A 144,179-nucleotide genomic window follows, 5' to 3' on the forward strand; every position below is an offset into this window, starting at 1 on the left:
GTTCGGAATTGACTGATGAATTAAAAATCCCCAAAGGATCGATAAATTGTGGTTCAAGGGACTTGATCTTGAACTGAACTGCAAATGGCCAGTAGAAAGAGCACAGCTCTGGATATCGGAAGACATGGTTTCTTGTCTCAACCTTGTAACCGTGTGCAAAGCTGCCTGACCTGTGATGATGGGTGAAATTTTCTGACAAGAGAAGCAGCAGGGCCTAGAGAACAGAGCAAGGGCCTGGGAATCAGAAGGAGCTGGGTTTTAATCCCTGATCCGCAACTTCTCTGCTGAGTGACCATGGGCAAGTCACTTTACTTTCCTATGCCTCAGTTACCTCATCTGTAAAATGGGGAATAAGACTGTGAGCTCCATGTGGGACAGGAACTTTGTCCAACCTTATTAGCTTGACTCTACCCCAGAGCTTAGTATAGCACCTGGAACATAGTAAGTGTTTAACAAATACTGAGAATGTTTCTGCTATTCTGTTGTGTTGTACTCTCTCAAGCACTTAATACACAGTAAGCACTCAATAAATATGATTAATTGATTGTTTGATTGAAATATCATAAAAAGAGACCCTAGACTGTAAGCTTGTTTTGGGCAAGGGAACGTGTCTGCTAATTCTGCTGTACTCTCTCAAGCACTTAGTATAGTGCTCTGCACATAGTAAGCTCTCAATAAATACCATTGACTGATCCACCTGTTCCATGAGGTGGATAGACCCAGCAGAATATTGAAATATAGCTGGCTCAGGTGGGTGGAGAAGACCACTGGGGGGGCTACCGAGGTAACAGTTTGTCCTAACCCTTATACCACCTTCCAGGCACTTTGTTGCGGTCTCTCTGGCCATGAATGGATCACGCGTGTGGAGGGCCTCTCAGTGACAATTCCTTATGGGATTCAGCTGAAAAGCATCAGACTGTGCCAGTCAATCATATTTATTGAGCTCTTACTGTGTGCAAAGCACTGTAGTAAGCTCTTGGGAACATACAAAAGAACAGCAGGCACATTTTCTGCGCACAGTGAGCTTACAGTCTGGAGGGGGAAAAAGCTCCCCGACTGCTTAAGAATTTTGATTGGCATTTGAAGTCTAGGGATTCTGAGAGGCCCACCTCTTCCCTGTGTCTTGTTGGGAACTTTTCCCTAAACTGGCTAGGAGCTACAAAAAGGTAGGCAATAGAATGGGGGATGAAAAAGAGTAGATGGAAACTCTCCCCAACAGGGTGACGTAGTGTCACCAGGATCCTTATTTTTTTTTTTCTTAAGCTATTTGTTAAGTGATTACTCTGTGTCAGGCACTGTACTAATTACTGGGGTATATACAAGCTGATCTGGTGGAACACAGTCTACATCCCACAAGGGGCTCACTTAACTTCTCTGGTCCTCAGTTACCTCATCTGTAAAATGGGGATTAAGACTGTGAACCCCACTGGGACAACTTGATCACTTTGTATCCCCCCCAGTGCTTAGAACAGTGCTTTGCACATAGTAAGTGCTTAACATATGCCATTATTATTATTATTATTCATCCCTATCTTACAGATAATAATAGTAATAATAACAATAATAACTGTGGTATTTGTTAAGTGGGGGATTGAAGCAAATCATGATGGATACTGTCCCTGCCCCACATGGGGCTCACAGTCTCAATCCCCATTTTACAGATGAGGTAACTGAGGCCCAGAGGAGTGAAGTGACTTGCCCAGGGCCACACAGCAGACAAGTGGCAGAGCCAGGATTAGACTCATGACTTTCTGACTCTCAGGCCCATGTTGTATCCAGTACCCCATGCCGCTTCTCAGATGAGGTAACTTAGGCACAGATAAGTGAAGTGACTTGCTTAAGGTCACTTGCCCCTGAGGTGTTTACCATCAAATGAAGGGGACAATAAATGCATGTGGTTTGTTTAGAGTCAGCGTACTGGTCATTACATGTACTTGGGAGGAGGGAGGGTGGAAAGAAATCTCAGGCAACTGGCAAACGGGTGATGGGAGAGTAACACCCTACCCTGGTTTGATGTCCTTAGCCAGAGGCATTTCAGTCCTGCAGACACTTTCATACAGGGACCAAGCATGTGCATACTTTGGCCCGGAAGTCTGGCCCGTTTCAGAGCAAGAGAACAGGGGAAGTTAGAGCTCGGGAGGAATTTCCTTGGCTCTGTCCACCCCCGGCAATAAATCATGAACTCTGTGGACATGACAAACCAGGTCGCACCCCTTTACTCCCGACCCGGCTTTAGTCTGCCGGCCCCACTCCACCCTCCACCCACCATGGCTGCAGGCCTCCCCGAGCTGAAGTTCTCCCCCAAACTGCCAGCCCCCCCAACCCTCTGCAAGCCCCCAGATTGCAGGTCCCCCAGCTACAGCCTCCGCTAGGCTGCAGATAATAATAATAATCATGATATGTGTAAGGCACCTACTATGTGCCGGCACTGTTCCAAGTGCTGGGGTGAATACCAGCAAATTGGGTGGACACAGTTCCTTTTCCACGTGGGACTCACTGTCTTAAGCCCCATTTTACAGATGAGAGAACTGAGGCCCAGAGAAGGGAAGTGACTAGTCCAAGGTCACCCAGCAGATTAGAACCTGGCTCCTCCAGACTCCCAGGCCCGTGTTATATCCACTACGCCATCTGTAATAATAGTAATAATTACGGTATTGGTTACACGCTTACTATGGACCAAGCACTGTTCTAAGCACTGGGTAGATATAAGGTAATCAGGTTGTCCCAAGAGGGGCTCACAGTCTTCACCCCCATTTTACAGATAACTGAGGCCCAGAGAAGTGAAGTGGCTTGCCCAAGGTCACACAGCCGACGAGTGGCGGAGCAGGGATTAGAACCCTTGTTCTCTGACTTCCAAGATGTAATTTATTTATCTATTGATTTATTTATATTACTATCCATCACCCCCTCTAGACTGTGAGTTCATTGTATCTGTGTCTGATGTTATAAATACGGTGTTTGTGAAGCGTTTACTATGTGCCAAGCACTTTTTTAAGCACTGGGGTTGATATAAAGTAATTGAGTTGGACACAGCCCCTGCCCCACATGGGGCTCACAGTCTCAATCCCTGTTTTACAGATGAGGTAACTGAGGCTGAGAGAAGTGAAGCAACTTGCCCAAGGTCACACAGCAGACAAGTTATAGTATCCTCTCCTGAGCGCTTAGGACAGTGCTCTGCATACAGTAAGTGCTCAATAAATACAATTCTTCTTCTTGTTAATTATAATAGTAATTACAATATTACACCATTCTAAAACATAATATATTGTTAGTAATTATAACCATTATATTGTATATCATATTATCACATCATAATGTATAATATAGTGATGTATTATGCAATATTACATGACACAGTAATACAAAATATGTTATAATTATATATAATATAATGATATACAATATATGTGATCATATAATATATGCTATAATAAAATATAATTACATGTCATACAAGAGAAAGTATGTTATAATGGTAAATGATATAACGTATGCTGTAATCACATATTAGTGGATAGAGCACGGGCTCGGGCGTCGGAGGTCATGGGTTCTAATCTTGGCTCTGACACTTGTCAGCTGTGTGACTTTGGGCAAGTCACTTAACTTCTCTGTACCTCAGTTACCTCAACTATAAAATGTGGATTAAGACTGTGAACCTTACATGGGACAACCTCATTTCCTTGTATCTACCCCAGTGCTTAGAATAGTGCTTGATACATAGTAAGCACTTAACAAATACCATCATCATCATCATCATGTAATATGATATATGTGACAATCTACTATACGATATAACAATATAACACATGATATAATTATAGTATAAAGATATGCTATACAACATATGTTATATGATAGGACATAAAATATGATATAACAACATTCTGATATATCATACAGTATAATAAGATATAATAATATACCAACATATTATACAATCTAACAATGATATAATCAAAGATACAATATGATAAAAGGTTTGATAATATAAAATAGCAATAATAATAATAACAATTATACTAACTGCTCTCCTACGAATCAACGCCTTACTGTGGCAGGAGAGTTTTTGTACACCAATGAAGCTTAGAGCTAGGCCACGGAAAGATACTCTCGCTAGGGTTACCCATAATGGAAAGTTCTAAGCGGAAGCGTCAGACCAAGTTGATTCACCGGGGCTGGGCAGCAGTGGCCTGGGAAAGAGTCGAAAGTGGTTGATCAAATGATCAAAATGTTGATCAAAGACAATGGCAGAGACTCAAGTTTTCACTGCATGCAAGGAGGCAACGGTAAGCCACTTTTCCCGGATTTTCCCCAAGAAAACGCTACAGATACCCCCATAGGAAGATGACTACAGATATAGTGCTGACAGGTAAGCCCCTCAGGTCGGAAGGCACTCAGTGAGCTACTGGGGAAGGGCAGACGACGTCTCAGAGTATCGCGGGTGTTTCGCTGATACCGCCATACGAGAAATGAGTATCCGAAGTCGTAAAGGCACCCTTATTATTGGAACATGACCTGTGCGAAGCATGAACCAGGGAAAGTTGAAAATAGTCAAGAATGAAAGAGACCAACTGAAGATGGACATCCTAGGAATAAACAAACTGAAATGGACCGATATCGGGCATTTCCCATAGAATGAGCGCATCATCTACTACTCTGCCCATGCTGAGAAAAGAAGAAATGGCGTAGCAGCAATTGCGACAAAGAAAATCGCTGAAACGGTTATCGGATATAACGCCGTCAATGACCGATAGGCATATACCTATCAGATTCAGGGGAAAACCATTCAGTGACAATACTTCAGGTGATTGCCCCAACATCAGAGGCAGAGCCAGAAGAAATAGATAGGTTTTACGATGAAGTGCGGAGAGCGAATGATAAAAGCTGCAAGCAAGATGTGTTGATTGATGATCACTGGGGAGTGGAATGCAAAAGTTGGTAATGGAATGGAAATGAAGGTGGTAGGAAAATATGGCCTTGGAAATCGGAATGAAGCCAGAGACTGACATACTGATTTCTGTGATTCAAATGCCTTTTTTTTAAAATTGCCAACGCCTTCTTTATCCAATCTAAATGACCGTTCACATGGACTTCACCAGATGGACTACATAGAAATCTGTATTATTTGTAGAAAGAGATGGAGGAGTTCTATTTTGGCAGCAAAAACGTGGCCTGGAGCTGAATGTGGAACAGATCATGAGCTGTTTATGTTGTAAGCTCAGGCTAATACTTAGAAAGATCAATCATGCCTTACAGCTGCCCAAATTTGACCTGACAAATATTCCCCCATAATTAAGGATCACGTTAAAAAAATAAAAAGATGTGAGGAGTTTAATTGTCCTATATTTAAATGTCAAGAAAATAAAGGTCGTGGCCACGGCAAGTTTTAACACATTTGTAGTGGACAGAAAGAAGATTGAAATAGCTGATAATTTTTTTCTCCTGGGATCTCTAATCAATAAGAAAGGAACTAGTAGCCAAGAAATATGCCGAAGATTAATGTTAGGAAGACTTGCTATGAAGAGACTGGAAAAAGTCATGAAATGTGCCGATGTAACCATCACCACAAAAATGCAGAGTGTCAACTCTATGGTGTTTCCAATGACAATGTACAGATCTGAAAGCTGGACAGTGAAAATACAGGATAGAAGGAATGTTGATTCTTTTGAAATGTGGTGTTGGAAAAGGCTTTTGTGAGTGTCATTAACTGCCCGAAAGACAAACAAATGGATTTTGGAGCAAATTAAACCAAAGCGATCTTTGCAAGGCCAAACGACTCAACTTACACTAACATATTTTGGACACCTAATCGGGAGAACTCATTCCCGGGGGGGGGGGGGGAAACATTAATGCTAGGAAAAATCCACAGAAAACATGGAAGAGATAGACAGGCCACTAGATGGATAGAGGCCGTAACAAAGATAACGGAAGGAGCATTAGAAAGGTTGCAGATTATGGCAGAGGACAGGACATTCTGTAGAAAGTCTATCCATGAAGTCACCATGAATTGGAAACGGGTTGATGGCACTTAATAACATTAATAAAATCAGGAGGGTTAATTGTCTCGAGAAGACACTAATGCTAGGTAAAGTCCAGGGAAAACGTGGCAGGAGCAGCTAGGCGGAAAGAGCAGCGCGGCTCAGTGGAAAGAGCCTGGGCTTCGGAGTCAGACGTCATGAGTTCGACTCCCGGCTCTGCCACTTGTCAGCTGTGTGACTGTGGGCAGGTCACTTCACTTCTCTGGGCTTCAGTTACCTCATCTGTAAAATGGGGATTAACTGTGAGCCTCACGTGGGACAACCTGATTACCCTGTATCTACCCCAGCGCTTAGAACAGTGCTCTGCACATAGTAAGCGCTTAACAGATACCAACATTATTATAACAAGGGTAACAGAAGTAGAGTCAGAAAGGTTGCGGATTATGGCAGAGGACAGGATGTTCTCGGGAAAGTATATCCATGGAGTTGCTATGAATCGGAAATGACCCGATGGCATTTAATAATGATAATAATGCTAATAATTATGACTGACACTTAATAATGATGATGACGGTGGCTGGCACCTAGTGATAGTAATAATAATGATGATTGACACTGAATGATAAAAATGATAATAATAGCAACAGAGTCTGGCACTTAGTAATAATGATGATGACTGGCACTTAATGATAATAATGATGACTGGCACTTGATGATGATGATGTTGACTGGCACTTAATAATCATAGTAATGATAGTAATGGCTGGCACTTAATAATAATAAAAATAATGATGATGATGATGACTGGCACTTAATGATAATGATACTAATGACGATGGCTGGCACTCAGCAATAATAATGATGACTGGCACTTTGTGAGCCCGTTGTTGGGTAGGGATTGCCTCTATCTGTTGTCGAATTGTACTTTCCAAGTTCTTAGTACAGTGCTCTGCACACAGTAAGTGCTCAATAAATACGATTGAATGAATGAATAATGACTGGCACTTAATAATAATGATGATGATGATAATGATGACTGCCACTTAAACGGTAATTATGATGATGACTGGCACTTAATAACAATTATAATAATGACGATGATGATGATGACTGTCAGTAATAATGATGATGATGATTGTCAATAATAATAATGATGATGACTGTCATTTATAATGATGATGACTGTCATTTAATAATAGTAATAATGATGATGGTGACTTTCAATAGTAATAATAATAATGATGATGATGACTGTCAATAATAATGAAGATGACCGTCAATAATAATAATATGAGGATGACTGTCATTTAATGATAGTAATAATGACGAGGATGACTTTCAATAGTAATAATAACGATGATGATGACCATCAATAGTAATAACATGATGATGACTGTCAATGATGATGATGACTGTCATTTAATAATAGTAATAGCGATGATGAAGTTCAATAATAATAACGACGATGATGACTGTCAATGATAATAATGATAATGTTGGTATTTGTTAAGCACTTACTATGTGCAGAGCACTGTTCTAAGCGCTGGGGTAGATACAGGGTCATCGGGTCTTCCCACGTGAGGCTCACAGTTAATCCCCATTTTACAGATGAGGTAACTGAGGCACAGAGAAGTGAAGTGACTTGCCCACAGTCACAGAGCTGACAAGTGGCCGAGCCGGGAGTCGAACCCATGACCTCTGACTCTGAAGTCCAGGCTCTTGTTGACTGTCAGTAATAATAATAATGATGACTGGCACTTAATAATAATAACATTAATGATGATGACCGGCAGATAATAACGATTCATTCAATGGTGGTATTTGTTAAGCGCTTACTATGTGCAAATCACTGTTCTAAGCGCTGGGGGGGGGGAGGATACAAAGTAATCAGGTCTTCCCACATGGAGATCACAGTTTTAATCCCCATTTTACAGATGAGGTCACTGAGGTCCAGAGAAGTTAAGTGTCTCTGTCTCTGTCACCGATTTGTACATTCCAAGCGCTTAGTACAGTGCTCTGCACATAGTAAGCGCTCAAGAAATACTATTGATTGAATGAATGAATGAATGAATAAGTGACTTGCCCAAAGTCACGCAGCTGGCAAGCGGCCGAGGCAGGAGTCGAACCCATGCCCTCTGACTCCGAAGCCCAGGCTCTTGATGACTGTCAGTAATAATAATAATAATGATATTAACGATGATGACCGGCAGTTAATAATGATGATGATGATGATGACCGGCAGTTAATGCTACTAGTAGTGATGAGGCCGACGCTGCCGAGTTCTTGTCTGTCCGTCTGCCCCGATTAGACCGTAAGCCCGTCAAAGGGCAGGGACCGTCTCTATCTGTTGCCGACTTGTCCATTCCAAGCGCTCAGTACAGTGCTCTGCACGTAGTAAGCGCTCAATGAAGGCTAGTGAATGAACGAATGCCCAGTGGCGGCCGGGCGGCCGCGGCCCTGGCTGCGGCGCGGCGGGGCTTCCGCCAGGGGGCGCGGGCGAGCCGCGGCGGGGGCCGGCGGCGGTGCGGGGGTGGTTCCGCCAGGGGGCGCGGGCGAGCCGAGCCGAAGATCGGCGGGCGGGGCCGAGCGGGACGGGACGGGACGGGACGGGACGGGACGGGACGGGACGGGACGGGACCGGCGAGGCCGCCCAGGTGCGAAGGCGGCCAGCGGGTTCCCACCGTCCCACCGCCGCTCGGAGCCCCGGGAGAGCCTGCCTTTCTGCCTTTCTGCCTTTCCGCCTTTCCGCCTGCCTGCCATCACCATGGATCCAGCGCCCAGCCGGCCGGGGCGCCCCGCGCTGCCCTCCTTGCCCCGGCTGCTGCTGCTGCTGCTCCTCCCGGCCGCCCTGCTCCGCGACGCCTCCTCCCAGCCCGCAGGTACCCACCCCCCGACCCCTCCTCACCCCCTGCCACTCCATGCACGCCTCCCTGTCGCTCTGCCCGCCGCAGCGGGGGTCACTAACCTGTCCGTCCTCATTCCCCGGGGGGGGGGGGGGCGCATCGGGGCGGCAGGACGAGCAGCAGGAGGGGGGAGGACCACCTGGAGGAGGAGGAGGGCCCCGGGGAGGGGCAGAGCTCCCGCTTCTGATGGCTCTCCGGCCCCGACACTCTTCATCAATACTAAAGAGAATCCCGTTGGTATTTGTTAAGCCCCCACTGTGTGCCAAGCGCTGTTCTAAGCGCTGGGGGGAGATCCCAGGTGATCAGGTTGTCCGGGGTGTGTGTCTGGGTCTGTGCTCACAGTCTTAACCCCCATTTTACGGAGGAGGGAACTGAGGCACGGAGCAGCGGGGTGGCTGGACCAAGGTCACGGAGCTCCCGTTCCTTCAGACAGAGAGGGCGGGTGTGTTCGTGTGTGGGTAGGTGTGCGTGAGTAGGGAGGGGTGGAGGTGGAGGGAGGGGGGGTTGTGTGTGTGTGTGCAGGTGTGTGTGAGTAGGGAGGGGTGGAGGTGGAGGGAGGGGGGGGGTTTGTGTCTGTGTGTGTGTGTGTGTGTTCGTGTGTGGGTAGGTGTGTGTGAGTAGGGAGGGGTGGAGGTGGAGGTAGGGGAGGTTGTGTGTGTGTGTTCGTGTGTGAGTAGGTGTGTGTGAGTAGGGAGGGGTGGAGGTGGAGGTAGGGGTGGGGGGGTGTGTATAGGTAGGGTGTGTGTATGTGTAGTTAGGGGTGTGTGGAGGTCTGTGTGCGTGGAGGGGTGTGTGTGTGTGTGTATAGGTAGGGGGGTGTGTGGCTCGCAGCGCACTGGCAGGAAAAAGGATGCTCCGGGCTAGGGAGAGGACCAGGAGCACTCTGAACCCCGGACGGATGGAGGGAAACTCCTCCCTAGGGAAGGAGAACGGGGAATAGGTCCCCACCTTCACGTTTCTCGGGGCTGCTAGCCCTGGCTGCGCCCGGGCAGCCTCCCCCTCGCAGAGAAGCTCATTGCATTTTTCCAGGTGCACAGTTGCGGGACGGCCAAAGGGATGGAGGGGGCAGAGGACTCTTTCAGAGGACATTTCTGCACCAAGAGACTAACCAGGAGACGGACAGTGGGGATATCAGTATTCCTCACACATGTGAGAAATACTTTTTATCCTAATGCCTGCATCGGTTGTTTTCCGGCACCCGCCAGGAGGTTTCTCTAAGACAGGACAGAAAGCTCATTTGCAGAGATTTCCAGGATTTTGTGGGGTTTGTTTTTGGGTTTTTTTTTCATTGTTGAGGACTGTTCCCACCTCTTATTTTGCTGGCATTTTCACTTCAGAGCGCGTGGGTTTATTTATGCCATCGGTTTATAGGAATTCGAAAAATCGGAATATTTTCGGGAGCTGGTCGTTCCTAAGCCAACCGGATACTTCCAGGGACATTATGCCCGGACGGGCTCGCTTGGGAGATTCGGTCCACGTATACACTGGACTTGCGGTTTTAATGGAACGGTCAAGCTATTAGGCTAGTCTTGCGGATGGGTTTTTTTTTTTTTCTTGCAGCGGAGATGCGCTTGCAAAATGTCAAACGCAAGAACCCAGTGAGCTTAAAAGGAAAACACTGAAGCAGTAGTTATAAACATTTCAGAAGTACAGTATAGAGGTCGGTGTCGGGGGTAGGTTGGATTTGGTTATGTCAGAGGAACCGTGCGTTTAATACTTTAAATGAGACAGGAATAAACCTATTTTAATTTTGCGGAATTCTCATTCTCCCCCAGCCTCCTTTTCCAATTCCTTTTGCAACCCATGAAGTCCTTTAGTTCAGAAAAACGGATGAAATGGAGTCTTAGCTAAACTGGCTTTGTGACTCTGAAACCTGTAGCTCTTTCGAAGTCGATCGGCTCAGATGATAATGACGTCATTTGTAAAGCGCTTACTTTGTGTCAGGCAGCGTGCTAAGTGGCGGGATGGGTCCGAGACAATCGGGTTGGACTCAGTCCATGTTCCTCTCGGGGGTTTATCATCTTCGTCCCCATTTTGCAGATGAGGTAATCGAAGCACAGAGAAGTGAAGTGATTTGCCCGAGGTCACACAGTAGACAAGAGGCGGAGGTGGGATTAAGAACCCAGGTCCTTCTGACTCCCAGCTCCGCACTCTGACCACTAGGCCACTCTGCTTCTTATGACGAGCCCCAGTGAGCCCGGTAGAAGTATTTCTGGAAGTGGATTCGCCTGCCACGGCTGACTGAATCCCATGAGAATTCTCACTACTTCTCACACTGTCAGCACTGCGAACCACTGCAGAGCTGTGGAATGCCAGAACTGGACACTTCCCTGGATCTTATCTCTACCACGTCAACATGAGACTTTGAGTTAATGATGTCCAGACCCTCTGGCCAAAATAGAACAAATGTATGAGGAATTTTAAAGGTGCACCCACAAATGTGTAACGCACAAATTTTAGCATGCCTAGCGGGAAGGCATCGGGGTTTACAATTCACTGGCCAAAGTGTTTCTATGCGGCTCTAGTGGCAAGTGACAATTTAGAGTTAGGTGTGGAGACCTTCTGACCTGGAGCGTAATTGTGTGCTGGCAGATAATCCCGGATCCAAGGTCACTGTCTTTAAAATTAGGTGCGCTTCTCTGTTGGGAATCAGAGTATAAAAATGTCCTACTGAGTCGGTTCAAAGGTCTCGCTAGGCCAGGATTCTGTCCCCCGCTAAAGGATGCTCAGAGGAAGGGCGTAAACAACCCAGCCCTCACACTTCACTCCTCTAATGCCAACCTTCTCACTGTACCTCCATCTCATCTATCTTGCCTCTGACCCCTCGCCCACGTCCTTCCTCTGGTCTAGAAAGCCCTGCTTCCTCAAATCCGACAGGAAATGACTCTCCCACTCTTCAAAGCTTTATTGAAGAGACCTCTCCTCCAAGAGGTCTTCCCTTACAAAGCCCTCCTTTCCTCTTCTCCCACTCCTTTCTGCATCATCCTGACTTGGTCCCTTGATTCATCCTCCCTCCCAGCCCCACCGCACTGAAGTACATACCTACAATTTATTCATATTAATTTCTGTCTCCCCCTCCGGACTGTAAGCTCGTTGTGGACAGGGAACGTCTCCGTTTATTATTGTATTGTACTCTCCCAAGCGCTTAGTACAGGGCTTTGTGCACTGTAAGTGCTCAGTAAATGCAACTGAATGAATCAATGAATGAATTGTTTTGACCTCTATCATATCTGCCTATGCACTTGGATGTGTACCCTTTTGAGCCCTTGATATTCACCCCATCCTCAGCCCCAGAGCACTCATGTACATAGGCATAATTTATTTATTTATATTAATGCCTGTCTCTCCCTCGCTGTGGGTGAGGAACACTTCTACCAAACTCTGTTATACTGAACTCTCCGAAGTCTTAGTATAATGTTCCGCACATGGTAAGCATTCAAGAAATTCCATCGATTGATTTGCAGCATACCTGAAAATTAAAATTCCATTACTTTCTTCTATCTAGAATTTATCTGAGTGCCTGTCTCCCTCGGAAGATTGTTAAGCTTCTCCAGTCTGTTTTACTATTGTACTGTTGTAGTCTTTCATCCTTTCTGTGTCTGTTATCCTTACCTCCCTACATCCGTCAGTCTTAGATTGTAGCTCCTTGAGGGCCAGGAGCCATGTCGAATTTTCAGCTGCCTATTTTTTTTTCCAGCACTTAGTGCAGTAGTTTGGTCATAGTGGTGCTAAATAAATACCATTATTGCTACTTTAGGTAGTGCTGTATACACAGTAGGTGCTTAATGAATAGTTTTGATCGACTGAAAAAAAATCATCATTTTAAGCTGTGTCAAACTTGTGGACAGGAAATTTTGATTTCCTCCCTACTTCCCCAGATCTGACAGGCACAACCCTTCTGATATTCAAAGTCCTCTTGAAATTCCACCTCTTCTAACACAGCCATCACCAAGTAATTCCCACTTCCTATGGTCGACTAAACCCATTGGCCATTTCTTCCCCTCGTGTACGTATTTTTACCCTTCCTCATCACTTAACTATATGTTTAATTATAAATCTGATTATTTATGTGGATTGCAAGGTAATAAGCAGGAAGCGCTCAAGGAATACCAATGATATTGATGACGATGAGCTCACTGTGGGCAGAGAATGTCTACTGACTCTTGAATTGTACTGTCTCCATCGCTTAGTACAGCTCTCTTCACACAGCATTTGCTCAATAAATACTATTAATTGATTGGCTTGTAAATAGTTTATGTCTGTCTCCTACAACTAGAGTCTTGGCTCCTTGTGAGCAGGGGATGTGCCACTTTTTTGTTTTGTTCTTCCCAAGTACTTAGTTCAAGGCATTCCACTAATGGGTGCTCAATAAATGTTATTAATGCTGCTGCTGCTAACTTCTTTTTATCTAGGTGAAATAAATAGTGCATTTTTAATTCCAGTTCCTTGTGGAAGTAGTCGATCTAATTTGTAAATGAAAGTATTACACACACCTTAAGAAGTTAGAAGTTGAGGAGTCCAAGGATTTGAAAAATAGGCTTTGGAGGCTTGGATGATCTTCCTAAGAGGAATGGTGAGCAAGTCATGTGGCACGTTTCCCAAGGGAGCAGTGGGGTCTAGTGGATAGAGCATGGGCCTGGGTGTCAGAAGGATCTGGCTTCTAATCCCAGCTCTGTCACTTGTCTGCTGGGTGACCGAAGGCAAGTCATTTCACTTATCCGGGCCTCAGCTACTTCAGTCCTGTAAAATGAGGATTAAGATGGTGCCTGGCAATGCCTGGCACATGGTAGGTGCTTAACAAATGCCAGTGTGGAAAAACAAAACAAAACCAGCGTGGGGTGATTGGATGGTTGCCCGAGGGTGAATAGAAGGAAGGGTTGCTTGTCTGCGGTACTGCAGGAATTCCAGTGGGAAGTAATTGTGGTATTTGTTAAGCACTTACTGTATGCGAGATGCTGTACTAAGTGCTGGGGTATTTGGACACAGTCCCTGTCCCACATGGAGCTCAGAGTTTCAATCCCCATTCTAGAGATGAGGTACCTGAGGCCCAGAGAAGTGAAATAACTTGCCCAATGTCACAGAGCAGATGAGTAACAGAGCTAGGATTAGAACCCGTGACCTTCTGACTCCCAGGCCCATGCTCTATCCACTATGCTATGATATATGTCTCTGAGAAAGGCTTTTCCAGTTGCCTTCTGCTTGCACGACCCTTGTCCCTTCTCTGCATCTTCTGTTTCCTAAGCCCTTCCTGGCGGTCCTCTGAAAAGGGGCGGAGGACTGGACAGCTCTTTCATAATCAATGATTTGAGCTTTTTGGAGTTGGGGGAGAGAGTGTGGATGGTACATTGTGACCCATCACCATTTGTGAGAAAACGAATCAAGCTCATGCCCTCTCTGCTTTCTCCCAACTGGCAACATACATAAAATAATGATAACTGTGGTATTCGTTTAATGTTTACTGTGTGCCAGGCACTGCACTAAGCACTGAGGTGCAAATCGGATTGGAAACAGTCCCCGTCCCACATGAAGCTCACAGTCTCTATCCCCATTTTACAGATGAGGTAATTGAGGCCCAGAGAAGTGGAATGACTTGCCCAAAGTCACACAGCAGGCAACTGGATGAGCCAGGATTAGAACCACGACCTTTTGCCTACCAGGCCCGTTCTCTTTCTGCTACGCCATGATGTTACGTCTCTAGCTCGCTGTGAATAGAAGGCAGTGCTACTGGTCTGCTGTACTGCGAGAATTCCAGTGGGAAATAATTATACTCTCCCAAGGGCTTAATACAGTGCTCTGCACAGAGAAAGTGCTCAATAAATACCACCGATTGATCTCTTCAGGAACACACACCTAGTGACCTGGGATGAACCCTATCAAGCTCTGCTCATTTATAAATCCATTTGGACCTAGAGACCTACCACTGAGATGGTAAGAAAGGGCAGTGTCATTACATTTGAGGTGAAGCTGCAACCAACCACATGTCTCTTGTTACAGCCTTGGGGAATCTTTGGAAAAAGAAAATTTAACAGTGTAGTTTCATTTCAACCCTGAAAAAAAATTGGTTGCCATTTATGAGCATATTGCATATAGGCCAAGAGGCATAAAATGGATTTTTAAACACTTCCAAGACACCTTAGGAACCTAAGAATCTAAGACCCAGGCAGTGCTTTTACCGGGTCGGACTACAGGTCCGTCCAGCTTGGATCATGTTCCCAACAGGGCATTGGGTCCAAAATCCCTAACTTTCCCAAATCCATCCACAACATTCTCCAGGGTAACCCACAGGCTTTTTAAAAAAATGTTATTTATTAAACTCTTACTACATGCCAGGCACTGTACTAAGCGCTGGATTAGATACGAGAAAATTAGATTAGACACAGATCCTGTCCTACCTGGAGCTGGCAGTCTTTTCTGCCATTTTATAGATGAAATAACTAAGGCACAGAGAAATGAAGTGACTTTCCCAAGGTCACACAGCAGACATGTGGCAGAGCTGGGATTAGAACCCAGGTCCTGAGGTCTTGCTCACCCAAGAACTGATTCAGATCCTCACGCAGGAGTTGATTCAAATCTCTTTTGCCCTTGCTGATGTTTTGGAGCTGCACACCTTCCTGAAATGACACGTGCTTACTACCTGTTGGGTGAAAAAGTGGTGGCTTCTGATTGATTTGATTTTGAGAGATTTTTGGCCTCTGAAAAACACTTTCCTTTAAGCCCCAGGGTGTCAGTCCACAGCCAGCTTGCCAGCAAGGACATCCACTTTCCAATGCAATCAATCAGTCAATCAATCGTATTTACTGAGCAGTTACTATATGGAGAGCACTGTACTAAGCACTTGGGAGACTACAGTATATAACAGAATTAGCAAGACTCATCCCTGCCCATAATGAAATTACAGTCGAGAGGATGAGCTTACAGTCTAGGGGGCAGCTTCTTTCTTCAGGGCCACATGTTTGATCTCCATCTCTTCCCCTAAGTTACTGGTTTTGAAATGGTATTTGTTAAGCGCTTACTATGTGCCAGCCATTGTACTAAGCGCTGGGGTACAACTCATCAGTTTGGATACAATCCGTATCCCACATGGGTCTCACAGTCTTAATTCCCATTTTACAAGTGAGGTAACTGAGACACATAGAAATTAAATGACTTGCTCAAGGTCACATAGCAGACAAGTGGTAGAGTCGGGTTTTGAACCCAGGTCCTTCTGACTCCCAGGCCCACGCTTTAATCACTAGGCCATGACTTTAGACATCTCCTTGCACCATCTTTTTATGAGGCTTACCTCTGTCTTGAGTAACTTCAAAAGTTCGTACTAAATTTTTCCTTAAATGAATTTCTGTGACAGCCGATATGAAATAGTTCTATATTTTTCATCCAAGAATAATAGCAAACGACCTCATTTTCAAAGCGCCGGGCTAGAGTTAGCGGAAAAAGCACATTCCCTGCTCCCCCACTCTAGACACAGAGAAGAAAATTTTAGCCATAGCCAGGTGGAAAAAAAATAGGTACTTTAATGTTTAAGTTTTATTGGTCTGTAGTTTTTCTGGTTTCTTCCATCTTTAGTGGACTCCCTCTAGAATGTGAGCTCACCCTGGGCAGGAATGTGTTTGTTTGTTATTATATTCTACTCTCCCAAGGGCTTAGTACAGTGTTTTGCACACACTAAGTGCTCAATAAATACGATTAAATGAATGAATGGAGCATACCTTCGGTTCATTTCATTTTAGAGCAAAACTGGACTTTTTAAAACAGCCTCCCTTAAAGTATGATTTACCCACTTCCTACCACTCTGTGTTTATTTCTGGTAACTTGGAAATTTGACCCACCGGGAACCAATCCCTGAAAATTCAGAGTGGGAAGGATGGGGAAAAGGGGGTGGAGAAGGGGAAGGGTAGAGGGGCATCCTGGTTCCAGACCTGTAACTCCAGCTACGTCACCCGATATTTTTCCAGGTGGAAGATGCCTGGCCTTGAGGAAGAAGGTGGAGGAAGTATAAGATCCAAAACCAGTCCACCCTCTGCTCAGTCCCTGGGGGCATATGTGATTGGGGCAGTATCACTTGCACAAACATGCTCTGGCATGCGCTTGTGTCGACCCATGATTCTGGAGTTCTTCTTGCTGCCACTGCTATGGTTTACATCTTTCAGTCACCCCTGGAATCTCTACTTCTAGATGCCAAACCTCACCCTTCTCTTCCCTGACAGAGGCATGGGCAGACTAGAGAGAGGGGCCAGAAGCAGTGATACTAGTTAAAGGAGATGTCACATGGAAATCAAAAAGTGGAAAGCATGAACCCGTGTCGTCCATACCCGAGGCTGGCGTGGCTGGGTGGATATCCTGCATGGCACCCTTTAATCTGTTTACCAGAGTCCAAGGCAGTCCTTGATATCCATTCTGTTGTACTGTACTCTCCCAAAAGCTTAGTACAGTGCTCTCTATATACTAAGCGTTTGATAAATACCATTCACTGATTGACGGATTGATCATGATCTCTACCTCGTTGTGGGCAGGGAATCTGTTGTTATACTGAACTCTCCCAAGTACATTGCACACAGGAAGCTCTCAATAAATACCACTGAGAGAGATCATTAATGGCTTTTACTGAGCGATTACTGAGTGCAGAACACTGTACTAAGCACTTGGGACAGTACAAAAGAGTTGATAGACCCATTCTACCTAATGGACAGATAGAACTTAGAGTCTAGATATGAAAGCTAAGTGACACTGTAGGGAAAATGTTGGTAATACTATTTTTTTAGTGGTATTTGTTAAGTGCTTACTGTGTTGAATACTCTACTAAGTGCTGGGGGACATAAAAGTTAAATCATGTCGGATACATTCCCTGTCCCATGCTGGGAATCACAGTCTAAGTAGGGGGGAAGAACTGAAATAGAATTTTCATTTTACAGCTGATGAAAAAGAGGCACCGAGCAGTGAAGTGACTTGCCCAAAGTCGCACAGCAGACAGGTGTTGGAGCTGGGATTAGAATCAAGGATTTAAGACTCTGAGCCCCATGTTGTACCTGTACTGTGTCCAGCCTGATTAGCTTGTAGCTACCTCAGTGCTTAATACAGCACCCGGCGTAACAAAAGCCATTAAAAAAAGAAAAAAAAATTAGATTTAAGGATGTTGAAATTTTTTTTTTTTGGTGCTCTAACCGCTTGAAATTTGCCACAGAAGGAATTTTTCCTCCTGCTCACCTTTCTGTTCGAGGGAAGCGAAATCTATTTTCAAGTGAGAGGCAGTGGGTTATTTTTTCCCCAAAGTCCAGTGAGATGAGCCTTGAATAGCCGCAAGGCTACTCCTGGGGCCAAGGGAAGGAAGCACAAATGCTCTGCCTGGCCTCCTTCAGAGGGCGCCTCTAACCTTACAGTTTCATATCCCAAAGCATCTCCATTCATAACCATACCATCTGTTCATGGAAAATACTTCAACTTCTTCCCCAAAATAAAGTAGCTTTATGTCTACCTCTTGGAGGATCCTGGCACCATTATGTGACCCAGGAGATTTTGGGATGTCTCATTCATCAGCTGTAGACTCAGAAGCTGTTTTCCTAAATTCTTCTTTGCCACCCAATGAGACCAAGAGATGAAGACAAGAGGTGGTATTTGTTAAGCACTTACTATGTGCCAAGTACCGTACTAAGCGCTGGGGTAGATACAAGATAATCAGGTCTCACATTGGGCTCACGGTCTGAGTGGGAGGGAGAACGGGTATTGAATTCACTAGACTGTAAGCTCACCGAGAGCAGTGAACGTACCTACCAACACTGTTATACCGTTTCAAGTGCTTAGTACAGTGTTCTGTGCACAGTAAGCGCTAAATAAATAGGATCTAATGAATGAATGCTCTCCCAAGAGCTCAGTAGAGTGCTCTGCATACTGTAAGAGCTCAATAAATACAATTGATTGCTTGCTTGAACCCCCATTTTGCAGATAAGGGAACTGAGGAACAGAAAAATTAAGTGACTTGCCCAAGGCACACAGCAGACAAGTGGCAGAGCTGGGATTAGAACTCAGGTCCTCTGACTCCCAGGCCTGTGCTCTTTCCACTAGGCCACACTGCTTCTCTGTCAGCTTGGTTTGTTCTGAAGCATGGTCAGTGGTTCCAGCAGGCGTTCCATCAACTGATGGTAACTGTTGGACACTTTCGCTGACTAGGATGATCACCACCGGTCATCACCACGATTTGGGTGACGAGCACTGTACTAAGCTCTTGGGAGAGTACAGTAGAGTTGGTTGACACTCTAAGATATGAATGGCTTAGAACAGTGCTTGACACATAGTAAGCACTTAGGAAATATAATAATGAAAGTAATGATAATCCCACTTAAACAATATTTCTGCTCTTGAGGAACCCTTAATAATAACAGTAATTATTATTACAGTACTCCTTAAAAGTGCCAATCATTGGGGTAGAGACAAGATAACCAGGTCAGACCAAATCCCCGTCCCACCTGTGGATCACAATCTAATAAGAGGGAAAATAAGTATTTAATTCCCATTTTGCAGATGAGGGAATGGAGGCACAAAGAAGTGAAATGACCTGCCCAAGATCACTCAGCAGACAAGTGGCAAAGCAGGGATGACAACTTAGGTCTCCTTACTCCCAGGCCCATGTTCCTTCCGCTGGGCTACGGTTGCTTCTTACAGTCAGTTAATAATTCACTTCATTGATACAAGACGTGTAGAACCTTTCTAGGCTTGAAATAACTAACTCCATTCCTACCCTCAAAGACTTCTCAGTCTAATAGGTGAGGCAACATAAACACTCATGTCAAAGTAAATTACTCCAATGAATACAGTTATATAGAGGAGCTTATGAGAACAAATAATAAATAAAATGACTATGGTATTTGTTAAGCACTTTCTATGAGCAAAACACTGTCTGAGTACTGGGGTAGAAACAGGGTCATCATGTCAGATAGAGTGGTCTTCATGATTCTCACAGTTACAAAGAAAATAAAAAAAGTCAGGGATTATGTTCGTGGTTTGGGCAATGGAAGAGGATAATCAGAGAAAGTTTCCTGGTGGGGCTGGGCCTTGAACCCGACTTAATGGAGGAAAGAGAGGTGGTTTGGAAAGGGTTTTTCAGGAAATGATTCTGTGCATTTGAGTTAGTTTGCATTAAAGGTTGGGAAGTGAAGGAGGGAGGATCCAAGTGTGGGGTGGAGAAGGGGCTCATAGATAGGTAAACTGAGCTGGAACAGAGAGGGTTAGAGGGAGGTGAGGAGGCAGAGAGGCAGCTAGCTGGTGCTAAGCTCTAAAAGTCCATGGTTGTTTGCCCAGCTCCGAGGAGGGGTGTGACATAAATGGAGAGATGTGAGCAGCAGATTGACATGATCAGAGAAATACTGACAGTTTTAGTTGTATGATACGGAACTAGTTGGATGAGACGGACACTGGAGGATGGGAGATCATCATCATCATCATTATTTCTTGAGCACTCATTGTGTACAGAGCACTAAACGCTTGGGAAAGTACAACGGAGTTGGTCAAGAAGGTTTGTGACAGTACCACCAAGATCTGCCACTTGTCTGTTGTGTAACCTTGGGAAAGCCACCTCACTTCTATGTGCCTCAGTTATTTCATCTGTAAAATGGGGAATAAGACTAAGAGCCCCAAAAGGGACACAGACTGAGTTCAACCTGATTAGCTTGTATCTACCTCAGCACTTAGTGCCTGGCACATAGTAAGCACTAAACAAATACCACAGAAAAAGGAATTATTTGTACAAGGCTCTTTAGGAGTTTGATGGTGCAGGTTGGGAAGAACAACCATTTTCCTGTAAGGTTGAGATGAATGCAAGTGCCTTCATGGTCAGAAATACATATTTTGCTGCTAGTGTTTATGCCCAATGCTAATGACAGTGCTCCATGCTCAGTAGGCACTCGATGAATATCACCTATTGATTGATTGAGGTCCACACAGTAGCTGGATTTAACAATCGACTGTCGAGTTGAAAAATGGGCACCAGAGCTGTTCCTGAGTTTTGAGTTTAGATTAGACTGTTAATCCCTGATTAGGCTGTGAGCCCATCACTGGGCAGGGATTGTCTCTATCTGTTGCCAAAGTGTACATTCCAAGCACTTAGTACAGTGCTCTGCACATAGTAAACGCTCAATAAATACTATTGAATGAATGAGTGGCAAAGTCCACAGAGAAGGGCACCTGGGCAGGGAATGTGTCTATTGTTGTATTGTTCTCTCCCAAGTGCTTAGAACAATGCTCTGCACACACTAAGTGCTCAATAAATATGATAGAATGACCCAACAAAGATCATACTGACTTTAAGGTTGGGGTAGAGTACACCTTGAGTGATCATGGCCCAAAGACTGAAAGATCAGGGGCAGGGAGGGTAAGAGATTTTCAAATCACTGGCAATCATATGGAAGCAGCGTTGCCTAATAGAAAGATCCTTGACCTGAAAGTCAGAGGACCTGGATTTTAATCCGAGATCTGCCACATTTCCTGTGTGACCTTGGGCAAGTCACTTAACTTCTCCGTGCCTCTATTTCCTCATTTGCAAAACAGGGAACCAGGATGGTGAATGGGAAGCAGCATGGAGTAGTCAATAGAACCCAGGCCTGCGAGTCAGAAGGTTATGGGTTCTAATTCCGGCTCCACCATTTGTCTGCTGTGTCGCCGTGGTCAAGTCACTTGACTTCTCTGTGACCTCAGTTACCTCATGTTTAAATGGGGATTAAGGATTAAGACTGTGAGCCCTCTGTGGGACAGGGACTACGTCCAACCTGATTTGCTTGTAGCCACCCCAGCGCTTAGTACAGTGCCTGGCACATAGTAAGCGCTTAACAAACACCATATTAGTATTATTTCTTCTCCCTCCTACTTAGACTGTGAGCCCAGTGTAGGACCTGATGATAATTGTTCCTACCTCAACGTTTAGTACAATGCTTTGCACCTAGTAAGCACTGAACAAATACCACAATTACTATTTTTTTTGTACTGTTATTATTGTTATTATGATAGAAGTGGTGAAAGTAGGTGACCCCTCCAAGGAACTGTTATAGCTAATCTAGTGCAGACACATGGGGACCCCAGGTTAGAAGAACACTTTACACAAATACTGAGCTTAGGTTTAAATGAACTGTCCCTGTGAGATATTTCTCCAGTAGCATGGATACTTGAGAGATGGAAATCTAACTGTATCAGTAAATCTTTTTCCTTCTTATTCCCCACCCTTTGCCAGCCTGGCTTCATACAATTATATCATGAGATAATATTTTTGAAGAAATTGGAGAAGTGTTCTGTTGGTTTGCCAGGAAAGTGAAAGTTTGGCATAAAACTCATCCGTTTCTTCTGAGTCACTAGTAGGAAAATGCTACAAATTGCAGAACATAATCATTTTAGGTTAGGGATAATTGTGTAGGTTAAGAAGGAAATGATTAAAATTCAACCTCATCAACTTCAACAGCCGTAATGTATGTTGTCTTCATATCAGTTTCAGCTCTAAATCCCCTTTTTTCCATTTCTTTCTTTTAGTCAAGGTGTTTTACTGAACACCAGAATTTATCCTGACCCCTCCATTTCTAGCTGTAAATGTCTGAGATCACCTTGGTACTTATGTATATATCTTTGAATCATTTAGTATAAATCACTTATTCCTATTAATGGATGTCTCCCCCTCTAGACTGTAGGCATATTATGGGCAGGGGGTGTTTCTGCTATTTGTCTTGTACTGTACTCTCTCAAGCAATTAGAATGGTGCACTGGATATAGTAAGCACTGAATAAATACCACTGATTGATTGACTCCTGATAAAGGATATCATCAGGCATTCAAGAGAGGAACTTGGTCTAAAGATATATGTATATATAGAGAGAGATATGAATGGAATGCACTTTTGTTTCAAACAGTTACCTTTAACAGAATTCTTTAAGATAGTACCTGAAGATTCAGAAGTAGATTGAAAAATCTTGAAAAGGCCCATCATGCCCTGGGTGGAATGATGCCAGGATTCCAAGGTCTGAGGGGGACAGTGCAGGTGGTCTCAGTGACGTGGGTCTAGAGGCACCGGGAGCCACCCAACGGGTACGACCCTCCCCAAGTACTCCCCAGAACCTCTGGGGGACCCCTGCCCCAAGGGGACTAAGCCATGGTCTTGTGGGGTGGGTCACCCATTGGCCGTGTATCCCGATCGGGTTGAGTCCCCCTGCCCCATCAGCAGTGGGCTGGGCAGAACCCAGCTGCACTGTGCCATCGGCTGGAGCTCTTGGGGAGGCTTGGCAGTACGTTAGTGCCACTCTGCATCGTTGGGTGCTAGGGGAGGGTCCACTCCTTAGCATGAGGCAGTGGGTCCCGATTTTGAATGCCTCCTTCCCCTTGCTTTCTGGTCCTACAGCTTGAGAGCCACTTGTGTTTCCAAGAAGAGGCGGGTAAGATTGGGGGCCATAGGCTGCTCACTCCAGCTTGATGTGTATCCCTTCTGCGCTACCTAGAGCTTAGTACAGGGCTCTGCAAATAGTAAGCACTCAATAAATACGAAAAAATGAATGAATGGATAAATTAAACATGGGTTTCAGTGGTCAGTCAGTCAGTCAGTCATATTTATTCAGCGCATTATATTAAGCACTTTGGAGAGTAACAAATGACAATATAAGATACATTCCCTGCCCACAACGAGCTCACGGCCTAAAGAGGGAGACAAACGTTAATATAAATGACAGCTATGTCCATAGGAGGGGGGCGGTGAAAGCGCCGAATCCTAACAAGGGGACAGCCAGCTCAAAACGATGAAGTGGAGAAACAGAGAAGGAGCAAATGACTCCACTGATCGGTGGTATTTAGTGAGTGAGTGCTAGGCCTACAGAGTGCACTTGGGAGTTTATGGCGGTAGCTGGGGACAGGCTCCTTGCACCAGCGGTAGGGGCAAGAAGCAGCATGGCCTCGTGAAAAGAGCACGGGCTTGCAAGTCAGAGGTCATGGGTTCTAATTCCAGCCCTGCCATTTGTCAGCTGTGTGAGTTTGGGCAAGTCACTTAACTTCTCTTGGCCTCAGTTACCTCATCTGTAAAATGGGAATTAAGACTATGAGCCCCACGTGGGACAAACTGATAAACTCGTATCTACCCCAGTGCTTAGAACAGTGTTTGGCACATAGTAAGCGCTTAACAAATACCATTATTATTAAATCACCAGCAGAGCAGTCTGAGCTAAATCGTCAGCAACTCCTGCCTTACCCCCGGCCCTCTGTGTGCCATCCTGGTCACCAGTTCCCATCCTGTCCTGCACCACCCTGGCAGGAAGGACGGAAGCAGTGCCAGGAAGCGACCTCCACAGGACCCAGAACTTCGGGAAGGCCACGGCTGTTGTAGCTGTGGTGGTTCTTGGAACCGCTGGTGTGACTGTTGAATTCTGAGCAATGAGGAGCCTGGTACTCTCTGCCCCTTTAGCCATGGGGTCCTCCTGCTCTTTTTCATTGCTATTTTGATTTTTGGTATTTATCTTTGTCCTTGTCTTTGATGTGGCTTTGGTAGCGTGGCTCAGTGGAAAGAGCACGGGCTTTGGAGTCAGAAGGTCATGAGTTCTAACCCCAGCTCCACCATTTGTCTCTTGTGTGACCTTGGGCAAATCACTTCACTTCTCCGTGCCATGGTTCCCTCATTTGTAAAATGGGAATTGAAGCTGTGAGCCTCCTTGGGCCAGGGACTGTGTCCAACCCAATTTGCTTGTATCCACCATAGCGCTAGTACAGTGTCTGACATATAGTAAGCACTTAACAGATGTCATAATAATAATTATTATTATTACGAACTGTTATATTGTACTCTCCCCAAAGTATAACACAGTGGCCTGCACACGGTAAGTACTCAATCAACACCATTGATTGATTGATTTTGGAACCAAGAAGTAGTTTGGCCTTGTATTAAGGCAGGGTGACAGAAGGGGTAAAGAATAATATTGCAGCAGACATTGGGCAGATTTTTCCCAGTGACCTGTTCAATGTCAGGCTTGTCTAGAAGGTGAATTAGCTCTTTCAAACTCTAAGGAAGCTCTCAGTGCAAGTATGCCTGGCTATAATTTGTCCTGAATCAAAACGGTTTTGCATAACCATATTTGCTGATCACATTAGTTGCTTTGAAATTTTAATAGCTTGGAGAATTCTTCTGCTGGAGGAATTATGGCCTTCACTGACTGGCTCATTTCAGCTTCCCTCCTTTACTGATGTAGAACAATTAGTGCCCTGATAGGAATGTGTACCAGTGGAAAAGTAATTTGGGAAGAGAAAAACCTCCAGCCAGTCAGTAATTCATCCGGTTAGCCAACCAGACAGCCAGCTGGCAAGGCAGCTGGTTAGTCAGCCTAAATAGCCACTCAGCTAGCCACAAAATGAAACAACTACCTCTCTAAGAGGAGTAATTCCCTCTCTAGACTATATGCTTGCTGTGGGCAGGGGACTTGTCTACTGTGTTGTACTGTACTTTCCCAAGTGCTTAGTACATTGCTCTGCACACAGGAAGCATGCTCAGTAAAGACCGTTGATTCATTTTAAATGGATAAAAAGTCAGTTTCCATCTCAGGTGAGGGACACCTAACCAAAAATGTAGAAAATCCCTTTGTTTGCCCATCTACGGGATTCTGTTTGTGTGTGTGTGTGAATGTTTGTGTTGTTGTTTTTTTTTCTTGGTTGTTTTGCAAGAAATCTCATGCCTCATATTATTTGGTATAAGGGAAATCATATGTATAGCTTCAAAGATGGACTTACTGAAGGTAAGATCCTATCCACGTGTGCCAGCATTTTTGAATTAACGGCAAACTGTTGGGCTGTAAGTTTCACTTCTCAGGAGCCCAATTCCAATTAATAGCTCAGTTTGATGGCACTTTATGTAAGTTAAAAAAGATATCTTAATTCAATCGCTCTTTGGAGGTTTAAAGGACTAAATACAACTTGCAAAGGTGTTAAACAAAGTCACTGGGCTTAGCTTAGGCACTGATTTATTGTGAAGAAAATATCATTGCTGACATTAAAAAGATGGCAAACAGTAGCCCAGAGAGGTCTGTACAATAAGGCAGGAAAGGACTTGGGGTGAGAGCGGAAACTGGGGTGACTCATGCTGGTTATATTCTGTTTATTCTGGACTCAAAGTGTTAAATCTCAGACAGTTCATCAACTGCTCACACTAACCTCCTGAATTCGATATGGTCTACTGTTAAGAGACTACAAGCCAGTATACTCTGTTGGGTAAAGGGGTGATCTTACAACTTCCTGAAATTATGGTTGTTCACCTCAATTAACTTTCTGGGTATAGGGCATTTGTCCTGATTAAGGAGATTTTTGCTAATGCCTGATCTGTGTCTACAGTACGTTTCAGCGGTCTTTTAAAGGGGCAGTTTTCCAATTCTCTGTGCTCTCTGCACTTCAGTAGCCTCCTTGCTGACCTCCTTTCCTCCAATCTCTTCCCATTCCAGTCCAAACATACTGTACTGCCTGGATTGTTTTTCTAAAAAATTGTTCTGCCCATGTCTCCTGACTTACCGCAAACCTCCGTTGGTGGCCCATGCATCCCACAACAAACAGAAACTCATTGCCATGGGCTTTAAGGTATGCGATCAGTTCTCCCTATCTTACTTAGCCTCCTCATTCATTCATTCATTCGATCGTATTTATTGAGTACATACTATGTGCAGAGCACCATACTAAGCACTTGGAATGTACAATTCGGCAACAGATAGAGACAATCTCTGCCCAACAACAGGCTCACTCTAACTCCCTCTACAACCCAGCCGGCACACCTCGCTCCACAACCACCAACTTACTCAGTACCAACTTCCTTTCTGTACTTCGATCTTGTCTCTCTCGTCTTCAACCTCTTGCTCATGTCTTCCCTCTGGTCTGGAACTCCCTCTGCCTTCATATCTAAAAGACCACCACTCTCCCCATCTTCAGATCTCTACTAAATTCACATCTCCTCCAGGAAGCCTTCACCGACTAACTTTGCATTTCCTCACTCCATTTGCCATCCTGTCTGGGTCATCTACACACTTGAGCCTGAACATCTCAAGCACATTAGGGATATGTTTATATCCTTATATTCCACCTTTCTCCTTTCTGTAATTTCTTTTAATGTCTGTCTCCTCCACCAGATTGAAAGCTGCTTGTGGGTAGGGATTGTGTCTTTTGTATTGTGTTATCTCAAGCACTTAGAACAGTGTTCTGCATGCAGTAAGTGCTCAATCAATACCAATGGATCAATCAATGGTATTTATTGAACGCTATGTGCAGAGCACTGTACTGAACACTTGGGAGAGTACAATATAGCAGAATTAGTGGTCACATTCCCTTCCCATAGTAAGCTTTTGGTCTAGATTGATTGATTGCCACTGGATTTGTTTTGTGGTCCGTTTTCCCTGTCACACTGTATTTCCTCTCTTAGATGGGCTCTTTCCCCAAAGCATTTGTTTGAACTTTCCTCTGAAGTTGTTGTTGATCAGGTCACCTTGGAAGGAAGGCAAAGACTCTCCACTGGAATGAAAGGGCCGGGTGTCCAGCATAACTAGACAATGACTTTAGCATTTAGAGGAAAAGAATGACTTTTCATAGAGATCTTGGCTGGAGGGTTAAGCAACCGCCAGTATACTAAGCTTTGAGCTGAGCCAACAATAGTAGTGTTTTAAGGAACTATTTCTCAGTTACAAGAGTAATGTCAAGAATGTGCAAAAAATCCCACAAGAAATATGAAAAAATTCTGAGCGTTTGCTTGCTATCTGAAACCTTCCTTAGTCCTCCATCTCCAGAAATCCTCACTATCCTTGCCTGTACCCTGAATCTGGTAGAGAACACCACTTTACCTTTTTTTTTTTTAAAAAAAAATAGTACTTTTTAATCACTTATTATGTGTCAAACACTGTAGTAAGCGCCAGGATAGATAGGAGATTATCAGATTGGACATGGGGCTCACAGTCTAAGTAGGAGGGAATAAAATTTAATCTCCATTGTACAGATGAGGGAACTGAGACACAGAGAAGTGAAGTGACTTCTCCAAGGGCACCCAGCAGATAAGTGACAAAGCTAGGATTAAGACTCAGGTCCTTAACTTCCAGGCCCGTGCTCTTTCCAGGAGACTGTGCTGCTTCTCATTATTTGGACTAAACTGTTGCCTGAAGAGTAGAGGATGAGATGAGAATGAAAATCATGTTTTTGGGTATAGAAATGACAGTCGTGCAAATAAAAAGCCTTGAAACCTGGTCAAAAGTCTGGTACCTCTACCTGGACACAGTCGACTCCTGCATCTCACTTCTGCCTTTTGTGGTAAACACATCGTGTGACAATTCTCTTCGAGTTCAACATCAATGGCATTTATTGAGCACTTACTACGTGCACGGCACTGAACAAAACACTGAGTTATGTTCAAGGTAATTAGTTCCCACATGGGACTCATACTCTAAAATTTGGGGAAGAAGAGGTATTGAATCCCTATATTGCAGATGGGGAACTGAAGCCCAGAGAAGTTAAGTGGCAAAGCTCATTGTGGGCAGGGGACGTGTTACCTACTATGTTATATTGTACTCTTCTAAATGCTTAGTGCAGTGCTCTGCACACAGTAAGTGCTCAATACATAAAATTGAATGACTGCCCAAGGTCACAGAGCAGGGAAATGGCAGAGCCCTCCTACCTCACCACGCTTCTCTCCTTCAACAGCCCAGCCCACAAACTTCGCTCCTCTATCCTTCTCACTGTGCCTCCATCTCCCCTATCTTGCCGCCGGCCCCTCTCCTGCATCCTGCTATAGCCTGCCTCCTCAAATCTGACAGACAATTACTCTCCCCCTGCTTCAAACCTTTATTGAAGACTCATCTCCTTCAAGAGACCTCCCCAGACTAAGCCCCACTTTTCCTCTCCTCCCACTCCTTTCTGCTTCCCCTTGACTTGCTCCCTTTGCTCTTCCCACCTCTCAGCCCCAAGGCACTTAAGTACATATCTGTCATTTTATTTATTTGTATTGAGGTCTGTCTCCCCACGTCCAGATTGTAAGCTCGTTGCAGGCAGGGAATGTATTGTACTTTCCCAAATGCGTTGTACTGTGCTCTGCACACGGTAAGCGCTCAATAAATACTATTGAATGAATGAATGAATGAATCCAGGTCCATTGACTCTTAGGTCCGAGGCTCTTTCTACTAGGCCATATTGTTTCTTAAAGCTACTGAAAAAAGGGTGAATGATAGACCAGAGCTAGACAGGGGCCTAGGCAGTGACATTCTCTTTCTACTCTCCCATCTCCAAACCCCTGTCTCTGCTCCCTTGACTTTGAACTCCCTTCCTCCCTCCCTTCTTATATCCAATGGACCACAAGTCTCCCCACATTCCAAGTCTTCCTCAAATCCCATCTCTTCAACAAGTCTTCTCTGAAAAACCTCCTGGTTTCAGAGTTGCAGCGACCCACCTGCCATTTCAAGTGCCCGTGTACTTGTTTATATCCATCAATGTCGCCCAGTGGATAGAGCATAGGTTAGGGATCAGAAGGACCTAGGTCCTTGCTTTCCGCCCTTCCCGCTGGCTCTCACCCTTTCTGTCAGTATCCAGGTGCCATAACCCACCCCATACCTTTCAATGCCTACATTTGGTTAATAGTACTACTAGTAGTAGTAGTAATAATAATAACTGTGGTATTTATTAAGTGCTTACTATGTGCTAGGCACTGTATTAAGTGCTGAGGTAGATACAAGCAAATTGGGTTGGACACAGTCCATGTCCTGATTGGGGCTCCCAGTCTTCATCCCCATTTTTCACAGATGAAGGAACTGAGGCACAGAGAAGTTAAATGATTTCCCCAAGGTCACACAGCAGACAAGTGGTGGAGCCGGGATTAGAACCCCGGGCTGTCTTACTCCCAGGCCTGTGCTCTATCCACTACTCCATGCTGCTTAAACTGTAAGCTCATCTCTAGGCTGTAAGTTCACTGTGGGCAGGGAACGCATCTGCTAATTCTCTTGTATTGTACTCTCCCAAGCACAGAACAGTGCTGTGCACATAGTAAGTACTCAATAAATACCATGGACTGATTAATAACCAAGTGCTTCCTATTACTTACCACCACTGGTGCAGTTCATCTTTAGCTCCTGAGATATCACCCTCCCCAGAAAGCTTATAGTGTGGGAATGGCCAGACCAGTTTGTTCCCATTTTACAGATGAAGCAGCATTTTGAGAAGCAGCTTGGCCTAGAGGATAGAACACTGGCCTGGGAATCTTTCTGCCACTTGTTTGTTGTGTAACTTTTGGCAAGTCATTTAAGTTCTTTGTGTCTCAGTTGCCTCATATGTAAAATGGGATTTAACTCTGTGAGCCAATGTGGGTCATGGACTGTGTCCAACCTGATTATCTTTTATCTACGCCCATGCTTAGTTTAGTGCCTGGCACACAGTAAGTGCTTAACAAATACCATTAAAAAAAGATGAGGAAACCTAGGTACAGAGAAAAACTAGTTTGTGAATAAGAGGGGGTGTGGGGGAGTGGGGAGAGATGGATACGGGTGTTGAAATGGTAGGAGAGGACCACAGAAGCTGGTGTATCTGAGCCCTGGAAAAGATTGCAGTGGATTTGCGGTCTGCTACCTGACTGCAATTCCAAAGGCATGAGACTTCTGGGCAGTGTGCCCGCTTGGCATGGAGACCCAGGGTCAAGATGGTGATGGCAGAATCATCTTTAAGAGGGACAGAAACAGGCAGTAAGGATCTCTATTCAAAGATTATTAGCAAGACACTCTCACTCAGAGATCTGGGATAACTCCATTTGTTCCTAGTAGCCGGGGCACAACAAAATTGATTCACAATTGTGTTCTGTGGCCACGGACATTCCTTTGTGAGGCAACTGGATATTTTGGTGCAGGAAGCCAGCCTTTCAGGCTGAAAGAAATGACGCTTTGTGGTCAGTAAAGATCAGGGAAATATAAGACACACAGAGGACAATTATCAACCAGAGAAGCAGTGTGGTTTAGCTGCTAGAGCAGGGGCCTGAGAATCAGAAGACCTGGGTTCTAATCCCAGTTCTGCCATTTAATCTCCTTTGTGACCTTGGGCAAGTCAATTAACTTGCCTGTGCCTCAGTTTCTTCATCTGTAAAATGGGGAGTAAGACTGTAAGCTCATTATGGGAAGAGAATATGTCTGCTAATTCTGTTGTATTGTACTCTCCCAAGTGCTTAATACAGTGCTCAGCACATACTAAGTGTTCAATAAATAGGACTGATTGATTGACTGAGACCCCTATGTAGACTAAACTGTAAACTTGTTGAGGGCAGAGAATGTATCTAACAACTCTGTTAAATCGTACTCTCCCAAGTGCTTAGTACAATGCTCTGCACACCATAAGCACCCAATAAATACCATTACTGATTGATTGATGTGGGACATGGACTGTGTTCAACCTATCTTGTATCTACCCCAACACTTTACCTGGCACATAGTAAGCGCTTAACTAATTGTCTTGTCTTATGCTGTCAAGTCATTTCCGACCCGTAGCGACTCCATGGACACATCTCTTCCGAAAGGCTCCATCTCCATCTATAGCCGTTCTAGAAGTGTATCCATTGAGTTATCTTGGTAAAAATACGGAAGTGGTTTACCACTGCTTTCCTCCACACAGTAAACTCGAGTCTCCACCCTCAGCTCTCTCCCATGCCCTTGCTGGCCAGAACAGGTGAGTTTTGACTTGTAGCAGATTGCCTGCCACTCGCTAGCCACTGCCCAAGCCAGGAACGAAACGGGTATGCCTCTGCTTGACTCTCCCAGAGCCGGGACTGGTAGAGTACTGGAAACTCTCCAGGTGCCATCCTGAGAGGGGCGTAAACCAACACCATTTAGAAACATTATAGGCGGTAGATAACTAGTAATGTTTGGTATGGGGAGGAAATGGACTCTGAGTCCAATATCATAAACCGGGAGATAGAATTTGTGGAGTTAGGAGAGGTTGATGCTATGGGCTCACTACCCAGGACTTGCTGGGTAATCTTGGATCAACCAGTTAAATGAATTCTGCGTAATGGAGACACCATTTTTTCTCCTACAGAGGCATTCAGGGTTATTGTTTGCATAGCTTTTTGAGGTCCAAGAAGGAATGGTCATATAAATGTTATTTGCTCGATGGAAGCACAATTTTTTTTGAGGGTAGTCTGAAAGATACTTCCCTTGCCCCTTCGATATCCCCCAGAGAGCCACTGGGAGAAAGGGTAGTTCTCTGGAAATGGAAAGGCTGCATTCTTGAAGTATTCTACATCAAGGAAAACATGCACTGTAGTAATTCATTCATTCACTTGTATTTATTGAGTGCTTACTGTGTGCAGAGTACTGTCCTAAGCGCTTGGAAAGTACAATTCGGCAACAGTATTAGTAATGTGTTTTAATGGTATTCATGAATCGCTTACTATGTGCCAGGCACGGAACTAAGTGCTGGGGTAGATATAATCAAATCAGTCCATGTCCCACCTGGGGCTGACAGTCTTCATCCCCATTTTACAAAGGGGGGAAGTGAGCCACAGAGAAATAAAGTGACTTGTCCAAAGTCACAAAACAGACACGTGGTGGAACCGGGATTAGAACCCTGGTCCTTCTGAATCCTAGGCCCGTGGTCTATCTACTAGGCAACACTGCTAAAAAAGTATTTTTTTGTTTCATTCCTCCTGATGTGTGTTTTAAATCCACACCCACATATTTATTCATACATTGTGAGGCCCCAGGGGAACAGGGTCCATGTCTAATTCCCACTTTCCTAGTGCTTAGTAAAGTGCTCTGCGTACAGTAAGGGCTTAATAAATTCTAGTATTAGTACTATTACTTACTTACTACTGTCACTTTGACTGAATCACTTAAGCTTGCACACAATTGTTTTCCAGCATTTCCTTGCTTTCTACTCAGATAGATACATGTTGCAGGAAAACTGTTCACTGTTTATTCCATAGTTTCCTATTCAAAGCAAAAAGTAAAAACTTACATTCTAGGAGAGCTGATCTAACTGATTTTTTTCTATGGATTTAGTCTGGTTGATGTGGTTATGTTTTCTTTGCACTATAACTATAACTTTAAATTACATTTGCTAATATTTCATATTGGAGCATCCTTCTATTACTATACCCTTTGTGTATATTAGAACATAAGATAGGTATTCATTATTATTTTAAAATATAATAGTTGTTGGGACATATATCCAGTATAAGTAGTTTATGACTGAAACTTCCAGGTACTGAGGGAAGTTTAACATTTTCAACTGTGAACCCAAATTTTTTCCCTTCAGCAAAAATGGACTTCTGGAACACAAAACCTGTTGGAGTTTTTAAAAAATGTGTGTGATTGAGCTGAAGTCTGTTTTTTACATTTGCGGGTCTGGGAATTTTTGGCAGTTTCCAGTGGAAAGTAAAACTTGCACTTCAAGCAGAGGTGAAATGGAAAGACTTTACATAAACACGAAGATCTTGTTGCATTAAAAAAAATCCTTTGGTACATTCAGGGAACCATTTTAGAGTTTTCTTTTCCTAAGATCAGATTAATTCAAAAAATTTACATTCCTTTGAACATCTGTTTCATCACCTTGCTTTCCTATACCTGTCTAGAGGCTATCTGTAGAAATAGACCTGTTAATATGACTACAGTAAATGAGAAACCAATCAGTGAATCGTATTTATTGAGTGCTTAACTGTGTACGAAGCACTGTAGTAAGCGCTTGGGAGAGTACAATATAACAAAATAATGAGACATTTCCAGAAGCTCTGCAAGACTGAATTTTTGTTGGGAAAGAAAGTTTGCTGCCTATTTCTGTGGTCCCCCTGATGCTACTTGAATGGTTGGATCTTTACTGGCACCTTTTGAGAGATCTGAAACTGAAGTTGCTTTAGTCTTCCTTGTTCTCCTTCCTGCTAAGACTGTGAGCCCCATATGAGACAGGGACACTGCCCAGCCTGATAAACCTGTATCAACCCCAGCATAGAGAACAGTCCTTGAGACAAAGTAAGCACTTAACAAATACCATAATTATTATTACTACTATTATTATTATTCTATTTGGCTCCTGTCATAGGGCCTGGACTGCAATCAGCATGGCCCTCTGAACAAGCTGCCATACAGAGATTTGAGGGTTAGAAAATTGATTGGAATCCCAGCTATGCTTGAGACTAAGGCCATGTCTAAAGCAGAATGGCCCATTCGACTGCTTTTGATCCAGTCAGCCCAGTTTTCAACTGGTCGGTCCAGTACAAAGCCAGCACTAGACAACTTTGCCTAGTATTTTTAAGGACCCAACTACAATCCCTCCCCCTCGTCCCCTGGCACTGATGCCTTGGTGATTTTTTTTTTAATGGTAATTGTTCAGTGTTTACTGTGTTCCAGGTGATGTAAGCTTATCCAGGTTGGACACGGCCCAAGTCCCTCATGGGCCTCGCAATCTTAATCTCCATTTTACAGGTCAGGTAACTGAGGCACAGAGAAGTTAAGGGACTTGTCCAAGGTCCCAAAGCAGACAAGTGGTAGAGCCAGGATTCTTTCTGACTCCCAGGCCTGTGCTCTATCCACTAGACCATGCTGCTTCTCTATTGTATGTTAGTCCCTCAAGCTCTTAGTACAGCGCTCTGCACATAATAAGTGCCCAGTAAATGCTATTAATTGAATGACTGACTGAAAGTGGTGCCCAAGTTCATGGAGACCTAGAAGAAGTATGCAGAGACTTGGGAGCTAGGTGTGTGGTGGGAGGAGGATGGGTGGAAATTTCAGGGTGTCCCTCTGGAGAAATGTGGAAGGTTCTAGACAGAGGGACATCTGCAAATCGGGGCTCTATGATGATGCTCTAAAATGGGTGTTCTATGCATTCTCATGACATAACATTCTCAATCAGATATCTTGGAGGATTGTCAGTGGTCACCCTTGTCTGTGGATTTGAAGAGAACCATGCAGTTATCTAGACTATGAACTCGTTGTGGGTAGGGAACATGTTTACCAACTCTGTTGTACTTGACTCTCCCAAGGCAGGGAATGTTTCTGCTAATTCTGTTGTATTGGGCCCTCCAAGCGCATAATTCAGTGCTCTGCGCATAGTAAGTGCTCAATAAATACAATTGATTGCTTGCTCTGCAAACAATAAGTGCTTAATAAATACCACTGATTGATCAATATGGTCTTCAGGAGAGGTCTTGGGTTGCAAGGGAGAGGGAAGCTAAAACCCTAAGGGGCAGCCCAGAAGGGAGGCAGGAAGTGGGGTTGGTGTTGGATAAGATGGGGCTGAAGTTGAGAAGATCAGGAGCCTAAAGGAGGAATTCAGTAACTATTCTCCCTCCTGCTTACACTGTGAGTAGCTCCAGGTCCAACCTGATTAACTTGTATCTACCCCAGCACTTAATACAGCACAAAGTAAGCACTTATCAACATCACAACTTTCCCATCCACTGCCATGGAGAAAAGCACGTGGTGGCCACCACCTTCCATCCCACCTCTGAGGAGCCCCTGTCCCAACATGCTCTGTCTCCACCGGGCTGGGCATACAAGTTGCTCACTCACGCTCTTGGACTCCTCTATCCGCACAAAGAAAAGCACTATGGTAACTGCCATATTCCCTCTTGTTATGGAGAGTCTCCACTCCCCACTTTCTACCATGTGTTCTCCTATTCTTTCATCGGTGCTGAGACCTAAAGCTTAATTTGTCTACTTGTTGGGTTGCATTTTAATTTCCATCACTCCCGGTGAGTCTGCCTCCAAAACCTTCTCTTCATTTAAACTTTTAGATTGTGACCCCCATGAGGGATAGGAACTGCATTTAATTCCTACTTTTTTGTCATCTCCAGTGCTTAGTACAGACATAGTAAGAGCTTAATAAATATGATTACTACTATCAGGAATTACAGCTCCTGCTTCTGCCTGTCAGCATCATCCTTCACACTCTGCTGTCTCCACTGGAAACCTTTACCCAGCTCCTCTTGCTGTCAGCATCATTCATGACGGGCCCTCCCACTTCTCTCAACTCTCTTCTCTTGTCTTACTCTTTACAAGTTTGTACCTAGAGAGGCATCAACGGGCTTGTCTGTCTTCCCTATTACCTGAAAGTTCCTTGGAGGTAGTATACTTCTAACTACTGACACAGAATTGTGCTGTATTTATCTTGTCATATTCTGGCTATTACTCTCTGTACCTGTTTCTTCTCCTCTGTTCCTAGCATTTATAAGTGATTTTGTGTCTTCTGGATTCCCTCATTAGATTGTAAGACCCTCAAGGGTGGGGACCAGATCTTCTAATTCTATTGAACTCTCCCAAGCACCCAGTATGGTGTTCTGCATACTGAAGGTGTTCAACAAAGGATACTGATGATGATGATGATGATAATGAATAGAAGTATAGATTCAGTCAGTTGATACAGTGAATCCAGGCACTCAGTAAGTGGGGATCATTCATCCACTGCAAACCCTCTTTTTCTGCCACCAACTAGAGGGTTTTTGTTTGTTTGTTCATTATGTTGTTGTAAAGCATCTGCTATTTGCCAGGCACTGTAATAATAATAGTAATTATAATAATTGTGGTATTCGTTAAGCAAGTACTATGTGTCTGGCACTGTACTAAGTGCTGGGATGTATATAAGTAAACTGGGTTGGGCACAGACTCTGACCTGCATGGGGCTCAAAGTCTTAATCCCCATTTTAGAGCTGAGATAACTGAGGCATAGAGAAGTTAAGAGAGTTGCCCTAGGTCACACAGCAGACAAGTGGCAGAGATGGGATTAGAACCCATGACCTTCTCACTGCCAGGCCCAAGCTCTATCCACTGTGCCATGCTGCTTCTGAGTTCAAGATAATTACATTGGACACAATCCATGTCCCTCATGGAGGGATCGTGGCTCAGTGGAAAGAGCATGGGTTTAGGAGTCAGGGGTCATGGGTTCTAATCCTGGATCCACCACCTGTCAGCTGTGTGACTTTGGGCAAGTCACTCAACTTCTCGGTGCCTCAGTTACCTCATCTGTAAAATGGGGATTAAGACTGTGAGCCTCTCGTGGGACAACCTGATTACCCTGTATCTACCCCAGTGCTTAAAACAGTTCTTGGCACATAGTAAGTGCTTAACAAATACCAATGCTATTATTATTATTAATCCCCATTTTCCAGATGAGGCAACTGAGGCACAGAAAAGTTAAGTGATTTTCTCAGGGTTACACAACAGATAAGTGGTAGAGCTACAGTTTAGAACCCAGGTCCTTCTAACTCCCAGGCCTGAGCTCTCCCATTAGACTATGGTGCTTCTCAATAATAAGGTACACAATAAGCACTCAAGAAATCAGACTGATTCCTGGAGATCTTCAGTGCCACCATGCATTGCTCACCAAAGCCAGCCATTCAGTCAATCGTATTTACTGAGCACTTACTGTGTGCAGAGCATTGTACTAAGCACAAGGGAGAGTACTGTATAACAACATAGCAGACACATTCTCTGTCCACAATGAGCTTGCAGTCCAGAGGGGGAGATGGACATTAGTATAAATAAATTATTGATATGTACGTAAGTGTTGTGGGGCGGGGAGGGGGGATGAACATTCATTCAGTTGTATTTACTGAGCACTTACTGTGTGCAGAACACTGTACTAAGCACTTGGGAAAATACAGTACAACAATAAACAGTGACATTCCCTGCCCACAATGACCTTACAGTCTAGAGATGGGGAGACAGACATCCATATAAAGAAATTACAGATATTTACATAAGTGCTGTAGGGTTGGGAGAAGGAAGAACAAAGGGTGCAAATCAGGGCAATGCAGAAGAGAGTGGGAGAAGAGGAATGGGGAGGGGCTTAATCTGGGAAAGCCTCTTGGAGGAGCTCTGCCTTCAATAAGTCTTTGAAGCAGGGGAGAAGAATTGTCTGTGGAATTTGAGGAGGGAGGAAATTCCAGGCCAGAGTCAGGACATGTGCAAGGGGTCGGTGATGATATAGGCAAGATCGAGGCCCAATGAGAAGGTTAGCACTAGAGGAGGAAGTGTGTGGGCTGATTTGTAGAAGCAGAGTAGTTAGGTGGAGTAGGAGGGGGCAAGGTGATTGAATCCTTTAAAGCCAGTGGTGAGAAGTTTTTATGTGATGTGGAAGTGGATGGGGTTTTTTGAGGAATGAGAGGATATGTGCTGAATGTTTTTGTAGGAAAATGATCTGGGAAACAAGTCAGGGTGACACAGAAATGAGAGAAGAGGAAGGAAGGGCTTATTCAGGAAAGACCTCTTGGAGATGTGCCTTCATTAAGACCCTGTGCCACTGTGCTTGGCAACCAAGCTGTGAGAGTTCTTCTTAATCAAGCAATCAATCACATCAATGGTATTTATTTGGTACTTACTGTGTGTGCAGAGAACTGTACTTATATAAGTACAAACACACACATCTACCTCCTGTTTCTAGCAGGTTAAGTATGGAATAAAGCTTTCTGCAGTATACAGTCATTGTTTGGATACTCTTTGAATTTGGCATTGAGTGCCCGATATTATAAGGGGAGACAAATTCCCCTGTGAAAGGGATCATAGATTGAGTGCCTGATATTAAGTGGGGACAATCCCCGGTGCCAGGCTTATGACACCTATTACCATTTGTCAGTCGTCTTTCTAAGTGCTGGGATAGATACGGGTTTATCAGGCTGGACACAGTCCCTGTCCCACGTAGGACTCACATCCAATTTGCTATTTCTGCCACATTCAGACATCAACTAGCAAAACCTAGCTCAATGGAGGCACCTTTATCATGCACCTTGAGCTGTTTGACCTAATGAGGAAAAGTATATGGTATTTGTTAAGTGCTTACTATGTGCCAGGCACTGAACTAAGCACTGGGGTCGATGCAAGCTAATCAGGTTGGACACACTCCCCATACCACATGAGACTCACAGTCTTCAATCCCCATTTTACAGATGAGATAACTGAGGCCCAGATAACTGTAGTGACTTACCAAAGGTCACACAGCAGACAAATGGCAGAGACAGGATTAGACCCCAAGTCCTTCTGACTCTGAGACCCGGGCTTTATCCACTAGACCCCAGTGCTTCTCCAGCTGACTACCTCCAGGAACTCACCTGGACTATCAGAGACCTGCTTATTCTAGGGTTGAAGAATTCTCTGTCAGTCATGGTAAATGACAGGAGTGTGATTGTATATGCACCTGACAAATCCGACTGTGAGAAAGAGATCATTTCTGTTGCTCTAAGTCATCAGGGGTAAGCGCGTAAGCTTGCTGTGAGCAGGGAAGTTGATTATTATGTTGTACTTTCCTAAAGCACTTAGTACAGTGCTCTGCGTGCAGCAAGCACTCAATAAATATGATTGACTCAATGAAGGTGCAGAGCGAGGTTCTAAGTGCTTGGGAGAGCAGGGAAATTGATGAAAAAGCCTCAGCTCAGCACTATTGAAGCAATTGATTATTGCAGTTGAGGCATTAAGCCAAATATTTCCTCCCTTTTCCCATAGCAAAGGTTGGAAAATCACATTCTTCCACTTTGAGAACCTGAACATTCTTGTGCTGTTGTTTTCTCCTATTTAGTGTGGTTAGGGTGGGGCTTGGGGAAGATGCCTGAGTTTAAAAGACACTAAGTGCAGTACTTAACGTATTTCTGGGAAGAAAAAATGACAAGCTTGGACACATATGCTATCCATAAGGGTGTGAGCATTAATAGAGACATAATGAGCCATACTTTCTGGGCCTCTGATTGCCGGAACTTGTCTTTTTGTGCTAAAATGACAAATATGGGGGTGGAGGGGTTTGTTATATGATTTAGTCAAAGATGGCATTCATTCAAGCCTGTTTACTTTTCTAAAGTTGTGGGGTAAATGGCCTTAATAATATAGTCCCTGGTTCAGAGTCCACAGCAGAAAGTGGTGTTAATCATACCCACACCTTCCTTTTTTTTTGATACCTGTTAAAAACTCACTATGAGTGAGTTAAGCACTCGCATGAGAAGCATTGTGGTCTAGTGGATAGATAATAATAATAACTGTGGTATTTGTTTAGCATTTACTGTGTTCCAGGTACTATACTAAGTGCTGGGGTGGATATGAGCAAATAGGGTTGGACACAGTCCCTGTCCCACATAGGGCTCGCAGTCTTAATCCCCATTTTACAGATAAGAGAACTGAGGCTCAGAGAAGTGAAGTGATTTACCCAAGGTCACACAGCAGACAAGTAACAGAAGCAGGATTAGAACCCAGGTCATTCTGATTCTCAGGCCTGTGCACTATCCGATCAATCAATCAATCAATTCTATTTATTGAGATGCTTACTGTATGCTGGTCATCATTCTAAGCACTTGGGAGAGGACGACACAACCATGTAACAGACATTCCCTGTCTAGGCCACACTGCTTCCCTCTAATTTTGGATCATGCTAAGAGAAATTTAGGAAAGTAAACTGGCTGTGTCTAGTCTAGGGATGGCCAAGGTTGGTGCTGGGGATCTAGATACCCACATTGGTCTAATCTTTGACTCAGTCTCCTAAGAAGAGTCAAAACTTGGCATTGCCCCCCTTCCCTCTCCCCCTCCACAATTTATTAGGCTATCAGCATCGATTAGACTGTAAGCCCGTCAGTGGGCAGGGATTGTCTCTATCTGTTGCCGAATTGTACATTCCAAGCGCTTGGTACAGTGCTCTGCACATAGTAAGTGCTCAATAAATACTATTGAATTGAAAGTTCTTCTGCCCCAGTGAGGCCTTTAGAGCATAAATAGGATTAGTTTTCAACAGAACATAAGACTCTTCCATTAGACTGTAAGTTACTTGAGGGCAGTGACCATGTTTTTACTTCTATAATCCTCTCTCAAGTGTTTAGAATCAATCGATTATATTTACTGAGCACTTACTGCGTGCAGAGCAGTGTAGTAAGCACTTGGGAGAGTACAATAAAACAGGGCTGTAGACACATTCCCTGCCCACAATGAGCTTACAGTCTAGAGGAGGAGACAGATGTTTATATTAATAAATAAATTATGGTTATGTACATAAGTGCTGTGGGGCTGATGGAGAGGTGACTAAAAAGTGCAAATCCAAGTGCAAGGGCAACTCAGAAGGGAGTGGGAGAAGAGGAAATGAGAGCCTAGTGAGCAAAGGACTCTTGGAGGAGATGTACCTTCATTAAGGCTTTGAAAGTAGGAAGAGTGATCATCTCTTGAATATGAAAGTTGGTGGGGGCAGGAAGTGGGCAAGAGGTCAGTGGCAAGATAGACAAGATCGAGGCACAGTGAAAAAGTTAACATTAGAGGAGCGAAGTGTGAAGGCTGGGTTGTAGTAGGAGAGCAGAGAAGTGAGGGAGGAGGGAGTAAGGTGATTGAGTGCTTTAAAGCCGATGGTGAGGAGTTTCCCTTTGATGCAGAGGGGGAAGAGTGCACATGAGCTTGGAAAACGTGGTTGCCAATATGACTCATTGTCTTTCTATATAAGGTTCAGGTCAGTTCCAGAACTTGACCAAGACTGTAAGAATGATATTTGTTTCCTGGTTTTCATTCAATCATCAATCGTGTAAATGTAAGTGTAGTAAGTGTAAGATCATAGTTATCAAGTGCTTAGTGTTTGCAGAACACTTTATTAAGAGCTTGGAAGAGAACAGTGTAACAGGCCTCAGTCACACAAAATCACTGTGCAGCCCTGGCCTCCATCTTTCTAGACTGTAAACTCATCCTCTAGATTGTAAAATCACTGTGGACAGGAAATGTGTCTGTTTATTGCTGTATTGTACTCTTCCAAGCACTTAATACAGTGCTTTGCACACAGTAAGCACTCAATAAATCCGACTGAATGAATCCAGGAATAGACTGTCTTATCATATGCTTCTCTTCGGTGGTTCAAAGCATAGCAACAGCCTTGAATAAGTGATGATGGGGAAGGACACAGGAAAGGCATTCTTCCTTTTACCAGATTTTAATCCCTCATGCCTCCCCTTAAGCTCATCGTCCATATGACAATACTTCACTGACATGAAGACCTTTAAGAGATCTTTGTTCTTCGCTTTTCTCTATTTCAGAGTTATTTTCCTGTGTGGAAAAGCCATTCCATTTTTAGAGTGGCAGGTGCAGAAATCAGTGCTACTCCTATGGTCTGTGCTTAGTCAGAAGAATACAGAAAACTTACATAAGGGTCACTTTTAGGTTCCTAAATGTACTAGTGTGAAAATGAACTATCCAGGTAAATTTTGCCCTCATATGATTTTATGGACACTTAACACTTGCCAATGTTACGATATGGAACATGCAGACCTCCAAGAATAGTTTATAGTATACAGGGCTTAATTTCATTTTTAAAGAATTAAGTTACATGAAATTTAGAAATAAAAATCACTAATAGCACCTGTCATGTTTCTGGCAGGGAAAGCAAACTTCCTGTCAAGATGGATTTGATCATGCATAACTGCACCTGCCTAATATGCTTTCCCCCACAGTTATGTGTGGGAATCTTACATTCCCTTAGAGAAAAAGTGTTAGTTGGAGGTTTGTTGGGTGTGCTTGAGGCTAAAAGGCATCACATGGAAAAAAGGAATCACTAGGGATGTTTTCTTTTGCAAGTCTTCATGTGTCTTTTTCATTTTCCTTCTGGTTGAGCAGGACAATGTAAATGCTAGAAATCATGCTTATTATGTCATTTTAAAATATCGCAGTCTATAGAGAGGCAGAAAATAGGATTATAACTTGGGCTTCAAGTTACCTATCTGCTCTCTTCTCCCCCATTCTCCAAATGGCTGTTTCTGTTCCTCCCATTAAGCAATCAGCTCATCCAGTTGCTTGCTGTGTGACCTTGGGCAAGTCACTTAACTGCTCTGTTCCTCAGTTACCTGATCTGTAAAACTCAAATTAAATTCCTATCCTCCCTCTTGCTTAGACTGTGAGCCCTATGTGAGACAAGAGCTGTATATCTATTCCAGCCCTTAGAATAGAGCTTGACACTTACTAAATGTTACAAATACCACAGACCTTATCTGAAATCAGCTTTCTAACTGTACCTCACTCAAGACCCTCCCACTTCTCTCTTTTCACTCATGATATTCTCCTAGCTTGAAAATCCCTCCATCTCCACTTTAAACAGATAAAATCTCTGCTCACATTCACATCTCTCCTAAAATCCTATGTCTTCCAACAAGGTGTCCCAAGTTAATTTCCCAGGACCCTGAGCTGTATCATCCCTTTAGCTAACACTCTCACTCACAAACTTATTTCCACCTCCTTCTTAGCACTCATCTATCATATTTATTGAGTGCTTACTATGTGCAGAGCACTGTACTAAGCACTTGGGAAAGTACATCATAATAGAGTTGGTAATCACATTCCCTGCTCACTAGGAGCTTACATATGCTATAGATTCAATTCAATTCAATCATACCTCTTGAGCACTTACTGTGTGTAGAGTGTTGTACTAAGCACTTGGGAGAGTACAATACAACAATATACAGACACAGTCCCTGACCGCAAGGAGCTTACAGTCTAGAGGGGACGAAATAGACATTGATGTAAATAAAGAAATTACAGATATGTACCTAACTGCCTGTGGAGCTGGGAGAGGGGAAGAACAAAGGGAACAAGTCAGAGTGAACCAGAAAGGCGTGGGAGAAGAGGAAAGGGGGGCTTAGTCAGGGAAGGCCTCCTGGAGAAGATTTCCTTTCAGTAGGGCTTTGAAGTGGGGGAGAGTAATTGTCTGTTGGATTTGAGGAGGGAGGGCGTGCCAGGCCAGAGGCAGGATGTGGGCAAGGGGTCAGCGAGATAGGTGAGATCGAGGCACACTGAGAAGGTTGATACTAGAGGAGCAAAGTGTGTGGGCTGGTTTGTTGTAGGAGAGTAGCGAGGTAAGGTAGGAGGGGGCAAAGTGATGGAATGCTTGTAAGCCAATGGAATGTATGACCTGGGGCAAGTCACTTGACTTCTCTTTGGCTCAGTTATCTCATCTGTAAAATGGGGATTAAGACTGTGAACCCCACGTGGGACAACCTGATAATTTCATATCTATCCCTGGGCTTAGAACAGTGCTTAGCACACAGTAAGTGCTTTAACAAATAGTCATTATTATATACTCTACTTTTGGCAGAGTTGTGAATATTTTTACGTTTGTCTCTGCGGTTACAGTGTAAGGTACTTGTAGGCAGAATGCATCACTTTATTCTTTGCTTGCCAAGTATCTAGGACAGTACACTGCTCCAACTGGGTACTCAGTAAATGCTGCTGTGGCTACTACTATGCCTATTTTTATTTCTTCTTCAATCTGCCTGCACTGGAGCATTGTATTTGAATTCCATGAAGACTACTGTCATTGTTAATCTTAGGGTGTGAATAGAGCAGAGCAGGAAACAAAGGCAAACAACCTTTTGGAAACTTCAAATTGACTATTTTCAATGGATTCAGTCCCTGTCATAAAATCAGATTCATAGTGTGCTGCAGTTGTTTTATCAAATCTGAAACCAGTATATACCCTGGTTTGTTTTTGTTCATCCTTAGGGTGACATTAAAGATGTCCGTTAAAGAGCTGGGAAATATATCATCTCTAAGGAGTTGGGATTTGATCATTGAACAGCATTCTAGTTTCATGTCTTGTGTATTAAATGGACATTCTGTGTCTAACCCTTGAAATACCATCACATCTACTCATCTTCATCCTCTCACAACTTCCATGACCCGTGGTCTCAAGATGCTATTATTTTCTTGGTGATATTTACTAACTCTTTCCATAAATAAAGAACAACGTTTGAGAGAAATATCTTAAAATATTTAGTTGGTGCACTCAGGAACATATTACTAATCTATTCAATATTTCCATCCAGTGTTAAAAACCATTCGTCCAGCGCTCACCATGATACATGTGCCTCCATAAATTGAACCTATAATCCTCTTCCTTTTTCCATGGAATGACAACTGAACCCCTGTTGAAGTTGTTGATTTAAAACCTTGTGTTTATTTAGGAATATTTATTGTTCTTAAATATAATTGTTAAATATATTTCTTGCCTAGAGGTTACCAGCCATTTTCCTTGTAACCAATAAGGTCTCTTTGGAATTGATCTTCACTGATGATAAATGATGCAATTATGTTTGCAAATCACTTTTTTTTGTCTTCTTCAGAGCCAAGAAGTGTGAACAGTGAATTTAGGGGTTGGATGAAAAAATTAATCTGCTGCCTTTGAATTACTGTTAGCTCAGTGTCTCTGTATTTAGAGGAACGAATGCTTTCACACTCACAGGCTTGGAGTCCAGAGCCCAGTAGCTCTCCTCCTTGGATCTTTATAGGCTGCTATTATTTTTTTACCTCAGTGGCTAATTTTTTTATTACTGGTTTTTTTCCGGCATATCACTTTCAGTACAAAATTCACTATATTTTGTGTTCAGCAATGGAGAGTGCTGAGAAATGTACAACGCACAGTTGATTAGATACCAAACAAAAGCTTGTGTTTTATAGCATTGGTCTTCCTGTTTTATCACTGGTGGCCAGGTTGCCAAGCACGTGACACACTTGGGAGCTACCAGGGGCAAAAGCAATTCCAAAGCAAAAATGATACCATCTGGGGCACCCTCTTGGGTACCCTTTAGCCACCATGGGGCAGCTCTACACTGATTGGCACTCACTTTTTAAAGCTGTTTTTACTATAAGTCAATATTTACACTGTTTGCATAGCTGACCACCCACTGAAGCCAAGAAATGTGAAACTGCTGCCCACTAAGAGGGGCATAAAAGTCACGTGGAAACCACCCCAGGATTCAACCACTAGACCCGTGGAGCATTACAACATTGCCTATGGGAAGTCCCTGAAAAGCCTTAGCTACATCAAGGTGAATTCGGATACACATTCCTTCCTTATTGAGGATGTAGGTAAGTTGAACAAGAGTTTTGCTTCTCAGTCAGAATCAACTGTCTTCTGTGTGATCTCAACTAAAATCTTCCCTGAAACAACTGTGGAAGGGCTCCAGCTTCTAAAGGAAAAGATAAGGAGATCTGGGTTTTAGTCCTGGCTCTGCTGTGGTAACGTAACCTCTCTGGGCCTCATTCCTTCATCAAGAAAATGGGACTAATACTATGTAACTATCCTGATGACATAGTGGGTGGCAAATAAAGTAATTGTTATGAAAGCAAATCGGAAAATAAAAGTGCTATGAAGGGATAAGGTATTGCTATTACTTTAAGGTATTGCTATTACTCTTTTTCTTTGAGTACTAATGGAGTCAATGTGGCCTCGGGCTTGAAGCACTGGCCTGGGAGTTAAGTGACCTGGGTTCTGTTTCTGGGCCTTGCATGCTGGGGACCCCTGGGTAAGTCACTTCAGTTCTCTGTGTCCTTTCAGTGTGAAGTGCAGTTAGCACCATTAATTCTCTGCCTTTTTCACTGAGATGATGTGAAGACTCATTCTAATGTTTCTGTAAAGCCCATCTATTTCTCTAGAGAAACTCACTAGGAGAAAATGAACTATCATTAAAAAAGTATTTTCACTGTAGCCTCTCCTGATTTTTTTTTCCACTCCGTAGAAATTTGATTGAGGACAACATAATGAGTTTCTCTTGCTATTCTTCACAAAGAGAATACAGAATGAGCACAGGCCTGGGAGTTAGAAGAGGACCGAGGTTCTAATCCAAGCTCGGCCACTTGTCTGCTGTGTGACCTTGGGCAAGTCATACTTCGGACGTGTCTCTGGGTCTCACTTCATCTGTAAAATGGGAATTAAGACTGTGAGCCCTAGTGGCATCTGGATTGTGTTCAACCTGATTAGCTTTTATCTACCCCAGCACTTAGATTAGTGCCTGGCACATAATAAGTGCTTTTAAAATACCATGAAAAAACAACCAAAAAAACCCCAAACCAACTCAAATTAGGCTGGTGCAAAACTCCTTCCCTGGAGAGGAGTGAAAAAAGCTAACTTTATTCACATCAGGTCGGGATATTTTCCCCGCTACAATAAATTGTATTTGTGAGGCTTGAGTCCCAAGCACATTTTGCCCCAAGGCCCTGCTTCTGATTACTGTAAACCTCTGACTGAAAACTTGGATGAAGTCATAAATGTTTAGGTGGTTTTGAGTCATCTTCTATAAACTGACTCCTTTGCCCCCTCTAATCTTCTGCTATCCCTTGGGCCAGTAGAGTGAAATTTCATGTCTCCACGTTGCCATCTTGGGAATCTGTGAATTGGGAGGTCCCCACTGCTGGCTCTTGGGTGGGGAAACAGATTCCAGAAGAAAGCAGCAAGGAAAATCAAGCTCCCTTGCACTGCAGCAATCGACAAAAGCAAAACAGGGACAGATTGATTTCCTCTGAGGCAGAGGGCAGCTGATTTTTCTACTCTAGACAGCAACCTTTGGCTGGCCTCCTTCAGTAAATTTTCTCCTTCTGTGCATCCTCAGTGCTGATTCTCTTGAAGCTGCTCGCCTCATTCACCCCATCAACAAGCTCACAAGAAGTGACTGGACACTCATGGGGGGGGTGACACTGAAACATTCCTTAAGATAGAAATAGCGGGACTATTGTGGTGACATCCCAGCCCTCTTCATCATCCCACCCAAAAAGCCTCTTTTCTAGACCTTGTCACCAGACCAACCCACAAGGGGACTCAATTTGAAATTCTGAGACCCTGAAAGATTCAAACCTTGAGGAAACAAGGTTATGACTCCTGCTCCCTTGGCAGCTTTAAAGTTGAAATTTAAACTTGAATTTAGTAAATTCAAGGTTATTCAAAAATTGTATCCCTCTCACTTTTACTACATAACGGGCACATTACCCAGCTCTATTTGCCACTGGAAGGGAGTGGAGCCCAGATCCTCTGTTGTTCAACTCTGAGTGGGAAGATGAGGGAAATGGACTGTGAAAAATAATTATGCTCTTCCTCTTCAACCATCCTTCTGCCTTGGAAATTGCCCCATAAGAGTGTTTTCCCCTAGGCATGCAGAGAGATTTGGAGGAGAGGTTTTTAGCTTGATCTGCTTTGTTTTTGGTCAGGTAAAGGAAAAGGCACAGCTGGAGTGTGACCGATGTATTTTCCCAAGTTCAGAACCTGCCTAAAATATTCTGGGGCCTTTGGGTGTTCACGTCTCATTAATGGTTACCAAAACTACTTCTTGGGGCAAAATTTTGAAAATTCCAAAAAATGCTCATAAGAAAATTTATTAACGTTTCAGGCCATCAAGCAACTTTCTGATGAGTTCAACTGCACATGAATCAGAAACATGTGGATTTAATTCCCTTTGAAACACAAACAAGCTTAAGAATGGAAAGTGCCAGGCAAGCATGGTTTTGTTTTGTCTGAACTGAAAACATTCGCAAATCAGTCTGAGAGGTTTTGCCAAACCTTGAATGCCACTGGGCTGTGCCACCTCTAGTCAAAAATAACATCAGTCCTAGGCAAACCTTAAATGCCACCGGGCTGTGCCACCTGTAGTCAGAAATAACATCAGTCCAAATGGCATCTAACACTGGTATATGTCCCAACTTGGAGAGCTGGAATTATTAGTAGGTATAATTTTTTAAAGTGGCCTCCACCTCTCAAAATTTCTTATCCATCTTGCTCCCACTCCTAGTTTTCTCTAGATAGTTGATTCTCCATAAGGAAAACTGAGATTATTTGACATTTGAAACCTCACACAGGAAAATTCATGAATTTTCGGCAGCCTAGAGCATCTTGGTTTCCTAAGACTTAGAAGCCAGAGATTTCCAATCACTGACCTCTTTCAATAAGACAGAGGTAGAGAAGTCAGTTTAACTCAAGGCTAAGTCTACCCAAGGGTCCCCCAACTATGCACAAGAAATTATTTTGATGAAAGTCACGAATGTTGTGCACACTTTGAACTTTGAGTACATGGTGGTTGGCTGGGTATTAGCTTGAATTTGCTTAAATTTATGTTTACGCTCAAGATGATTTCATTCCAGTTCAGCTGCCACCCAAGTCAGTTAGGTTGAAGACACTGCTACTTTACAGTAAGAAGGTGTTAAAAGTTCTGCTAGAGAAATCCAAGTTGATGGCACAAGGAGGATTTTGATCCAAATTCACTCTATCTCCTTTGGGTCAGGTGTATCGTGAAAGAAGCGAGGGTGTTGTCTCATGTCTTTTTGATTTTTTTACACAACTATGTGGTAAGGCTTAAGCTCAGGGTCAGCATTTGATTTGGTTTTGCATGTCTCATTTTAACTTGTCTAAACTAAATGGCTGGTACATCAAAACTGTGTTGATCTTGGGATTTGAAATGGTGGCTTGATGTAAACCATATGTTTCAGAGCCTGGGGTAGTGTATTTTGTGCTGGTTACTGCAGAGAACTACAGTGGAGTGAGTCGTCCGGTTTACAGAGCTGAAAGTCTTGCTGGTAAGTCTTAATGGGGTTTGGAGTCAGTTTGGGGGTCATACTACTGGAGGAGGCTGTGCCTCTTTCTAACTCTCCCCATTTCTTAGAGAAGTAGCTTAAGTCGGAGTGAAGCAGTGTAGTCTAGTGGAAAGAGCACAGGCCTGGGAGTCAGGGGACCGGGGTTCTCCTCCCAGCTCTGACACTTGTCTGCTGTGTGACCTTGGGCAACTCACTTAATTTCTCTGGGCCTCAATTACCTCATCTGTAAAAGTGGGGGTTAAGACTGTAAGCTCTATGTGGGATAGAGACTGTATTCAACCTGATTATCCTGTATCTGCCCAGCACTTAGTAAAGTGCCTGGCACAAAGGAGCGCTTACCAAATATTATAAAAAAATGTAGCGTTTAAGTAAGAAGTTTTCAATGTGTGCAAGACAGCAGAAGATTTGAAAAAATGAGATGTATCATCCTTTCGGGGAGATATTTCAAGGGCTGGGCCTACTTTGCCCTGAAACGTAATGTCATTAAAACAAAGCGTGTTCCTAAAACCACAAACTACAGTAGGCCACCTGGAGTTTGGGGACTAATGTTACCCGTGTAGGTAGGTGTCTTTGCAACCTCTTTGTTGAGAAGAAGTGATAGCTGTGTATTAGAAAGGCATTGAAGGATAGAAAAATCCAAATTCCAATTTTCTAATTGTCAAGTTGCATTTTCCTAATTTAGGAGGTGAATGGATCAAGAGTGATGGTTTGGCCATTAAGGGTCCAGGACCATTTAATGGAACCATTTCAGGTACTTTTTACTCACTTGGTTCATGTCTCCACTGGGGTCCAGTATGGTTGGACTCCTGTCACCCATGTGCGCTCATCCCCATCATGTTTATTTCCCATTGCTAAACTAACAACCGTGCCACAAGTCTCTGGTCAATTTGTTGTATGCTTGCTGGAACGCCAGCCTGCGACAATCCTCGTTCCCATGAGTGCTGGTCTATCGGTGGTCTGCCGTGTTTTTCGATATGAAACTGTCTGAGTCCTCATCTTTGTTTCAACTTTCCGGGGGCATCGTTGATATGTGATGTTCGAATATGTGGTCAAGATGGTTGTTCCACATAACTAGAACCTACTGTCCTCTTGTATCTGATGGAGGGGGGGTGAAAATTACATGTTTCATTGAGCAAAGGCCCCCCAAAAGGGCAAAAACATTTGCTTAAGAACAGTAGGCTCTAGGTAAATGTCCTGGAGAAATCCCTTCCATCTCTACTGCATATTTGTTTGGATGTTAGTTTTTTGTTGTTGGGATGTTTTACTGTTGGAATGTTTGTTGGTCTGTCAGAGGTTTTCCTGTTGATAAAAGAGAAATGCTCTGATTTCTTATGTATTTCTTGGGTTTGTTTTATGATAGTTTAAATAGAGTTCAAGTTGAATTGTGGTGTGATGGAACAATATCCCAAAAGTGATCCTGTTTGGAGCTTGCCTGTTTTATGTTCTGTTCAGAGAAGCAGCGTGGCTCAGTGGAAAAGCACGGGTTTGCAGTCAGAGGTCATGGGGTTCAAATCCCAGCTCAGCCACTTGTCAGCTGTGTGACTGTGGGCAAGTCACTTCACTTCTCTGTGCCTCAGTTACCCTATCTGTAAAATGGGGATTAAGACTGTTGAGCCCCACGGGGACAACCTGATCGTCTTGTATCCTCCCCAGCACTTAGAACAGTGCTTTGCACATAGTACGTGCTTAACAAATGCCATAATTATTATTATTATTCTGTGAGGTATTTTTCAATAAATCTGAATGTGGCCATGCTGGAGAGAGAGAGGGAAAGATTAGGGTATCAAACCTAATCTAATATAGCCCTCCTTTCCCCGGCTCTGTCTCCTTTCTGTATCATCTAAAGGATCTGTGACCTTCAGGCATTTGATATTCACTCCACCCTCAATCCTACAGCATTTAATGTACATAACATTAAAACATACATTGAGTTATTCATTTATATTAATGTCTGTCTCCCTCTCTAGACTGTAAATTCATTATGGGAAGGAAATGTGTCACTATTCTGTTGTATTGTACTCTCCCAAGCATTTAGTAGAGTGCTCTTGCACGTATACAATAACACGATTGATTGGAACCGTCATTTTTCCTCTTTGTGCAAGTGGAGGCTGTGTTGAATAGCTTGCCTGAGCCCCCCTCCATCCAAATTCTACCAGGGTAATCCAATCACTTATCCTATCCTTCCTTGATTACCGTATCAGCCTCCTAGCTGACCTCCCTGCCCCTTGTCTCTCCCACTCCAGTCAATACTTCACTCAGCTGCCAGATCATTTTTCTACAAAGAGCCTTCAGGCCATGTTTCCCCTTTCCTCAAGAAACTCCAGGGGTTGTTCCATCCACCTCTGCATCAGACAAAAACTCCTCACCATTGGCTTTAAAGCACTCAATCACTTTGCCCCCTCCTACCTACCTCACTTCTCTCCTTCTACAACCCAGCCCACACACTTTGTTCCTCTAATGCCAACCCTACTCAGTTGTACCTCCAATCTTGTCTATCTTGCCTCCAACGTCTCACCCAAGTCCTACCTCTGTCCTGGAATGCCCTCCCTCCGCGTATATGACAAAACAATTACTCTCCCTCCTTCAAAGTCTTGTATTGTACTCTCCCAAAGGCCTACTGTAGTGATCTGCTCATATTAAAAGCACTCAATAAATACCAAGGATGGATTGAAATACCACTGATTGATTTGGAAGAAAAGATAGAACTTTCTAGTCCCGTTATGCAGAAAAAATTTTCCATTACTATCATTGTGGAAATAATTCAGTAAAGTACATATATACATACATATGTATGTACATATGTATGTATATTAACTTTTAGATGATTCAGCTAATGGCAAGAAAGCAGATCTTTGAAAATGAAGTTCCTTCTTGTGTGTACATGTGTATGTTTGTGCCTGCTTAAATCAATGATTCTCCTACTGTAACATCAGTGTATTAAGATGAAAAGGTACAGATTCTCAAAATGTCATATAATGACGCTTGTCTTAACTCGAAGTGTTCTGGAGGTTCACAGTCGCAAAAGAATTGATTGCTTTAAGCAACCTGCCATTAGGGGAGCATCAACTCCCAGATGAGTTGAGTGAGGAATCATCACCTATGATTCCTGCTTTATATTAGAAAATAAATAACAAAGTCCCTTTAGTGCTAGGAAGGGGAAATGTGTGCGGAGTGATGGAAGTGGGCTGTGAATTTTGGAAATAGGGGAGAGGGAAACTGTTGACTTGGTGAACCCCCTGACATCCACTGACTCAGGTTCTTTACCTTAAATGGGCCAATAACCTTCACATTTGTCTTGATTTTGGAAATTCTTAGCTCTTTTCTGAGCTAATTTCCAGGACACAAAGATGCCATCACTGGATGTACAGTCAAGTGGAAGCTTTTATTAATTCAGGTGAATAAAGTTCTCAACGTAGCTTTCTAGGAATGTGGTTCCTGCCATTTGGACAGCTATGTCTGTACACCTTTCCTGTAGTCCCTGGGATATAGGAAGCAAAATGCAGGGTCTTTCACTGATAAAGGACAGATCTGCCTGATTGGAGTTGGATTCATTTTCATCACATTTCCTGAACTGGGCTGAGTGGTCACTAGATTCTACAGAGCTTGGAATCGTTAGCCTTCATTCCTTCCCCACCCTAATCCAAAAAGCACATATAAAGCGGTGAGACATCAAGGAAGCTGGGCCTTGATTGGAAACACCCAGAGCAGCTGGGATATTGTGGGAGCACATCCCCCTGCCCCTTTTGTATGATTGGTATGGGATTCATTTGAACCAGTTAAGATGACTTGGCAATCATTCTGGGGATAGAAATTCTTCCAAATTTTCCAGTCTGACAAGATGAACCAAAAGTTAGAAGACGAGGGAACAGTTGGTTACTTTTAGGTCTGTCAGAGAGGGTGGAGTGCAGCTTTTGCCCTAAATAAGGATGTGCAATGGCATCTAGGGTTGGGAGTACCTGAGGACTCCCGATAGATCAAATCACCTCCTGTGAAAGCGAAGAACATAAAATAAAGTACCTAAATTTAAAGATGCGTTGACTGAAGCAATATAATTGTTCGCCAGAGAATTGAAATGAAATGAAATGAACCAGTAGAGACTTGGGAGATGGATATTACAATATGGACAGGGTTTTGTACAACTGGGTCAGAGGGCTCAGACATATCCTGGTCTAGAAAGCCATAGACTTATTCAGAAACCTGATTGAAGCAAAAGACAGTTGGCATTAGACTACTGAGAATGCAACTGAAAAGCAAAGACTATTTTGGGAACATAGTTCTAAAGGACAATTATGCAAGTATATACTATAGTTATGCTTTATTCTTTCACTCTTCTTGAAGAGTGTTTGTACTTTTAGGCTCCGTCACAATGGGCAAAATGACAAAAGTGAAAAAGGAAAGTTATAAAAGAGCCAATATTTTTGGGAGGAAGTCTTTGCATTATGGAATGTTTTAACTTTATGATCCTAATACCTCTCTGACGTTTCTGGAGGGAAAACCGGAATGGATTGTTGGGCATCTTACCAGAACTGGTAAGAAAATGGCAGTGCTTTTCTAAACCTTTATCTGCAAGCCTGCTGCTGTGTTTTTAGCCTTTTTTTTGTAACTGAACTTTTAGGTAGGCTTTATGTAGGTAGGCTCTAAACACGGCTCCCCCAAACTTTTCTGTTGTGTGATTTTGGCCCTGGTTACTTGGCTTCTTTATGACTCATCTGTAAAATGGGGATTAAAGATCTTGAGCCCCATATAGGATGTGGACTGTGTCCAACTTAGCACTTGGAACAGTGTTGGCATATTATCATCAAGTGTCTTCGAGTCGTTTTCCAATTCTTTAGTGACTCTAAGGACATATTTTCTTCCAGAGCATCCCGATCTCTTGCCATAATTCGTAACCTTGCTAACGGTTCTTCATTATCATTGTTATGGTTTCTATCCATCTAGCTGCTGGTCTACTTCTTCCACATTTTCCCTGAACATTTCCTAACTTGAGTGTCTTCTCCAGAGATTTAGTCCTCCTGATGATGTGTCCAAAAATTGCTAATCTAAATCGAGTCATTTAGCCTTCCAAAGACCACAATGGCTTAATTTGCTCCAAAACCTATTGGTTGCTTTTGGTTTTTTTTAGCAGAACATGGTATTTGCAAAAGCCTTCTCCAATACATTTCAAAAGAATTGATAGTCATTCCTTCCTGTTTTTTCACTGTCCAGCTTTCGGATCCATACACTGTTACTGGAAACACCATAGAATTGTATTTTGTATAGAATTTGTATTTTTGTGGCAGTTGTTACAACAGCACATTTTATTATTTTTTCCAGGCTCTTCATAGCAAATCTTCCTAACATTAATCATTGGCGTATTTCTTGACTACTAGTTCTTATATTACTGATTATTGATTCCAGGAGAGAAAAACTGTCATATAATAGGCATTTAAAAGACACCTTAAAAAATGCCATCTGCTGAATGGCAGGAATGCAAATGCAGAAAAGTAAATGCTCTGTTTCTTGGTTCTGTCCTTTTTCAAGAAAAAGACGTGCCAAACAAACCTTTGAGAGTTCGCGTCCGATCTTCTGATGACAAACTCTCCGTTCAATGGAAAGCACCACGTTCATCAGGCATTAAGAGTCCGCGGAGATCTCAAGGTTTTCTCCTGGGCTATGGTGAAAGCGGTAGGAAGATGAATTATGTTCCACTGGCAAAAGATGAGCGAACGCATGAAATTAAAAAACTAGGTGAGTTTAGCTTCTGCATTAATGCTTCGTGTCGTGCATGTTATTTTCTTGTATATTGCTTGCAGGATATGCTGCTTTAACCATTCACCAAAGTAATGTAGTTCACTCTGAAACATACTGGAAAAATGAACTTGAATCAAATGAGCTTAATGAATATGTTTCACATTTGATTTAGTTGTGCATTAATTGTACTGGTTTTGGGGGTAAAAAAACAAAACCCTCCCAATAAGCTTGTTGTGGGCAGGGAATATATCTACCAACTCTGCTGTATCGTACTCTCAAGCACTTCTAGTGTTCTGCACTACGTAAGTGCTCAATAAAAACCACTGATTGATTGACTAATGGATGGCTAGTCTTGTCCCAGGATTTTTCCAGTTTCTCCCCTGTTCCTTCAGTTTCCCATTTGTCCCCTTTTAGTCCTGATGTGAGTTCCAATTTTAACACTCAAGTTCTTCGTTTGGAAAAAATGACTCTGGCCTGTAGTAGGGGGCATGCAATTTAAGGGTGTTCATTTGGCAGGGGCTGGTGGAGGAGGAATCTTCCCCTGAGTATGTCATTTTGGATTTTGTGAGAAAAGTTTTTTACAGTAGAACCTTCTTTTCTTCCTTTCTGCCTTGTCCATAGCTTCTGAGTCAGTGTACGTGGTTTCGCTCCAGTCAATGAATTCCCGAGGGCAGAGTCAGCCAGTGTACAGGGCTGCTTTAACCAAGAGAAAAATTGCAGGTAGGTGTCTTAAGCATTTTTAAATCACGTGATCACCTCTAGGGAGCCAAGCTTAGGTTTACATTTCCCAAAAAATGAATCTCTCCCCCTCTGTTTATGAATTGATTTTGTTTTGTACTAAACAATCAGTTCTTTCGTAAGGCGTGTTTTCCCTATGCGTATCAAGCAGAATGTTGCTGCTACTCTCTAGATGGAGAGAACATGGTGTGAGAGCAGAAGAAATGGTTGCACCTAAATGATCAGTATCAGTTGAAGCATTGGTATCATGATTCTGGTTTTCCTTAAAATGGGGTTTTTTGAGAATATAGCTCCCACATTATAAAACGACTGACTATACTCTATTCATTCACTTTTAAATGGTATTTATTAAATGTTTATTATATGGCTGGCATTGTATTAAGCTCTGGGGTAGATACAAGTTAATCAGCTTGGACACAGTCCCTGTCCCAAATGAGGCTCACAATCTTAATCCCATTTTACAGATGAGGTAATTGGGGCTCTGATAAATTAGATGACTTCCCAAGGTCTCAAAACAGACAAGTGGCAGAGCCAGCATTAGAACCCAGGGCCTTCTGACTCCTAGGCCTGTGCTCTGTACAGTAGGCCACGCGGCTTTTCTACCATGGTTAGGAAGGGTGCCATTAAGCAATATGTCAGTCAGAGTATGAACTGGGAGGAATTTCATTCTACTAAAGGTCTGAGATGGTCTTTGTATAAGCTTGGTATTGAAAAGCTAAATAAAATTGACTAGCAGGGCAGGAAATGGGGGTTGGAAAGATATGTGCTGAAATGGACCCACAGTTTAACATGATACCTGTTGTAGCAAAGGAGTCGGGTAGTGGTGTTTTCAGTAGCCCACCAACAAATAATAATTAATGATCATCTACAGGCAAATGGTTACTATAACGTTAGCTGAATACAGATACTCATGCACATATTTTATTTTTATAAATAAAAAGTGGTATTAATAAACAATGGGTTTCAAAGAAGCAAAATTACTGAAATCTAGATTTAATGAAGAGTAGAGCTAATCATGAACAGAGAGAGCTATATTGCCTGTTACTTACTGGCTGTCACATCCCAAACAGTTAGTTTCACAGTTTAGTTTGCCCTGTAATCCACTTCAGATTTCATCTGACTTTCCTGGACACTGTTTCTTTAATGAAAGAAACACGTAACCATGCTGTGCCTATACTGATTTTCCTTAATTAAACACTATCTAATTACCACAAATTGTGAATACTTTTTGAGCTCAGCAAAGCATATGCCCCTTATGAAGTGATTCATTCATGCAGGTTTAGATTTTGTCATAGCTGAATCACTGAACTTTCAAAAAAGTGTGAACATGGAGCAGCACCTGAAAATTAACCATGCCGGGGGGGGAAAGGAGGGGTTATCTGAATGATTGAGATTAGTTGTCTACATGATTGAAATTCGCTGAATAATTTCCCAGTTTTCTCTACTTGCCTTTGTGAGTTTATCCATAGGCTTAACATAAAGTTATTCCCTTTTGTTTTGTTAGCCATAACCCATTTAGGCTCAGCAAAATGAGTTTCTAGATTTTACTGTGATACATGTATGTCCTTTTATTTCAGAAGAGGATGATCTGGATGAACCTAAAGACATAAGTGTTCGAGTCATGTCATCTCAATCTGTGCTTGTGGCATGGATGGATCCTATTTATGAAAAACAGAAGAAGACTGTTGCATCTAGGTACTTAATGCTCTTTTTATTAGTGTGAATTATTCTATTTATTTGTTCCATGGGTATTTACTGTGGTGCATATCTCTAGGATTTTGTATTTTAGTTGAAGCAAAATGTTTGACCAAGTACCTCAAGGTTAGTTAATTTTTGATTACATAACTTCACATCTGACAGAAATTAAGCTAAGACTTATGTTCCTTGTGAACTGTTCTCCCTGACCTGAAGTTACATTAAAAGGAGGAATTACATTCCATGATTCCAGAAGCCCTTTCATTTCCTTCTTCTATGTCCTCAGTTGAAAAGGTCATATAACACAGGTAACCACCAGAAAGTTCACCCCACTGAAACCAAAGGTCAGATATTGTGTTTACAAAAGGCAACCTTACCTGTAAAATGGGGATTAAGGCTGTGAGCCCCTTGTGGCACATGGACCGTGTTCAACCTATCCTGTATGTACTCCAGCACTTGGTTTGCCTGACACTTAGTAAATGTATAACAAATACCATTAAAAAAGAAAAAAAAGGCTCCAAGAAGCCCCTGATGCTACTTTTTGGCCTACCTAGTTTTCAAGTGCAATGAAACGAACATTTGTAACTGGCTTTTGAACCCGGTTTGCTTTGATGGCTGGCTTGGATGAACACCTGGAGTCCAGGCAGCGAGGCTTGAGCATGTGTTTTTTTTGGTTTGTTTGTGTGTGTTTGTAAACTGATATGCATTCTGAATTAAAACACAGTATGTGTTTATATAAACTGATGTGTAGTCTTAGTAATGACTTGCCGTTGTGGGTGTGTCTACACTGGTGGGTAGTCTTAATAAAGGCCATAACCAGCAACCTAGGGTGCATGTCTTTCAGGAGGCCCTTTAATAAATTTAATAAACAAGATAAAATCCAGCATTACTAGGTGTAAGCTTTAAAATCCCGATGCTGTTTATGCTGGGGTTGCATAGGAGTTTTGAAAACCATCACACTTTCCACATAGCTCCTCCCTCTAAAACCTCCTAACAGAATTCCATACAACTATAGAGTTTCTCACTTTTCAGGAAGCACTCTGATTTCTGTTTCCCTTTCTATGCCACATACTCAAAACCACGGCCTTGCTTCGTTGTAAACCTGTCCAGGCCCAATCCCCTTTGTGTTTCATATTCATCCTGGGAAGGTACCTAGAAAGACATCATTTTTCCTCCTTTGGACAGCACTCTGACCCTTCCTTGCAGTAAGGCAAGGGTTTGGAGCTGCTTTCTGATTTTATGCGTAAATTGACATCTATTCTTCCCACTCTCTTTCTGTGGGTACTAGTCCACATCTCTTGTCCCTTATGGCTAGAGTTTTCCATCAGATTCCTCTCCAGCCTTACAGTACACTTATTCCTAAATAGATTTTATGCAGACATCCTGGGCCGATAAGACACCTGCCTTCAGAGTTCCCTTTCCTTGTAGAAGTGATTTCTGTATCTGAAGTCAGAAAGGAGAATGACGAAGAATAAGAACAAGCGTAACTGGGTTTGGACCCAGGAAATTTTTTTTGTCCAAATGTCAATGCTGGGCTTGATTTCCACCTGCAGGCAGTACACTGTGCGCTATCGAGAAAAAGGGGAATCGGCCAGGTGGGATTATAAACAAATTTCCACCCGACGAGCCTTGGTGGACGACCTGATTCCAGATACAATGTATGAATTTGCAGTCCGCATTTCACAAGGTGAAAGAGATGGCAAATGGAGTCCATCTGTCTTTCAAAGGACCCCAGAATCCGGTATGTGGTAAACTACTGGCTGGCTGAATTTTTAATCAAAGTAGAATATAAATAGTTTGCTCATAAATCAGTGGATTTTCTCTTCTAAGAATTCCAAGCATGTCTAGGTCAAAACAAAAGCGTCCCCAATTGCTTAACCATTTTGTCTATCATTGATCTTTTCATTTAAACTTAAGTCTTCCATCGCATGGAGCAGGTTTCACTCCACTTGAGTAATGTACACACCAAACTTTATCCTGTGCCTTTTCCTTTAAGCTAGTGCTCAAAATAACTTCTGGGATTAAAGTCTTTTAAATTTTTTCTGCAGCTCCATCTCCCTGCTGGGACAGGTGGGCCATTTATAGTACCTCTTTTATTATTCCTTGGAATTCAAGATTCGTTAATATAACTGACATTAAAAGTTTCTATGCTTCCACAGGGAAAGGAGGCTTTGTCCCCACTGTACTGCAAATAGGGAGTGGCACTCTTAATGTTGAGAAGCATCATTATCTGGATGAGAAGCACTACTGTTCTCAGTAGGATGTCTGTACTTAATACAGTGCCTGGCATATAGTAAGCACTGAACAAATGTCACGATTATCATTATCATTGAGTAGGTCAGCAGAATTGTGTCTGCAGGCAGTCATGTTTCTCCTGAATGATTTTTTTCCCACAGATTTTGTGCATTTTAGCGTTGATGCCACAGAGGGCAAGCTAGAAGCTTAGTACAGAATAATTCTGGGCCGGTGCCATACTTCCTGTGGTTTGTAAGCATCAGGGAGGAGACTCAGAAACCTTGCCACCATCCTACCTTTCCAAGAAGACTGCACCTCCACATTACCTTCAACCCCCGACAGTCTTTAACTTCCAACATAGTTACCAGATTCCCCCTTTCCTCTCTACCGAATGGCTACCACCCCTGGTTAGAGTTCTTGTTCTCTCCCCACTATTGCATCAGCTTCCTCGCTGGAATCCTTAAGTCTTATACCCTGCAGCCCAGATCATTAGTCTAAAATGTCACTCGGCACCCACATTTCCACTCCACACAACCTGCCATTGGTTACCCATTTCTCTCACATCAGCAGAAACCACTGGTTTCCAAGCTCTTCACCAGGGCTTCCCATATTTCTCATCTTGCTCCACATGCTTGCTACACTCCAGCTTGCACTCATTGTTCCTCCGAAGCTAACCCCTCCCCAGCTAGAGTTTTGACTCTCTCCCCTCTGATCTCTTGCTCATGCCCTTCCCCTTTATGAAACTCCCTCGGTCTTCAAATTGGCCAGACCACAGCGTCACCAATTAACAAAGCCCTTCTGAATTCCTGCCTCCTGCAGCCGGTATGATTAATGTCTACCTCCTCTGATCCTGTGAACTCAACAGCTTCCCTCAACCATTCTGTTTATAAAACAAGCCTTACTACTTCAAATACTTTAAAGTACAGTTTATTTTTTCAGTGATGAATGTATTCATCCTTTCATACTCCTGCTACTACCAGCTATAGCAGCATTCTTTCCTACTCCCATTATTAAATATAAATCCTTTTTTTTTGGCCTATTTTGCCCCCTGCCGTAGGGCAGCAACGCCGTGTTTGAAGCATTTGATTTGTTGTATTGCGCTCTCCTAAGTGCTGAGTACATGATTTGCATATAGAAGGCACTCCATGAATGCTATGGATGAGGATGATGAGGTGACAAAGAAGTGGAAGAGGGTCCATGGAACAGCAATGTATCTGGGGAATGCCTTTCTGATCTTTATGAACTAACAAAGTCAAGGTCCCCACTTCAATATCTCCCAAAGCTGGGGACAATATTCTGAAGGGCAGTGGTGGGAAGTAGAGAAGTCTCTACCAGTGTTTATTAAACACCCAGAGGGAATAAGTTGGTTAAATACCACCAACTATGAGGAGCTCATTGTATTCCCTTTAAGAATGGTGGTACCCTTATATTGCTTTGACTAAGAAGAATACCTCAAGCTTTGACCCCTGGCTCGGTTGACCTCAAGACATTAGAGGCTGACTGGTGGTGGCAGCAGTAATATTTATGTAGGAATGTAGTTCAAGGTTCTGGGAAAGAAAACAGAGGTGGGGATTAAATACAATCAGGGGATTCATGATCTACAAGTGAAATGGGGGTTTGGGAACAAGAACAGTGTGGCCTTAGTAGATAGAGCACTTGCCGGGGAGTCAGAAGGACCTGGGTTCTAATTCCGGCTCCACCACTTGTCTGCTGTGTGACCTTGGGCAAGTCTATTTACTTCTCAGTTCCCTATCATTTAAAATGGGGATGAAGACTGTGAGCCCCCTGTGGGAACTGGACTGAGTCCAACCTGATTAGCTTGTATCTTCCCCAGAGCTTAGTACAGTGCCTGACACATAGTAAGGGCTTAACAAATGCCATAAAAACGGAGAGGTGAAAAAAATGCCAAGTCAACAATAAGGAGAAAATTAGAAGGTCTGTGGAGTACTGGGGCTACAGGAGCAGAATGGGGACAGGAGAAAAGCATCCACATCCTGGGGTCAGTGTCAATTATTTGGTGACAGCAGAGATCCACACAGAAGTTATATATGCTCAACATGAGTATGTGTGCATCTTCAATACTTCTTTCTCTGTCTTATGCTTCTGTTACAGTTCACAAGTGCTTAGGACAACATATTGCACTTAGATGGTGATCGATAGATAATACTTCTACTGCTTTACAATAATGCACTGCTTTTTGTCTGAATTTCATCTTCACTGCTAATGGCATTTAGTGGTCACCTATTTTGTGCAAAGCAGTGGACTGAAGTTTAAATGCATTCAAAGATATATTTATACCATTAACACACACAACAGCTTTAAAAGAGGAGATTCCTGCCTTAGAGGAGCTTCTAGTATAATGGGGAAGGCATAGACTTAAATTGAAATCATACACTAGATAAAAAATGAAAGGATAAATCAGTATAAGTAGTAAAAAATTGAAGCAGATAATCAATTAATAGGCATGCACACGAGGGCTAATAAGGAAGCTGATACGAGAACATCACCAGGAAGGTAGGAATTCACTGGGGAACCCACTTATGCTTCCTTTTAAGAGGACTTGGAAGGTGGAGAGGGATTGCTCTTTTCAAAATACTGCTAAAGCCAATTTTCATTTTTTTTTAATTGAAAAAGGAAGGTGGAAACTGCTATTAATCACCAAGAACAACCCTCTCTATGTTCCCTATGCTTTTGACTTGTCAAACAACTTGTTGGCCGAATGGGTGCAGCTTTTGGCTCCTGCCTAGGTTGCGAGTGAATACTACAAAATGAGCTCCTTGAAGAGAAGCAGTTTACCGGAGGATTATGGTTCAGTCCAAGAAATTTTAGCTGCTGAAAGGGAGAAGCACAGCCACCATTTTTAGTGGGGAATCTTACTAAAAAATGGTTTTGGAGTGATGTGCTGGTTTTTCTTGATTCTAGATCTTGGTCGAAACTCTCTACAGTTACCTTTTTTGGGGCATTATCTCGATGCATTTTTCCACATTCCCACTATGTCTCCAAAGTAAAAGAAGACCCCTAATCCTTGTAAGAATTAACAAGGTTCTTCTTAAATGTTGGTTTCATTTACCCTGTCTTTTTCAGAGATATATTTATACCATTTAACATGAAGAACAAACACATAATCATTCTTAAAAAGGCATTATTACTATTCTTAACATCCACTCTATTAATAATCCAGAGTGTCATCCCAAGTCTCCCTTACCAGTGAAACATATATTTACATACTTTAATTATTCAGTCATTTATTCATCTTTCTTACTCCTGCTATTAGCAGAAGTATGGTGGTTTTTTTTTTCTTCTACTCATCTATTTATAAATAATTGCTGTCTGCCTGTCTCCCCAATTGGATTGAAACTCCATGAAACCAGGACTGTTGCCTTCTGCTTCTATTATATGGTTCCAAGGACTTATATCTCAGTGCTCTGCAGACAGTGGGTTTTTGATAAATATGATTGATTGATAAATGGGATGCTAGTTGTGGGCAGGAAATGTGCCTGGATATTGTTGTATTGTATCCTCCCAAGTTCTTAGTACTGTGCTCTGCACACAGTAAGTGTTCAATAAATAGGATTGAATGAATATTCTTGGACTAAGAACTTTTCTGCAGCAGTCAGTTAGAAAGCCTAAAATATCTTGTTTTTTTAAGGTCACTGTTTCCCAATTTAATTTCTAGTTTTCATAAATTGTTGGCTCCTATATAGCACCGACCACCGCACCTGAAAACTTGGATGTCTGGCCCATGAAAGGCAAACAAGGATCTGTCACTGCAACCTGGGACCCACTTCCAGAAACAGAGGGAAAAGTCAAAGGTAGGAAATTCATTATCTAAAAATGCCTGTGGAAATTGAATCAACTGACCACATTCATTAGAATGAGTCCATTAAGCTTGTGAAAACTTAGTGGGTATGCATGCTGGCTGAAGAACAAGCATGGAAGCAAATATCCTTAAATAATGTTTCACCCTGGGAGGAAGGACATTTCACAAAGAATATTTTAGTGCCCATCAGTAACTTCCTATGCTTTCACTGGTAATGACTATGGATGAATAAGTGATTTGTCCCTTATTTCCTGCCTTCACACTTCTGCTTCATCCTGTGATCATGTCCTAATCTCCTGTGTGTAGCACCATAATCATTTTTCTTTGAAATAATACCTATACAATCTTCTGTTATAACAACTTCCCTAGTGAAGCAAGAGTCTTGACAGGCAGGAAGAAGTGTGAGAATTACCAGGCAAATGGATGAGTCCTATTTTCTCATTGATATTATTTTTTTTCATAAGCAAGTGTCAAAAAGACATTGGATTTTTTAAACATATGCAAGGTGGATTTCCTGCCTCTGTGCCAGAGAGGAGGGGTCCTAGAGAATAAAAAGTTTTGTAAATACTGCACTTCATATTTCGTACCTTGAGGAACTTTTAAGAGCTGGTATGAAAGAAATTGAAATAACTCAGGCTTTTTTTTTCTTTTTCTCTTCCATATAGTATATCTTTATTTGGTGGAGGAGAAAATCCAATTAGTTGGAAAGAGAGCTCCTTGTTAATGTAAGGAAGATAGACTTACGCTTAATGGGTTTTTCAAATACTGCAACATTTTCTGAAACTTTCGGAAATTGAATAAAAAGCCTGTGTGGTTTCTGAGCTACAAAGCTTCCTCCAGCATGCATCACTGAAATGTGATATTCCTGTGCTGTTGCTGTAGATTATGTTCTGTTCCCTATTGTCTTTGCCAACATTTAGGCATTCTTCTTGGAGGCAGATGGAAATTGGTTTTTGAGTCTAATAGTGAAATTCCAAATTCATTTCCAAATTCACGAGCAAAGATTTCTATACTGGTCCTTTATTAAACTACTGGATAAATGTCTTCATCCTAACTGAGAAATATGACCATGTCAGAAGGTCTCAGGAATAATTATTTAGGTGCTGCCTTTTGATATATATATGTATATATATTTAAGAAAAACACACCTAATTTTCAGCAATTGATGTCTTCCCAATATAGAAAAATTGCTTACAGATGAATTAGGATTTATTTATGAAGTTTATTAAGTCATTAATAGCTGAGGAGGTAGTTCAAAAATATTGTTTCTTATGCTGTCCCTTACATGTTGCTAATAAAAATATTTTTTTCTCAGTTCATATTCATGAATAAACACGGGAATGAATTATCCTTTCAGATCCAGCAAACATTACGAGAAACAACAGAAGTTTCTGAGTTCTTGTAGTGAAAGTAACTGAGACACTGACTAGCAATTCATATGAGTCCTTATCTTTCTTATCTCCCAGAAAGACCATCTTTTGAGAAAGGATGGGCATTTTTCCCACTTTGTAAGGTGTAAACATTATTTTTCTGATTCATTAGTACTGATTATGTATGAAAATATAAAAATGATGAACATTTCTGAATAGGTTTCTACAATAGAAGTATTCTGTTTCACCTTTATGGAAGGTTGGTTAAAAAATAAATCCTCTGAGGTACAAATTATTACAGAAGAATAGATTATCTGATCCCTACATTTGACCTATGAAATTACAGCTCTTGCTAATTGAAATAGAGTGCCATAATCATTAACATAAATGCTGAAAAATGAATTTAAAGCATATATTTTCAGGGCACAAATGTTAAGGGGATAAAATGATCTTACCTGTGATTCAGGAATACATTCTAATTATTTGAGTTTTGGCAACGTGGGCTTTTTTCACCCACTGACTCAGAAAAATTCTAATTAATGGAAACCATAAGAGGATTTTGAAAAGAAAATACACTAAATTATTTGGTTGGTAGTGAAAAGGATGATGTGTGGAAGGAATTATTAGGCCTTATCCAAAAAAGTCTCACCACAGTAAATACTATGGGCAATTACCTCTCGCTATTGATGAACGTAATTTAAATGTAAGTTATATTCTCCAAACAGCATTACAGAATCACAGTAAACAATGGTTGAATAATATAGATTGATTAAGACCAAACTCTCAGCCATTTCTTACAACAGTTTTTAAGTAAGAAAAGCACTACTGATTCAAGCATGTTCATATGTTAGTAGAGGAAAAGGTAATCTACTCTGGAATTTATTCAGTTTATACAGCAACATAGTAACACAACAGGTTAATAACAAAAAAGCTTCTTAAAATAAGCAATACAGTGATGTCACCACTTTCTTAAAATTAGCTTCCAGGATTTGTTATTTCTTCTCTTTTGTGTTCCACTTTTTCCAACAATTTCAAATGAACAGGTATTGGGGTCTCAGGAAAAGAACCGTTAAAATATGATAAATATCACCAAGCGCTTCCTCCTGTAATGCTTATGTTCAATTTGCTTGAAATTAAAATCGCCAGCCAATTAACTGCTTATTCTTGTTTGGTAGCTTCATCTCCGTTTGTTCGACTTCTAATAATGTCTTTATGCTCCAGCTGTTGACGTGCATTGCTAGTGTTTTAATTTTAGTAATGCACGTTCTAATTCATCCTACCCATACAGTCTGTCTGCTGGACACAGAACTCTTTTCAGTTTCCTCCTTCCAACCGTCTGCCAAATCATTTCAGAATACATTCTTTCATACGCCCCGGCTCTCAAACCGTTCGGAGCAAAGTCCCTTACCTATCCTGGAGTGGCTACTTCTGCCGTAGTTGATGGTCTGCAGCCTGGGGAACGCTATCTTTTCAAAATACGGGCAGCAAACAGGAGAGGACAGGGCCCTCAGTCTAAAGCCTTCATTGTCACTTTGCCAACAAGTAAGCATCATGTGTGTGTTTGTGACCCTTATTGTTCATTCTTGCTGTTGTCTCGTGTTACTTTGGGTTAAGCTCTCGGGGCAGAAGTCATAAAGCATGCTTAATTTGTATTTTTTAAAAAAAACGGTATTTGTTAAGTGCTTACCATGTGCCAGGCACAGTTTGAAGCCCTGGGATAGATACAAACTCATCAGGTTGGACACAATCACTGTCCCACATGAGGCTCACAGTTTTCAGCCCCATTTTACAGATGAGGTAACTGAAGCCCTGAGAAGTTAAGTGACTTCCCTAAAGTCACAAAGCAGACAAGTGATGGAGCTGGGATTAGAACTCAGGTCCTCTGATTCCCAGGCCCGTGCTCTATCCACTAGACCATTCTGCTTCTTTGCACCTGTATTCTAGTGCCAAGGTGGTGTATTATGTTGTTGAAAGTATCTTATTTAATAAAAGTTTTTTGGGTTTTTTTTTTTTTTTACTAAACTTAAACTTAAACTCGATGGTGGGGGCCTAACATTTCTCTTATTATTGTGGGTCTTAGGGGAGGATGCTAGGGACCTCATGTCAAACATTACCAGTTATATTTTATGTAATAAGGAAAAAATTGATGGTGAACATTTTGGCTATTGGGGTAGTTCACTCTTTCCATCTAAAATGTCCATGTAATTGTCTCATCCCAGTCCCCAACACAAATTTTCGCTTTTTGTTACATTGTGGTCTCAAATATTTCTAGAGTTGATTGTCTTTTTTATCTATTACAGCCAGGACCAGCGTACCCACTGTTTCTCAGAAAGCTACCAAAGAAGATAATTTGAAACCAGACAAATCAGAACCTTTACCCTCTTCTCAAAAAATCCCACACCCACCTTCCTCTAAACCCACTCATTCATCCCTTTCTTCCCATGTTAGGGATGCAAAGAGTCTCATTCCCGAGTCAAAGAATAAGTTTGGAGCCGCAAGTAAAAGTGACTTATCAACCCAAAGCCCAGCAGAGTCAGAATTGGATCTCCAGTCCACCAGACTCACAGATGATGACCTGGTTTCCAATTCAGGCTCCCTAGCATCTTCCCCTAAGCCCCATGATAATAGGAGAAATGCTAGGCCTCCATCATCGAGTCGATCTTTTCACTCAGTCCTAGGCCCCGGAAGAACCCCAGTTAGAGCTCGCATCCCAGTAAGCGCCCCCAAGGCAGAAACAGACACCCCCCAGTCATCTTCATCCTCTAACCCCAGGTACACCGATAACGAAACGAGGCAGCCGAGTTCCCCTCGTACTGCTTCGGAGAAGGCACCTTCTGAAAATGTGAAGAAGGATCCAGAATCTGAGCAGTCTCGTTTAGCCGGATCGGCTGATCCACAATCTACCGCACGTGCTTCTCAAGCCAGAAGCCGCGAAGGTGGGAATGGGAAACTGCATCTCCCGGCTCGGACAAATTCTCAGGCCAGATCCCCAGGACTTTTTAAAGTGAGCTCCAGCCCCCACAAAACACCTCATGCACAACCTGATCCAGCCGAGTCATCCCCTCCGAGCATCCCCTCAGCGGCCCGCGAGGAACACGACAGTGAAGAAAGAGAGGATTGGGATGAAAAGCCAAGTTCCTCTTCCCCAGCACCCAGACTTTCTTCCCCTGGAGGGGCATCCCGACTTCTCTCCCCCAAGCTTCACCCTGGTTCTCCCCATTCCCGTTGGCTGAAAAACGGGCAGGGCGTGAGCAGAGCTAACTATGCTGGGCTGTCCCAGTCCTCTGCCCATTCTCCGACCAATCCCGTCCACTCACACATCTCCTCTGGTAGGAGGACCGGAGGGGCTGAGAGGGGAGATGGTGAGGGCGAAGATGAGAATGGAGAAATTAGGGGGAAACAGACAGCTCCTTCCTCCCCTGCCTCTCGTCCTCGCTTGCCGGCTGGCCGCTTTAGTTTCCCTAGACACAGGCCATTTGCAGCTAGCAATAGGTACCCCAACAGGATTCACTCTAATTCTCGCCTAAGTTCCGTGCACCGATCTACTCCAACCATTGAGAGAGGTGATGAGGATGAGGAAGAGCCCCTCCTTTCCACTGCTGACAGCGACCATACGCCTTCCTCCCCTAAGCAGCATTCATCACTGGGCTTGGACCACGCAAGAAGGATTCCCCAGAGAGTGTCGAATGCTCACCGAACAGTGACCCCCTCTGAGAATGGGTCCAATGTTCCTAAAAGGGTGTTAAGTAGCCAGGACCCAAGATCAAAATCTACTGCGGCCGCTTCGGAAAAGCAGTCTTCCTACCCCGTCTCAACTTCCAAGCAGCAGTTTTCCAACCCTAACACTAAGGAAGAACAACATCCAATCTCCAAATCCAGGCAAATGCTCCCTTTATCTGAGCGCTCTCGCCCCTCTTCCCAAGAAAGTATGTTTTCTAATGCCAACTCTCCTAATAAAATGAAAATGGAGCAGCCATCTCCAGGGAAACCTAGGGGTCACCTCCCGGAAGGAGGTGCTCTCGAAACCGAGGAAGAATCAGAAAATATAAATGGCGACAACCAGGACTATAGCTCTGAAATAGATGACCGGGATGGAAGGGGAAATGCCCATCTTGAAGATCCCTCTACTTCTCGGTTGCCTTCTACTTTACCCCGGGGGAACCCTGACCGATCTCTTTCCAAACCTGAGCGGGCCGGAGGTCAGGATGGAAATAATAATGAAAAGCATAAAAGCAAAACTGACTCTGTGCCTTCCTCCAGAGGATCCAGCCCAGCTCTGCCAGCCAACAAACCAAGCAACTCCAGGATAGCACCTGCAAAATCAAACCTGCCCAACCATCATTCCCGCTCCCGAGTTCCTAGCAGAACCGTATCCCAAGGGGAGAGAAAGGATGGCTCATTTCAGTCCACCCCATCTAAAATGGAAGATGCTTCCAAGATTCCGCTGTTGTCCTTACCTAAGTCTCGACAGTCAGTCTCAAATGATGATGATGATGATGATGCCGCCAACAAAGATGATTACCACGATCATGACAGCAGACGGAAAGAGGAAGATCCTGACCCTTCTGCCTCAAAGTGGTCCCATCCTTCTGTTTCTGGAGACAGTAAATATGCAGACGAAAATGTCGGTAAGGAGAAGATGAAGTCCATTGCCTCCCGCCTTCCCCATAGGGTAAAATCTGATAGAAAAGAAGACTCTATTCCTTTAAAACGTCCTATCCCTCCAGTGTTGGGCAGCTCTTCAAGAGCCGCCCAGATTCCCCCCAAACCAAATGCCCCTTCTAAATCTCCTTCACCCACGCCCCAATCTTCTGTTCCTCAGAGATCCATCAGCAGCACACCCTCCCAGGGGTCTCTCACTCACTCCACTCCTTCCCCAATCACCCCTATGCTCTCCTTACGTCAGAGGATGATGAACTCAAGATTCCGAAATCCACCTGCTCGACCCTTTGTGAGACCGCCTTACAGACCAGGTAATTTTTGTAAATCAATGGCCAATTGGCTCACTTAGCTAAGTTGCTCATAGACATTCAAGGCCACTGCAGATAGCATGGATTGTGTTGTTTCCCTGTTCCCATGAACTGGACTAGACCCAGAAGACACTGTTACCAATTCACTTTTGGTCTCTTTTCATGGTGTTCGTTTTTCACCCTACTTGTTGAAAAGCTGCAGTAACACCTCAGATATTAATAATAATAATAATAATGATTAATAATAATTATGGTATTTGTTAAGCACTTACTATGTTTTGGGCACTGTTCTAGGCCCCGGGGTAGAAACAAGATAACTGGGTTGGACAACATCCCTGTCACTCATTCATTCAATCATATTTATTGAGCATTTACTGTGTGCAGAGCACTGTACTAAGCGCTTACCCACCTAGGGCTCACAGTCTTAATTCCCATTTTCCAGATGAGGGAACTGAGGCACATAGAAGTGAAGTGATTTGCCCAAGGTCACACAGCAGGCAAGTGGCAGAGCTGGAATTAGAATCCATGGCCTTCTGACTCCCAGGCCTGTGCTCTATCCATTAGGCCATGCTACTTCTCTAATAATATTTGAGGAGGAAGCTGATTCTCTCTGCAAATATGTAAATGGGCAGGAGCTGGGAAAAAGTTCAGTTGCCAAGGCTGTGACTGGCTTCAGTCATGGTGTCCACTGGAGAACCCTGTTATGTTGTAAACCAACATCATGACAGGACATAAAAGAATTTGGAGCAGTGAATGAGATGAGGAGACTCCCTCTGGAGCCATACATGTTAGGAAGTGGAAGCCGTATGGAACCCAGTGGGAGCTGTTCTGCCTCATTCATTCACTCAGTCAATCATATTTACTGAGCACTTATTGTATGCAGAGCACTGTACTAAGGACTTGAGAGAGTACAATATAACAATTACCAGACACATTTTCTTTCCACAGTGAGTTTACAGGCTAGAGGGGGAGATTGTGAGAGGAGAGTGGAGTATGGGGCTTGGCTTTACACTTCCTTAATCCTATCTATTTTCTGAGCTTGAATATTTCACTCTGGTAAAGAGACTTTTTGTTGTTACAATAATAATAATAGTACTTTTTAAGTGCTTACTATGGCCCAGCACTGTTCTAAGCACTGGGGTAGATACAAACTAATCAGGTTGGACACACAGTTACTAACCCACATGGGGATCACAGTCTAAGCAGGAAAGATTACATGTTATATGTTGTGTGAGAATTCACTGTTTACCAAAAACATAGAAAATCATCAGTTTTGAGTATTCAATTCAATTCAGTATTCAGATTACTGGCTTCACACTGTGGGCATTTTCTATGCATAGTGACAGCCATTTTGATTTTTTTAAAAATATCCTGAATATTCCCCTGGAAACTAATTTTATCGGTTTTTTTTGTTCCATTGTCTAATGCAGGTTATAATGGCAGACCAAATCTAACCACCAAACCAAATGGAGATGGGAAAGTCTTTTCTGGAACTAATGGAAAACCAAATGGACAGAGAATAATCAATAGTCCCCAAGGAACCAAGTGGGTAGGGTAAACTTTCCAAACTCAAGAATCTTCATGACTGTCAAACAAAGAGAAAACGGGTCCTAAGGAAGTCAAAAAGAGGCAGGGCTCTTTGTTTTCAGTGCTAGCTAAAGCTTAAGAGAAGTTTTGATGGTAAAACGACTGACTGGCTGTGCCTTTCATGCTGTACCGTTGACTCTCAGCAACCCCTGGCACTCTTAGATTTTTCCTCTTAGTATCAGGATCTTCCCAAGTCTGTGTTCAAGGACAAAAACAACTCATCACCAATATGAGATGACCCAAAGTAGGGTCTTGGCCAGCGGCTTGGCTGACCTCAAGAAGAGTAGGAGTCAACAATGTAGTGCCACTAGTTAAGAAGCCAATATGATACTGGGATTGACTGACAGGAATATGGCATGCAAGAGTCAAGTCATAATTCTTCTTTCTCCCTTGGCATTGGGTGAACTCCAGGGTCCAGGTTTGGTCCCTGCACTGAAAAAAACAGGTAGGGAAACTGAAGAGGGACATAAATAATTGAAGGAATAGCAAGCAGGTTAAAGGGATCTTAGTCCAAATCCTAGAGAAGACAAGAGGAAGAAGTGATCACCCTCAAGAATATGAAGATATTCCCTAGGGGGACTGTTAATCAAATATTCACAAGAGGAAATTCATTCAATCATATTTATTATTCAATCGTATTTATTAAGTGCTTACTGTGTGCAGAGCACTGTGCTATGCATTTGGGTTTAAACGAAAGCAGCAGAGATGTAGAGATAACGGCCCACAACCTTGTGGCTCAGTGGAAAGAGCACGGGCTTTGGAGTCAGAGGTCATGGGTTCGAATCCCATCTCGGCCACTTGTCAGCTGTGTGACTTTGGGCAAGTCACTTAACTTCTCGGTGCCTCAGTAACCTCATCTGTAAAATGGGGATTAAGACTGTGAGCCCCTTGTGGGACAACCTGATTCCCCTGTGTCTACCCCAGCGCTTAGAAAAGTGCTCGGCACATAGTAAGCGCTTAACAAATACCAACATTATTATTATTATTATTAGATGAAAAGAAGAATTGGTTAACTTTTCAGGTGGTTAAACACTGAAAAGACACCAGAAAGAGCTGCTTAGAACACCATCCGTGATGTCCTTTAGGGAAAGTGGACAGCTTTTTTTTTTAAAAAAATGGTATTTGTTAAGCACTGATCATGTATCAAACACTGTTATAAGTTCCCTGGATAGAAATATTTTAGTCAGGTTGGGCACAGTCCCTGTCCTTCATGGGGCTTGTAGTCTAAGTAGGAGGGAGAGCAGGTACTGAATCCCCATTATGCAATTGAAGAAACATCCACAGAGAAGTTAAGTGATTTTCCTGTGGTCACACAGCAGGCAAGTGGAGAAGCCAGGATTAGAACCCAGATCCTCTGCCTCCCAGGCCCGTGCTTTATCCACTAGGCCATACTACCTCCCAGCCTGGAGTCAGGGGATTGGATCAGATGACCTTCAAGGTTGAGTCGGATTATTCTTTGATATAGCAAATATATATATACATATATATTATAAAACAACATTGTCTAACTGCCACCTTACTATTTTCAGGAACCTCTTGGTTCATGAGATTGAAATTGGGGCCACTTAGCTTTCTAAATACCAAACTAGGACTATAGTTAACCACGCCTATGTTGGTCAGGGATTATCTCTATCTGTTGCCAAATTGTACATTCCAAGTGCTTAGTCCAGTGCTCTGCACACAGTAAGCATTCAATAAATACAATTGAATGAATGAATCAAACAACCCAAGGAAAATATATGATTAGAAACTCTAAACCAGGAGTATCTATCTAGCCCTTGATTGTTCATTCATTCATTCGTATTTATTGAGCACTTACTGTGTGCAGGACACTGTACTAAGTGCTTGGAAAGTACATTTCAGCAACAGCATAGAGACAATCCCTATCCAACAATGGGCTCACAGTCTAGAAGGGAGACAAGTAGACAGGCATCAATACCATAGAATCATAGGTATGTACACATCATCAATAAAATAGAGTAATAAATATGTACAAATATACAGAAGTGCTGTGGGGAAGGGAAGGGGGTAGAGCAGAGGGAGGGAGTAGGGACAATGAGGAGGGAAAGGGAGGGATCAATCTGGGAAGGCCTCCTGGAGGCTCTGAGACCTCCGTAGGGCTTTGAAGAGGGGAAGAGAGTTAGTTTGGCGAATGTGAGGGCGGAGGGCATTTCAGGTCAGTGGTAGGATGTGGGCCAGGGATCGATAGCGGGAGAGGAGAGAATGAGGCAGAGTGAGCAGGTTAGCGGCAGAGGAGCAGAGTGTGTGGATTGGGCTTAGATGGAGAGGAGGGGGCAGCCTGTCAATGGAGAGCCTTGAAGCCATTAGTGAGGAGTTTTTGCTTCATGCAAAGGTTGATGGGAAACCCCTGGAGATTTTTGAGGGGAGTGTCATGCCCAGAGCATTTCTGTAGAAAGATAATCCAGGCAGTGGAGTAAAGTATAGACTGGAGCGGGGAGAGAGAGGAGAATGGGAGATCAGAAAGGAGGTGATGCAATAAGCCAGTCGGGATATTATGAGAGACTGTACCAGCAAGGTAGCAGTTTGGATGGAGAGGAAAGGGCGGATCTTGGCAACATTGTGAAGGTGAGACTGGCAGGTTTTGGTGATGGTTTGAATGTTTGGAGTGAATGAGAGGGCAGAGTCAAGGATGACACCAAGATTGCGGACTTGTGAGACAGGAAGGATGGTAGTGCTGTCCACAGTGACTGGACTGTGAACACTCCAGGAGTCATGGCCACACCAAATTCCTAAACAGAGAAATGATGAAATTCAAATCAGAAAGAATAGCCATGAAAAATATAATGCTAGTTTTTACAGAATGATATTTAAAGTCACTGAAGTTTAGAGCTGCAAATGTGATTGCCTGCTTACCAGAAACAGTCACTTTGGATATCCTAAGACTTGGTTGGGGGAAGATGATGGAAAGAAGTCTAGACAAAAATCCTGGTATTTTTTTATTGTGAGGCACTTACTATACGCTAAGCCCTGGGGTAGAGACAAGCTTATGAGATTGGATCATCTTACCCTAGTTTCCTCTTTACTCCAGGTATAACTTAAGTGGAGAAAAAACTAGGTGAAACTCTTCTCCTGGGTTGGTTCTAACTTGGGAGCAGATGAGAACGAAAGAGCTGAACAAAGGGGACAAAAACTAAATTAAGCTTCCTCTAAAAAACTCTCACTGAGAAAATCTTGGCCTCAATCACAGTGGCTTCAACCACAAGCTCTCCCTCTATTGCTGAAGAAGTCAAACCCCTCCAAGAATGTCCCAGTGGCTTCTAGATGAAACCAGCCCCTTTTGCAGTTTGGGGGCTTGTAGTTTAACATCTGCCTCCTGCCCTGGGATTCTCTGGCCAGACTTGCTTGAAAATATTTTCAAGCACATCATGTAAGCCATGACATCTAATACACCTAAATGGAAGGAATCTCTGGACTATTGTACCTCAGAGAAATGCTAAAAGAAGGAAAAATAGCCTAAATGGGCAGATGGGAATTCTTAAAATGTAAATTATGTACTCAGTACCTCATCTGGTTTTGAGGGTTTTTTTGAGCCATAACCACTTAGGAACAAGAAAATGATTTTCTACTTTTGATGTTTCAGAAGAAACTGATGAAAGTTAGAGGTGGACAACACTTTCTTTTCTTATTTTGTTCCTTGCAGGTGGTAGATCTTGACCGGGGATTAGTATTAAATGCCGAAGGGAGATTCCTCCAAGATTCACATGGAAACCCACTTCGGGTTAAACTAGGTGGAGATGGGCGAACCATTGTTGGTAAGTAAGATACCCTCCAGCAAAAACCTACTCCTCTTTGCTTTGACCCAAGTCACTGTCATTCGCTTCACAATATCAACCATTCCTCATCTATCAAGCAAAAGGTATTTATGGAGTGCTTATTGTGTCCAGACCACTGTACTAAGCACTTGAGTGAATATGCTCCAACAGAGTTGGTAGACACATTCCCTGCCCACAAAGAGCTTACAGTCTACACACTGTACTGGGGGTAATCAAGAGAATTATAAAAAGTGTAAAGTACCACCAGCTTTGGAAGGGTAAAAGAAGTATTTATTGAGCATTTACTGCTTGCAAAGGGTGAAAAGGAAATTTCTTCTCTGCATGAGTTGTAAAAAGCCATCATACATTGAAATAGTCTTTCCATGTTATTATACTTCACTGCATTGGAGCCAGTGGAAGGCTCAGGAATGGTTGGAAAAGAAATATACATTGCAAATCAGAATTTTCTGTGGTTCTGTGGGAATGGCCCATTTTAAGTCAGAATAGCATAACTTTCAGAATGCTGGCCTTCCAAAGCTGATTAACTTATAAATAACATTTACTCAGTAGCTACTAAAAATTGATTATATTTCTGCTCCTTGGGAGATGGCCCTATTTGGGTTGTACCTCTCTGAGGTCCTCCACCCCAAGTCTAATGGTGACCGACATGACATGAGTGACATGTGGTGACCTAAAGACATAAGTCATGGCGTATCCAGCCCAGTATTCTGTTTCTGGCAGTGGCAATGGGACACTTGGAAGAGCCATGTGATGCTTGTCTTCTTTGGCCTCTCTAAATCCTTAATTTTCCCTTTTCCAGCTCATTTTCGATTATAGTAGTATTTGTTAAGTGCCAGGCACTATACTAAGCTCTGGGTTGGATACAAAGTCATCAGGTTGGACACAGTCCCTGTCCCATATGGGGTTTACAGTCTCAATTCCTATTTTACAGATGAGGGAAGTGAGGCCCAGAGAAGTGAAGTGACTTGCCCAAGGTGGCGGAGCTGGGATTAGACCCCATGACCTCCTGAAACCCAGATCCATGCTCTAAGAATATATCCCAACCCCTCGTGAACCTACTTCAGAGAAGCTGTGTGACTTAGTGGAAAGAACCCGGGCTTGGGAGTCAGAGGTCATGGGTTCTAATCCCTGCTCTGCCACTTGTCAGCTGTGTAACTTTGGGCAAGTCACTTTACTTCTCTGCACCTCACTGATCTCATATGTAAAATGGGGATTAAGACTGTGAGCCCCACCTGGGACAACCTGATTACCTTGTGTCTACCCTGGCGCTTAGAACAGGGCTTGGCATATGGTAAGTGCTTAACAAATACCATCATCATTATTATTATTATTTATATTGCTAGCCCAGCTCCCTGGGGTAACGGAATTCCATTTGCCGCCCTGACTCTTTCTAAGAGCATTCCCACCATGCAGCTCTGATTGGTTTGCTTTTCAGACATGGGAGGAACCCCAGTGGTCAGTCCTGATGGACTTCCCTTGTTCGGACAGGGAAGGCACGGTAAACCCCTAGCCAGCGCACAAGATCGGCCTGTGCTAAGTCTTGGAGGCAAGCCCTTGATGGGTCTGGAAGTGATAAAAACAACCAAACCTCCTCGAGCTACATCCAAGACTCCTCGAACTACAACCAAACCTCTTCAAACTACATCCAGACCACCTCGAACTACATCAACAACTCCTCCCACCACCACCACCACCACGACTACGACCACCACTACCCATGAGCCAACCACACCAATGCCCACCTGCCCCTCTGGCACCTATGCCCAGTATGATGATGATGGCAAAGTAGTAATGGACCAGGATGGCAAGCCCGAATGCTACTCTGAAGGTACCGTAACTTCCATTCGTTTTGACATTTAATTCCATTCATTTCAGACAGCAGGCTCAAACCTTACGGTCGTGGACTCTCGCATAAGCGCTACTCTTTTTCCTTTTCATAAATGCAGGCCAAAGAAAGAAATTGAAAGTATTTGCGAGCCTAGGAGATAAAGGAAATATTTCAGAATGGTTCTGCACTTTTCTACAATCCAGGTTTAGAAATGGAAAAGTTCCCAGTAAGAGGTGCCAGGAGATGTACTCTCCCAAGCACTTATTATAGTGCTTGCCACACAGTAAGCACTCAATAAATCCCACTGATTTATTGACTTCTCAGTGATACATATGTTTGCTGTTTGTCAACACAGTCCATCTTTTTGGTGTATTCGGTTGATGTTTGTTGAGCTTTCCACTGAAAATCACCCAAGTTTAAGGCAGCAGTTAAAACATCTCTAAAATTCTGAGCTAAGATGATTTTGCCTTTTGCATGTCCAGCTGTACCTTAGTACCTGACTAGGTTTCGAAGTGTGACCAAGTACAGTTATGTTTGTTTCCTCCCAATAATTTCCCAAGCCAATCTATTTGCAAACAAAAAGATGACCATTTTACATATCAGGCCTGCCCATTCCTTTCAGGAGAAGGAAAATACAGGTGTGTTCCCACTGTGACTAAAGATTCAGCTGAAAATGCCAAAGTGCCCCAAATCCTTCAAATCTAGAATCCCATCATCATCCAGGGAACCCTGACCCTTTGGGCGTCATTTTGGCCATCCTTGATTTTGTCAATGAAATAATTGAAGCAGCATGGCATAGCGGATAGAGCAGGGGCTTGGGAGGCTGAAAATCATGGGTTCTAATTTTGGCTCTGTCACTTGTCTGCTGTGCGACCTCAGGCAAGTCACTTCACTTCTCTGGGCCTCAGTTACCTCACCTGTAAAATGGGGATTGAGACTGTGAACCCCATGTGGGACAGGGACTGTATCCAACCCAATTTGCTTATATCCACCCCAGCGTTTAGTACAGTACCTGGCACATAGTGCTTAACAAATACCACAATTATCATCATCATCATTAATCAAGTAGGAATCACATTTCACAGAGGTGGAATGAAATTATTCTTTTTTACCCTGTCTCACATTGTCTAAATCTCCCAACATTGAAAAGGCTTTAGAGAAAGGAAAATTATTTTCCCAGATCGCCATGCTGTTTTATAAAGTGATTCTAGAGTCCTGCAAAGACTTCCTTGTCTGAGGTACAGACCAGTTAAGTGAATGCCCCTAAAGCCACTTGGTTGGACACATTTCTGTTTCCAGCCCACTTCACTGGCCGAGGGCTAATCCTGTCATTTCCTGAGAGTCTCAGTCAGCAATTCTTGCTCAGTCATCATTCCCATCCCACAGATCCGCTTTTATTCAAGGTTGCCATTTTGAAAGGCGAGATCCTGAGAATGCACTGCTAGGGTGTGCTGACTCAGTTATCCTTATAGTCAGTCAATCATATTTATTGAACACTTACTCTATGCAGAGCACCATATTAAGCGCTTGGGAGAGTACAATATAAAAGAGTTGGTAAACACGTTTCCTGCCCGCAACAAACTTTCAGACTAGAAGGGGAGACAGTGATTAATATAAATAATAAATTATGGGTACGTACATAAGTGCTGTGGGGCTCAGAGAGGGGTGAATAAAGGGTGAAATCCAGGTGAAAGGGCGATGTAGAGGAAATGGGAGGACAGAAAATGAGGTCTCGGTCAGGAAAGGACTCTCTGAGGACGTATACTTTTAATAACGTTGTGAAGGTGGGGAAAGTGATTGTTGGACGTGAAGAGGGAGGGTGTTCCTTGGCCAGAGGCAGGATATGGCGAGAGGTCAACAGCTACATAAATGAGATCGAGGAAGCCACGATTTTCACCTACTGTATCCTTAAATTGCACTTGTATCCTTAAATTTCCTCTGTCTTCTGAGATCCCTTTGAAGGCAGTGGTTCCTCTGAGTTCAGTAATCTGATAATTTAGCAGGATTGGTCCTTGGGGGACTATTTTAGCTCTGTCTGTGGTGACTTTCAATTAATCAGGAAGTATGTACTGAGCCCTTACTGTACTAAGTGATTGGGAGAGAGAAATAGCATTAGCAGACATGATCTCGACCCTCATGAAGCTTACAAGCTAGCGGCAAAGATAGACACTAAAATGAATGACAGACTGAAGCAAACAGAGTGTAAATTGGGTTGCTGTCAAAGAAAGAGAAGAAATTTTTCTAGCAAAGAGAAGACCAATCAGCATTCGGTTATCCATATAAAAACCACATGCAATTTCACTGCTTAATGTCAATGAAGTACCATGTTAAACCTTGCCTTTCTTCATAATTTTAAATATTTCCCCTTTGGCTGATGTACCAACAATTCTTCCAATTAATTTTCGAAACGCACCCGGAGGCCTCTTCAGAATTTCCCCCGAAGCCTCCCATTTCCACAAATAAGGGCCTTCCAAGTTGTGTTCGAACATCTGTAACCATAATGGGAACTGCAGGAGCCAAGTTGTCCATTGGAGACCTCAGAGGAGCCTGGAACACTTAACAAGGCCATAAACCGCTACTAAGGAGCAAGGAGAAAATCTGTGGACATCTCCCACAAGAACCCCAGTGGAAAGAAGACAACCAATGCTTCCAGCGTGAGTACGAGAGAATGGGACCCGATTTGTTTTGATTTCTTGGTTTGGGAGAAATATCCTATTATCTTGGGTTGGGACTTTCAACCCGGTGACTTAAATCACCCAGGTTTTTATTAGTACAGATGATACAATTGTTGAGTGTTTAGTGCTTTGGCATTTTGTTTTGACCTATTTTACTTTACGTAGGGTAATTTAGTGAGTTTTAATAGCCACTTTTCTTTTTTCACTCAGTTTGTGGTTTTGAGGGCTTTGGAATGGAATCCGGTATTGTTTTTCTGCATTCTCTTTCCACTGGTTGTTATCTGCTGATTTAAATGAATGAGCAATGCAGCAGCTTTGTAAGTCCCAAATCCGGGGCTCAGACAAGTTCAGAGAAGCCCTCTCCTGACAAGCACCGCTCTCCGAATATCATTCTCAAAATTATATTATTTGTTAAGCACTTACTATGGGTCAAGCACTGCTCTAAATACAAGTATGGATACAAGTTTATCAGGTTGGATGCAGTCCCTGTCCCACATGTGAGGCTCACAGTTTTAGAAGGAGGGAAAACAGGGATTGAATCCCCACCTTGCAGATGAGGAAACTTGAGGCACAGAGAATTAACTTGCCGAAGGTCACAAAGCAGGCAATTGGCAGAGCTGGGATTAGAACTCAGGTCCTCTGACTCCCAGGCCCTTAACAGAAGCTCTGGAGAGAGAACTCAGAATGGTAAGAGAAAGAGGATAGAATCCTCTTCTCTTTTAGACTTTGACCAGATTTACAATATATGAATCCGTGTATTTGTGTCTCTCTGTGTGTGTTGTTAGTGGTATAACTATTGATTTCCTGTTATACACTAAACTTGGAATGACTAGTTTTCAAATTATTGGCTTTTAACTCATTTGGCAAATCTCTGCAAATGGAAGTTTTCTTTTACACAGCAAAACTTCATCCACTGATAGTTACTGAGCACATGTGTGACTAGGGAAGACAATATGATCTTTTTCCTTGGATTTTTAAAATAATTGCATCTCATTTTCTTCCTTATATTGTGTCCGCTGGTCCTGTTTTTAACACTTCTTTCAGTTTGCTTGGTTTCTAGTCCTGTTTTTAATACTGTTTTTAATTTGCTTGGTTTCTGATTCACTGACTTTCTGCTTATCATCGATTGCAATTATGTTGACTGTTCTTTAATAGTCTGGAAATGAAGATGAGTATTTTTGGAGAATGTTCTATATAAAATCAAGGCAGCTTTTGTCATTGTTTTCCAATTTTACTGCATCTTTTGTATTATTTTAGAATACATTTCTTGGGTTTTATTTATTTTGTTGATTTCAGATAATATTCTTAGACACAGTTTCACAGGAAGTTTGATGCTAGTTTGTGAAGACCTCTCAGATAAGTATTTTTAGGATAGAGGATTAGTTGCCTTTGTTGTTGTTTTTCTGGTCCTCCCTACAACTGTGTATCATAGATAGATAAAACTGCCTTGGCTTTGCTTTAAAAACAAGTTGGCCATTGACATAATACAAAAAGTTGGATAATATAGCAGTGGCTTAACACCGACTTTTACTTTCCAAGACTTTTCTCTTTCTTCCAGTGAAATATGGCCTAGTAGAAAAGCACGAGCCTGGGAGTCAGTAGACCTGGGCTCTAATTTCCGCTCCACCACTCTCCTGCTGTGTGACCTTGGGCAAGTCACTTCACTTCTCTGTGCCTCAGTTTTCTCATCTGTAAAAATGGGGGTAAGATTCCTAAACTCTCTCCCCTTTAGTCGACGAGTCCTATGGGGAAGCAATTTCTGTTCTATCTGCTCTTATGTAATTCTATCTATTCTTATTTTAATCATCTGACTGCTTAGTACAGTATTTGGCACATGGTTAGAGTTTAACAGACTCCACAATTACTATTAAAATACACTGAAATTAACCATTCCTTTGTTTTGCAGAATCCAGGGCTTCAGCCGGACCGGTCAGGGTGCCTATCACTGGAGATGCCATACTATCATCAGGAGCTAACTGAGCTAGAGTATCTGCTTCTTGTGAAGAAATTCTAGTGCCACACTGTCCCTTTTCATGAGTTCCAGGGTCCAAAAAGAAAAAAACAGCAGATTTGGCTCTGTTCAGCTCAACTACCATGGATCCTTCCTACTTTCACCTGATCTAAACTTCTCCTTCATGAAACACCTCTGAAGATAATGTCATGATTTATTGGAATATCTCTGGATATCTGCTGGGAAATAATACCTTGACCAATTTGGATGACTTTTTAGGACAAATCTGTGTCCCTAAAATGACCAGTGACTGGCTACTTTGCTTCCCATGGAAGTTCAAGATTTCTCCAGAGATAATGTTGATTTAATCCAAGATGAGTAACTTTTTCAACCCAAACATTACCAATAATCATATTTCTTGAATGCTTATGGTGTACAGAGTGCTGTACTAAGTGCTTGGGCAAATATAATATAGCAGATGTGATAGACACATTCTGACCAATATGTAGGAACATCTTTTCAGTGTGCTTCTTGAAATTTTACACCAGCCCCTCGAGTGGAATTTACTTCAACAATCTGGATGATTTTAGTTTCTGCCAATGTTTCATCTTTACACAGGGTTAAAATGGCACTGTCCCAGAAATGCAGTAGAGGGCTATTGGTCCTTTAAAAAAACCCAGTTCCTTATTCCCAGAATATTTGCTGAGGCTGAACAATTGGAAGACCCACCCAAATCATAATGCGAAACAATATTTTGGAAGCAGTATGGATGGACCTCATTGAAGAGGACAATACATTAACATGTTGAGGTGACAGCTAAGCATCAGCAAACCATAAAGGAAATGATGGCCTTTTCTTCCTCTTTATTACCCAGGGTGTAACAATTACACCGTTTTCCACACTGTTATGGAATTATAGGCCAAGGTCCATCCTATGTCCAAAAGTTACATATCCAAAAGCGCAAGTGACAAGATAAGGAAAATACAAGCTTGACCCCACCCAACACAAAAATGCTTTCTCTCAATCCAGAACAAATAGGAATTGAATTGGTATGAAGACACGGTGGTTAATTGTATATGGGAAATAACCTGCCTTTGGAAATTTAGAAGATCCAGAATAATGTGCTGAGAGAATTCACTGAACCAATCCAAATCCCAGCAAGTATTTAGTAGAGCTGCCCTGGCATGCTTTGGACTTTTGCTGATGCTGTTTAGAGAGGTGCATCTTGGTAAAGTGCCCGCCTGTTCATCATTTCGAAGCTCAATAGGATTTTCCAAAATCTTCCATTGACAGATTGAATTGCTGTGGCATCAGAGTTCTAAGACAGATGCCACTTTACTTCAAGAATTATAATCCCAGTTGAGCTATTCCTGGAATATGTTAAGGATTAATATGCCAACAACAAAAACACTCAGAATTGCTAGTCTCCCAGATTCAGTCACTTACCAAAGAATATAAAAACAAAATTTAGAAATTATTTATATGAAATTATTTTCTCTAACCTAGTGGGGAATCTTTTTATTTGAAACCTACTGGCTTTGCACAGACCATGAGACTTGGGCAGGTAATGAATAAATCATTATAGTGTACACAGACATACAAATGATAAAACAATTTGTCAGTGGTAGGAATTGTAATACAAAATCTAGGTATATTGGTCCCATTGTGATATTTACTAAACACTGGATTTGTGGTTGGGATTCTTGGGTTGTGATGTGCAGCTCTACAGGGGTTTACACATGCACAATTATCTGGGAAATCTAAGCCTAAAATAAATATTTTGCCTTGAATTATCCAGCTACTTTGGACCAAAAAGCTCTTATCTCCTTAAAATAGGTGGACAATTCAGGTCAAAGTGTGAGAATGAGTTAATTAGCATCAAACAATTGTATTCTTGTACTTCTTAAGTGCTTTGTACAAAGCTCTGGGATAGATATAAGATAATCAGGAACCATATGGGGCTCACAGCGTAAGGAGGGAGGATAGGTACTGAAGTCTCATTTTGCAGATGAGGAAACTGAGCCACAGAGAAATTAAGTTAATGGCCAATGTGAGATTAGAACCCAGGTCTTCTGACTTCCACGCCCATGCGCTTTCCAGTAGGCCATGCTGCTTCCCTAGAACATACCCCAGAAATAGAGGAAATAATAATTGGACTTTTAAGCACTTATTAAATTCCAAGCACTATACTAAGCACTGGAGTAGATACAAAATAATGAGGTCAGACATAGAGTAATTAATTCATTCATTTAATCATATTTATTGAGCACTTACTATGTGCAGAGCACTGTACTAAGAGCTTGGAGAGTGCAATTCAGCAACAAAAAGAGACAATCCCGGCCCTCAGCGGGCTTACAGTCTAGAAGGGGAGAGACAGACATCAAACCAAGTAAGCAGGCATCAGTAGCATTAATATAAATAAATAGAATTATATATAACTTCAAAATAAGTCCCACACAGAGCTAACACTCTATGAAGTTGTATGGCCTAGAGGAAAGAGCAAGGACCCAGGAATCAGAGGGACCTTGACAGGGTCAGACGGGGGTTCTAATCCCAGCTCTGCCACTTGTCTGCTGTGTGACCTTGGGCAAGTCACTTCTCTGACTCTCAATGACCTCATCTGTAAAATGGGGATTAAGACTGTGAGCTCCATGTGAGACAGAGACTGTGTCTGACCCGATTTGCTTGTATCCACCCCAGTGCTTAGCACAGTGCCTCACATACAGTAGTAGCTTAACAAATACCACAGTTGTTATTATCATTATAATTAGTAATGGCTGCCAGTTCCCTAACCTTGGGGATTTTGTGCCTCCCCTGTGAGCACAGCAGGAAGTGGACCTGCAGGAATCTCTGGGGAGGCAGGGGCAGCAACAAAAGGGAGCAATTCCTTTTGGAATCAATTAATCGGTATTTACTGAGCACTTACTCTGTGCAGAGCAGTGTACTAAACGCATGGGAGAGTACACTACGGTAGATTTGGCAAACATGATCCCTGTCCACAGTGAGCAACTTACCACTGCAGCGCCCCTCCACTATAAAGCTGTCAGCTTGGATCTGGTAAATGGTTTCATGGATGTCTGAGCAGATGTGTAAGTAAATGCGCCAGGGGGTGGATGTGAAAGCAGAATGGGGGTGAGGTGGGTTGGGTGGAGAAGAGAGGGGTATGTGGGACGGGGAGTGGACTATCAGAAATATAACCTCAAGATGGAAAGGATACAATTTTTCAAAATGATTGAATAACCCTGAATAGAGAAGTGGTGTCCTGAAAGAGTTGACTTTTTCATTTTGTTTTTATGATATTTGTTACGCACTTAATATGTGTCAGGAACTTTAATCCCATGTGGGACATGGACTGTTCCTAACCCAATTTGCTTGTATCCACTCCAGCGTTTAATATAGTGCCTGGTAGATGGTAAGCACTAAACAAGTACAAGAATTACTATTATTATTATTATTATTATTACTAAGCGCTAGAGACCCATGAGGCTCACGGTTCTAACCCCCATTTGACAGATCAGGTGACTGAGGCACCAAAAAATGAAGTGACTTGTCAAAGGTCACAGAGCAGACAAGTGGCGGAGCTGAGATTAGAACCCACTGTCTTCTGACTCGCAGGCCTGTGCTGTATCCACTAGGCCATGCTGCTTCCTCCCAAAGCACCTCAGTAGCAAAGATCCTTAGGGGAATTGGACTCCTTTTACCTCTTCCTTAGAGGTAACTGCAAAACTATCCAAAGGCCAGGTCTCAATATGAAAACTAGAGTGGAGATTTGGTTACTTGGTTAATCTGATGCAGGACCAACTTAGATAATTCAGTTTACCACCCCCACGAACACCAAATCTACTGCCTCTATGAGGAAAATTGGCATATTCCAAATCACTCGGTGCTGGGTTAACAAAACCACATTGCATTTTGGATTTAAGAGCCTCTGAATTGCTTCTTGTGGAAATGCAAATTGATGCTGACTTGTCCTCATAAAATATTTATTAGGATGCAATTCCGAGGATCGGGGAAAAGTGAAAAGAAGTCTTCAGATTTTTTCTTCATTCTCTGTCTCTTTCTTATACTATAGATTCAACGGACAACTTCTCGGGGTTGGACACAGATAAGGCAGAAGGCACCGAAGAAGACTACGTAGTTTATGATGAAGGTACTGATCAGTTGGTGTTCCCTCATGATGAAAACATTTCATTTGGGGGTCCCAGGACCCAGGAAACTCTAAATACCAGAGTGCGGTTCCAGTTTGAATTATTCCAAGTAGATGCTTTTTTCGCCCCCTACTTGAGCCAAGAGTTGGGGGGTGGAGGGTGTATGTCAGTCAGTGATATTTATTGAGTTCTTACTCTGTGCAGAGCACTGTACATTCTTTACTGTTGTACTGTACCTTCCCCAGGGCTTAGTCCTGTGCTCTGCACACTTAGGAGAATTCATTGGAACAATAAACAGTCACATTGCCTATCCACAATGAGCTTACAATCTAGAGGGGGGAAACAGATATAAATAAATTACAGATATGTACCTATGTGCTGTGGGGCTGGGAGGGGAGATGAATAATGAGAGCGAGTAGGAGGGATGCTGAAGGGAGTGGGAGAAGAGAAAAGGAGGGCTTAGTCCAGGAAGGCCTCTTGGAGGAAATGTTCAATCAGGCTTTGAAGGTGGGAGAATCATTGTCTATCAGTTAAGAGGGAGGGAGGGAGTTCTAGGCCAGAGGCAGGACATGGGTGAGAGGTTGGCGGTGAGATAGACAAGATCGAGGTAAAGTGAGAAGGCTAGCGTTAGAGGAGCGAAGTTCTGGAGAGTAGCAAATCAATCACTTATCTTTCCACCCAAATCCTGTCCTTCCCCTTTCCCATCACTGTAGACAGCACCACCATCCTTCCGGACTCACAAGCCCATAATCTTGACATTATCCTTAACTCCTTTCTCTCATTCAACCCATATATTCAGTCCATCACTAAATCCTGTCGATTGCACCTTCCCAATATCACTAAAATGTGTCCTTTCCTCTCCATTCAAACTGCTACCACGTTAATCCAATCACCCTAACCTGCCTGGATGTCTGCATCAGCCTCCTTGCTGACCTCCCTTCCTCCTGCCTCTCCAAACTCCAGTCCACACTTCACTCTTCTGCCCAGATCATTTTTCTACAAAAACGTTCAGACAGTGTTCTCTGCCCCGCAAGAAACTCCAATGGTTGTCCATCCACCAAAGCAGTATGATATAGGGGATAGAGCACGGGCCTGGAAGTCAGAAGACCACGGATTCTAATCCCAGTTCTACCACTTGCCTGCTGGGTGACCTTGGGCAAGTCACTTAACTTCTCTGGGCCTCCGTTACCCCATCTGTAAAACGGGGATTGAGACTGTGAGCCCCACTTGGGGTAGGGACTCTATCCAACCCAATTTGCTTGTACAGAGTTTAGTACAGTGCTCGGCCCATAGTACGTGCTCAACAAATACCACAGTTATTATTATAATTATTGAGAAACAGCATGGCCTAGTGGATAGAGCACGGGTCTATAAGTCAGAAGGCCATGGGTTCTAATCCTGGCTCCGCTATGTGACCTTGGGGAAGTCACTTCACTTCTCTGTGCCTCATTTCCCGCATCTCTAAAATGGGGATTAAGCCTCAGTTCCCTATGTGGGACAGGGACTGTGTCTAACCTGTTTACCTTCTATCTACCCCACTGCTTAGAAGAGTACCTGGCACATAGTAAGTGCTTAACGAATACCACAATTATTGTCATTATCAAAGAAAAACTCCTCACCATTGGCTTTAAAGCCTAAATAATAATAATAATGTTGGTATTTGTTAAGCGCTTACTATGTGCCGAGCACTGTTCTAAGCGCTGGGGTAGACACAGGGGAATCAGGATGTCCCACGTGGGGCTCACACTCTTAATCCCCATTTTACAGATGAGGTAACTGAGGCACAGAGAAGTTAAGTGACTTGCCCACAGTCACACAACTGACAAGTGGCAGAGCTGGGATTCAAACTCATGACCTCTGACTCCAAAGCCCGGGCTCTTTCTACTGAGCCACGCTGCTCCTCTAATCCCCTTTGAGGGAAAGGCAAATCCCCTTTGCCTCCTTCTACCTCACCTCACCACTCTCCTACCAGAACCCAGTTATCACACTTGCCTTCTCTATTGCCAACCTACTCACCGTACCTCAATCTCGGCTATCTCGTCGCCAGCCTCTCGCCCACGTCCTTCCTCTGGCCTGGAATGCCCTCCCTCCTCATATCCGAGAAACCATCCCTCTCCTCGCCTTCTAAGCCTTACTGAAGGCCCATCTCCTCCAAGAGGCCTTCCCTGACTAAGCTCTTCTTTCCTCTTCTCCCTTTCACATCACCCTGACTTGCTCCCTTCACTCATTCCCTAATCCCAGCCACACAGCATTTGTGTACATAGCTGTAATTTATTAATCAGAGTAATATCTGTTTCCCCCTCTAGACTTTAAGCTCACTGTGGGCAGGGGATGAGTCTGTTATATTAAACGCTCTCATGCATTTAGTACAGTGCTCTGAGCACAGTAAGTGCTCTATAAACATGATTGAATGAATATTTCCCTGGAAGTCCAGCAGGTGGCAAAGGTGGTGGCTCTGACAGACTGCCTGGAATCTTGAAAAGGTAGAAAAGCAAAGAATAAGGCAGCCATGGGGCCACTGAAGACCCTAAGGAAGTAGTCCCTGGGTGTCCACCCCCAACAGAGTTAATTCAAATTTGTTTTTCCTTCCCAACAACTTTATTCTAAAGTGCTCTTAGCTCCCATGCACTTGGGAAATATAATAATAATAATAATGATGATGATGATGATATCGGTATTTGTTATGCACTCACAATGTGCCAGGCATTGTACTGAGTGCTGGGGTGGATACAAGCAAATCAGGTTGGACTCAGTCACTGTAAGAGAAACAGCATGGCTCAGTGGAAAGAGCAGGGGCTTGGGAGTCAGAGGTCGTGGGTTCTAATTCCGGCTCTGCCACTTGTCAGCTGTGTGACTTTGGGCAAGTCAATTCACTTCTCTGTGCCTCAGTTCCCTCATCAGGAAAATGGGGATTCAGATTGTGAGCCACACGGGGGACAACCTGATTACCTTGTATCTACCCCAGCGCTTAAAACAGTGCTTGGCACATAGTAAAAGCTTAACAAATCCCAACATTGTTATTATTATTATTATCAAGATAAGTAGAATCATAAATATATACACATCTTTAATAATTGCCTTCAACTCCTTCACAATGATCACTGAGGGCTTAGCAAAGAGTTTTGGGATTTCCTAATTCTTGTATTTGTGAGCATACCTTAGGGAGTGCAGGCTGGAAAATGTCTTTTGTTGTCTGGAAAAGGTGCTCTGGAGAAAGTTGCAGTGTGGAAAAACATTTTATAAAATCCCCAGTTCAAAGAAACAATCTTTCTTAAAATCTAAAGATTATGGGTTTGAGAGGACATCGCTCTCAATGACCACCAAACCTTCAACGACCACCAAGCCTTCAACCACCACCAAGCCTTCAACCACCACCAAGCCTTCAACAACCACCAAGCCTTCAACAACCACCAGGTCTTCAACAACCACCAGGTCTTCAACAACCACCAGGCCTTCAACAACCACCAAGCCTTCAACTATTGCAGCCCTACTTAGAATCGAGTCACCAGAGGGATCAATTAGCTCTTTTCCAGAGCAAGAATTTGACCTGGCTGGAAAGAAAAGATTTGTTGGTGAGTAGCCTCCTTCTCATTTGCTTCAACAAAATACTATTAAATTTTTTCTATGAACAAACTGCATACTCTTCAGAAAGCCACGCATAACTCTGATTTCTTTGCTATATTAAGAAATGTGGGGTTTTTTTTCCTACCCAGATAGCAGAACATGATTTGATAAAAATCCTTCAAAAGCATTTTTCGGCAGCTAGCTGAGACTGGATAAACATTTCCATAGACAAGAATTTATCACAGACAAGATTTTATGTAAACGTGGCTTCAGAGTTTTTTGTTTTTTTTAAAAGAACCCACACTAGCACATTTACTAAATTAAGTCTACAAACAGAATTAACTCCAAGTACTTGCTGGTTTCAAAGAGAAGTGAAAAATCTGTTATAATCAATTTTTACTTGATTTTTCCATGATTTCAAATGTTTTTTGTTCTTTTTTCCCACAACTGTCATTTCTCAGAGTCCTTGAGAAGTCCCCAGCTGCCTCTGGCTATTCGATTATCTGTCTAGTTTGGGGAATTTGTTACGAGAATCCAAAATTAGACCACTGGTTGCTCCGGTACAACCTCCTATATACTAGAAGTGGTTGCAGGGCTCCTTGGTGCCATCTTGGGAGGTTCATTCAGTCAGTGACATCTATTAAGCATTTACCATGTATGAAACACTGCATTAAATCCTGGGAGAATCTACAGGCATTGATTCAGACTCGTCAAGGGGGCTCACAAGGGGTATCTGGAAAATATAGGTCCAATCCACAGTCTCTCTTTTTTTTTAATGGTATTTGTTAAGGGCTTACTATGTGCCAGGCAATGAACTAAGCTCTGGGGTAGAGATAAGCTAGTCAGGCTGGACACTCACAAGCAATCAAAAGGAAGGCTAGGCACAGGGACAAAACAACAGGCTAAATTCAGTGATTTAGAGACAGAAACAGAAACAGAACAAAAACCATTTCATTCTTCCTGGAGGACCTAAGGCAGAGACCTCAGGACCATAAATTACAGACGTGTGCTTTGCAGTAATAATAATAATAATAATGTTGGTACTTGTTAAGTGCTTACTATGTGCCAAGGTAGTACTAAGTTCTAAATTCTACAAGGTAATCAGCTTGTCCCACGTGGGGCTCACAGTCTTCATCCCCATTCTACAGCTGAGGTAATTGAAGCACAGAGAAGTTAAGTGACTTGCCCAAGGTCACACAGCTGACAAGTGGTGGAGCCAAGATTAGAACTCACGACTTCTGACTCCCAAGCCCGTCCTCTTTGCATTAAGTCATGCTGCTTCTCGGGTCCAAAATGTCAAGGTCTTCCCAACATTCTAAGGTGGCTTCTGCCTCCTCCTGTTCCTGTGGGGGCTGCCCCAGCCACTGGTTCCCTGCATGCAGCCATGACTCTGAAACCCTACTAGCCCAGGGACACAGGGCTACCTGTGGCTCTTGAAGCAGCATGGCCTAGTGGAAAGAGCACGGGCCTGGGAGTCAGAGGAGCTGGGTTCTAATTACAAGTCTACTGTGTGACTCTGGGCAAGTCACTTAACTTCTTGTGACTCAGTTACCTTACCTGTAGAATGGGGATTAAATCCTAGTCTCTCCAATTTACACTGTGAGCCCCATGTGGGATAGGGACTGTGTCCAACTTGATTAACTAGTATGTATCTACCCCATTGCTTAGAACAGTCTTGGCACATAGAAACACTTAAATACCATAATTATTATTCGCCTCCATGCTTCAGGTAGAGAGGGTCTCCTGGAGATGAGCTCTGGAGCACAACCAAGCAAGGGGATTTGATCTTGAGTCCATCTGGTCCTTCCCCATACTTGGGTTTCCCTGAAGCAGGAGAGGAGCCAGGACTCTCCTCTTCACCCCACTAGAGTTTCTCTACCTTAGGGTGCTTTGTAGGGTCTGGATGACTGGCCCTTCTCACAAAATGACAGGCTAATTTCTCAGAAAAATGTTCCAGGCAGCTCTAAGGCCTACATTTGGATACCTGGCTCTGCCCATGAGTCCGGGAGACTCCAGAGCTTCTCCAGGCTCATAAATGGGGCACGGGGAACCCCACATTAAATATCAGTGGCAAGCGGAGGTGCTAACAGTCCCCCTTTTGTTAGCTGCTGCATCAGGGCCAGCCAATAAATAAGGTGGCCTGCCAGCTTATGCTAATTCAATGCTCTGTGACCCATATTGCCTCAGAGAAAGCAAGACACTAGGTTTTCTGCTGCCAAAGACCAGTCATTTTTTCCCAAAGCTTTGAGCTTTACTCCCCCTCTCCCCCATGAACTTTACTAACTACCTCAGCCGGGATAATGTATTAGTACGTGGCGACAAGGAGCAGCTTAAATTAATATCATGCTTTCCCGTTTCCAAAGCAAATACCCCGCCACGATCTGAGATGATGGTGGAAGCTGGCCAGTCAGCCAAACTCAGTTACTGTACATGTAAAGCCGCACTCCCTTGAAGAATAACAACCTTCCTCTGACCTAGCTTTGGCGAGGCATAATTTCATTGTTGTGCTCCCTGTATTTAGGGGCAGCGGTCCCTTTTCTTCCTAAACATTGAGAAGCAGCGTGGCTCAGTGGATAGAACATGGGCCTGGGAGTCAGAAGGACCTGGGTCCTAATCCTGGCTCCACCACACATCTGCTGAGTGTGACCTTGGCCAAGTCACTTCTCTTCTCTGGGCCTAGTAACCTTACTTGAAAAATGGGGATTAAAAGTGCGAGCCCCATGTGGGAGAGGGGCTGTGTTCAACATGATTAATGTGTATCTTTCCCAGCACTTAGAACAGCGTTTGGCACAAAATAAGCTCTTAATAAGTACAATTATTATTACTGTTAATAAACGCACAGGTGCACACCAAGACCCACTGAAAATCATTAAGCCACGTGATGATGTGATATGGTGGAATCCCCTAAGCCGGCTGGAAAATCTTTTCAAGGAAAATCTTCTGGTGACATTGTTGCCCAAAGACTCCAGGGACTTTCCTTATGAGATTTCTGAACAAATAGTTGGAAAACAGTTGGGAGTAGAATCATCGAGTGCCTAAATTAGCTCCAATACTGTAAATAAGAGAACCTCCCCCCAAACCCTTTTCCCTTTCAAAAGATAAAGTGAAGCCCACTTTTCAGAACTAATTGAGACAGTAGTAACCATGGTAATCATATTCATTAAGCACCCAAGGACGGTGGATGAAGTAGTAATAGCGTTTTTCAGGTGCCTATTGATCGTGATGCACTCGACAAGGCCCTTGGAAGTACAGCAGGAGGAAAAGAAAGGTTGCCTGCCCACAGCTGCTTATGCTCCAGTGGGATCCGACTGAATCTTCTACCTGGGCATTCCATATTCTGGCATGAGCAGCAAGCCCTTAGGAGTGGCTGAACCAGAGGGCAGACACCAGCTTGCTCTGCTCGGCTAGCTGCAACTTCCCAAGTGGGCCGGGGGCAGCGAGTTTGATAGAGAAAGCAGCGTGGTCTACCTCCTCCACTTGTCTGCTGTGTGCTTTGGACAAGTCACTTCACTTCTCTGTGCCTCAGTTACCTCATCTATATAATGGGGGTTTAAGACTGTGAGCGCAATGAGTCAGGAACTGTGTCCTCCTCAGTGCTTAGTACAATGCCTGACACACTGTGAGCATTGAGCAAATATCATTATTACTATTGTTAATGATGCTTATAATAATGACAGTAGCAAAGGCAAAAATATCAATAATAATAATTACGATATTTTTTAAACTCTTACTATGTGCCAGGCACTGCACTAAGCACTGAAGTGGATATAAGCAAATCGAGTTGGACACGGTCCCTTGTCCCACATGGAGCTCACAATCTTCCTTTTACAGATGAAGTAACTGAGGCACAGAGAAGTGAAGTGACTCAGCCAAGGTCACACAACAGAAGTACCGTTCTGAGTCAGATCAGTTTGGTCTCCAACTGTGGCCAAAGCATCCTCATAGAGGTGGAAGGCAGGCTGTGACACCCCCTGGGAGTCTAACTGAGCATCTTTGTACTCTTCCAGCTCCATATGTGACCTATCTCAATAAGGACCCAACTGCCCCCTGCTCTCTGAATGAAGCGCTGGAACACTTCCAAGTGGAAAGCCTGGATGAAATCCTTCCCAATGACCTGAGGAAGACGGGGCTGCCCCCTCAGGAAGCTCCTCGCAACATCACGGTGGTGGCCGTGGAAGGCTGTCACTCTTTTGTCATCGTGGACTGGGCCAAACCTACCCAGGATGATGTAGTCTCAGGTAGGTGACAAGGGTCTCTCTGAAGGCTCGGCTTGGTTTTTAGGGGAGGCGAAATGAGTCGCTTTAGGGGTGACTCACTTGTGAAGAAGAGGAAGAGAGGGAGAGAAACAGGAGAGGGACAAAGGGAGAGAGGATTTTGGCATAGCATAAGTCACCGCGCCGCTAGGGCTGTTGATGAAACGCTTATCTCTTAGCAAGTCCTCTCTCCAGCTCCCTATCATGTCTCTCCAAGGAAAATAGAACTGGTGGGGAGAATCCTGGATAATGTTTTCTTTCGGAGGTTTACCCATGGGAAAATGGCAGTACTTGTGTACAGGCAAAACATCACTTCCTGGGGATGCTAGAGGAATGGGGAGTTAAACAGCCCAGTGAGGACAGAGCTTTGGTTTTTCTTTTGAAGAACAAAAGAAAAGAAGTAAACACTGTGGACCCTGTGTGCTTTGTTGGAACACTCCACCCAGCCCACATTGACCTTGTTTGATTAGTTTGTTCTTGGATCCTGGGCGGGAGCTTCCTTCTCCAGAAAGACAGATTCACAACTTGTCACTTACCTCAAAGCTTCCCCATCTTACTCATTCATTCATTCATTCATTCATTCATTCATTTCTTCAATTGTATTTATTGAGTGCTTACTATGTGAAAATCTCTGTACTGGATGCTTGGGTTAATACAATATAACAACAAACAGTCACATTCCTGCCCACAACAAGCACACCATTTGTGAGAGTCTGCTACACTTTTGCCTCAAATCGGACTTCTCTGCCAACAGCATTGGCATCCCTCTGGCCCAGAGACAACCAATGCAGAGGATGAAGGGAGGGATTTGGCAAGGAACCAGGCCAACTCATCCCAGCAGCCCCAAGTAGCCTGGCCGCCAGAGAAGCAGCATGGTCTAGTGGGTAGAGCATGAGCCTGGGAGTCAGGAGGACTTGGGTTCTAATCCCTATTCTGCCACTTGTCTGCTACAGGACCTTGGTCAAGTCACTTCTCTGCACCGCAGTTTCTTCCTCAGTGAAATGAGATTTCAATCCTACTTCCTCCTACTTAGAGTGTGAACCTGATTTTGGGATGGGGACTTAATGTCTTAGATCTACCCCAGTGCTTAGAACTGTGCTTAAACACATAATAAATCCTTCACAAATATTATTATTGTAATTATTACTATCTTTACCTGCTGTTCCCCCAGTGATCAGTTCAGCCCCATCTACACAAGTGGAAGGGATCAGTTGCCTTCCATAATTGGCACGGGGGGGTTGAAAGATGGGCCATACATAGTTCAGTCACCTAATTCTTTGAGCCAGACAGGAAAACGGCCCAGCCAGGAGAGCAGCCACATCTCTGGATCATCCCATAACCACCCAACTTTGGTAGTCCAGACCAGGTTTGTGGCCCATCTTGCCCTACTGAACTCTGAACTGATGGCCTGTATTCCGTCAATTCTAGGGTTGAGTCCAGGGAGCTTCATGCTCTCCCTGTTGGGCTCTGGGCCGGTTAAGGGTCTTTTGCCTCTCAAATGCTAACCTTCTCACTGTACCTCAATTTTAGATAAGAAGCAAAATGATTACTGTTAAAAAGCCTGCAAATGCATGTCTCCTGCGTGTCTACTTTTTTGGGGGTAATCATCAAAGAAGCAAGGCTCAATTGGATATAAGATAGATTATTTTGATTGAAACCCTCTCTGGAAATCAATAGGTTTAATCATTCACTTGCCTGGAGACAGGGAGTTGGACCAGATGACCTCTTGACATTTCTTCTTGCTCTAGGACTCTTGTAGTCTGGGAGCTCCTTGTTGCTTTTTTTGAATCTCTGGAAGGATAAGATTGAGATTGCCATTAAGGTAATATGCTTTCTCTCTATTTTCATTTCAAGGTTACTTGGTTTACAGTGCATCTTATGAAGATTTTATCAGAAACAAGTGGTCAACCCAAACTTCAGGAGCAACCCATTTGCCAATTGAAAACCTGAAGCCAAATACAAGGTATCAGTGTTAGGTTTTTTTGTCAGTAATAATAACGATGATGATGATAATTGCGGTGTTTGTTAAGCAATTACCATATGTCAAGCTCTGTATTAAGCTCTAGGGTGGATACAAGCAAATCGGGTTGGACAGAGTCCCTCTCCGACATGGGGCTCACAGTCTTAATGCCCGCTTTACAGATGAAGTAACTGACACACAGAGAAGTTAAGTGACTTGCCTTAAATCACAGAACAGTCGTGGCAAAGCCGGTATTAGAACCCAGGTCCTTCTGACTCCCAGGCCCAAGCTCTATCCATTAGGCCACTGGTTGCCTAATAAGGATCTCTCTATAGTGATGTATCAAGAATTAATTTTAGTATAGTCCCTGGCACATAGTAAGCGCTTAACAAATACTAAGTGGCATTGAGGGGATGAATTAAAATTCATTCATTCAATAATATTTACTGAGCGCTTACTATGTGCAGAGCACTGTACTACGTGCTTGGAATGTACAATTCGGCAATAGATAGAGACAATCCCTGCCCACTGACGGGCTTAGAGTCTAATTGGGGGAGACAGACAAAAACAATAGCAATAAATAGAATCAAGGGGATGTACATCTCATTAACAAAATAAATAAGGTAATAAAAATATATACAAATGAGCAGATGAGCACAGTGCTGAGGGGAGGGGAAGGGAGGGGGGAGGAGGAGAGGAAAAAGGAGAGGAAAAGGAGCTTAGCTGAGGGGAGATGGGGGGGCAGAGAGGGAGCAGAGGGAAAAGGGGAAGCTCAGTCTGGGAAGGCCTCTTGGAGGAGGTGAGCTCTCAGTAGGGCTTTGAAGAGGGGAGGAGAGTTAGTGGGAGAACGTGGCCCAGGGTCGACGGCGGGATAGGCGAGAACGGGGGAGGGTGAGGAGGTGGGCAGCAGAGGAGCGGAGCGTACGGGGTGTGCAGTAGAAAGAGAGAAGGGAGGAGAGGTAGGAGGGGGCAAGGTGAGGGAGAGCCTTGAAGCCTAGAGTGAGAAGTTTTTGTTTCATGCGGAGGTTGATAGGCAACCACCGGAGGTTTTTAAGAAGGGGAGTGACATGCCCATAGCGTTTCTGCAGGAAGATGATCTGGGCAGTGGAATGAAGAATAGACTGGAACGGGGAGAGACAGGAGGAAGGGAGATCAGAGAGAAGGCTGATACAGTAATCCAGCCGGGATATTACGAGAGCCTGTACCAGTAAGATAGCCGTTTGGGTGGAGAGGAAAGGGCAGATCTTGGCGATATTATAAAGGCGAGACCGGCAGGCCTTGGTGACGGATTGGATGTGTGGAGTGAATGAGAGAGCTGAGACAAGGATGACACCAAGGTTGCGGGCTTGAGAGACGGGAAGGATGGTCGTACCATCCACAGTGCAAAGGAAGTCAGGAAGAGGACAGGGCTTGGGAGGGGAGATAAGGAGCTCAGTTTGGGACTTGTTGAGTTTTAGGTGGCAGGCAGATATCTAGGTGGAGACGTCCTGGAGGCAGGAGGAGATACAAGCCTGAAGGGGGGTGGGGGGAGAACAGGGGAGGAGATATAGATTTGTGTGTCATCTGCCTAGAGATAGTAGTTGAAGCCGTGGGAGCGAATGAGTTCACCGAGGGAGTGAGTGTAGATGGAGAACAGAAGAGGGCCAAGAACTGACCCTTGAGAAACCCCTACAGTTAGAGGATGGGAGGGGGAGGAGGAGCCCAAGAAGGAGATGGAGAATGAACGGCCAGAAAGATAAAAGGAGAACCGGGAGAGGACGGAGTTCGTGAAGCCGAGGTGAGATAAGGTGTGGAGGAGAAGGGGATGGTCAACAGTGTCAAAGGCAGCTGAGAGGTCAAGGAGGATTAGGATAGAGTAGGAGCCATTGGATTTGGCAAGAAGGAGGTCATGGGTGACCTTTGAGAGAGCATTCTCGGTAGAGTGCAGGGGACGGCAGCCAGATTGGAGGGGGTCCAGGAGAGAATTAGAGTTAAGGAATTCTAGGCAGTGAGTGTGGACGACTCGTTATAGGAGCTTGGAAAGGAAGGGTAGTAGGGAGATAGGGAGATAACTGGAAGGGGAAGTGGGGTCAAGAGAGGGTTTTTTTAGGTTGGGGGAGACATGGGCATGTTTGAAGGCAGAGGGGAAGAAGCCATTGGAGAGTGAGCGGTTAAAGATAGAAGTTAAGGAGGGGAGGAGGGAAGGGGCAATGGTTTTTATAAGGTGAGCGGGAATGGGGTCCGAAGCACAGGTGGAGGGGGTGGCACTTGCGAGGAGGGAGGAGATCTCCTCTGAGGATACTGCAGGGAAAGTAGGGGAGAGGATTGGGAGGGGGGAGGAAAAGGGGGAGGGGTGATTTTGGGGAGCTCAGACCTGATTGTGTTAATTTTAGTGATGAAGTAGGTGGCCAGATCGTTGGGGGAGAGGGATGGGGGAGGGGGAGGAACATGGGGTCTGAGGAGAGAACAATTGGTGGAGGTAAGGGGCATGGGCGTTCACGAGGGAAGAAAAGTAGTTTGGCTTGGAAGAGGAGAGTTAAGGCAGGAAATGATAAATTTGAAATGAATAAGGTTGGTTTGGTGCTTGGACCTTCGCCAGCAGCGCTCAGCAACTTGAATATAAGAACGAAGGAGGCGGACAGAGGAAGAGACCCAGGGCTGTGGGTTAGTGGAGCTAGAGTGGCGGAGGGAAGGGGGGTAAAACGCTACAGGCCTCAGAGTCAGAAGGACCTGGGTTCTAATTCTGACTCTGCCACTTGTTTGCTGTGTAACCCTGGGCAAGTCACTTAACTTCTCCATGCCTCCTTTACCTCATCGGTAAAATGGGGATTAAGACTCTGAGCCCCATATGGGACATGGGCTGTGTCCAACCCAATTAGGTCCTATCTACCCCAGTACTTAGAACTTAGTACTTAGTAAGCACCTAACAAATACCATGTAAAGAAAAAAAAAAAGAAAGGCATCTTAGCAGAACTAGGTAAGATCAAAACCCTCTCTCCAATTATTCTGCTCCTCGAGCTAACAGGCTTCAGTAAGGTTTTTATTCCTAATCAGGCAGCTCCCTCTAAACAAACTCCCCTGAGAAGCAGCATGGCATAGTGAGAAGCAGGATACAGTACCGGCCTCCAAGTCAGAGCATCATGGGTTCTAATCCCGTCTCTGCCACGTGTCTGCTGTGTGACTGTGGGCAAGTCACTTCACTTCTCTGTCCCTCGGTTACCTCATCTGTAACACGAGGATTGAGACTGAGAACTCCACGTGGGACAGCGGCGGTGTCCAACCCAATTTGCTTGTATCCACCCCAGCACTTAGTGGCTGGCACATAATGAGCACTTAACAAATACCATAATTATTATAATTATTATTACTGAGCAACCCTGAGTCATAAGCATTGTGGCTTAGTGAACATGGGCCTGGGAGTTAGAAGGATCTAGGTTCTAATCCTGGCTCTGTCACTTGTCTGTTTTGTGACCCTGGATAAATCACTTCACTTCTCTGGGCCTCAATCACTTCATCTGTAAAATGGGGATTAAGACTGAGCCCATGTGGGATATGGAATGTGGCCAACTTAATTTGCTTGAGCCTATCCCAGTGTTTAGTACAGTGACTGGCACATAGTAAGTGCTTAACAGATACCTGTAAAAACAAAAAATCGAAAAAAAGCTATTCAGACTTTTAATGAAAACCTCCCACTCATTAACATGCTGGATGAGAAAACATTTCATATATATGGTTGAAAAAATATAAGAATTAGAACTTGATCCTGAATATGAATTGACTTTCACCATGCTTTCTTCTGCCAACTCAAATATAATGAATTGTATTTCATAATTTTCCAGTTGTACAGTTCCTCTACCTTTCTGTAGGAACACTAGCACTCTGTTCCTTGACATCTGTAAATGCTTCCAATTTAGCAATTCTGCATTTTTATGGTATTTATTAAGTGCTTACTATGTGCCAGGCACTGTATTAAACACTGGAGTAGATACAAGCTGATCAGCTTGGACACAATCCATTTCCTACATGGGGCTCAGAGTCTTAATCCCCAACTTTCAGATGAGGGAACAGGCACAGAGAAGTGAAGTGACTTGCCTGAGGTCAATCAGCAGACAAGTGGTGGAGCCAGAATTAGAACCCAGGTCCTTCTGAGTCTATGTTTTATCCACTTGACCATGCTGCTTCTCTTGGAAGGATATTGCCTTTGATGGTGTTCTTTCAATTTCTGGTCCTAATTCCACTCTTCCCATTTCACACTTCTAAACCTGCTCAGGTCTGGAACCTTGGTTATGGAAAAGGTTGAGCAGAATGCCAGCTCATATAAGACACACCTCCATAGACTATATACTCAACCTCTAAATTGCAAACTCGCTGTGGGTAGGCAGCGCTTCTACCAAATCTATTCTGCTCTTCCAAGTGCTTAGTATAGTGCTCTGCACAAAGCGCTAAAATACAACTGATTGATTGATTAAGGAGTGTTTGTTTGTGGGCTAATAATGACACTAATAATGATGGGGGTGATAGTATAGGGGTACCCATACAGTGAGTACATTGCCTGGCACATAGTAAGCGCTTAACAAATACCGAATACCATAATTATTATTACTCAGTAATTTCTGCACACTGCTGTATTCCATTGGGCTATTGCCTGTGGTCTTTTTTAAATGATACTTTTTTATGGTATTTATTAAGCACTTAACTATGTGTCAAACACTGTTCTAAGCACTGGGGCAGATACAGGTTAATTAGGTTGAACTCAGTCCCTGACCCACTTAGGTTTTACAGTCACAATTGGAGGGAGAAGGATTTAATACCCATTTTACAGATGAACTAACTGAAACACGGAGAAGTTGTGATTTGCCCAAGGTCGCACAGCAAACAAGTGGCAGAACTGGGATCAGAATGCAGATCCTTTGAATCCCAGGCCTCTTTTCTTTCCTCTAGGTCACACTGTTTTTTATGTCTCTTCTTCATTCATTCATATAATCATACTTGAGTGTTTACTCTGTCCTGAACACTGTATTAAGCTCTTGGGGAAGTACAATACAACAAGAAAGGGACACATTCTCTGCCCACAAGGAGCTTGCAGTCTAAAGGTAGGAAGGTAGACATCAATACAAATAAATTACAGATATTTACATAAATGCTGTGGGGCTGGGAGGGGAGAAGAACAAAGGAAGCAAGTCAGGGCAACGCAGAAGGGAGTGGGAGATGAAGAAAAGTGGGGCTTAGTTTGGGAAGGCCTCTTGGAGGAGATATGCCTCAATAAGGCTTTGAAAGGGGGGTAGAGTAATTATCTGTCGGATTTGAGGAGGGAGGGCATTCCAGAACAGAGGCAGGATGTGAGCAAGGGGTCAGCGGCGAATTAGGAGAGATGGAGGCACAGCCAGAAGGTTACCATTAGAGAGTGAAGTGTGTGGCTGGGTTAGAGTTAGAGAGTAGCGAGGTGAGGTAGAAGGGGACAAGGTGGTGGACTGCTTTAAAGCCAGTTGTGAGGCATTTTTGTTTGACGTCGAGGTTCATGGGCAACCACTAGAGGTTTTTGAGGAGTGTGGTGACATGTCCTGAGTGTTTCTGTAGAAAAGTGATCCGGGCAGCAGAATAAAGTATGGACTAGAGTAGGAAGAGGCAGGAGGCTGGGAGGTCAGCAAGGAGGCTGAGACAATAATCAAGGCGGGAGAGAATAAGAGATTAGATTAACATGGTAGCAGTTTGGATGGAGAGGAAAGGGTGGACTTTAGTGATAATAATAACTATGGCATTTGTTAAGCACTTACTAAGTGCTACACACTATTTTAAGCACTGGGGTAGATACAGGGTAATCAGTCCCTGTCCCACATGGGGCTTAAAGTCTTAATCCCCATTTTACTGATAAGGTAAATGAGGCACAGAGAAGTTAAGTGACTTGCCCAAGGTCACACAGCAGACAAGTGGCAGAGTCAAGATCAGAACCCATGACTTTCTGACTCCCAGAATTGTGTTCTATCCATTACACCATGCTGCTGTAAGGATTTAGTGATGGAGTGAATATGTGGGTTAAATGAGAGGAGTCAAGGATAAATACCAAGGTTACGGGCTTGTGAGACAGGAAGGACAGTGGTGAGGTCTACAGTGATGGGTAAGTCAGGGGGAGATCAGGGTTTGGTAGGGAAGATAAGGAGCTCTGTTTTGAACACGTTAAGCTTGAGGTGACAGGAGGACAACCAAGTAAAGATGTCTTGAAGGCAAGAGGTAATGTGAGGCTGCAGAGAGGAGAGATCTGATCTGTAACTACCCGAGGGCTTGTCATATAGAAAGTACGTAACAAATACCACCATTAATATTATTAATCCTTAAATTCAGTTCTGAACACACAAACAAGGATAGCACAACAAGCAGAGTGACATTCTGATATGCCATTCTGACATACCATTCCCCAGATGTAGCTGAACATTATTTGGGTGGGGTTTTTTGGGTTTTTTGGGTTTTTTCCTATTAGAAACAAATAAAAGCACTTCCTCATTTCCTGGTGCTCAAATCTGCTATTTATTCATTCAGAGGCCATAAAATGAATGCAGGAACTCAAAAAGGTTCATTAGAAATTCAATTCCTGCCAAGTCGAGGGTCCTTAGCTTGCCTAAGGGCAAACTCTGTCTGTTCAGTTTCCTCTCCCAGGGAACAGACAGGTTTCAGAGCTCTGGCATCCGGGTGAAATGGGATTGCAGCAGGCTTCTGCCTCCCAGGGGGCTCCAATTTACCCTTTTTGATGTTTCTTGTCAGTCAGTCAGTCAATTGTATTTATCGAGCTTTTACTTTGTACAGAGAACTGTACTAATCTCTTGGGAGAATACAATATAACATTATAACAGACACATTCCCTGCCTATGACGAGCTTACAGTCTAGAGGGGGAGACAGACATTTATATAAAATACATATTGGTCATTAGTTGGAATTAGGGCTAAGGTGTGGATGACAGTATAGAGTCCCCATTGGGCAAATAGGAAGTTCATCGTTCATCCTAGAAAAGAGACCACCAGGCACTTTGGGGCAATAGGAGCTCTTTACAGGTTTTGGGATTTCTGATTGGGTATCTTTCCTGAACCAGGCAGACCCTAGATTTGTCACTTTTCCACCAGAAAAGAACAGGGGTTGGCAACTAATGGGCTTGTAAGTCATGATTGGCTCTTTATTTTATTTTTCTACGGTATTTGTTAAGGACTTACTATGTGCCAGGTACTGATCTAAGTGCTGGGGTAGTTACAAGGTAATCGGGTGGGACACAGTCCATGTCCCACATGGGGATCACAGTCTCAATCCCCATTTTCCAGATGTGGTACCTGAGGCACAGAGCAGTGAAGTGAGTTGCCTGAGGTCACCCAGCAGACAAGTGGTGGAGCTGGGATTAGAACCCAGGTCCTTCTAACTTCTAGGCCTGAGTTCTATTCCCCAGGCCATGCTGCTCTTCTTAACCAGTCATATCTGTGTGACCTTGGGCAAATCACTTGACTTCTTTGGATCTCAGTTTCCTCATCTGTAAAAGGAGGATTCATTACGGGTAGTTCTTCTTAGATGGTGAGCCCCATTTGGAACAGGTACTATGTCCAATCTAAATAGTTTGTGTCTACTCCAGTGCTTAGTACAGTGTTTGGCACATAGTAAGCGCTTAACAAACGCCTTTATTATTATTATCTGCCTCCCCCCGCCCCGCCTTGCTTGCTGTTTGCCTGTTGCCGCTCGGCATAATAGTGGCCCTGCCATGTGAACCGCAGCAAGAACGATTCCCGTGCCAGGGCCTGGAAAGGAGGAAGCTTTGCTCATAACGTGTGCCAGGTCTGGAGCAGCTGAGTTACACTGCAGCGGAGCAAGAGGGGAGGCGGGTGTGGAAGCAAGGTGTCAGTTGAGCAGGCAGGTAAATTTTCTCACCTTCCTTCTCTCTGCCCTCTCTGATCCTCGGGGACTTCAACATCCACATGGATGTACCCGGTGACTCCTCTGCCACCCGCCTGCTATCGCTCCTCGACTCTGCCAACCTCCTGCTCCACCACACCTCGTCCACTCATCAACTTGGTGACACCCTCGATCTCGTCATCTCCTACCGCTGCACTATCTCCTCCGTCACCAACTCTGAAATCCCTCTCTCGGACCATAACCTTTTCCCTGCCTCCTCTCTCACACTCTCTCCCCTTGCAAATCTGTATTACTCCCCCACAGAGACCTCTGCTCTCTTTATCCCATCCATCTCTCCAAAAACAACTCTCCCCACCTTGGCTCCCTATCCTCTCTTCTCACTTTCGATGATCAGGTTACCGCTCTCAACTCCACCCTCTCTACTCATCTCAACTCACATTCATTCTTTCAACCATATTTGTTGAGCGCTTACTGTGTGCAGAGCACTGCACTAAGCACTTGGGAGAGTATAGTACAATGATAAAGAGGCACATTCCCTGCTCACAATGAGCTTACAGTCTAGAAGGGTGTCAGATATTAATAGAAATAAATTAATTACAGCTAAGTACATAAGTGCTGTGGGGCGGGGAGAGGGGAGGAACAAAGGGAGTAAGTCCAGGCAATGCAGAAGAGAATGGAAGAATAGAAAAGAAGGGTTTAGTTTGGAAAGACTTCTCTGAGGAGATGCGCCCTCAATAAGACTTTGAAGCCGGGGAGAGTAACTGTCAGATTTGAGGAAGCGGGGGCATTCCAGGCTAGAGGCAGGACGAGGGCGAGGGGTCTGCAGTGAGACAGGCAATATCGAGGTACAATGAGAAGTATTCCACAAGGACCTTCCAGTCTACTGGGGGAGACAGATATTGAAATAAATTACTGGTAGGGGAAATATTAGATTGTAAGGTCGTTGTGGGCAGGGAACATGTCTGTTAATTCTGTTGTTTTGTGCTCTCTCAAGTGCTTAGTACAGTGTTCTGCATTTAATAAGTGCTCAGTAAATATGATTGATTGATAAGGATATTTACATAAGTGCTGTTACTACAATTAATTCCTTCCCATCTCCAGTTCTCCACCAGAGACCATTAGACTTGTCTTCATTCAACCATTTTAACCAGATACCTTAAGGTTATTTGCAGTGCAGCTGTACCTATGTGCTCTGTGGTAGAGACTAGAGGATACTTCAGAAAAATCGCTCTACTCTTATGGGATGACTGAAAAATGTGTATGAAAACTTTTTCACAGACTCCCACTTTGGAAGTTTTGTGTGAAATTTGCCATGAAGTTGTATTCACTTGCTTTTTTATGGTATTTGTTAAGTTCTTACTGCGCATCAGGCACCGTACTGAACACTGGGGTAGAAATGAGCAAATCAAGTTGGACACGGTCCTTGTCCCACATGGGGCTCACGGTCTTAATCCCCATTTTACAGATGTGGTAACTGGGGCCCTAAGAAGTGAAGTGACTTACCCAAGGTCACACAGCAGACAAATGGTGGAGCTGGGATTTGAACCGAAAGTCCATATGACTCCCGGGTCCGTGCTCTGTCCCCTAGACCATTCTGCTTCTAAACCTCTTTGTGGCACAAATTTGGAGATATTTTTGAAAGTGTAGTTGTCCTTTGTAGTGAAAGTATGACTCAAAACTGATGCAGAACTCACAGTCCCAACCACCCCCACGTGCATGTGGAATTTGTCCTTTATGTTGGTTTCCTTGTTATTTGCAGGGCCTGGTCTTTCTGTTTTGCCTTTTTCATAATTGTAGTAGCCATAACAGTTTTAATGCAAACCCACTGGGTGCAGTGCACGTTTTGAAGTGCTTGGGAAAGTTCAGCAGAAGTAAAGGAAACATTCCCTGCCTTTAGTAAGCTTCGCTATCTACTTGCATTTGCGATTGGATAAAATTGCCTGACAAAAGTACATTTTTTCACGGTCTACCAGTTTCAAGCATACTGCACATTGATCAGGAAACACAAATGAGCAATTTAATAAATTGTTTTACATCTCAACCCATTTAAATTGACTTCCGCATTCTGGGCAAAACAGAACTGAAATACATCTAGACTTTAAGCTCACTGTGGGAAGGAACTGTGTCTGCTGACTTTGTTATATTGTACTTTAAGAAGGTGCTTAGTTCAGTGCTCTGCACCTTTAAGTGCTCAATTAATACCATTGGCTGATTGATTGCACAAAGGTTCCCTGGCTATTTTGGCATTTTCAGCAGTCACTCAATCAATGGTATTTATTGAGCAATTACTGTGTACAGAGCACTGTACTAGGCCCATGGAAAAGTTCAATACAATAGAGTCAATAGACATGATTCCTACCCACAGTGAGTTTACAGTCACCGGCTGGTTACTTTAGATCATAATAATAATCAGGCTGCCTTGGCAAAATTCAATTTGTGCAAAAGCACAACTCTGAAAAGATGCCCGTTTTAGACTATTAGTCACATAGTTTCTAGTTTCCTTCATTTAAAGTCAGTTGATTTTTTTCCATTAATCTTGGGTGAACATTCAGTCTGCACTTAAACGTGTGCAGAGTACTGTACCAAGTGCTTGGGAGAGTAAAATATAACAATAAAGGCACATTCCCTGCCCACAACAAGCTTGTAGTCTAGAGGGGGAGACAGTCATTAGTATAAATAATTGAAATTCCAGATATGTTATATCCACTAGCCCACTCTAGAGGAATTGTCAGCCTAGGTATCATCTTAGCCTAGATATCCTGCACTTGAATCTGTGACCTTTGTGCTTTTGTGCTTTTCACCCCACCCTCAACCCCACAGCACTTATCAATAGATCATATTTATTGAGCACTTACCGTGTGCAGAGCACTGTACTAAGCTCTTGGGAGAGGACAACACAACAACATGACACACATTCCCTGCCCAAAATGAGCTTACAGTCTAAAGGGAATATCTATGGATATACATTCCTACATATAAATGTAGATATGTATGTATATATATATATATATATATACATTTATGAATTACATCTGACAAATTATTTATGCTGTCTGTAGACTGTATGCTCGTTGTGGACAGGGAACATGCCTGCCACCTCTGTTGTGTTGCACTCTTCCTAGTGCTTAGTACAGTACTTTACACATAGTAAGCACTCAATAAATGCCATTGACAAAGATGATGATCATGAACATCCTCCATGTGCACGTGTGTCCCTTAGTTTCCCTTAAAAAAAGGAAGGGTAAACACTGGCCAATATCATTTATATATTCCAAATCCCTAACTTGAATTGAATGCACATTTTTCCCTTATATAATTCTGTAATCACCAAATAAAACCGCATAATTGGAAAAACACCAATGGGGGGAAGCAAGATTGAAATCCATGTGTTCTCAATTGCATGTGAGTGTGTCTGAGTTATGGGAAAAATAAAGAAAAACTCTTCTTAAATGAGATATGAACACATAAACTGCATGCACAACTCTTCATTTGAGAAAAAAAATTTGGTCTCATTTTAATTGGGTCCAAACTAATGAACCTGAGAGCCTCAAGATTAGAACCATGTGAAACTCAGGGGACCTGCAAAAGCATAGATTCTGGACCTGTTGGTTCTCCAAGCACAACACTGTGCTGCCCAAACCAAATGATAATAATAATAATAATGATGACTGTGGTATTTGTTAACCACTGACTACATACCAGGCACTATACTAAGCGCTGGGGTGGATACAAGCAAATCGGGTTGGACACAGCCCATGTCTTGCATGGGGCTCACGGTGTTAATCCCCATTTTACAGGTGAGGTAACTGAAACCCAGAGAAGTGAATTGACCTGCCCAAGGTCACACAGCACACAAGTGGCAGAGTTGGAATTAGAACCCAGATCCTGCTGATTCCCAGGCTTGTGCTCTACAGGCCATACTGCTTCATTCCTTTTTGTCCTTTGCTCTGACAAGTTTCATCTGCTTTCCAGCCTGGGGTATGAGCTGGGTATATTCATTCATTCATTCAATAGTATTTATTGAGCGCTTACTATGTGGAGCACTGTACTAAGCGCTTGGAATGTACAAACCGGGAACAGAGACAGTCCCTGCCCTTTGACGGACTTACAGTCTAATCGGGGGAGACGGACAGACAAGAACAATAGCAAAAAAGAGAATCAAGGGGATGAACATCTCATTAAAACAATAGCAAACAAATAGAATCAAGGTGATGTACATCTCATTAACAAAATAAATAGGGTAATTAAAATATATGCAGTTGAGCGGACGAGTACAGTGCTGAGGGGATGGGAAGGGGGATGGGGAGGAGCAGAGGGAAAGGGGAGAAAAGAGGGTTTAGCTGTGGAGAGGTAAAGGGGGTGGGTAGAGGGAGCAGAAGGAAAAGGGGAAGCTCAGTCTGGGAAGGTCTCTTGGAGGAGGTGAGCTTTAAGTAGGGTTTTGAAGAGGGGAAGAGAAGTAGTTTGGTGGAGGTGAGGAGGGAGGGCGTTCCAGGACCACAGGAGGAGGTGGCCAGGAGAATCGACGGCGGGATAGGTGAGAACGGGGGACGGTGAGGAGGTGGGCGGCAGAGGAGCGGAGCGTGCGGGGTGGGCAGTAGAAAGAGATAAGGGAGGAGAGGTAGGAGGGGCAAGGTGATGGAGAGCCTTGAAGCCTAGAGTGAGAAGTTTTTGTTTTGTGCGGAGGTTGATAGGCAACCACTGGAGGTTTTTAAGAAGGGGAGTGACAGGCCCAGAGTGTTTCTGCAGGAGGATGAGCCAGGCAGCGGAGTGAAGAATAGATTGCAGCGGGGAGAGAGAGGAGGGAGGGAGATCAGAGAGCAGGCTGACACAATAATCTAGCCGGGATATTACGAGAGCGTGTAACAGTAAGATAGCTGTTTGGGTGGAGAGGAAAGGGCAGATCTTGGCGATATTATAAAGGTATATGAATCCCATTCATCAAGCCAATTTGAGCAGTATCTGAATAGGTATTGACCGGGGTGATTATCACCACCAGGGAAAAGGGATGTGATTTAAGGACATTTTGGTTCCTTTAGGGGTGTTTTGACACCCAGTCATATATTAGAATGCAGATGAGTGAAAATGGGAACGGTACTCTGCTCTTCACAGAGACCACCCTCCCCACTCTCCCTCTAGCCTGCAAGCTTGTTGTAAGCAGGGAATGGTCTAGCAATTCTGTTTCACTGCACTCTCCCTAACACTTAGTACAGTGCTCTCCCACAATAAGCGCTCAATAAATATGATGACTGATTGACTGATCTTCCATATCCAGACCCAGCCCTTTCCCTACGTCTACTCTGCTTGTATCCATCGCAGCGCTTAGTACAATACCTGGCACATAGTAAGCACTTAACAAATACCACAGTTATCTAGAAACATCCTGGCTAAGACCAAGCAATGTTGGGAGGTTGGAGTGTAGTAAAGAAGAAGAGGCCCAGAAGACCCAGGTGGAAATAGACCACAATTAGACTTTGAGTAGTTGAGAATTATCATGATTCCTTTCCTTCTTATGGTGTGAAAAAGTATATACCCACAGTGTCAAGTAGCTTTTCTCTGTCTGTGCTGCCCCTCATAGCCTCCAACTCTGCCTCCCCACCGAACTCAATGCAACAGGCTATTTATGAAGTGCCTTTCAGAGTGCAAAACACTCTACTAAGTGCTTGGGAGAGAAATAAAGCACGTTTCCTCCCAAAAATGATTTACAATCTAATCAATCAGTCAATCAGTGGTATTTATTGAACACTTACTGTGTGCAGAGCACTGTACTAAGCACTTGGAAAGTACAATTCAGAAACAGACAATCCCTGCCCACAATGGGCTCACAGTTTAGAAGGGGGGAGTCAGGCAACAAAATAAGTAGACAGGCACTGCACTAAGCACTTGGGAGAATTCGGTACAATAGGGCCCATAGACACAATCTCTGCCCTCAGGGATCTTACAATAGATATGAAGCACAGACCATGACCTCCTCAAAACCAAGGAAAACTCTATTCTGTTTAATCGCTCAGCTTCCTCTGACCATATGAACCACTCCCTCCCCCTTGACATAATATCAGACTTTGATTTTGCCAACACAGTATTAACATAGAAGCAACATGGCCTATTGGAGAGTGCAAGAGCCTGGGAGTCAGAAGGAACTGGGTTCTAATCCTAGATCTACCACTTGTCTGCTGTGTGATCTTGGGCAAGTCACTTTACTCCTCTTTACCTTGGTTACCTCATTTGTATAATGAGGGTTAAGACCAAAAAAGCCCCATGTAAGGCAGGGACTTTGTCCAATCTGAATAGCTTGTACCTACCCCAGTGCTTAGGAAGGTGTCTGCCACAGAGTAAGCGCTTAAATACCATGCAAAAAAAAACCAAAACAAAACCCTCCAACGGCTTCTCACTTCCCTCCATTCATTCAATTCATTCAGTAGTATTTATTGAGTGCTTACTGTGTGCAAAGCACTGTACTAAGTGCTTGGAATTTACAATTCAGCAACAGATAGAGACAATCCCTGCCAATTGACAGGCCTACAGTCCAATCGGGGGAGACAGACGGACAAAAACAAGACAACTTATTCAGGATAAATAAAATCAAGGGGATATACACCTCATTAATAAAATAAATAGGGTAATAAAAATATATACAAATGAGCACAGTGCTGAGGGGAAGGGAGGGGGGAGGAGCAGAGGTAAAGGGGGAAAAGGGGGCTTAGCTGAGGGGAGGTGAAGGGGGGAAGCGGGAGGGAGTAGAGGGAGCAGAGGGAAAAGGGGAAGCTCAGTCTGGGAAGGCCTCTTGGAGGAGGGGAGCTCCCAGTAGGGCTTTGAAGAGGGGAAGAGAGTTAGTTTGGCGGAGGTGAGGAGGGAGGGCATTCCAGGACCGTGGGAGGATGTGGGCCAGGGGTCGATGGTGGGATAGGTGTGAACGGGGGACAGTGAGGAGGTGAGCAGCAGAGGAGTGGAGTGTACGAGGTGGGCAGTAGAAAGAGAGAAGGGAGGAGAGGTAGGAGGGGGCAAGGTGATGGAGAGCCTTGAAGCCTAGAGTGAGAAGTTTCTGTTTCATGTGGAGATTGATAGGCAATCACTGGAGGTTTTTAAGAAGGGGAGTGACATGCCCAGAGCATTTCTGCAGGAAGATGATCCGGGCAGCGGAATGAAGAATAGACTGGAGCGGGGAGAGACAGGAGGAAGGGAGATCAGAGAGAAGGCTGATACAGTAATCCAGCCGGGATATTACGAGAGCCTGTACCAGTAAAATAGCCGTTTGGGTGGAGAGGAAAGGGCAGATCTTGGCGATATAGTAAAGGTGAGACCGGCAGGCCTTGGTGACAGATTGGATGTGTGGGGTGAATGAGAGAGTTGAGTCAAGGATGACACCAAGGTTGCGGGCTTGAGAGACGGGAAGGATGGTCGTACCATCCACAGTGACAGGGAAGTCAGGAAGAGGACAGGGCTTGGGAGGGAAGATGAGGAGATCAGTTTTGGACATGTTGAGTTTTAGGTGGCGGGCAGACATCCAGTCGGAGATGTCCTGGAGGCAGGAGGAGATACGGGCCTGAAGGGAGGGGGGAGGACGGGCAGAGATGTAGATTTGTGTGTCATCTGCATAGAGATGAGAGTTGAAGCCGTGGGAGCGAATGAGTTTACCAAGGGAGTGAACGTAGATGGAGAACAGAAGGGGGCCAAGAACTGACCCTTGAGGAACCCCTACAGTTAGAGGATGGGAGGGGGAGGAGGAGCCCGCGAAGGAGACCGAGAATGAACAGTCAGAAAGATAAGAGGAGAACCGGGAGAGGACAGAGACCATGAAGCCAAGGTGAGATGAGGTGTGGAGGAGAAGGGGATGGTCTACAGTGTCAGAGGCAGCTGAGAGGTTGAGGAGGATTAGGATAGAGTAGGAGCCACTGGATTTGGCAAGAAGGAGGTCATGGGTGACCTTTGAGACAGCAGTCTCGTTAGAGTGGAGGGGACGGAAGCCAGATTGGAGGGGGTCCAGGAGAGAGTTGGAGTTGAGGAATTCAAGGCAGCGAGTGTGGACGACTCGTTCTAGGAGTTTGGAAAGGAAGGGAAGGAGGGAGATAGAGCGATAACTGGAAGGGGAAGTGGGTTCGAGAGAGGGTTTTTTTAGGATGGGGGAGACATGGGCATCATCAAGCCAAAGCCAAACTCCTTTTCAGTGGCCTAAAGCATTTCCACCAACTATCCCTGTCTTAAAGAACAGTCCTCTTTACATGCTTCTCCCACTCACTTTCTTGGTTCCTCTCAAGCCTACCTTCTTTTGCTCTTATCTTGTTTCGGGGACCCCTGTCTTCATCACCTCATTTGAGCTGTCCAAATGGATCCCCCTGCCACACAACCCCTGACCAATGCAACAGACTATAGCATCTCCTCCTTCAGAGGTCTTCTAAAATTCCGCCTCCCCAGCAAGTATTCTTTGATTAACTCCCAGAACTCTCTAATCCATATTCATTTATTTCCTCCCTTTTAGCACATCCACATGTATATTCATGATCGTCTGGACATTTAATTTTTTCTCAGTACCCCATTTTTAATTATTTTCATGTGTTTTTCCCATTAGAGTGTAAGCTGTTTAGGTGCAGGGAATGTGTGCCATGCCTGTTGGACTTTTCCAAGGACTTATTAAAGTATATCGCACCAGTGGGCACTCAATAAATAACTTTGCTCCTCCTCCACCACTTCCATTTCCTCCTCCACCTTCTCCTCCTCTTCCTACTTCTCCTACTACCACGACTTCACCAGAAATAACTGACCAAGTTCACACATCAAGCCTTGGGCAAAGAGTTTTTTCAACTGCTCTCTACCCCCAGGCCAAAGTTTGCACAGCCTATGAAAATGAGGTTGTTTAGAAAAGATGCAATAATTCATTCCGTGTTCATTATTTATGGCATTCTAATTGTTACCAAGAAACTCAAGGGGTAGTTCTCTCAAAATTTTCTCCTTTTATGGATCTAGGTATTACTTTAAAGTGCAAGCAAAAAATCCTTATGGTTATGGACCTGTCAGTTCTTCCGTCTTCTTCGTTACAGAATCAGGTATGACACTTTTACTCTTTTAGAGAACTGAATTGCTTAACAATTACCAGAAAAGAATTGATCACAAAATACTTCCTGCTCTCTGTGTCTGAGTGATATTGCTTCTAATTTTCCATTAAAACAATATATTACTGCAGAGCCCTTTACTTTATGGAAGCAGAATGACTTTTCATTTGCATTTCCTAGATAAACAAAAAGAGAATTTTGCAATGTATAGTTTCCAACAGTGTGGAATGAGTTTTAACACAACTGAAGGCTATGCTGTCAGTTCTAATCCTTGTCATTATGAATAGCTGAAGAATGCTAAAATGATCTGAGAGGAACCTAGTAAAATTTCTTTTTGAGTGGGGGAATAATCAGCCTGATTTCTTCAGTGCAATTGGTCTAGTTGACAGAAAATTTCATCTGAAAAGTAACTATTTTCTTCCAATTCATACTTTCAATTAGGGTGTGCTCCTACTGGTGTTTGATAGGCAGATAGGGTAGCGGAAACAGCAGTGGAAGACATTGAGGAGAAATGTAAACTTGCCAACCTAGAGACAGACATAACCCAAGCAGAGGTTTTTCACATTTTCAACTAATGATATAATTGTAAATCCACCATAGCAACTCTAGCATGGGAAGATGTTAAAACTGCATTGCATAAATAGCAATTTGAACCAAATCCCACATGACGACTCTTGGAAGAAATTTTGTCTGTACAATGGAGAGGCAGACAGAGTGCCTTTGCAATTTCCTTTGCACACTGTGTTAATGCATAGAATTTCATGGAATTTATTTACTTGATTATGGGAAAACCAAAAGGATTTTTCAGTTGTCTATGGAAGCAAACAGAGGGGCCTAACCAGGGACTTGCTCTAAGTGTTTTACTGGGAGAATGTATTTCTCAGGTTATTTGTGAGACATTTTAAAAAAAAAGTTTAAAAAGGTGATAATAATCTAGTACTTCGCCAGATGTCAATGGACAGGAGTCATGTACTCAATACTTAGTTAAGTGCCTGATATAAATCATAGCATTCGGTACAAAAACATGCTCCTGCTACTTATTTTGCCTACTTACCCATTACTTCACCTACTACCGAAATTTCAAGGGTAAATTGACAACTGGATGATTAATGTAACAGTTCAAATGTGGGAGGGTGGAGGGAAAGTTTGAACATTTTACTTAACGCTGATGAGAAGCAGCATGACCTAGTGGATGGAGCGTGGGCCTGGGAGTCAGAAGGTCATGGTTTCTAATCCCACTCTGCCAAGTATCTGCTGTGTGACCGTGGCCAAATCACTTCACCGCTCTGTACCTCAGTTACCTATCTGTAAAATAAAGATTAAGACTGTGAGCCCCATGTGGGACATGGACTGTGTCCAACCTGATTAGCTTTTATCTATCCTAGCACCTCAGCTGGCATGCAGTAAGTGACTAACATATACCAAAAAAAAAAGCTACAGGCAGAATTTTATGTTTTTGCCCTAAAGTGAGTAGAGATGCCAAGAGGAAATGCAGTTAAGTAGCCCAATAAATAAAGGGGTTCATTTTTTTCCATGGGGCTTGTTTAGTGGGGCTCAGAGGGCTGGGCCTTTTCAAAATGATCCCCAACATTAAGTAAATATTTGTCTTTAATTTGAAAACCTCTGGCCAGTTGGCTTGTCGAACAGATGGTGTCTCAAAAGGAGCATTTTCAGTTAATTACAGCAAGTGTACCCAAGAGTGTTTGATATAAAGCTGGTATCATGTGGGCTGACCATAATAATCCTTCAGTGGTATTTATTGATCACTCTATTGGGGTAAGGGTATTGATTTAGTCCCTGGTTCTTGTAAAATACTATGCTAAGTGGAGAAATGGGGAAGAGACCTGTTCTCTAAACCAGTCAGTGAGCCACTTAATAATCTTATAGCAATCTTTGCCAGGACAGGAATGCTGTCAGAGAACAACAGAAAATCTACATGGCTTATCAATTAATTTTAGGGAAATGGGTGAATAAAGAAAGAGCAATTCCTTAAGGAAAGCCTTTGAAGGTAAATACTAAGGAAGAATTTTGCCATTTCTGAAAGAAGCCTTTCCATCTTTTACTACTGAGTCAAGCAATTTGCAATCCCCAGAGTGGGTATAGTCATAATAATAATGTCAATAAGGCAAACTAGGAGATGCTTGAAGGAAATAAAACTCTTCGGGAAAATGAGGAGGAAGGTAAGACTATTCAACTAATTTTGGGTTTTGTTTTTTTGTCCTTTCAGATAATCCATTGCTCATTGTTCGGCCACCTGGTAAGTTTCACTTTTGCCTTGATACAGGGCTTCAGTGATAGAAATGAAGGATAGCCAATCTGAATCCTGCAGTTTTTCAGAGCTTTATGGGATGCTACTAGTGTAACTGATGAGCAGGGGTGAAAGGGATGAAATTAAGAAACGTTTCAAACCATAACTCCCATGCCATCTCTCAATCATAATTATTGAGCGCTTCCTGTATGCAGAGCACTCTACCAAGAGCTTGAGAGAGTACAATATGACATTATAGCTGTTGGTAGATACATCACACCCATTGTGTGGGACACACAGTGTGAAGTGATGATGTCTCCAATTAGACCAGAGTGGGAAAAACTGAGAAGCAACATTGCCTAGTGGCTAGAGCCCGGGCTAGGGAATCAGCAGGACCTGGTATCTAATGCTGACTCTGCCCGGGTCTGCTGTGTGACCTTGGGCAAGTCACTTCACTTCAAAAGGCCTCAGTTACCTCATCTGTAAAATGGGGATGAAGACCGGGCACCCCATATGGGACATGGACTCTGTCCAACCTGATTAGCTTGTCTCTACCCCAGTGCTTATACAGTGCCTGGCACATAGTACATGCTTAACAAGTACCATTAAAATAAACAACAAAAAATAAACTAAAAATGAAAAACACTTATCTAAATTTTAACATTTTGGAGGTCATTTATCTTTGCTGCTACATATATAAGGATATACAAGATCAATAACAGAACATATTTGAGTGTTTACTGTGTGCAGAACAATGTACTGAGCACTTGAGAGAGTTGGCTACAATAGAGTTGGCAGACATGTTTCCTGCCCACAATGAGCTTACCGTCTAGTGGAGGAGACAGACATTAAAATAAATAATTTATAAATTAATAAGAATTTGAACAAAAATGTTTATAGGTCAAAGAACAATACTGGCATCACTCGAGTCCATTAAAAAAAAATCCTTCAACACCCCTCGAGAAAAGACTGGGTCAAAACTATCAAAATGGGAATGTGATTCTAACGTAGACTTATAGATGTTGAAGCAATGTAATTACCTCCCAAACATCTCATTTTCCTCCTAAGCCCTATCTCCGAACGTGAAATCTGCGATCGAGCTCGGGTGTTTATTCTCTTGTTTTGTTCATCCAGGGGGTGAGCCCATCTGGATCCCATTCACTTTTAAGCATGATCCCAGCTACACCGAGTGCAGCGGCAAGCAGTATGTGAAGCGGACTTGGTACCGGAAGTTTGTCGGGGTTGTTCTCTGCAATTCTCTGAGGTACAAAATCTACCTCAGTGACACTCTGAAAGGTAGGTCTGTGGCATGCTCTGCCAGGGTTGTGGACTTAGGGCAGAGCTTGGGCTTGACAGATATCAGAATAGCCCGTTCCAGGTCAGGGCTGTTGGCTATTTCCTTGGACTTGAATTCTGACACGAGTTAGAAATCTTCAATTCCCCAACAATCAATCATATTTATTGAGAACTTATTATGTTCACAGCATTGTTCGAAATGCTTGGGAGAGGATGATGCAACAGAATTGGTAGACATGTCCCCTGCCCACAGTGAGCTTTATCTAGATGGGGAGACAGACAATAATTTAAATAAATTATGGAGATGTACATAACTGATATGGAGCTGAGTGGAGGGGTGAATAAGGGGAGCAAATCAGGGTGACACAGAGGGAGTGGGAGAAAAGGAAAAGGGGGTTTAGTCAGGGAAGGTCTCTTGCAGAAATTGTTCCTTTGATAAGATTTTGACGATGGGGAGTGTAATTATCTGTCAGAGATGAAGAGGGAGGGTGTTGCAAGTCAGAGGTAGAATGTGGGTGAGAGGTTGGTGGCAAGATAGACAAGATAGATGCAGGTTTAAGTGTAGTCTGATGAGTTTAGCACAAGTTCAGATTTATATATTATGCTTTTTAGTTCTGTGTTGGAAGTAAACCCAAATTATAATAAGTAAAAAGCAAAACCCACATTCATTTTCCAACTATGATATTGTCCAAAATTCATGGAGGTAGCCAGAGGACCAAAAAGTTCAAAGGTCATCCTTTCTGATCAATGCACCATTTCCTATACCTTTCCTTTGCCTCCCTCTTTGGGAAATAAAAAAACCTCTTCCATAAAAACCAATAAATCATACTTGGTGAGCACTTACTTGTGTGCAGAGCACTGTACTAAGTGCCTGGGGTGAGTACAACAGAACAGAATTGGTAGACATTTCCTGCCCACAAGGAGCTTACTTTAGAAAAAACTATGGATGTCTCTCAGCAAACTCTGAACTCATACGAGTATCTGATACATTCCCTTCAAGGTACATTCTACAGCATTGGAGACAGTTGGGGGAGAGGTGAAGATCACTGCCAGTTTGTGGATTCGCATTTGGATGGAAGAACGGGACCTCAGAACTATATAGAAACCCTGCCTACTATTCAAGGTAAAAAGAGTCCATGAAATAATGGGTGAGGCACTGAACCCCACTCTCCTCTCCTCCATCCCGCCAACACACACACCTATTGTCTCAGTACTGTCTTCACAAGCAACATATTGTGAACCGTGTGACAGTGGAGTCTGAATTGGTGGTGAAATTCTGCAGAAATCTGTGTAATTTGATGTTGGCAGGAACTGCCCTCATGAGGTTTCCTTTGTCCAGAGGGGTTAAGTCTGCACTACCCCTTGGGTAACTCAGTGAAAAATGTGCTCAGGGCTTCCCCAAACTGAAAGCTTCATGAAGAGCCAGGAGGGAATCTGCCACATGATTTGCATAGGATAAAACACTAAATACATGGCATGGAATGACCTGGTTGAGGTCATCAAATTAAAGCATGACATTTCCAAAAAGGTTCTTCATCGGTCATATGTCAGGAAGACTAAAGGTTACATCTGCACTTCCCCTTGAGGAACTCAGTGAAAAATGTCTTTAGGCCTTCCCACATCATAATTTTCATGAAGAGCCAGGAGAGTATCTGCCACAAGGTTTGCTCAGGATAGAACACTAAATAAGTGACATGCAGTGACCAGGTTTAGGTCATCAAATTAAAGTAATACACTTCCAAAAAGAAGTGTTCTTTATCGGCCATATGTCAGCAAGACTAAAGGTGTTATGGCCCGTTTTGAATAGATGCCCAGTTGGGGGGGGGGGCGGGCGATAAAGATATTGCTTTGCAATACATAATTCATCTGAGACACTGACACTTTAGAATCCCTCTGACCTCCTCTTGGAAAAGCCACCTTAAATTACTAGGCTGCATGGCTTAGTGGATAGAGCACAGGCCTGGGAGTCAAGAAGGACCTGGGTTCTAATCCTGACTCAGCCACATGTCTGTCGTGTGACCTTGGACAGGTCAATGCACTTCTGTGGGCCTCAGTAACCTTATCTGTAAAATGGGATTTAAGACCGTGAGTCCCATGGGGCTAGAAAAATGTTTGATACCTGACCACAGGTGCAGTGGAGTTAACTTACTGAAAAAGATTCCTCAAACAAGAAGCTACTCCCTAATAGAAATTGGGCCCCTTTGGAAGTTACATTATTACTGACACATGTCTGGACTTCAGTTTGCCGGAACGGACTAGTGGCTGGACAGTGTAGTGAAGGGAGAAACAGCATGGTCTCCCTGCCTGTGAGTTAAAAGGTCTTGGGTTTTAATCCCTGCTCTGCCACTTTTCTGCTGGGTGACCTAGGGCAAGTCACTTAACTTCTCTGTGCCTCAGTTCCCTCATCTGTAAAATGGGGTTAAGACTGTAAGCCCCATATGGGACAGGGATTGTGTCCAACCCAATTACCTTGTATCTGCCCCACTGCTAAGAACAGTGCCTGGCGCACAGTAAGTGCTAAACAAATACCATTATTATTATAATAATTATAAGCAACTTCTAGTAGTATCCAGTTTCTAAACAGGCCATCCCGAGACTCAATTCTAGCCAGAGAAGAGCCAGACTGGTCAGTCACCTCACATTTGTGACTTCTGAGTGTTTTCCTTTTGGTATCCCCTTACCTTGACCCAGAACAGTATCATGCCCCCTTTAACCTTTACAGAAATCTGGGTGCTCTGGTAAGGGCAGCAGAAAGGAAGTTGAATGGAAAGGTATCCAAGATCTCTGCAATGGAAATACCACTGCAGCAGAGATTTAGCACTAGAATTTTAGCCTTGTGCTGGCATACAGTCAATCCATAAATATTTATTGGGCACTTACTGCATGCAGAGCACTGTACTAAGCATTTGGGAGAGCATCACTGATGATGATGATGATGACTGATGAAAGAGGTTCACCAAACCTTCCAGATTCCCAGTCAGTCGTCTGGCATATTTCTTGAGAGTTTACTGGGTGCAGAGCACTGTACTAAGCTCTTGGGAGAGTAAAATAACACAATGCAACAGATGCATTCCCTGCCCACAATGAACTACTTCTATGGGAGCTGGATTTTTACACACTGTATTGGCAGTCTTCTCTGGGAAGCCACATGCATCAAAATTCTTGTTTTCTATATAAAATATGACCATTTTTTTCTGTCCCGTTCTCCCCTCTTGCCCACATCAGGTTACCACCGTCAGTATCGTCAAGAACCCGTGGGATTCGGACACATCGGTTTCGGGACATCGTATTACTACGTAGGCTGGTATGAATGTGGTGTCCCCATTCCTGGAAAATGGTGACCAGGTGACTCTCAGCCTACAAGTCTACCACAGGGCCCAACCCAATCAGATCCTTGAAATAAATTTCACCCCAGGGGGGCTGGGAGCAGCTGGTTTGGGGAAAGGAATCAAGTAAAACTTCATCAGAGACCTTCCTAATCACAGCTGCTCAAGAGATCTTCAGCCAAAATTCCCTACATTTCTGTCATCTTCAATCTGAGCTGCTGTTTTATTTGGTTGCTTTGGGAGCACCAACAGCATTCAAGTTAGATGTGCGGCTTTTCTTCCCTGGGTTCTCAAAAATAAACGCACAGAAATAAGCAGCTGCAATGGATCCAATCTTGGCTCCAAGGAACTTTCTAACTCTATTAGTCCCAAAATGTGGAAGTCATACAAAACATGCAAGTTCCCTATATTTTGCAAGAACAACCTAAGCATGCTCTAATTGCTTCAATGAACGCTAATCAGTTTCCATCATTGTTGATGGACTCCGCTGTACTTGGCAAAGACTCTTTTTTTAGGTTTCATATTTTTTTCTATGCAACATTGCTGAGCTACTAAAAACTACCACCAAAGGCAAATGTATTCTACTTAGGACTCGCCCGCCGCTGGATCAAATACACCAAATCATGTCATGTAAATTCACATGTTTTATATGTATATGTCCGCAAGAACATTATTTAGAATCGCTAAGGTTTATCTCGTATCTAGATAAGTGTGTCGAAGGTTTTTCAGTACCAGGTGCTGTTTGCAGATCTTTTTATTTTTCTGTGGAACATGTACTATGCACAATACACTAACTGTGGAAAGGATGGTGTTCTCTTTTGTGACTGTTGTTCAACTGTGGAAAAGGTGATGATGCTGACATTCTACTCACGATAAAGATGTGCTAGGCTTCATGCAAACCGAGGATCTTGATATTTTCTAAACCCAATATCTCCTTCTGGAGATGAAAATTACATCTTTCTCTCCCAAGCACTTAGTACAGTGCTCTACACATAGTAAGCACTTAATAAATATGACTGAATGAACTGCTTTCCCCTCCTGCGGTCCCCAAAACCACCGTTATGGTTCTGAAGTATTTAAAAGCCTCTGTTCAGCCTTGCTTAATTCCTTTCTCATTTAGACCCTCCACCCCATTTCACCATTTGTCATTATTCCTTGAGATTTATTGAGGCTTTTCTTTCCTCAGTGCTGCAACACAAGATAATTCATTATAAACCAGTGGGGTTTTTAAAATTTTTTTCTTTTTTAAAGGCAATGTATTTTCAGGATCATCAGTCCACCCCCACAGGTCCATTGTACGAGTTCAGTTCTGTTTGCCCTGTTCATTCATTCAACAGTATTTACTGAGCACTTACTATGGGCAGAGCACTGTACTAAGGGCTTGGAATGTACATTTCGGCAACAGATAGAGACAATCCCTGCCCAATTACAGGCTCACATTGCATCCCTTATTCAACCCTCTCTCAGCCCTGTGGCACCATGTGTCGATCCATAATTTCTGAATTTGTATCAATGCCTGCCTCTCCCTCTAGACTGTGAGCCTATGGAATCTATTGCACTGCTGCACTGTACTCTCCCAAGCTCTTAATACAGTGTTCTGCCCACAGTAAGCACTCAATAAATATTACTGAATGACCGAAGCAGCAATAAGTGAGATACATTAAGGAAAAGGGGGTGTGGTAAAATAGGAAACAAAGATACAAAGAGTGGAGAAGAAAAATGGTCAATCCACATTTAGCATTTAGGTTCAAGAGATCCATCACCGCATAATATGCACTGGGGGTGAGGAGAGGGGAAGTCTGACTTGGGAAGACTTGCTCCACCAAGATACAAATAAGCTAATGGAAAAATCCACTGTTCATTTCAACCTAATCCAGTGGGACAATGGAATATTTGTTGGATCCAGTCGACTAGCCATGAAAGCAAAACCAGCCCTGGAAATGAGTAACTTTGTATGGAATAAACCGGATGGAAGGAGTAATTCCATAAAAATGGGCGTTACATCAGGTATAGAAGTTCCATCTGAAACCTCTGGATCTCCCCAGAGTGTTGTAAACCCATCTCAACATTAAAAATCATGGAAAAGCAGAGGCATAGGCTGACCCCTGAAAAAATGTCATAATGCTTTCAAAGGAGATATTGGTGACTGGTTCAAATGCTACTGCTATTCCAGTTATGTAGAAAGTGGGGCTGGTACCTCTACATCTCTATCTTTTAAGCAACAGCTTTGGATGCAGAGATGCGGGTGGGAGGAGTGTGTCTTGCAAATGGAATGGAAAAAGTCATGAAGACGCCAAAACCACCATAATATTTTAAAGGTCCTAACCCGCATCTGGCACAGTTCTAATTCTTTTTAAATGGAAATAGTCATCTGCTTGAATAAAAAAATGGTGTTTGTTTAGTGCTATGTGCCAGGCACTGCGGTGGATACAATCAAATCAGGTTGAAAACAATCCCTGTCCCACTTGGGACTCACGGTCCCAATCTCCATTTTACAGATGAGGTAACTGAGGCATAGAGAAGTGAAGTGGAGCCAGGATTAGAACCCATGACCTTTTGACTCCCAGGTCCGTGCTTTATCCACTATAATATGCTGCTTCTCTCAAGTAGTCTGCCATTTGAGTGCCTGAGAATAGTGTAGGGATCCAGTGCCCGTAGAACCCTGCCCCTACAGGTTTTAAATTGGAAGAGAATGAGGGTGCCCTTTTCTGGAGAATTTATCCTTGGAATTCAATGGTTCAACTTAAAGAAAGCTTAGGGAGATGTTCGGACACGCTTGAAGATGGAATGTCTGAGACCTCTCTTGGCAGGGATTGGCGGGGGGAGGGTATTTTTTTTTGCATGTCTGGAGAATCTCAGGATACCTGCCCAAATCCCACTTGTACAAATATAAAAACCAGATGTAAGAGTCTCTATTGACTGATTAGGAATTACAGCGTTGATAGTTTAATAATGGTTTTTGCCCATCTAAAAGATAACAAGGCCCTAATTTACTTCCTGAAAAAGGTAGAGGGTATAGAGAGCGATGATACTTCCACAAGCTTACTTCCCTTTTCTACTCCATTTAAGACGTGCAGTTTTCCATTTAAACTACCAATTTACCTTTGATCTTGTGTTTTTCTTGAACCAAGACGGGTTTAAACAACCTAGAATACTGTTTCCCTACCCTTTGTGGTTTGGGTGGAAGAAAAGAGTTGTCCTTCTCACTTCTGCTTAGTCAATGAGGCCTTGAGGAGGAAGAGGAAATGGAGAGAGGAGTTGGGAGAGAGAGGAGGGTACTCTTACATCTTTGTTAGGAAGGGGATTTCAGGGATAGAGTGGTATTCATAACGGCTGGCAAGAGGAAGGGGTGAAAGAAGGGAGCCCCACCCGCCAATCTCTGTGGATTTTGTCCAGTTCAACTGCCCACTTGTCCTCACAAATGCAGCGTGAGGCCAATAGTTCTCAGGTCCCAAGTGTTGGATGCACCTCCCTGCTCTGCTGGAATCACAGCGATTTCAACCCACTCAGCGCTTTCCACTAGGACACACTAGAAACCAAATGGATAGGGAGGTTGAAGGTTTAAAAGGATCCAGTCAGAACATTGTTTCCAATAACAAAACCAAAAGAAATGTTGTTAATAATGCTGCTGTTTTTCAAGGTTTTTTTATGGTATTTGGTAAGCACTTACTCTGTGCCAGGTACTGGGATAGATACAAAATAATCTGCTTTGATACAGTCCATGTCCCATGTAGGGCTCACAGTCAATCCCTGTTTTATAGATGAAGTAATGGAGGAACAGAGAAGTGAAATGATTTGCCCAAGGTCCCACAAAAGACAAACGGTGGAGTCATGATTAAAACCCGATCCCTTCTGACTTTCAGGTCCATACTGCTTCTCTGAGCGTGAAGGTTTTCAGTGGTGCAGTCGTTCCAAATTTCAATCATAAGTCTGGTTTGTATCAACTGATCCCTGTTGTCATGGAAAGTAAGGCCCTGTCTACTGGTGATCGGAGCTGTCAGTGTCCAAGTGTTGTCATCTCTCCCAGAGGTGGTGGATGGTGGTGACAGATCTGCTCCAGAGGTCTTCCTAGAAAGGTTGTTGAATGAAAAATCTGGACTGGGCAATGGCAAAAATACACTGGGCACAACTCAGAGAGAAAATCTCTCCAGCAATCGTACATGGAGTTCTATTTCTCCTGGTCATCTTGGCAGCCTGTGGATGATTCCATTTCTTCTGGAAACACTCTCAAACTGTAATTTTTCTGACAATGACCTCTTCTGGGTTGTCCTCCTACTTGGTCTTCCACCAGCCCCTCCTCTGCCTTCCACGTTCCTAACTGTGGGGGTCCCTCATAGCTTAGTTCTGAGTTCCCATCTATTCACCATCCCAACCCACTCCTTTAGATGACTCATTCGGCCCCCACGGCATCAACTACCATCTCTTCGTGTGTGACACCCAAACTCCATTTCCAGCCTTGACTTCTCCCCCTCCCTGCAGCTTCACAGTTCCTCCTGCCTTCAGGAAATCTCAACCTGGATGCCACCCTGACACCTCAAACTCAACAAGCTTAAAACCAAACTTCTTATTTTTTTAAATGTTTATTAAGCACTTAGTATGTGCCAGGCACTGCAGTAAACACCGAGGTGGATACAAGCAAATCAGGTTGGACACTGTCCCTGTCCCACATGGGGTTCACAGTCTCAATCCTCATTTTACAGATGAGGGAACTGAGGCCCAGAGAAGTCAAGTTACTTACCCAAGGTCACACAATAGACAAGAGGCGAAGCTGGGATTAGAACCCTCATGACTCCCAGGCCCGTGAACTAGCCTCTACTTTCACTAGAGAACTCCTTATTTTCCCTCCAAAACTCTCCATCCCACATCCCTCTTCCCACCAACTTTCCCATCATCATAAACAACACTACCATCCTCCCTCTTTGACAAGCTGGTAATCTTGGCTTCGGCTTCAACATCTCTCTCCTTCTTCCCACATATTCATTTAGTCACCAAATCCTACCAGTTGTATCTCCACATCTTCAGAGACCACCCCTTTCTCTCCATTTAAACTGCTAGCACACTGGTCCAAGGACTTGTCATAATTCACCCCAACTACTGTGTCAGACTCCTTGCTGACTTCCCAGCCTCCACCCTCTCACCTCCCAAGTCCATACTGTACTGTGCTACTTGGATTATTTTTCTAAAAAATTATTCTGCTTGTGTGTGGGCATTCTTAACAAATCTCCAACATTCACCCATTCACCTTCACACCGAATGGAAATTCTTCATTATCAGGTTTAAGGCAATCAGCTTTCTCCCCACTTCTTATCCTTGCTCCTCTCCCACTACAGCTCAGCCCACACACTTGACTTCTCTAATGTCAACCTATTCAGGATAACTCACTCTCATCTTTCTCCAGGTTCACACCTTGCTCATGTCCTCCCTTTTACCTGGAACTGTCTCCCCATTTCCACACAACAGACCACCACTCTTCCCATCCTCAGAGCCCCACTATAATCATGTTTCTTCCAGGAAGCCTTCCCTGATTAATCTCTCATTTCCCCACCTTCTTTTCCCTTCCAGCTTCGTCACCCCATGCACTTAAGTCCGTACCCCTTCAAGACTTAGGTACTCAAGCTTTTCATACCCAGAACAATTAACAATCAATCAATACCATTCATTGAGCACTTACTATGTGCACAGAACTGTACTACCTGTGGCTTAGTGGAAAGAGCATGGTCTTGGGAGTCAGAGGACGTGGTTCTGATCCCAGCTCTGCCACTTGTCTGCTGTGTAACCTTGGGAAAGCCACTTAACTTCTCTGTGCCTCAGTTACCTCATCTGTAAAATGGGGATTAAGACTGTGAGCCCCACATGTGTCGACCTGATTACCTTGTATTTACCCCAGCGCTTAGAACAGTGCTTGGTACATAGTAAGCACTCACCAAATACCATTATTATTATTGGGAGAGTACAGTACAATAGAGTTGGCAGACATGTTCCTTGCCCATAATGGGCTTAAAATCTAGAGTGGGAGACAGACATTAACATATGTGAAAAATGTCCCTATCCTTACACTTGATTGCTCCTGCTACCTATAGTTCATTTTAATATCCATCCCCCCCTAAACTGTAAGCTTCTTGAGGGTAGGGACCGTGTCTACTAACTCTGTTATACTCTCCCAAGTGCTTAGGGAAGTACTATGCACAGAGTAAGCATTTAATATCAATTAGAGGTACTATCCCCTCATATTAAAGGACAATTTCATTACAGTAATCATGGAGCCAAAAGAAATTAATGGGATAGGTGGTAAATAGTCCAAGATACCATCATTATTGACCTTCTCAATACAAACTCCTATATTATTGCTATGTCCACCACTGGCAGGCTGCTTTATCCCTTTGCATTGCATTTGTTAGTTTACTAAATTAAAAATTAGGTAAAGTTCTAGAAACACAGATAGGTTCAGTTCAGTGCATTTGAGTCAGAAGCATCACTTCTCTCACACAACCAGTTCTTCCTATACTAGATCTACTTGCACTAATAGGGAAGCAGGGTGGCTTTAGCAGATAGAGCATGGTCCTGGGAGCCAGTGGACCTGGGTTCTAATTCTGGCTCTGTCACATGGCTGCTCTGTGATTTGGGGCAAGTTACCTCTCTGTGCCTCAGGTACATCATTTGTAAAATGGAGATTAGGACTCTGAGGTCTCCGGAGGACACGGAATGTGTCCCATCTGATTATCTTGTATGCACCCCAGTGCTTAGTAATAATAATAATGATGATGATGGTATTTGTTAAGTGGTTACTATATGCCAAGCACTCTTCTAAGCCCTGGGGTAGTTACAAGGTAATCGGGTTGTCCCATGTGGCGCTCACAGTCTTAATCCCCATTTTACAGATGAGGTAACTGAGGCACAGAGAAGTTAAGTGGCTTGCCCAAAATAGCACAGCAGACAAGTGGTGGAGCCGGGATTATAACCCACGTCCTCTGGCTCCCAAGCCCATTCTCTTGCCTCTAAGCCACACTGCTTCACAGTGCCTGGTACATAGTAAGCACCTAAAAAAAACCCCTCCAAACAAACTGTAGCTCATGTTATACTGCATAGGCTAGTGTTGTGGGAAGAATGTGAGCTAATCCTTTCACCATGTTATAACCAAATCAGGTAATGTAGCAGAACTTGGTGAATTTATGAAGTGCCTACTAGGGGCTGAGCACTATACTAACCACTTGGGAGAGGATAAGAGAAACCAAAAGGATCATTCCTGCCCTTGAGAAGCTTACAAGCTAATGGGAAAAGCAAGTAGGCATCAAATGTTTACTACTGGAAGCAGCATGGCCTAATGGAAAGGGCCTGTGAGCAGAGGACCTGGGTTCTAATCCTGGCTCTGCTACCCATCTCCTATATGACCTTGGACAAGTCATTTCACTTCTCTGGACCTCAGTTTGCACAAGTGTGAAATGAGGATTAAATCCTGCTCCCCTCTACTTAGACGGAGAGCCCCATATAGGGCAGGGACTGTGTCCAACCCGATTATCTTGTATCTACCTCAGTGCTTAGTACAGAGCATACTACATAATAAACACTTCATACTATGATTAGAACATAATTACTAAGGGATTAGGAGAAAAAGCATAGATATAAGCACTTAGTAAAGTGCTATGCACACATTAAATGCTCAATAAATACCACTGATTGATTGATGTAACTGGAAATAGGGTAAGAACAAGGAGAGTGTTAGGGAACTGTAAGAGTTATTTACTAACTCTCCCATTAATTCCTACTGGATCAATGGTTACTATAATGAAATTTTCCCTTTAACACGAGGGGAAACTTCCTTCGGACAATCATTATTTAGTACTTACTTTGTTCACTAAGCACTTGGGAGAGTACCTCAGAATCAGCTGACATGAAACACCCTCAAGAAGCTTAAAATCTAGCAGGGATATGGACATTAAAATGAATTAAAGGTACAGGGAGCCATCAAATATAATGGCCCAGTCAGCTAATTTATTAAAGGGCAGAGAAAACTCTCCAACACTAGGAGAAAAATGGTTGGGGAAGAACAAGTCCCGAGGTTACCCTGGACAATTTTACTTTCCTCTGTTTCCTTTCCCTGCCATCAAATCCTTCCTGTGATACTGGGACACCAGCCCTCCACTTAGCTAATAACCCCAAAAGATCCCAGTCTGTGTCTACTCCTGAACAAGCACTGTTTGGAGAAGGGTACAGCCATATTGATGAAAAGAAACACAATTGACTTCAAGGAAATGGGAATTTCTAATTTGTCCATCTTGCTAACTTTAGATCTGTTTCATCTCCAGTTTTTTTAGTGAGAGTATTTTCCAGTGGCTATGGCCACTGAAATCTCTTTTTGCTAATTCATAATAATAATAATAATAGTACTTGTTAAGAGCTTACTATGTGCCAAACACTGTTCTAAGCACTGGGGTAGATACATGTAAATTAGACAGGACACAGTCCCTGTCCCACAAGGGGCTCACACTCTTATCTCCATTTTACAGATGAAGTAACTGAGGCACGGATAATTTAAGTGACTTGCCCAAGCTCATACAGCAGACTTGTGGCGAAGTCAGAATTAGAACCCAGGTCCTTCTGACTCCCAAGCCCGTGCTCTAGCCACTAAGCCTCCCTGCTTCTCTATTTGGCAGTCATCCCTTTCTTCGAGGATTTCACAGCCTTGCACAGACCTACTGGCCAATGGGGAAGAGGAGACAGTTGGTATGTGGAACTTTGCTAATGTCACCTGCAATGTTATTTTATTTACCATTAGGCTCCTGCCACTTCTCTGCTGTGTGACCTTGGGCAAATCACTTCACTTCTCTGGGACTCAGTTCCTTCATCTGTAAAATGGGGATTGAGACTAAAAGACCCTCATGGGCCCAGGAATGTGGCCAACTCGATTCAATTGTATCCACCCCAGCACTTAGTACAGTGCTTAGTGCAAAGTAAGCAGTTTACAAATACCATCATCCTCATCACCACTCACTCTCCCTGTTTAAATTCCGAGACTGTCTATGTCTAAATACTCCTAGGGAAATGTCATCAGCCACACTTCTCATTAACCTTTGAAACCCAAATGACAATAATATGTATTTAAAGGCAGCAACGGAATTAGCCAAAATCTGATTGTTTTAAAAAAGCTGGATAAATGAAAATGACAACTCCTGCAGAGAATGGTATTCAAACTATCAACCAGTTGTACTTACTGAGTGCTTACTGTATGCACAGATCTGTACTAAGTGCTTGGGACAGTATGAGATACAACAATATAACAGATTTGAAAGACACATTCCCTGCCCACAGTGATCTTAGAGTCTAAAGGGGAAGACAGACATCAATATTAATAAATTATGGTATTATTAAACCCAATGGCAGATACATGAGGGGTGTGGAGGGGAATAGAAATACTGTTCTATTTAGATTATTTTAAAAAAAACTTAATTTTTTTAATGGTATTTGTTAAGCAATTACTATGTGCCAGACATTGTTCTGTGCACTGGGATAGATACAAGGTAATCAGGTTGCACACAAGTCCATATCCCACATGGGGCTCACAGTCTAAATTGCCATTTTTTACAGATGAATAAACTGAGGCACAGAGAAGTGAAGTGATTTGCCCAAGGTAACACAGCAAACATGCTGTGGAGCCAGGCCTAGAACCCAGGTCTTTCTGACTCCCGGGCCTGTGCTCTATCCACTACGCCACACTACATTTTCAAGATTTGTGTCTAGCTGCGAGTCTCTTTTTGAGGTATCCCATTAATAAGTCTGAGCTCAAATTTGAAAATGTTTTCTGATGTGGACGCATTGTTCTAGAGAACAGATTCCAAGTGGCATGGTCACAATTTGCATCTTGGCAAATGGGCTTGTGATCATGGAGAAGATTCATCAAGTACAGTTTCCACTATGGGCTTGGAGAAAGTCCAAAAATTGGACTTGCCACAGTTCCCTCTCCTCTCTCCTTTGGACAGTCATTTTTTTATTTTTTATGACATTTTTTCAACACTTAATATGTGCCAGGCACTGTACTAAGTACTAGGATATATTACAAGTTAATCAGATTGGACACGGTCCATGTCCCACATGGGGCTCCCAATCTTAGGCCTCATTTTATAGATGAGGAAACTAAGGCACAGAGAAGTGACTTGTCCAAGGTACAGCAGCCAAGTGACAGAGCCAAGATTAGAACCCAGGTCCTTCTCACTCCCCGGCCTGTGCTCTATCCATTCGACCATGCTGCTTCTCAGTTTGAATTTGAATTCATATCAAATTGAAATTCTGAACTTGGGCTCTTGGAGAAAGCTGAGCCCAGGGTTTGATGTCCTAATTGCAGTGGATCAATGTATTTATTGAGTGCTTACTGGGTGTAGATTAGCATATTTTAGACACATCATCAGGAGGACTAATTCTTTGGAGAAAACTCTAATGCTAGGAAAAGACCAGGGAAAACATAGAAGCAGCAGACCAGCAGCTAGAGGGATAGAAACCATAACAATGTGGCTGAGTGGAAAGAGCTTGGGCTTTGGAGTCAGAGGACATGGGTTCTAATCCCAGCTCCACCACTTGTCAGCTGTGTGACTTTGGGCAAGTCACTTAACTTCTCTGTGCCTCAGTTACCTCAACTGTAAAATTGGGAGTAAGACTGTGAGCCCCACGTGGGACAATCTGATAATCTCAGTGCTTAGAACAGTGCTTGGCACATGGTAAGCACTCAACAAATGCTATCATTATTCAAACAACGATAACAGAAGAACCTTTAGCAAGGTTATGAATTACGGCAGAAGATAGGACATTCTGGAGAAAATATTTCCACAGGGTCGCTATGAATCGGAAATGGCTCAACGACATTCGATAATAATAATGCTGTGTCTTCCCTAACTAAGCACTTGGGAAGGTACAGTATAATAGAGTTGGTAGAAGCAATCCCTGCCCACAAGGAGCTTACAGTCTACAATGGGGGACAGACATTAAAATAAATTATGGATTGGGAAAATAGCAGAGCATAAGGACAGATGCACAGCCAAGGCACAGAAAACTTAAAGTCCCTCAGCAGGCAAGTGCCAGAGCTGGGATTAAAACCCAGGTCTTCTAACACTCAGGCCTGGGCCGTCTCTACTAGGTTATGCGCCTTCTGTGATTCTAGTAGGTCTGTGAAATGGGGATGGGAAGGAGAAGGAAGTTCCAGCAGGAGAAAGGGTGAAGGTAAGGGACCAATGACTGTGAGTTTTGACTTGAATCAGATTGCCTTCCACTCGCTAGCTACTGCCCGGGATAGGAATGCCTCTGAGATCATGGGTATTAACTCTGTCGTATTCTCCCAAGCATACAGTGCTCTGCCCAGGGTAAGCTGTTAATAAATGCCCCTGATTGGTTGAATTAAATGCCTCACAGTGCTCTCACACCACACAAGAACCCCTTGAGTAGCACAGATGTGTTCTCTGCACTGACTGTATCCAGAACACCCAGCCTCCAGGAAACCAATGCGCACAGCAGAGGCAGTGTGGTACCTCCCTCAATCAATCATATATATTGAGCACTTAATGTGCATAAGCACTGTACTAAGCACTCAGGAGAGTACAATATAACAATAAACAGACACATTCCCTGTCCACACTGAGCTGACCTTAAAGGAAATCTCAAAAGACTGTCAGTTCCCCTCTGGATTTTAAGCTCCTTACGGGCAGGGCATCTATCAACTCTTCTTTTGTACACTCCCAAGTGCTTAGAACAGTGCTCTACACACAGCAGACTCTCCACAAAAACCACTGATTGAATGAATACAGCAGAGTAGCATTTCGTTGGTAAGCCAAGGGGATGTTTGTCCTGGAATACTTAGCAGTGATTCTTTGAGCTGGAAAGAGCTTAGTCTGGGAGTAATGGGACTTGTGTCCAGCTTGATTAACTTGCATTTACCCCAGCACCTAGAACAGTGCTCGTTTTTAAACTTTAAGCTTGCTGTTGGCAGGAAATGTGTCTGTTTAGTGTTATATTGTATTCTCCCAAGTCTTTAGTACAGTGTTTTGCACACAGTAATCGCTCCATAAATACAATTGAATGAATAAATGAATGGCACATAATAAGCACTTAAATAAGTGTGTGGCTTCAAGGCTCTCCATCACCTTGCCCCTCCTACCTCACCTCCATTCTCTCCTTCTACACCCCAGCCAGCACACTCGGCTCCTCTGCCGCTAACCTCCTCACTGAGCCTTGTCCTCCCCTATCCTGCCGTCAGTTGACCCCTGGCCCACCTCCTATCTCTGACCTGGATTGCCCTCCCTCCTCTTTTCCACCAAACTAGCTCTCTTCACCTTCAAATCCCTACTGAGAGCTCACCTCCTCGAGGAGCCCTTCCCAGACTGAGCCCCCCCTTTTCCTCTGCTGCTCCTCCCCTCCCCATTGCCCTTACTCCCTCCTTCTGTTCTTACCCCTTCTCTGCCCTACAGCACTTGTGTATTTGTACATATTTATTATTCTATTTGTTTTATTAATGATGTGAATATCTATAATTCTATTTATCTATTTTGATGCTACTGATGCCTGTCCACTTGTTCTGTTGTCTGTCTCCCCTTCTAGAGTGTGAGCCCATTTCTGGGTAAGGATTGACTTTGTTACTAAATTGTACTTTCCAAGTCCTTAGTACAGTGCTCTGCACACAGTAAGCACTCAATAAATACGATTGAATGAATGAATGAAATAACCAAATGGTAGTTATAAAAACGATCCAACCGTATAAGAGCTTCTGTCTGAGAGTGAAATTAAACATGAGGAAGAGTCTGAACTCAGTGCTACTTACTGGGTTCAGAGTACTAAGAGCCTGGGAAAGTACAACATGATAGAGTTGGTAGGTATGTTCCCTGCCCACAAGAAGCATACAGTCTAGAGGAGGAGACAGACATTAAAATACATTGTGGATGTGTACATCGCTATGCTACATGTGCTATGGAGCTGAGGGTTGGGTGAATATCAAGTGCTTAAAGGCTACACATCCAAGTGCAAGGGTGATACAGAAAGGAGATCGAGTAGGGGAAAAAAGTCAACATATTGAAAGCTTTGGGTGATGACAGTTGTGTGTCTTTTTATGTCAGCATGTTACCATCTAACACACTTGTTTAAATTTATATCTTTCATTACTAATATATTGCCATTTGATCATTTAAGTATCATATGTCATGTTGCTTAACAAGTTAACTGCTTTTATTGCATTACAATATTATGCTTTTTCTCACAAAATATTTTTCCTCAATTTTTAGGACTTGGGAGCACATTAGTATAATTCACGTTTTCCTATGGGGAAATTAGACTTTGTTTCAGCTTTTTCTCTCGACACTCCTTTTATGGAAACAATTAAGAGCACGAACTGAAATTTTTCAGTAAACTGACACCCATTGTCTAATCTAATTTTCACATCTTTCGATTTCTGGCCAGTCACGCACTTGAGTGACCTCCGTGCCTGGAGAGGCTCATCCATCTGATTGCGGTTTTTCTCAGAAATGGCCTGACCAGCTGCTTCTGGCTCAGGAAGGCAGGGATAAGAGGAAAGAGAAAACTAGAGGGGCTACTCCAAGCCCCTTGTAAGGTACTGAACTGAGCTCTGACAAGAATGTTGAATGCCGAGAAGCAGTGTGGCCTAGTGAAAAGAGCATAGACCTAGGTGTCAGAGACTCTAATCCTGGTTCTGCTAATTACTTGTTATAAATCCTAGGCAAATCACTTAACTTCTGTGTGTTTCAGTTTCTTCAGCTGTAAAATGGGATTAAATACCTGTTCTCCCTCCTAGTTAGACTGTGAACTCCATGTCCAGCGTGGCTCAGTGGAAAGAGCACGGGCTTGGGAGTCAGGGGTCATGGGTTCAAACCCCAGCTCTGCCACTTGTCAGCTGTGTGACTGTGGGCAAGTCACTTAACTTCTCTGTGCCTCAGTTACCTCATCTGTAAAATGGGGATTAAGACTGTGAGCCTTAATGACCTGATGACCCTGGATCTACCCCAGCGCTTAGAACAGTGCTCTGCATATAGTAAGCACTTAACAAATACCAACAATATTAGAGAAGCAGCGTGGCTCAGTGGAAAGAGCCCAGGCTTGGGAGTCAGAGGTCATGGGTTCTAATTCCGGCTCTGCCACTTATCAACTGTGTGACTGTGGGCAAGTCCCTTCACTTCTCTGTGCCTCAGTTCCCTCATCTGTAAAATGGGGATTAAGACTGTGAGCCTCATGTCGGACAACCTGATGACCCTGTATCTACCCCAGGGCTTAGAACAGTGCTCTGCACAAAGTAAGTGCTTAAAAAATACCAACATTATTATTATTATTATTTGGAACAATGACAGAGTCTGACCTAATTGACTTGTACTTACCCTTAGATCTCAGTGATTACTGTGTGCAGAGCACTGAGCTAATTGCTTAGGAGAGTACAACTTAAAAGAGTTGGTAGACACATTGAGAGACTGTCTCTGACCTAATAAACTTGTACCTGTCCCAGTGCGTAGAACAGTGTTTATTCATTCAATCATATTTATTGAGCACTTACTGTGTGCAGAGCACTGTACTAAGCACTTGGAAAGTATAATTCAGCAACAGAGATAATCCCTACCCAACAATGGGCTTACAACACATAGTAAGCACTCAACAAGTACCATTAAGCAAATATTCCCTCTCCACAAGAAATACAGCCTAAACTGGGAGGCAGGCATTAAATAGATAAATGATGGATATGTACCTAAGTGCTGTGGGGCTGAGGTGAATGAAGAGTGGAAATCCTAGTGCAAGAGGGACCCAAGAGGGGAGAGGGAGTAGATGAAATGAGGACACAGTTGGGGAATGGCTCTTGGTGGTGATGTGATTTTAATGAAACTCTGAGGGTGGGGAGAGGGATCATGTGTCGAAAATGAGGGGAGAGGGAGTTCCAGGCCAGAGAGAGATATTGGATGAGGAGTCAGCGGGGAGATAGATGAGATCTAGGTACAGTGAATAGGTTGATGCTAGAGGAATGAAGTTTGCATGCTGGGTTGTAATAGGAAATCAGGTAGGTGAGATAGGAGGGGACACGGTGATCGAGTGTTTTAAAACCAATGGTAAGGAGTTTCTGTTTAATGCAGAGGTGGATGGGTAACCACTGGAGGTTCTTGGGGAATGGGGAATCATGGACTGAATGTTTTTGGAGAAAAATGATCTGGGCAGCAGAGTTAAGTAGGGACTGGAATGGGAAGACACAGGAAGCAGGGAGGTCAATGAGAAGGATGATGCAGTAGTCAAGGTGGGATAGGATAAATGTCTGGTTCAACTTGGCAGCAGTTTGGAGAGAAAAGGGAAGATTTTAGTGACATTGTGAAGGTAGAACTGCCCATCAAGGATGAATCAATGGCATTTATTGAGCGCTTACTGTGTGCATAGTCCTCCTCTAAGCGCTTGGGAGAGTACAGTATAACATGAGTTGTGTATAAGGCTGTCAATCGATCCCTGGATAAGTACATAAGTATGAAAGTAGGTGAATATCAAGTATTAAAGGGTAAAAATCCATGAGCATAGGTGATGTAGGAAGGACCTCCAAAAAGGTCAAAAGTGGAAACTCTTTACTGACTTCTTTTTGTAACCTTAAAGTTTTGGAGACCATTTTTCAGGATTTAATCGTATTTATGGAGTGCTTACTGGATACAGAGCACTGTATTAAGCACTTGGAAGAGTACAATTCAACAATAAATTGACATTCTCTGCTTACTAATGAATTTACAGTCTTGGGGAATGGAGACTTATTAATATAAATTTCAGGTATGCACCTAAGTGCTGTGAGGTTGGGAGGGGGTGATGAATAAAGGGAGCAAGTCAGGGTGAGGCAGAAGGGAGTGGAAGAAGAGGAAAGGGGGTCTTAGTCAGGGAAGGCCTCTTGGAGTTGGAAGAGTTGTGCATTCAATTAATGCTTTGAATCGGGGGAGAGTATTTGTCTGTCAGATTGAGGAGGGAGAGCTTACCAGAACAGAGGCAGGACATGTGAGAGATAGATGAGATGGAGACATATTGAGAATGTTAGCATTAGAGGAGTGAAGTGTGTGGGTTGGGTTGTAGTAGGAGAGTAGCAAGGTGAAGTAGGAGAAGGTAAGGTGATTGAGTGCTCTGAAGCCAAGGGTAGGTAGTTTCCGTTTGATGCGGAAGTGTGTGAGCAACCACTGGAGTTCTGTGAGGAGTGGGGAAACATGTCCTGAAAGTTCCTGTAGAAAAATGATCTGGGCAGCAAAGGGAAGTATGGGCTAGAGTAGGGAAAGACAGGAGTTTAGGGGGTCAGCAAGGAGACTGATGCAGTAATCCATGCAGGATAGGATGTTCCTATCCTATCCTGATCTTATCCTGCATGGATTACAATGAGTGACTGTATTTACATGGTAGCAGCTTGGATAGAGAGGAAAGGGCAGATTTTAGCGATGTTGTGAAGGTGGGACCGACCAACTGGATTTAGTGATGGATTGAATATGTGGGTTCAATGGGAGACAGGAGTCAAGGGTAACGCCAAGGTTACAGGCCTTCGAGATTTTCTCTATGTATATTCAAATAATAAAATAATCACTGTGACTTGGAATTTTTGGACTCAAGGAATGAAGTCCGGACATCATTAAAACTGTAGAATCTTTAGAGATTTTTGCACAGCTGTATGCTTGGAAAAACTTAGAGAATGTCCACCAGCTGCCTCTCAGTGACCCAGTTATTACAATAATGATGCACTTAGATCAGAAACAAATGCCTATCAGTAGTCATATAATGAAAAGCTTTGCTAAAACTTCTTTTCTGATGTCAACCTTTTCTTTATGTGCACTAGAAAAGAAGCCTATGACCGATCCTTCAGACTAGGGCTTTCGGTAAATTAGTCAGTCACATGCGGTGTGCAAGCAGTGTGACCAATTGGGCTACTGCAAGCCAAAGGCATGAAATCATAGGAATTTTTAAATTAACCACAATTCCTAGTTAGATCTCCCTTATTTTATGTAAGCATGCTCAGTTCTGCCACAAGGTTTTGGCTAGGATGCTGTTAGGGAATTCAATCAATGGTATTGAGTCCTTACTGTGTGCAGAGCACTGTACTGAGCACTTGGGAGAGTACAATAACAAGAGCGGTAGAAACGTTCCCTGGCCACAGAAAGGTTACAGTCTAGAGGGACCAATTCACCGTTTAGCTTTCCTTACCGTGGGGTTTTACAAGAACTCCAACTCCACGTTAGGGGAACTGAGAGTGTGTAGCTTCGTGTGTACGAGGCTCAGGTTCAATCCTCAGAATCTCAAGTTTTTCTGTCAGACTGTAGGCTCCTTGAGGGTATGGATCTTGTCTACTATCACGCTCTCTCAAGTAATTTGTCCACTGCTCTGCACAGACTAAGTGCTCAGTCAGTACTGATGATTGATTGGTATAATGAAAATGGGCAGGCAACATATCGCTGCTTCAAGATTTCCTTTCGGATTATATAAGACTATAATGAGTGACCTATGTATATTGAATATCAGGTGATGTGGAAAACTGAAAATTACTGATCCTTAAATGAACTTGGGCACTTTGACTTTTATTCCCACTTATAACATAGAATTATGAGCCTCCTGGTTGCAAAATGACTTTTGCCAGTGTCATTTTTGAAATCAAAAGAAGTTACCACTCCAGCCCAGGGAAGACTTGCCTTCATTTATTTCTATCTTTCCATTACTCAAAAGCCTCCAGTCCATTACCCATTCCACTCTCCACCAGCAGAAACTCATGGCCATTGGTTTTAAGGCAATCGATTCTCTGTCTCTACCTATCCTCATTTCTCTCCTACTACAACCCAGCTCACACACTTCATTCCTCTCTAGCTACCTCATTCACTGTGCTTTATTTTCATCTCTCACTCTCTTCTTGACTCTGTTTATACCCTCCCTTCTGCCTGGAATGGCCCTTCCCTTTCACAGTTGGCAGACCCTTGCTCTCCCGATCTTCAAGGCTCTTCTGAAAGCCCATTTCCTCCAGGAGGTCTTCCTGATTAATCTCTCACCTCTGTATCTTATTTCCCACCTTACTGCAACTTCAACATTTCCACATCAGTTAAGGACTTGAGAATTATCCACCACAGAGCACCCATGTACATATTGCTAAGCTCTGTTGCTTCTCCCTAACGAAATTTATTTAAGCATCTGTCTCCCCTGCTGGATTGTAAACTGCTTGAGGGCAGAAATCATGTCTACTGAATCTACTCTTCTCTCCCAAGCTCTTAGGTCAGTGTTCGGCACAGGGTAAGCACTTAATAAGTATAACTGATTAAATCTGCAGTACAGAGTCTTAGACCTATCTGCTGTTCACATAGTTTCACTGAGGTTTTTTTTTTAAATCAGTCAGTCTCATTTATTGAGCACTTACTGTGTTTCAGATTACTAGGTATCTTCATTTTTAGGCCATGAAAAAAATACTTGTTCACCTATTTAATAATTGTTCTAGAGACACTAATCCAGATTCTCCCCTAGTAAGCTATTTGTCTAAGTGACAACTGAACAAAAATAACTCAAACTTTACAAATTCCCAAAAAGGACATGGTAAAAAAAAAAATTGAATCCAATGGACTCAATCCATGACAGACTCAACAAAATCCCAACTCAGCCCAGTCACCTCCCCATTATTTCTTTTTTCCCAGGCTTTGAGCTGAACCCTGCCCATATTTTCTCAAAGTTTGGAAGACTATACAGACTTCCTCTATCAGGAATCACTTAAATCCAAGTCCTTAGCGATTTCTCTGTACTGGACATGGTCATTAACCATTTTTGAACACCAAGCAATAAGAAAGTGAGATCTGCTTTTAATTCAATCCAACCAAAGTCCCTCGGTTTACAAAGGCTGTGGTTTACAAAAGCATGTGAGTTATATTGGACAATAAATCCCATCCCAGAAAATCAAAACTCATGTCCCAACAACAAGACCAGCAGATATTACCGTAGCACTGTCTTTGCCAAAACCTTTAAGTACTGAAGCCACTTTGTCACCAATTTGAGTTTTTTTAAATCATTCTCTCATTTTATGTTACTTAGCTCTTTTATCACACTGGGTATTCTATACTTTGCAAAATAACAACAAAGACAAAAGAAAGGCTTTGGCCCCTCACCAATAGCAAACAGCAAGCATCTGCCTGCAAATAATTTGTTTTTGAGGGTGCAGGGTGCTGCAAAACCACAGCTACTATTCTTCTTTACTTTCTGATGTTACGTGACAGGAGAAATTTTTAGATGTGAAATGGGCTAAAGAAGGCTATCATATTTATTTGCATAATCGTCCCTTTTTGGTTAAATTTTTGTAATATTAAATTGGGGTGGGGCTATTACATGGATGATACAAGAATCAAATTTAGCATTAAGAGGAGAAATAAAGAGAAGACCAAAAGAAGGAGGAAAAGAGGGGAGAAGCAGGAGGAAGGTAAAAAGCCACTTGAGATTGTCTTGATTTTGTTTTTTCTATAGCACTCTTCCAAGGGCTGTATATGGTCAGTACTCAATACAATCACTGCTGCATTAGCCTGTTCTCACCTTCCTGCTTCTTCTCCCATTTCCCCATCTGGAACTGATTTTAATGTCTCTCCCTGTAGAATATCAGCTCCTCGTGGGCAGGGATCTTGTCTACCCATTTTTGGGTTGTACTTTCCCAAGTGCTTCATTCAGTTTTCTGCACACAATAAACGCTCGAAAAATTCCACTGACCAATGACTGACTGACTCCTGCAACAATACACCTGGATGCAGGTGTTGGAATACAGTTTCACACCTCTAGGAAGCTCTTTCAACTGAGAAGACTTTGCACATCATTCAAAGCCCTAAAAGGTCATGCAAGAACTTTTTACTGTAGAGGTCCTCAGCCAAGAATCAACCACTCTGTCATATTTATTTGGTGCTTACTGTGTGCAGAGTGCCATACTAAACACGAGGGAGAGTAAAACATAACAGAGGTGGTAAATATGTTCCCTGCCCACAGTGAGTTTAAGGTATAGAGGGAGACAGACAAATGAGACTGTGACTTTTAGACTGTGAGCCCATTGTTGGGCAGGGAATGTCTCTATCTGTTGCTGAATTGTACATTCCAAGCGCTTAGTACAATGCTCTGCACACAGTAAGTACTCAATAAATACAATCGAATGAAATGTTTTTAAACACTTTCAGTGTATCAGCCACACAGTTAGCATGACGGCAAATATACAGAAAATCTAAGTGAATTATCAGTCTCCCTCAGGGAAGCCATACACACAATCAAAAATCCGCAATGGCAACACAGCACTAAAAGCTGTGATGGAATGCCATGACCTCAGGGGCAAGCTGATCAATGACACAAAGAGACAAGGAAGCAGTGGATCCACCGTATTTACTGAGAACCTACTCTGTGCCGAGCACTATCCTAACACTTGGGAGAATACAAAAGCACAGAGTTGATTGACACATTCCCTGCCCACAACGAGCTTACTGTCTAGAGGGGGAGAAGGGCATTAATATAAATGAATACAATCGAAACAAGAAGCCCAACACATCCTTTAGAAAGACGGTCAAACAGAGTGTGGCAGAACTGTGCTATCGAGCTTCTGAACAAACTGAAGTTTGGTTTTTCCCAGCTTTTCTACAAGTATGAGATGTAGATGCCGGATAAGCGCTACACCCCACTCCTTGAGCTTTTCTGACAGTTTCTGTTAACTGACCAGACCAAATATCGAACGGCAAAGCAAGATCACAAACAGTGACGTTTCGGAAGGTAGTCCATCTCCCAGCAATAAAGCTAAGGTCACCTCAACACAGCTCCTCTTGTGTGGGACTCATGAAGTGAATGAGTGACAATAGGCTACCCAAACAATTGCTGCATAGCAAGCTGAAATGGGGCAGCCTAAAGCAAGAAGAGCAGAGAAAATGTTTTAAGTGTATGGTAGTGATAATACCTGTGGTATCTGTTAAGCACTTACTATGTCCCAATCACTGTACTAAGCGCTGAGGTAGATTCAAGATAACTAAGTCCCATGTGGGACTCACAGTCTAAGTAGGGGGGAGAACAGAGATTCGATCTCCATTTTGCAGATGAGGTAACAGGCACAGAGAAATGAAGTGACTTTCTCAAGTCATATAGCGGACAAGTGGTGGAGCCGGAATTAGAACCCACGTCTTCTGCCTCCCAGGTCCCTGATCCTTCCACTAGGTCATGCTGCTTCTCAAATTTCTCATCCTTTTGTTCCTCCTCCAACTCCAGCGGGCATGGCTCAGACTGTTTTCAATTACGTGGTACCAAAAAAAAAAATTTTTATTTCCTACTCAAAAATTGGGGTGAGGCATTTATGCAGTAATCACGCCAGTTAATGTAGTAACGATTCACCACTGCATCTGATTTCTTGATACTACTAAATCATCTTGTGCTGACAATGTGTGTGGTAACTTTCAGAGTAACTGGGACTCCAGAAGTCACTATAATCATCCTCTTTAAGAAGAAATGTAAGACTTGATTGTGGAAGTACTTGGCTAAGTCAACATTTTCCATCGCTAGCAAGAAACTTACCCATACCTTTCTGGACTGGCTATTGAAGAATAAGACCTCAACCCAGTCCATCAACATAATCTTTGCAGCATGAGAGCTCCTAACACAAGGGCAGAGAGTAACAAGAGAAGCAGTGTTGCCAAATGGAAAGAGCATGGGCCTGGGAGAACGAGGTAGGTAGGAGGACCTGGGTTCTAATGTCAGCTCTGCCACTTGTCTGCAGCGTGACCTTGGACAAATCATTTCACTTTTCTGTGCCTCATTTCCCTCATCTACAAAATGGGGATTTAAATGTTCTCCCTCCTATTTGGACTGTTAGCCCCATGTGGAACCTGATTATCTAAATAATGATAATTATGGTGATAAGCACTTACTATGTATCAAGCACCATTCTAAGCACTGGGGTAGATACAAGGTAATCAGGTCAGGCACAGCCCCTGCTCCATGTGGGCTCAAAGTCTCAATCTTCATCTTGTACCTAGCCCAACACTTAGTACAGGGTTTGGCATGGAGCAAGTACTTAAATAATACCACAACTGCTATCAACAAGACCTCTCTACTCTCTTCACCATCTGTAAATTAAGTCCTCATTTCCTCTTCTGTCACTCCCTGCTGTATCACCTTTGACCTTGGATTTGATCCCTTTATTTCTCTCTCCCTCAACCCCGTGGAATTTATGTACATATCTGTAATTTATTCATTTATATTAATGTCTATCTCTCCCCCATTGACTGTTGTGGGCAGGGAATGTGTCTACCAACTTCATTATATTGTATTCTCTCAGGCACTTAATACAGTCTCTACACACAGTGAGCGATCAATAAATACAATTGACATGAATTGCTTTGAAATGTGTACTGAGATCCCAAGATTACTCTGTGAGTATGTGACTAGCCACAGTGAAATTGGAGGTGCTGCTAAGATCCTTTCCCCTTCACTAAGGAAGTAAAGCAGGGACTTGGGCTAGATACAGTCCTGTTCCACTAATATTGTGCTACCCTGCTTGAGAACCTAGGAAGGACCCTAAAGCTGCTGTGGGAATGCAATTCCAATCATCTGGGAATCACTTTCACCTCAACCCAAGGGACAGGGGCTTTGTGTATTCATTCATTCAGCCGTATTTATTGAGTGCTTACTGTGTGCAGAACACTGTACTAAGCACTTGGGAAGTATAATTCAGCAACAAATAGAGATGATTCCTGTCCACAAGGGGGTCACAGTCTAGAAAGGGGGAGACAGACATCAAAATGAGTAAATAGGCATCAGTAGTATCAATATAAATAAAGAGAATTGTAGATATATTTACATCATTAATAAAAATGAACAGAATTATAATTATAAATATGTACATATATACACAAGTGCTGTGGGCCGGGGAAGCGGGTAAAACAAAGGGAGCAAGTTGGGTTGATGGGGAGGGGAAGCAGAGGAAAAGGGGGGCTTCCCACCTGTGCATTCTTTCCCAGCAATTAGTACAGTACTCTGCTTGCAGAAAATGCTTAATAGACTAAGCTCTTTGCATGCAGGGAACACTTCTACCAACTCTGTTATACTGTCCTCCCCCAGGCACTAAGGACACTGCTCTGCGCAAAATACTGAATAAATATGATTGAGAAATACTATTATGATGACTGCAACAGGCTGGCAGCATCGTTGAAAATCCTTGAATCACTCTTCCATGAGCTCTTTTCTACTGTCGTCTGAAACCGCACATGCACATACATGCTCACGAGTGAAATATGAACGGATTTGCAGAATGAATAAAGAACTATGGATTAATAATTTGCCCAAGACAGCTGTGGTACCAGTCTACACCTTCCCATACCTAACTTGTACCAACTAGGCAGGATCATAAACAAGAGGCCTTTACTGATTAAGCTCTCTTTTCCATGCCTCCTTCTCCCTTCTGTTATATCTAAGTACTTGGTTCTGTGACCTTGGGGCATTTAATATTCACCCCACCCTTAACCCCAAAGCACTTATGTACTTAACTTTAAATCATATATTATAAATTTCTTATTTGTGGTAAAGACTCTCTCCCTCTAGACTGTAAACTCATTTTGGGGCAGGGAACATGTCTGTTAATTCTGTTGTATTATACCCTCCCAAATGCTTAGTGTGTTCATTCATTCATTCAGCTGAGCTCTTATTTATTGAGCTTTTACTGTGTGCAGAGCACTGTACTAAGTGTTTGGAAAGTACAATTCGGCAACAGATAGAGACAATCCCTACCCAACAACTGTCTCACAGTCTAGTACAGTGCTCTGCACATACTAAGCACTCAATAAATACCACCGATTGGTTGACAAGGCCTGTCATCCCAGTCAATCTTTCAGCCTCAAAGCCAAAGCTGGCCCAGCATACCTTCCCTGGGCAAGACACATAGATGGTTTTTGGTTTTATTTTTTTATGGCATTTGTTAAGAGTGTGTGGCAGTCACTCTACTAAGCACTGGGGTTGACACAAAATAATCAGGTTGGACATAGTCCCTGTTTCACATGGGCTCACAGTCTTTATCCCCATTTTACTGATGAGGTAACTGAGGCGCAGAGATATGAAGTGACTTGCCCGAGGTCACACTGCAGCTATGTGGCGGAGCCAAAATTAGATAGTTTTCATCATCTCACTATCAGTGGGGAAGTGAGAGAGGGGAAAGGGAAGATAATCTAGAAAAAATAAAGAGATACAAAAACAGGTTGCTAAAGGGGACTTTTAGCCAGGAAAGGGAGTGATGATTGGTTCCTTCAAGTACATTAAAGATTACTAAGAGACCAGTTCATTGTGTCACAGAGATAAAATGGACTTGATTTTTAATGGTATTTGTTAGGAGCTTACTACAGGCTGTATTAAGCTCACTGTATTAAGGACTGGGGTAGATATAAACTCATCAAGTTGGACACGGATGAGACCACACTGCTTTTCTATCCACTAGGTCATGCTAAAATGCAGTGAGAGTTTGGTTACACCACTATAAAGAGTGAAATTCTGCTTTATAAAAAGCTTCAGTAACTTTTGAAACTAGATTGTGGGAGGAATTGTTGCTCCAAAAAGAAGGGAAATGTATTTCAAGCTTCAGCACTCTATGGGCTGGCAAGAAAGGAGTTCTACTGTAGAGTGGGATTGATTGTGATGTATTCTGTACATCAATCAATGGTATTTATTGAGCACATACTGTGTGATGAGCACTGTTCTCTTGGAACTCTGTCTTCTCCCGCTTCTCTCCCTTTCACCTTGACCACTCCTTCTCTGTCACAATCATATTTATTAAGCACTTACTGTGTTCACAGCATTGTACTCAGCACTTGGAAGAGTACACTATAAAGGAGTGGGTAGACACGTTCCCTCCCTGCAATGATCAGTCTTGGGGTCCTTCTCTGCTGCCCACTCCCTAACTGTGGAAGCCCTTCAAGACTCAGTTTTGGCTTCCTTTCTATTCTCC

General features: G+C 43.2%; 1 protein-coding gene across 2 annotated transcripts; it reads left to right on the forward strand.

The window, feature by feature from the left end:
- The first annotated feature begins 8,605 nt into the window (after nt 1-8,605).
- Nucleotides 8,606-120,051, forward strand: FNDC1 (fibronectin type III domain containing 1). Of its 2 annotated transcripts, XM_029049128.2 has the most exons (23): nt 8,606-8,857; nt 45,466-45,660; nt 49,045-49,131; nt 49,832-49,900; nt 54,670-54,876; nt 55,501-55,599; nt 57,195-57,312; nt 58,866-59,053; nt 63,252-63,359; nt 66,091-66,279; nt 67,038-69,710; nt 71,138-71,256; nt 74,956-75,067; nt 76,524-76,916; nt 85,615-85,692; nt 88,975-89,262; nt 93,262-93,492; nt 95,362-95,470; nt 112,290-112,369; nt 114,603-114,632; nt 115,758-115,919; nt 116,920-117,042; nt 119,145-120,051. In XM_029049128.2, the coding sequence occupies exons 1-23, from the start codon at nt 8,743-8,745 to the stop codon at nt 119,258-119,260; spliced, it is 5,889 nt and encodes a 1,962-aa protein (XP_028904961.1). In that variant the 5' UTR covers nt 8,606-8,742; the 3' UTR covers nt 119,261-120,051. The 2 variants fall into 2 exon arrangements, with proteins under 2 accessions (XP_028904961.1, XP_028904962.1); XM_029049129.2 differs by lacking the exon at nt 66,091-66,279.
- The last annotated feature ends 24,128 nt before the right edge of the window (nt 120,052-144,179 follow it).

This window comes from Ornithorhynchus anatinus, chromosome 21 (genome assembly GCF_004115215.2).
Source record: "Ornithorhynchus anatinus isolate Pmale09 chromosome 21, mOrnAna1.pri.v4, whole genome shotgun sequence".
NCBI lineage: Eukaryota > Metazoa > Chordata > Mammalia > Monotremata > Ornithorhynchidae > Ornithorhynchus > Ornithorhynchus anatinus.

Excerpts from the sequence above, each read along its gene's own strand:
- FNDC1 (XM_029049128.2), top strand. The coding sequence starts at position 8,743 with ATGGATCCAGCGCCCAGCCGGCCGGGGCGCCCCGCGCTGCCCTCCTTG. Across the intron at positions 55,600-57,194 it reads AACCAAGAGAAAAATTGCAG|AAGAGGATGATCTGGATGAA; the intron begins GTAGGTGTCTTA and ends CTTTTATTTCAG. Across the intron at positions 117,043-119,144 it reads AACCCTGCCTACTATTCAAG|GTTACCACCGTCAGTATCGT; the intron begins GTAAAAAGAGTC and ends TGCCCACATCAG.